Source organism: Sorex araneus, chromosome 4 (genome assembly GCF_027595985.1).
Source record: "Sorex araneus isolate mSorAra2 chromosome 4, mSorAra2.pri, whole genome shotgun sequence".
Taxonomy (NCBI): domain Eukaryota; kingdom Metazoa; phylum Chordata; class Mammalia; order Eulipotyphla; family Soricidae; genus Sorex; species Sorex araneus.
The window spans coordinates 181,057,272-181,201,450 of record NC_073305.1 but is presented as its reverse complement, the minus strand read 5'-3'; the positions used below and the strand labels follow the sequence as shown (position 1 = coordinate 181,201,450).

Below are 144,179 nucleotides of genomic sequence, written 5' to 3'. Positions count from 1 at the left end.
TGGCACCCCATGTGGTCTCCAAGCACTGCCAGAAGTGATTCCTGAGCAGAGAGTCAGGAGTCAGCCCTGCACACCTCTGAGTATTTCCCCTAAATGAAACAAAACCAACAAATCGAAACCAAAAGGTGCAATATCCATTCTGAACTGCAAGAATAGGACAATAAAACTATATTCACGCAGACTTTCCTCAGTCAAAGAGGAAATGGGGAGGAAATTATATGCAATCAGTGGTGTGCAACTGAGGAAAGGGAGGAAAAGGTGAGCAGACCTATAAATAAAGGTGTTTTTGTGGAAATTCGATGTATTTGCTTAATGATTTTGGAGTAGCAATAGATTATTAAAGCAGCCAACATAAACCTAACATTTCATAAAAAGGATAAAAGATAAGTTGGGGTAGAGGAACTATGAAAACAACCTGCGTTCTTACCACATAGCTATATTGCAGAAGAATGAGGAAGTGAAACAGTAGTCATGGAGAGTTAAGTAAACACATTTGCTTCTTTGAACAATAAGATCTAGCTCTAACCACTTTGTTACGGGACACATGTTGCCTATATGTTGATAAATATGTAGTACCACCTTTTTGACAAATGGTACAAATAAATCACAAAATAAAGGCAATTTATGAAACTATGATGCTGGCAGGATGTTTTGGTGGTAATAATTTTTCACATTTCCAAGCCTTTCTGGGAATATCCACTTCAGTAAGGGACCTATAAATCAAAGAGTTAAAGGAAAATGCAGTCATACTCTGATATTGTTGCTCAATTAAAATTTTACGTATTTAGTAAATATCCGTTTAATCTCCATGTTACAAAAACTTGGAGATTTAACTGTATACAGGTGAACAAGATAAGATGGTACCTGCCACTGGGTAGGTTCCACTCCAGTGGGAGTCAGAAAGTGATGGTGAGAAACCAATTCCAAAATTAACAATTAAGTACCACTCCTTTTTCCCTATCACCTATCACTGTCATCCTGCTGCTCATCGATTTGTTCGAGTGGGCACCAGTAATGTCTCTCATTGAGAGACTTATTGTTACTGTTTTTGGCATATCCAATATGCACGGGTAGCTTGCCAGGCTCTGCCGTGCAGGCTCGATACTCTCGGTAGCTTGCCGGGCTCTCCGAGAGGGGCGGAGGAATCAAACTCAGGTTGGCCGCATGAAAGGCGAATGTCCAACCGCTGTGCTATCGCTCCAGCCCTTTTAATAAAAATAAAATGCCACAAGTGCATATAAAGGAGATGGCTCTCGCATAAGGATCAGGGAACATTTCCTTGACTCCATGATGCTTTCTTTATCTGAGTGCTAAACAGTGACATAATGTCAACTCTCTTGGGTGGAGCTATTCAGGAGAGAAGCTTGGATGCTTGAGAGATTTTGAAGCACTGGTGGAGGAATTGATATAATAGCTCTGCAGCTGGAAATGATGGCTTTAATACTATGATAAAATATGGTATCTCAATTAAAAAGTCAAAATCCAAGGAAAAGAAGCTTGAATAGAGGTTCTAAGATTGGTGCAAACATGTTTAGGGAATTTTTCAGGACATTCAGTGAGTAACAGAGATGGAAAGAGGTATAGAAGCCTGCATTGTAGACAATGTTCATGATATAGGTCTTTTTTTTTTTCTTTTTTAAAATTTTTTTTATAGTTTATTTTTAATTAGTGAGTCAACGTGAGGGTACAGTTACAGATTTATACATTTTTGTGCTCATGTTTCTCCCTTACAAAGTTTGATAACCCATCCCTTCACCAGTGCCCATTCTCCACCACCAGTAAACCCAACATCCCACCCCCCCTCCCCAGTCCCATCTCCCCCCACCCCACACTGCCACTATGTCAGGGTATTCCCTTTTGTTCTCTCTCTCAGATTAGGTGTTGTGGTTTGCAACAAAGGTGCTGAGTGGCCATTGTGTTCAGTCTCTAGTCTATATTTGGCCCGCATCATCTTTCCCCCACATGACCAGCAACCACATTTTACTTGCTGTTCCCTTCTCTGAGTTGCCCAGAATGAGAGAACAGCCTCCAAGCCATGGTGACAACCTCCTGGTACTTATTTCTACTATTCTTGGGTGTTCATCTTATAGTCTATTATTCTATATTCCACAGATGAGGGCAATCTTTCTATGTCTGTCTCTCTCTTTCTGACTCATTTCACTTAGCATGATACTTTCCATGTTGATCCACTTATATGCAAACGTCATGGATATAGGTCTTTAAAATTATATTGATGAACAGTGTAGGAATTGAAGGAAAGAGACAAAGAGATAAAGTTTGGAAACCTCATTCTGAGCAAGCAAAGAAGATGGGGCATTATTTAGGTTTTTTTCTTTTTTTCTGTACTGATCCAAGAAAGGTGCTGCTGTCTTGGATTAGAATATTAAACATGTTGCATTGGTATAGACAGAATGAATTAGAGAAAGGAAGTAAGGCAGAGAACATGTTCAAGAAAGATGTTTTGTTAAGGGGCCACGTCTGGCAGTACTGAGGGCTTACTCTTGGCTCTGTGCTCAGGGGTTTCTCCTGGTGGTGGTTGGGGACCATGTATGATGCCAGGAATCAAATCTAGGTCTGCCATGCACAAGGCATGCACCTACTCACCGTTCTATCCCTTCATTCCCAAGAGAAATATTTTTAAAAATTGATTGAGATTCTGTGATATACAATACTGTCAGTGATGGTTTTTCATGCTCACAATTCCAACACTGCTCCCATCATCAGCTTACTTCATCCAATGATATCAACACCCCTTGCTTTCAACCCCAACCCTACCAACTCATCGTGTGGGTCAATTCTCCCTTTGAGATGTCCTTGACCCTTTATTGCTACCTTGTTGTGTCTCTTTAAATCTCACATATGAGAGACATAATTCTGTATGTATTCCTTTTTTTTCTAGCTGACTTCACTAAGTATTGTATCCTTTAGTTACATCCACGCATTGCAAATGGCGCGGTTTTGTTCTTTCTTAAAGCCGTGTAGAATTCCAGTACATATGTACCCCAACTTCTTGATCCATTCACCTGTAGTTGGGAATTTGGTAAATTCCCTATCTCCTTGGCTATTGTATTAAATGTGGCTATAAATATAGATGTGCATATTTCTTTTCGAATTAATGTTTTTGTATTTTGGGGATTGATAGCCAAGAAGTGGTATCCATGTGTCGCATGGAAGGTTGGAAGGTATATTCCTGTCTTTTGGATAAATTTTATATTGCTTTCCATGGAGGCTGAGCCAGATGGCATTCTTACCAATAGTGGGTGAGGGATCCTTTATCACCACAACCCCACCAACAATTGCTACTTCCAGACTTTTTGATATGTCTATTCTCACAAGTGTGAGATGATAACTCATTGTTGTCTTGATTTTATTTCCCTAATAATGAAAAATGATAAAACTTTTTGATATGCCTGTTGGCCATTAGTGTATCTTCTTTGGGAGTGTCTGTTCATCTCTTCACCCCATTTGTTCATGGGATTGTTTAGATGTTTTACTATTGTGTTTTCATAAGAACTTCATAGGTCTTCAATATCAACCCTTTATCTGATGTATTTTGTCCAAATATTTCCTCCCATTTTCTAGGATGTTTTTTATTATAGCTAGATTTTTTAAAAATTTAATCACCTTGAGATTCACAGTTACAAGTTCTTCATGATTGAATTTTTGGTCATATAGTTCCAATACCTTTCCCTTCACCAGTGTACACTTCCCATCACTAATGTCCTCTGTTTTCCCACCTCTGTCTCTATGGTAGGCACATTTCTTCTCTCTCTCACTCTCTCTCTCTCTCTCTCTCTCCTCACCCCGCCCCATGGGCATCATGATTTTCAGTACAGGTTCTAAAAGATTATTATGTATATTCCTTTACCTACTTTCAGCATTCAATTCTTGTCTCTTTCACTGTGTAGAAGCTTTTTAATTTGATATAGTCTCGTTTGCTTATTTCAGTTTTTGTTATCTACTGATATTGTCTACTACTGTGTTCATCTCAATGAAGACCTCACTGTAATCATTTTCTGGAGAGTCTGACATTTTCTTCAATGTATTTCATGGAATCTTGTCTAACGTCTACAACTTTTATCCACAGTGACTTTACTTTTGTGAAAGGTGTGAGGTACAGTTTTAATTTGATTTTTTAAAAACACGTGGCTATCCAGTTTTTTACAACATCATTTGTTGATGTTTATTTGTTGAAATACTTCATATATTTAGATTTTTGTCATAGATTAGCTGTACAAAAATCTGGAGATATAACTCAGGACTCTCAATTCTTTTCCATTGGTCTACAAGTCTATCTTTATGCTCGTACCATGCAGTTTGATTATTATAGCTTTGCAATATTGTTCAGAGTTGGGGAATGCAATGCCACCCATTTCCCCCCCCCCTTTAGAATAGCTTAGGCCATTAAAGGAGTCTTGATTCCATACAAATTTTAGCAAAGTTTGTTCTATGTCTTTAAAAAACATCATTGGGGCCTTAAATAGTACAGCAGGTGGTGTTCACTTTTCATGTGTTTGACCCAAACTTCTTCCCCAGCCCCTCATATGGTCCTCTAAGCCCTGCAAGAAATGAATTTTGAGCACAGAGTCAGAAGTAAGTCGTGAGCACTGCTTGGTATGGCCCCAAAGCAAACAAACAAAATATATATAAAGAAAAGAAAGGAAGAAAAAAGTGTCATCATGTCATTGAAATTTTAATGGATATTGCATTGACTCTGCAATGTACTTTGGTTAGACAGGCATTTTAACAATGCTGATTCTTCCAGTCTATGAACAGAGGATGTCTTCCCATTTCCTGGTCTCTTGTGTTATTTTTCTTAGCTGTATAAGCCTTGATTCCTAGGTATCTGATGTTTTGGGGATTGTTTTGAAGAACATAGTTCTTTTAATTTCTTTTTATTTTAGTTCATTATTTGTGTGAGGGAATGCCATGGATTTTTGTTCAGTGATTTTGAAATTTGCTACCTTACTGTACTGGCTTATTGTTCTAGGAATTTTTAGGGCACAGCAGATAGGGCGTTTGCATTGCTCGCGGCTCACCTGGGTTCAATTCTTCCATCCCTCTCAGAGAGCCCAGCAAGCTACCAAGAGTATCTCACCTGCATGGCAGAGCTGGGAAAGCTACCTGTGGCGTATTCGATATAACAAAAACAGTTATTACAAGTCTCATAATGGAGACATTACTGGTGCCTGCTCGAGCAAGCCTATGAACAATGGGACAATAGTGCTACAGTGCAGCACTACTATGTATACTATCATTTCATCTGCAAATAATGAGATTTTGACCTTTTAAAAATTTGATCCCTTTGATATTTTTTCTATGTCTGATCACTATGACTAAGACTTCCAAAACCATGTTTAATAAGAGTGATGACAGTGGAAACCCTTATATCAGGGAAAAGCTTTACGTTTTCATTGACTATGACATTAGCTGTGGGTTTCAGATATTTGGTAGTTATTATCAGGAGACATTTTTCAATATCTAAGGAAGTAGCATATATTCAACAAATCCCAATGAGTAATGAAATAATTAGAAATGAAAAACTTCCCTTTTCTCCAATGCCTTCTACCATCTTCTATCAGTTCTGTGCTTATTTTAATAATAAAAAATTTGATGAGTGAAGAAGTTCAGATTCCTAAATTAATATGTATGAAGGTGTGTAATCTCTTTTAAGTTTTGTGTGGATGACTATTACATAAGCTGTTTCCTTCACTGGACTTGGCCCCTGGGGCAGATAGAAGTGACTTTGTCTCTATCTTGAACATTCTTTTTTGTTCAACTAAGGAGTTAGTTATGAAGAATTTAGGTTGACTAAAACACTTTCAAACATTAAGAGAATACTGGGTTTGGATGATCAAGTATCCTTCTACCAACTTTCTCATCTAAATTAGCTAAATTTCCTCATCTAAAACTGATAAAAATATTATATCAACTATCATTATGGATAAGATGGTCCTGACAATTCCATGTTATGATACATGTAAATTTTCAATGATAACTGCTTAATATGTGCAATAAATGAAACCATTATATTAGGAACAGAAGATAAGCCCTGGTAGAGCTGGAAAAAGCTGCACAGTGGTGTTTTATGTCATATTTTAAAGGGTATACATAGGGTATGTTTAATAGTGCTTCTTACTAAATGAATATATTTGATGATATCTTCTTGTACAGTTGATACATTTTAGGCCCTGTTCTGAGCATTATTAAAGATATTTTATTACAAAATTCTTCTTAAGTAAAAACTATTATTATCCTCATTTCACAGATGGGTAGACTCTAAAGATCAGTTACTTCTCCATTCATGTGCAGTAAGTTGTCAAACTAAGATTTAAGTTCAGTCCAGACAAATACAAAGCTTTATCCTGAGCACCTAGAAGTTCTTTAGCCTTCTTTACCTGATAGTACTATACTATTCAATTTATTTTTACTAAGTACTGATGAGTCAAATAAACAAAGTTATTGGAACTTGGCAACACTATTGGGATACTGGTTATTCCAAGAGATAGTAGAAAACACTATACAAATTTTGCTGCAAATAGCTTCATTCCCCCACCCCAGTGATATGATGTATGAACTATATGTATCTAAATCTATATTTTATGATTAAAAATGGAAAGGAGCAATGTTGCACATATATTTTTGCTTTTTCAAATTCTCAGTATATTATAAAACTTTTCATGTGTGGTATAGAAGCATTTGGCATAGTTGATGACACATTGTAAAAATTGTGGATGTTAACTGATGCATTGTGAATATCATTGTTACTACAATATTGGCAAATTGCCCTTTAGTAAGGTGGTAATAATTTACTCCCCAAGAACAATAAATTATTCTGCTTAGTACATGTTCACACAGAAAAGACTCTTTCCATGTTTTCTTGTCAATCTTGGAGATTCAAAATGGAATTTTGTTATTTTTCTTTGCACATTAGTTGTCTTTTTAATCTAAAAAGTTTTTCTTTATTTGTTCTTATACTGATATGCTTATTATTTTCTTATTAATATGTAAGAAATCTCTATATAAATCTTACAATTATAATTTCACTAGCTTCTGATTCACTTTTTTATTTAGGTCTTAGTGCTTTAACACAAATGAGTTGAAAGTTTAAATAATTTGTCTGTCTTTTTATGGTGGGCTTGTCTTTGACAGTTAACAAATACAAGTCTTATTCACATGTAAGTTATATGGGAATGGCTTATTTGGGGGAGCGTGGGGTCACACTTGGCAAGTTAGGACTTTCTTCTGGCTTTACACTCAGGGATAACTCTTGGTGGTCTTGGGGACCATGTGGGGTGCCAGGGATTGGACCCGGGTTGGGCACATACAAGCCAAATGCCCAAGCTGCTGTACTACCTTTCTGACCCCCAAAATGAAATTTTTTAATATTAATGGCAATTTTCCCATTCTCCATGACAAAAGAGCCATTGTTCTAAGAAACAAGGTCGAGCAAGATACGGATTTAGAATCTGTCACTGAGGACAGGTCGGGTTGAAAGGCTGTCTGATTTGGGAGAGTTTCAGTGGGTTGAATATGTTTAACAAGTTTCTTGCCAGTCAAAATCTGAAAAAATTTCTCTTCCCTTTCATATTCTTTGCTTGAAACCACAGATTGTCTTGTTTTTCAGGTAATCCACTACAAAGTACAATACATCAAAAGAGGTTCATCTTCGCATTAAGGCTGTGACTTTTTGGGCAAAATAACTTGATACATTTTAAAAATATTTTGTTAATACAATAAGAATGAAGCCATGGATGAGACATTTCCCCATCTTATATTACTCAAGATGAAGGGGAACCTATTTTCACTTTAAATATATGCTTATTTACCATGGACCCATAAAAGTTTTTTTAAAAAATGTATGACTTAGTTTTTAAGTATGCAAATTATATATGTATCTTATATGTGGCCCTAAATGCCACAGATAAATGTGCAGATGAAATTATGATTTACTTTATGAACTCAGTGTAAGATAGTTGGCTTACTGAGTTCGGCAATGAAAAATCACCTAATGAATTTCTTTTACTGTGAAATTCATTAGCCAAAATAATAATGGATTTCCTATACTAAGAGATTCATGCCTTTATGGAAATCTGGAAAAAACCCGAGTGTCCAAGAACAGATGACTGGTTAGAGAAACTTTGGTACATCTACACTACAGAATACTATTCAGCTGTTAGAAAAGATGAAGTCATGAAATTTGCATATAAGTGGATCGACATGGAAAGTATCATGTTAAGTGAAATGAGTCAGAAAGAGAGGGACAGGCATAGAAAGATCGCACTCATCTGTGGAATATAAAATAACAGAATGGGAGACTAACACCCAAGAGTAGTAGAGATAAGGACCAGGTCTGCTCCATGGCTTGGAAACCGGTCTTACATGCTGGAGGAAAAGGCAGCTCAGATAGAGAAAAAACCACCAAGTAAATGGTGCTATGAGGACCTGCTCGGGATGGGAGATGTGTGCTGAAAGTAGACTATAGACTGAACATGATGGCCACTTAATACCTCTATTGCAAAACACAACACCCAAAACGAGAGAGAGAGAGAGAGAGAGAGAGAGAGAGAGAGAGAGAGAGAGAAAGGGAATGCCCCACCACAGAGGTGGGGTGGGGTGGAGTGGATGGGGTGGGGGTGGTGGGAGGGATGCTGGGACCATTGGTGGTGGAAAATGGCATGGATACTTGATCATTGTATGACTGAAATGAAAGCACGAAAGTTTGTAAGCCTCTAAATGTACCTTATGATGATTCACTAATTTTTTTTAAAAAGAGAGAGATTCATGCCTTTATGTACACTTTAATCCCTAGTTCACCTGAAAATCTTTTTTTTCTTCTAGCTTTCGCCCCTACCTGTTTGACATCAGACATGGCTACTGACGGCAGTGTTCTAGTAAGTTCCTTTACAATGCATAAATTTAGAAAAAAGTTGTCAGTTTGATGAAAGAATAAAGAGTTAAGCAAAAACCAAATTTGAAAATGTGCCTGTTTAGGAGGCAGATTTGGGGATGGAAGAAAATCTGAGGTCATTGGTGGAGGGAAGATAACACTGATAATGAAATTGGTGCTAGAATATTGCATGTCTGAAATGCTATCGTGAGAAACTTTGTAAGGCATGGTGCTTTAATTAAAAATTAAAACAAACTTGAAAAAACGAACAAGCAAGTTGATTTTATGTCTGAGAAGAAATTTATGTTCCTTCATTTCATTAGCCACACTGAAATGATACATTCTTTTCTTAGATTTCAAGGAATTCTTTTGTATTTTATTTTAGTTTATTTTTTTTGTTCTTAGATCACACTTGGTGATACTCAGGGGTTACTCCTGACTCTGCACTCAGGAATTATTCTGGATAGTTCTCGGGGTGGGGGGGTACATGGGATACCAGAGATGAAACTTCAGTTAGTCAGATGCAAGGCAAGTGTCCTACCTGCTCTACTAGCACTCTATCCCCTGATATCATGGAATTATTGTGATCACCAAAAATTTAATATTCCTGGGCATTTACCTTTAAAGAACAACCCCCCAAATCATGGTTCTAATTATCTCTGAGTTTTAAGTTAGCAGCAATACTAGCACATAGGTTATTTCTAAAGGAAAATATATCTGTTAACATAACTTTGAAATTGCCTATTGATTTAAAAAAATGACTTTAAATAATATATTTACCTACATTAGTAGATACACTGAACAACTCTATTATCTTTATTAGAAAGAAAACATGAGGCGAGCAAGTCTCTGAACAGAGTGTTGTGCAGATGCGGTAGGCTGGAGACCTGGGTTCGATCCCCAGCATGACATGGTGCCCCAAGCACTGCTGGATATTACCCAATACTCACCTTCCCCTAAAAAGAAAGGAAATTACTGAGGGAAAATGAGCAAGTTGATTATTAATAACAGTGACATGTCTAATAGAAGAGGATGTGGGGTTGTCTGGGATTGTAGTGTATGCATTTTTCTGTAACCTAATGACCACATGGTCGATGCATGGAAAAAAAAGTTTCTCTAGGAAAGCCAAGAGCAAAATGAGAAGTGGGATGTGGGAGGTTTCAGTGTAGACTTCCTGCCAATGGGGAACACGCACATCTGGTTTCTGATGCAAATTATAAAAAGGACTGCTAAGGCAGGTTGTAGATACAATGACGGAGACACTGAGTTAACTAAACAGTCTCTGGAAGAGGAATCTTACTAGTAGGCAGAGGAGTGACTAAATTCGCTCATTGTCTTCATAATTTCATGTCCAGGAATAGAAAATGCAAAGAGAGCATTTAAATTCTGTTACTAATTCTAGACAAGGAGATAAAGGTTGGTTTTAATGAAAAATGATGGAAACTTCGGGAAAAAAGGCTGCAGAAAATGAAAAACGCAAATTTCATCACTTAAGAGGAAAGAGTGAATGTGATGTGATAATATGAATAATATAAATAAATATAAAGAAAAGGAGTAATTAAGAGAATTACTGGATTAAATATAAAGGCATTTTAAGCTAATATTACCTAAAGACCCTGTGATCAAGGGCAAAGCAAATGAATATCATAGATCTGTAAAAATAGAATCAGAAGGCTAAAATTATGCATATCCAATGTTCACAAAAATTAATAAGGGAAATGAATATGATAATAAGCACTCTGTATGTGTAATCTGGAGTAAAGAAGTGAAAAGCAAGAATTAGGATTCTTGGAAACTTGGGAAAGGTATCACATTGCTTAAATATTATATTGTTTTGACTCTCTCTCTCTCACAGTGCTCAGGGATTACTCCTGGCTCCAAGCTTAGGGATAATTCCTAGAATAACTCCTAGGGATAACTTCTAGCTCTTGAGAGAGCATTTGGGGTGCTGGGGATTGAATCTAGGTGGGCCGTGTGCTAGGGAAGCCCCCTAGTACTAGTATAGAGCAATAGTACTCTGTGCTAATACTATAGAGTACTATTGCTCCAGCTTGTGCTTTGCATTTTTGGCTGAAAGAATCTAATCTACCTGGAATGTGCTTGTCATTTATGTTTGAGAAGAAATGAAAATTCTAAGATAATAAGAGAGTGTTTCTACAGTTTAAAGAGGGCCACATTCATCCATCTGTCCATCCATCTGACCATCATTATGTCTTCCATCCATTTATTGAAATATGAATTTTATAGGTCTTGATGACCTTACCTTATACTACCATATCAATCACTATCTTAGGTAGAAATCATCGTGCTAATCAAGTAAAAATTTCTACATCTCACAAAATGTGTAACCAGAGAGTTGGAACTGATTGCCAATGTGATGACTCAAAGACTAACTTATCATCCACATAGTTCCTTTTAGGCTATTCTCTCTGTAACATGTACCCTGCTTCTCCTTGGACCTGGATGCAAGTGGCTTCTGTTATTCTGAGTGGGGAACTTTATATGGCTCTTTCTATTTATGGCTCCTTCTCATTTCATGAGCCATCTTCTACTCCTCAACTCCATCAACCCTGGCCTCCTTGTGTGTCTATTTAGCTGTTATTTTTGTCTCACAGCCATCAGCATCTCGGTGGCTCTGCTTAATGTTGCTCTAAAGCATTTCTTCCAGCTGCTTTTCTGTGGTTTCCCTATGTTATCTTTCCATTCAGAAAATTAGTTCCATTTTCTACTGTCATTTTCCCTAAATAAAATGTTGCACAGGAGACCTGTTTTGATGCTAGGTAGTCTAACTTTTGACCTAATCATATCTCCAATTACAGTTCATTTCTACTAAACTAACTTTTACTGAGCTGTGTATTGAAAACACAGATTTGGAATACATAGATGAGCTTGATGTCTGGATGGCGGGTAGGGTGACAATTTTGATCTACTTTGGTGTGCCCCGGTCTGATAGTTATAACCAATGTTTGTATAGTCAATGGTAGTACTAAAACTTCACAGGAACCTGGATTCTAATGACTTGAAATTTTGCTACACGTAGGAGAACAGCATTGCTCATTGATCTGAGTCCTTTATATGTTAGCATTCTTTTGTTTCCTCTGAAGGAAACCACGGCATTTTCCAAGCAAAAGCTTCACATAGAACCAAAAGGATTAGCTCACTGGATTCTGTTGGTTGACTCCTAAGTCTCTCTGTCTCCACAGACACAGAACTTACCCTTTCCTTTGCCCACTGGCCTCTTTTTTCTCTGCACCTGCCTCTCTTCAAATCACTTGCCACTCCACAGGCAGAGCGAACGCCTTAAATGTGAATCAGATTATGCTTCACATCTTACACCTGTTCAATGACTTCCTATTGCTTTAGGACAAAGCTCATACTTTCAGACATAGCTTCCTTTGGGGGCGGGGATGGGGATGGGGCCCTATGCCTGGCCGTGTTCAGGAGCTACTTATGAGTCTGTGCTCGAGGCTCCTTCTTGGTTGTGCTTAGGGGACTGGATGTGATTTCAGTGATCCAATCAGGTTGGCTGCAGGCTAGGCAAATGCTTTAGCCTCTATACTCTCTCTTCAGCCCTTTCAAACACGAATTACCAAGCTTTGCATGATGTGACCCATCTAAACTTGGTAATTGCTTTTATGTATCAGATTCCCTTTTGCCCAGTTTTTTTTTTTTTAATCTTTTAAGGCCTGGCTTTTATCAGCGCATGGACTACCTTCCCTGACTTCTCATTCTCCCAAAGGCATAACTGACCTTGTTTAATTCTCTAACTTCTCTAGCCTTTAAGTGGTGAGAGAGCTTATTTGCCATCTACACTGTCTTTTGAAGATTTGTGCAGTTGTTGAATAAATAAAACCCATAATTTACCAAATTGTTGCCTGAAAAAGAATGAGAAATTTTGGCTTCAAGTCACAGTTTGTTGGGAAATCTTCAACAAAATTATTAGATTCAATAAAACCCTTAATCATCTTTAAGAATTCATCTCTATAACTATCACTGTGTCACTGTCATCCTGTTGTTCATTGATTTACTCGAGTGAACACCAGTAACGTTTCCATTCATCCCAGCCCTGAGATTTTAGCAGCCTCTCCTTACTCATCTTTCCCAATGATTGGAGGCTCTTTCAGGGTCAGGGGAATGAGATGTGTTATTGTTACTTTATTTGGCATATTGAATATGCCACAGGGAGCTTGCTAGGCTCTTCCGTGTGATAGGATACTCTTGGTAGCTTGTTTGGCTCTCCGAGAGGCATATGTATATGTATATATTTCCCTTTATGATGACTCTATAACTAGACCTTTATTATTCCAAGGCTTTATGTGTTCCACACTGTATTGATAACAAAGTGATGTACACTAAATTAGTATTTGTTTTGCCTTCTTTTATGTTTTTCTTAATTAAATCCATGAAATTGAAAAAGATATATTATTAGCACATCTGAATTTTAAAGACTTGGTTGAGAGGTTTCTCTTTTTGAATGTTTTAGTTAAGAAAGGGAAATAACATTAATTTAAGGATGAGAAGACTCAAGGGTGGGGGGTGGGGGCATTATACAATTTCTTTTACCTCTTTACATTGTGTTTGACCCAGAGCTCTCGGATATTTTTGATTTTTGGGATAGCTCTCATGGGGAAAAGTGTCAGCATTATCTCCTATCAAAACTTTGGCAGTGTTTTCTTTTTAAAAAAGTCACTTCATTAAAAAATTGCCTGAAAATTAAATGTCAAGTGAAGACATTTTCCCAAAACAAGAGCTCTTGCACATAAATCATGGTTACTCTGCCCTGTTTTACCTGATGAAGACAATGAAGACAAGCTCATTAGGTGTGGCTGGACATTTATTCCCAGTGCTGTGGTTAAGTTATCTGCTTGTGCCAGGAATTTTAGCCGTGTGCTGATGAGTCTCAGAGCAAAAGCCAAATCTTTTTGTGCTTGCTTCACCGGAAAAGCCTGCATCCCTTGCAGGCATAACATGCATTGTTGCATATTCTGTGCAGGGAGCTGCTCGGAAGGGTTTCTTGCAGCTCCCTGGGAATCTTCTATATGCCATGCTCCGTCTTTGTGAACCTCAGAGATGTGGAGATGATCAGGAAGGAAGTGAGGAGCTTGTTTTATTTCTTTACATTTATGATCAAATAAAGAGTTGAGAAGCTGGCAATTTGTATTTTTGGATCTATTATGTGACTCTGTGTGGTTTAGTGTGCCTTTGCTGCTGAACACAGAATACTCTGAAGGTTGTTCATCATATTTGCTATCCCAACTAGGCCCTGTAGAGAAGTACATGGTGCCACCTGGGAACAGATTACAGGGGAGGGATGGGAGGTCCTCTTTAGCTGCACTGTCCCCATACACAACCTTCCTCCCAACCCATGCATTATTTTTTTTCTGCGACTTTGGCTAATCAATTTTTGGAAGATATGATCAAATAGGGTAATGGAGAAAGCTACTGTGGTTTTTTTTTTGAGGAAAAATGTTTATTTTTGTTTGTTTATTGGGTCACACCTGGTTGTGCACAGAACTTATTCTTGGTTCTATGCTCAGGGATCACTTCTGGTGGGGATCATGGCACCGCATGAGATGCGAAATGCCCTACTCTTCACACTATTTCTTCAGTCCCAGAGAGAGTATTTTTTTGATAGTAGAATATTGGCAAGAGTCCATTGTACATTCAAGGATAAGCCAAAGGCAGATTCTCTGGGCAGATCCAAATTTAATGTTTTCAATCCCAGAGACTTTGTTATTTATTTATTTATTTATTTATAGTAAAGTATCATGATTTACAAAGTTATTCATAAATTTAGACATACAATATTGCAGTACTGACCCCACCATAAGTGTCAGCTGCCCTTCCCAGATTCCTCCCATATCCATATCTACACCCCTGTCCACCCCCAGTCCCTTCATCACTGCCTACATCCTGTCCACTTGATAGGTGCTTTTCTAAGTTCAGTTTTTAAAGTTTGTGTCTCTTTATTTCATCATTGACTCTGGTTTGGATATTTGGCCATCACCTTTGAACCTTAATCCTCTGACCTGGCCCCCATTGCTTCTCATTTGTGTCTTCTCTTCTTCCACTCCACTCTATTTCTTTCTCTTCCGTATCCTCCAGGGTCAAGGTTGATCGGGGCATTCCCCTTTTAAACATGGCATCCGGGGCCCCTCGGAGAGGGTGGGTTGAGTTTCCCTCCCCGCCCCGAGCAGAGCCCCCTGAAGCCAAGACCTCTGAAACCCAGCCATAGCCATGCTCAAGGCCTCTCTCCACACATTTGGATGAGCCGCACGCATGAAGGAATGGCAGAGGAGCCTAGGTGTCGGGGCTGAGACCTCCAAGTCTGCTCAGATCGGAACTGTTCCTCTTCCACCCAGATCCCCCATTTTCCAGTAGCTAGGCAGTCACACCCAGAAGCTGCCCCCTGTGCTGTGTAATCCCGTCAATGGCCAACATCCAGAGACTATAGAACCAAGCTCTTGGAAGCACATGGCTGACATGGCTGGAGAACTATAGCCTAGTTTTCTCTCGGAGAACCTGGCAAGCTACCGAGAGTTTCCTGCCCGCATGATGATGATGATGATGATGATGATGATGATGATGATGGTGACCACATATATGTGATGTCATCCTGTGTTTATCCTTTTTTCTGTCTTACTTAAATTAACAGAATGTCTTACAGTTCCTTTCATGTTGTCGGAAATAACATGATTTTATCATTCTTCATAATTGTGTAGTGTTCTGTCATGTATATGTACCACATCTTCATGGTCCACGTATGTGTCATTGGGCATCTAGGTTGATTCCAAGTCTTAGCTACTGTATTGAGTGCTGCAATAAATAACAGGGTGCATATATGTTTTTTGAATGAAAGTTTTACTGTCCTGGGGATAGATACCCAAAAGTGGAATTTCTGTATCTTAAGGGAACTCAATTCCTAATTTACTGAGTACCCTTCATACTATTTTCCACAGGGATTGGACCAGATACCATTCCTACCAGCAGTGGAGGAGGGTTCGTCTTTCACCATATCCCTGCCAACAAAGATTGTTCCAAGTATTTTTATCTTTTTTTTTTTTTGCTTTTTGGGTCACACCTGCTGATGCAGAGGGGTTACTCCTGGCTCATGCACTCAGGAATTACTCCTGGTGGTGCTCGGGGGACCATATGGAATACTGGGAATCGAACCCGGGTTGGCTGTGTGCAAGGCAAATGCCCTACCCGCTGTGCTATCGCTCCAGCCCCTGTTCCAAGTATTTTGATATGTACTATTCTCACTGGCATAAGATGATATCTAACTCTTATCTTGATTTGAATTTCCCTAATAATAAACTCTGATGAACATTTTTCATGTGCCTGTGGCTATCTCTTGTTCTTCCTCAGGCAAGTGTCTGCTCATTTCCTCTCCCCTTTTTGATGGTGCTTTTGCATATTTTTGTTGATCTTTGTGAGTACTTTACAGGCCCTGGGTTTCAACTCTCTATCTGATGTGTTGAGTGTGAATATTTTCTCTCACTCAACTGTTTAGTTTTTATCCATGTTTTCTTTGTTATAAAGAAACTTTCAAGTTTGATGTCATCCCATTTGTTTAGTTTTGATTCTATAACTTTTACTAATGACATTGTATCACTGAAGGCTCCTTTGAGGTCTAGGACTTGGGGAGTTCTGCCTGTCATTTCCTCAGTATACTTTATAGAATCATGTATGATCTCAATGTCTTTAATCCACTTTGAGTTCAATTTTGTGTAGGGTGTGCAATAGGGATTCAGCTCTAATTTCTTGCGTGTTGTTATCCAATTCTTACAACATTGTTTTTTGAAAAGGCCGTCTTTTCATCTCATGCTCTAAGCTCCTTTGAAAAATTTAGCTGACCAATTCCACAGACTTTATGTATGTATTGGCTTAGGCAAGACATCTATTGAATCAAACTTTATGTTGTTAAAATTCATTGTGTTATTTACTGAAGGAAGTATTTTAATTTTGGTTATGAGTAATCAAACAAAAATACAGTGTGCTAGAGATTGGTTGAATCGCCATCATCCCAGGCACCAATAAGGCATCATTAAGTAAAAACTAATGGAAGAAAGTCAATGTCTTTTTTAAAAAGTGCTTAGTGTGTTATACATTGAGCTAGGTACTGAATGCTAAAGTCTTGACTTGTTCAAGAACATCAAGTTTATTTTGAAGTCTTAGCTAATGCTTGAATTTAAGTTGCACTCACTGAGCAACAGATGCAATAAAAATGATTTGATCAACTTTAAGAAGTAGCACTAACAGAGGTGGTGATTGAACAAATGTGTGTAGTTGGAGAAAGAACAAATTTTTGATGACTCAAAAGATTCTGATTAGGATCATTGGGACAGATAGTGTTAGCACAATGTGTGTCCTGTAGAGCATCACACAGATCATAAGAAAGTTATTTATTTCAGAGCCATCAGCAAAGCATTGTGGGAGCATAGAGGTTAGAAGAAGCACAGCAAGATACTCACATAATAAGCTCAGGAGTCTAATTGGACTGCATCTCAGTTGGCTTTGCTACTAGTTACGCATGACCAGAGGGCAAGTATTTAGCCACACCAAATTAAGTTCTTCATTTGCAGAAGTTAAAAATAGTATGTACTATTGATCTCTTGGACATAATATAAATCAGTTGTTATAGTGACTAAATATTAATAATGAGTGAACACAAGACTATTTTAAGAGCTAATGACCTTCTAAAGTCAAGAAGCCGTCATGGAGGAGGTGACCTTTAATCTGTCTGGAGGGATGAGTAAACAACAACCAGATGAAAGTGGTGGTGGGAGAGAATAAGGTATTTGAAAGTGTGGAGTTGGTAAACTGGCTTACATTTCTAAAGAACAAGAAAATGTTTAGGATGGCAGGAGAGGAAAGGACCAGAAATCTTGGTGGTATATTGACATCATTACGGGAGAGTTTCCTCATTGGATTGTGATTTTAAGATAGAAAGTAGTAAATGAACACACATGGTAACCCCTCAGGATCTGTATTGCAAACCATAATGTCTAAAAGGAGAGGAGAAAGAAGAAAAGTGAGTGCCAGAGAGGCAAGCTTCATGGAGGGTTGGGTGGGGGGTGTTGCAGAAGGGAAACCGGGGACATTGGTGGTGGGAAATGCACACTGGTGAAGGGATGGGTGTTGGAACATTGTATGAATGAAACCCGATCATGAAGAGCTTTGTAACTGTGTATCTCATGGTGAGGGATTAAAAGTCAAAGCAAAACTAGTTTTTATTTACTGATGGTTCTGTGAGCTCACACTTGGACCTTGTGTCCCGCTGCATGTATTGAACAATGATAGACAAGCAGAAACATGGAAAACCAGAAGTCAGACTTAGAAATTTGGCTCTCATCTGTGTCAGAGATGAAAAGCAGCAAAGACGACAGCAGCAGTGGGCCTTATGGGCACTTCCTCTGGAGGCAGGAAGTGGTCGCCTTCTGCCCCAGGTTAACAGGGTAAGAGCTACGTTCCACTAAATGTGAAGAGAGCGCCCTTTGCTTTTTGATGACAGTGGTAAAAAAAGCCTCCCCAACTTGTGAAGGTGCTAATAAGGAACAGTTGTCAAACCACTGCCTGAAATGACACTGTTGGCTCCTTGATGCATCGGAATGAACCGTAGGAAGGGAGGAGATAGTTGTATTTTCTCAACAACACAACCAGCTAGAACAGTAACTGGATGCTCTCTAGACATGATTGTCAGACTGAATTGACACCGATGGAGGAAATTCCAAATGCTAAAAAAGAGTCACAAACACAGAAACACAGGCAGAGTGGGAGTGAGAGGGAAAAAACAAGATGAAGGAAAAGGGAGAGAGAGAGAGAAAGAGAGAAAGAGAGAGAGAGAGAGCATAAAACTATTCCCCCCCATAATTTTGTGACCTTAAAATTTTAAAACATTTAAAACATACTAGTGATCATAGACTATAAAATAAAATACCTTTATTTTACATGAAATAAATGTATAAAAGTCTATTTTTGATAGTGATATAAATGTTTTGGACAATACAATGTGAAACATTGTGGCTTCAGTGGAATGATTGAGAATTGAGCTGTCATGTGACCCAGCAATTTTGTTTCTAGGTGTTTGCTCCTAGGGCAAAAAAACCCCCAAAAAACCAGTAATTCAAAAGGACACCATTATTTATTGCAGCATTTGATATAATAGCTAAGATATGGAATCTGCTTAAGTGTATAACAACACACAGTGGGTCATGAAAATGTGGTACGTATACATAATGGAATACTATACAGCTGCAAAGAACAATGGAATCGTTCAATTAGCTGCAACATGGATGGAAATGGATAATGTCATATTAAATGAAGTAAGCCAGAAAAAGGACAAACACATGTGAGATCATGCAATGTTCTAAAGGAAGGATCTCTAGATATCTCTTGGCTCCTGTGTGTAGGGAGGAAAAGGACAGAGGAAAAAAGAAATCAAGGAAGAAGAGTTAGACAGGAATCAATTAGGAGCAGAGACCAAGGGGATCCAAGTACATCAGTGATGTAAAGGGGTAAAACTTTACATCAGTAATGTAAAGCTAAATATCTAAGCCAGAGAGTCAACAACAATGAAATCAAGAGACCCAAATGTTAACAACCAAACTTAGCAAGGTGCCTGTCAAGAGGGCATACTCGAGTTGGGAGGTGGGTATGGAGGGGAGGAGAACTTGTAAACAGTGGTGGCAGAAAGTTGACACTGGTAGTGGGTTCGTTGCTGCAATAGTCCATGTCTAAAACTCAGTTATGAATAACTTTGTAAATCACGGTGCTTTAATAAAAAGTACACATTACAAAAATTAAAACACATTAAAAGGATAGACTTGGAGCTAGAGAGATAGCACAGAGGGTCAGGTGCTTTCCTTGCATGTAGACACAAGGTTGTTCCCTAGCACCAGACATGGTTCCCTGAGAAAAGTCCTTGAGTAGAGTCATGAATAAAACTTGAGCACAGTCCCGAGTGTGACTCAAATCACACCCTTTTCCTCTCAAAAGAATGAACAAATGTTAATTTTGATGTGGTATAGTATATATATTAAGGGAGGAATTGCAGACAGGATGCTTGAAAGTCAATTTGGGAATATCTACAACACGAAAGAAGCACAGGGTCCAAGACTCCGTAATCCTCTCAGATGAATGCTCTGGTACAGAGAAATAAAATGTCCATATGCACCACGTGGGACTGGAGCAATAACACAGTGGGTAGTATCTGCCTTGCACATGGATGACCCGGGTTCGACTCCTTCATCCCTCTCAGAGAGTCTTACAAGCTACTGAGAGTACCCCGCCTGCAAAACAGAGCTTGGCAAACTACCCATGTCGTATTACATATGCCCAAAATAGTAACAAAAAGTCTCATAATGGAGACATTACTGGTGCCCGCTCAAGCAAAATCGATGAACAATGGGATGACAGTGCTACAGTGCTACAGTGCACCACACATCTCATTCATTGCAGTATTGTTGAGGTAGCAGAAGAGAATTTCAATAAATGGATGGATGAACTATGGCATTTTCATTCACTGCAGGTTTATACAGCATGGAAAATGAAAATAAGTACATGGAAAAAAGTCCCCCAAACATAGGGTACACAATTAAATATCTCTGTTCATGCTATTGTTTATGCTATTATTAAAATTGAGCATTAATATCATGACTGCATGGGAACAAACATCATTTTCAGTTTGGTATAACCAGAGGAGGGCAGGAGGGAAATGACAAAGGGGAGGGATGGATTGGGAGACACAGTTGTATTTCTAGTTGATTATCTGAGGGTAATATGGAAAATGAGATTCAAAGGAAGGAAGAGAGAAATGTACACTCAGTGGGTCAGATTATGGATGATATTCTGTTGTTCAGATGCTTTCCAGTTTCAACATCTCAGACTTCAACAACTCATGCTCAGTAAGTTCATGTCTGTATTTTACTGTAGCAGAGGTACTAAGACAGAGAATGTGATTTCAAGGAACCCGTGGCCATCTGTCCTTTGGTACTCTGACCTTCTATTTTTTTGGGGGGGTCACACCAGTGATGCACAGGGGTTACTCCTGGCTCATGCACTCAGGAATTACTCCTGGTGGTGCTCGGGAGACCATATGGGATGCTGGGAATCGAACCCGGGTCAGCCACGTGAAAGGCAAACGCCCTACCCGCTCTGCTATCGCTCCAGCCCCTGACCTGCTATTTTGATCACATGAAAGTTTACAATGCTGCATTTATTTCTTTATTTCCCATTTATCTCCATTCTGGTTCTAGCTTAATACAATAATGGTGTTTTTCTTGCAGACATTGTTAATGATGGTTTTTCTAAAGCCGATAGTTTTAGGTGATTTGGACCTACCTTTGTCTCTCTTTTTAAAAATAATTTTCAATTTTATTATAAAACCGTGAGTTACAAAGTTATTGATGGTTGTATTTTAGGCACATAGTATTTCAATGCCAATCCCACCACCAGTGGCATCTTCCCTCCACCAGTGTCCCCGTATTCTGTTCCCCCATCGTTCCAACTGAACTGCCTATCTGCTTGGTAGGCTCATTACAGAGTTCTGCTGGATGCAGATTAGATCTCATGTTTTCAGTGTTGTTGAGTCCGTGTTTTGATATATGGCTACACCACTCTCCTTTCTCACCAGCATAACTGAAGCCGTTACCCTTGTTTGCCCATTACTCCCCTTTTTCTTCTCCTTCCCCCCACCCCCCCGCTTTGATTTCATTCCTTCTCTGTCCTCCTCTCTAGATTCTGGGGCCAAGGGGGATCCAGGCATCCCCCCTTCATCCAGTATTCTGCTATATTATGTTATATCTGTATATAACATAGATAAGTGAGATCATCCTGTGCTTGTCTTTCTTCTTTTGGCTCGCTTTTGCTGTCACTGTCATCCCGTTGCTCATTGATTTGCTTGAGCGGGCACCAGGAACGTCTCTGTTCTGAGACTTGTTACAGTTTTTGGCATATTGAATACGCCAGGGTGGCTTGCCAGGCTCTGCCATGCAGGCGGGATACTCTCAGTAGCTTGTGGGTTCTCCGAGAGGGATGGAGGTATCGAATCCAGTTCATCCACGTGCAAGGCAAATGCCCTACCCACTGTGCTATTGCTCCAGCGATAAGGTAGCAGGTATTATATAGTATTATATAGGATTGTGGAGACAGTGTGGGGCACACCTGTTACTACTCATTAGTATCTATTATATATGATCTAGGGCATCCTTTCATGCCTCAAATCTGCAGCAAGCTAAGACCTCTGCAGCCTGAGAAACCCTGACTTATTTTACTCAACATGATACCTTCCAGTTCCAACCACGTTGCAGCAAACTGCATGATTTCATTGTCCCTAGCAGCTGCATAGTATTCCATTGTCTATAAAGACCACATCTCATAACCCATTCATTTATCATTGGACACCTAGGTTGATTCCATATATTAGTTATTGTGCTAAGTGAAGCAATGAATAAGGGTGTGCTTATATCCTTTTGAATGAATGTTTTTAAGTCTCGGGGATAGATTTCCTCAAAGTGGAATTGCTGGGCCCTATGGCAGTTCAATTCTAAGTTTACTGAGTACCCGAAATATGGTTTTAAACTAGGGGTTGAACCAGACAACATTTCTACCAGCTGTGGATGAGAGTTCACTTTTCACCACAGTCCCACCAACACAGATTGATCCTATTCTATTTTTGACATGTATAGTTCTCACTGGTCTGAGATGGTATCTGATTGTTGTCTTGATTTGGATGTCTCTAATAATAAGTGATGATGAGCACTTTTTCATGTGCTAACTGGCCATCCACTAGTCTTCTCTCTCAGAAGTGTCTGTTCCTTTCCTCTCACCATTTCTTGATAGAGTTTTTGAATTTTTAATTGATTTTTATGAGTCCTTTATATATACTGGATATCAACACTTTATCTGATGTGTTTAATGTATTCCCCCCCTTTCAGTTACCTGTCTTTTAGTTTTAGCCCATGTTTCTTTTTCCTTGAAGTAACTCTTTAATTTTATGTAGTCCATGCCTTTTATAGAAGTATTGCATCATTGAAGATGGCTTTCAGGTCCAAAGTTTGAAGCATTCTACCTATATTTTCCTCAGTGTATTTTGAAGTTTCTGATCTCTAGGACTTGCATTTCTCTTGAACGTCTCCCTCCTTTTTAAGATAACCTGATCCTGATTTGAGTTCTTCACGGGTAGTTCTGTCCAGTCTCATGGATAGTATCTTCTATTGTTTCTGAGTGACAGTTTGGTCTTTCAGGTGCTGACTTTAGCCCTTGGTCGTTATATACACTCACTGAGGATTTCACCCCAAATCAAGGCTTCTGTCCTTTACACTCTGATGGTTTCTAATTTTACATCGCTTGTCAAGATTTTCTTCCAATCTGGAGACTCTTGAATAAACATACTGAGCATTTCCACTTACATGACTCATATATACCTTAAACTCAAGATGCTTGGTGTTGAATATATGTATTTCCAACTGTGTTTTCTGTGTTGCTGCCATCTATTCAGTTATTTAAGCTGAAATGCCAGAATTTCCCTTTTTTCTTTTCTTTTCTTTTTCTCTTTGGGTCACACCTAGTGATGCTCAGGGGTTACTCCTGGCTCTGTACTCAGGAATTATTCCTGGTGGTGCTTGGGGGACCATACGGGATGCTGGGGATCGAACCCAGGTTAGCCGTGTATGAGGCAAATACCCTACACACTGTACTATGGCTCTGGCCCCAGGTTCCCCTCTACCCTTTTTACTCTGTATCTTCTTCCTCTTTTGTGTCACCCTCCCCAGTCCTCCTCTCTTCTTTCCATCCTTTCTGCCAGCTACATTTTTCCTATTTGTATTAATTTATTGTTACTCAAATATTCTTTTATGTTTGGGACATACACCATAGATAGAAAATTCTATTTCTAAACAAATGTAAGCTAGTGGCTTATTTTTTAAAACTGAATCACTGTGAGATACTTAGTTACAAAGTTGCTCATGATTGGGTTTCAGTCATACAATGTTTCATCACCCATCCCTCTCTTTCCTTTTGTGCATTATGGTTTGCAATAAGATAGTGAAAGGTTATCATGTATATTGTCCCTATACCTACTTTAGCACTGAGTTCCTGTCCAGTGTTCTGTGTTCATTGCAGCACTGTTCTCAATAGCCGCAATCTGGAAACACCCTGAGTGCCCCCAAACAGATGACTTTTAAACGGTTTGAATGAATTTTCATAATGTTATTGAAACTATTGTACATGTACACCATGGAATACTGTACAACCACGAGGAAAAAAAGAATTCGGAAATTCACATATAAATGGATGAACATGGAGACTATCATGCTGAATAAAATTAGTCAAAGGGAGAGGGGCAGATATAAAATGATTGAACTCACTTGTGGGATGTGAAAAAACCATAGTATGAGACTAATACACAAGGGCAGTGGAAACAAGGCCCGGTAGGAATGGTCCACGGTTGGAAGCTTGCCACATGTGGTGATGGGTGGAGGGGAGCTAGGGTAGAGAAGGGACCACTATGACAAAGACAATCGGAAATTATCAGTCAGGATAACAACTGCCAGCTACCTTTATCTCCTCTGCCTTTCATGCCTTTCCTACTTCTCATTCTTTTTTCTTCAACCTCTTTCATTTTATTTATTTTTTAAAACTCTTATGACTTAATTATTTTGTTCTTATAAGCTACACTTCCTCAGTGTTCACCTATACATCCTCAGTGCTTATAGCCTAGTTCTATCTCTGAGAACCTGGCAAGGTACCGAGAGCATCCTGCCCATATGGCAGAGCCTGGCAAGATCTCGTTGGCGTATTTGATATGCCAAATACAGTAATAATGATGGGTCTCATTCCTCTTACCCTGAAAGAGCCTCCAGTGTGGCATCGCTGGGAAGAACAAGTAAAGAGAGGCTGCTAATATCTCAGGGCTAGGACGAATGGAGATGTTACTGGCACCCGCTTGAGCAAATCTATGATCAATGGGATGACAGTGATACAGTGACAGTTCTTATAAACTAAGGTCATTTCATATATCATGTTTATATGGGGGAAAATTCAACAAAGATTTTAAAAAACTTACCAAAATGCAAGAGTAATTTGACTAGAAGTATGTGTTTCTAATAACAGAAAATTAAAAGACAGTTCTATATTTCAAATTATTTGAGGATGACAGACCTCTTTTATATGCAAAAAGTGCCGCTATACTAAGCTTCCCGTCAAATTCTGGCTTTTGCTTTCTTTTCCATCCTCTTTCATACCAGTGATTTCAAGAAAAAAACCATGAATGTCATCTACTTTGTGAAATTTATTCTTAAAGTGGATATATAAATGTTAACAGTTGCTTCTGTGACTTTGGGGGAATATTGAACTTCCAGTTCCTCTTCTATAATGGAAGGATATTAATAGCACCTGAGCCATAAGTATAAAAACTCAATTCAGGTATTTGTGAGAAATTCAGAACAAGGCAAGTGGTGAACAAATTTTAAATATACTTCCTACAGAGGTAATTAAAGATGGTGGTCGTTCATCACCAGAACTTTGGTGGACCTAGTGGTAAATGTAATAATTTTCACTGTATCACTGTATCACTGTCATCACGTTGCTCATCGATTTGCTCAAGTGGGCATCAGTAACGCCTCCATTGAGACTTATTGTTACCGTTCTTGGCATATCAAATACACCATGGGGAGCTTGTCAGGCTCTGCCATGCAGGCGGGATACTCTCAGCAGCTTGCTGGACTCTCAGAGAGGGACGGAGGAATCAAACCCAGGTCGGTAGGTGCAAGGCAAACACCCTACCTGCTTGCAATAAAATTAAATTTAATGCAATAAAATTAAAATTGCTCAATATACCTAAAATGTAATATAAATTTTTAACAGGAAGAGATAATGCAGGGCTAAAGGTGCTTGTTTTGTCTATGATCAACCCCAGTTTCATCCCTGGCACCACGTATGGTTCTCCAAGCATTTTCAGGTATAAGCTATTAGCACCTCTGAGTGTGGCCTCAAAACTCAAACCAAAAACAAGAGTGATAAAGAGAGATGTATTTCCCAGCTGGTCATTGTTGCCACGATTATTAGAATATCTATTATCTATTATTGACTACTAGATGTTTTCTTTTCATATAAACTTATTAGATATTTAAGGTAGGTAGTTTTCTGAAGCATGGAAGAGCCTGGCAAGCTCCCCGTGGTGTATTTAATATGCAAAATACAGTAACAATAATAGGTCTCATTCCCCTGACCCTGAAAAGAGCCTCTAATCGTTGAGAAAAATGAGTAAGGAGAGGCTGCTAAAATCTCAAGGCTGGGATGAATGGAGACCTTACTAGCACCCACTCCAGTAAATCGATAAACAAGGGAATGACAGTGATACAGTGATACAGTTTTCTGAAATAAGCAAGTGTTTCTAAAAAAACCAGAGGCAAGATTTTAGTAATTAAAAGTTTAAAAATTGATCTGGGAAGATGATGCAAGGCTTTGGTTCTCCACCATAAAGCCCTTGAAGCATTGCGAGGTAGAGCTCTGAGACTGTATAGTCCACGCAGTGTAGCCCTTGGGTCCCTGTTACCAGAAGCCTAAGCAATACTACACCCTTGAACCCTGGCATTTAATTACCTGCCTTGTTGGAATCTACAACAAGGAATGGTCCCTGCACCCACTAAGCATTGCTTGGGAGGCCTCCCTTCCTGTGAAAGTTTTTAAAAGTTCCCTTTTTTTTTAAATTTTTTTTTTATTTTTTAAATTTTTTATTGAGTCACCATGTGGAAAGTTACAAAGTTTTCAGGTTTAAATCTCAGTTATACAATGCTTTTTGAGTTGAGTTTCATTTTCCAGGAAGAGAAAGAGATTTATAGAGATACATCCTTAATCTGTCTATGAGTTGCGTGCTAGCGTTGACTGGGTCAAAAAAATTCATAATTATTTTTACCTTTATGTGCGATGTAAGAATATAAAATTGATGAAGGGTAAAGCACAATAAAAATACAAGCCAGTAGGCATTGATGAAGGACCAAAGTTACATGAGGAGCATGGATTTGGGGAGAGAGGTAATATGAGTATGTTTGAAAACATGAGCTATTCAGAATATTTTGTGGTTGCTTGTTAAGGTGTTAATAGCTGGAAATTAACAATGTGAGGATTTATGCCACAGAAAACAGGTCAGAACTACAAAGCTGGACCATCTACTACTGTATCAGTAAATAATTTTGCTAAAGACTTTGATCATTGCAAAGTATGATATAATGAAAACCTGCATCACTGTGAAATTTAATATGTAGGGCTGGAGCAATAGCACAGCGGTTGGGTGTTCGCCTTTCATGCAGCTGACCCGAGTTCGATTCCTCCGCCCCTCTCGGAGAGCCCGGCAAGCTACCGAGAGTATCGAGCCCGCGTGCCAGAGCCTGGCAAGCTACCCGTGTGTATTGGATATGCCAAAAATAGTAACAATTAGTCTCTCAATGAGAGACGTTACTGGTGCCCTCTCAAACAAATCAATGAGCAATGGGATGACAGTTATTATGTGGCAAATTCTACGGCGAGATTGAACAACTAAAAAAGAAAGTCTATATAATAGTTACTTTGTAACTGGGTGTTAAAATCACCACTTGACACATATGGTGGAACCTCTATATGAGACTTTTTAATTTTTGCTTTGTTCCATGTGCTTTTGAATGATTAGGGACCAAACAATTATTTGGTCATCTAAAAGGTGACATAAAATAGCCTTCCACAATAAAAAGTGTGTAAACACACACAAAAAAACAAAGGGGGACACCACACCGGGCACAGGGCAGCGGCACTCTATCTCTCCCGCCGCCCGCGTTCGGTAGTCTCCAGTCGCTTCCCCACCCTGGGGAGGTGGATGGCGATGATGAGGCACAGGAAGGAAGGAACGAGGGCCAGGCTGGTTGGTCTCAGTTGCAGTTTATCCCAATCTCCTCACTATACACTCCCGTCTCTCTCTCTGCTTCTTCCCCGAACCCCCTCTTACAGCCTCCTTAAATCCCCCAGCATGAGGTGTCAGGGCTTACACATAGGTGTGGTCACAATCAATAGGGGTAAATTTCTTTTCCTCAGGGGATGCTGCTTCCAGGACAGATTCTCTTTCAGCAGGATGACATACCCAAGAGTGGATTCCCATGGGGTGTTTCTCCTCTCCTTGTCCAACTAACATATAAGTATTCATAATATTAATAATTTTGTATGGACATAGCAAGAGATGCATTAAACTTATAGAATTTCTCTCTTGGGGTAATTTTGACCTCAGACTACAGTGCTCAGGCCTGATTAGTCTTTCCTATCCCTACCAGGGCCCTGGTCTAGTCGTTACTTTTGGATCATGACAGCATTTGTCCATGACCAAGCTCTTAACTTATGGTTAAGCATTAGGCACTTTGGCCAGGCCCATCTCAATGCCAGGGTAGCACATAATTCACCTTGCCCTGGGTCCGTCCTGTCCCTCATTGGGACCCTGCTTTTGGGGGTGCTAGGAAGTAAGGGCAGCTGAGGCTTAAGTCAAGAAAGCAGATGCTTGGGAGTGAATAATATTCGAAGCCAGTTAAATCCCATGTTACAAAAGCATATTAACAACTGTCTTTCTTTGTCCATACAAAAAGGACATTGTTTTAAAGTAAACTATTCAAAAGACACAAGGAGAGGAGAAAGGCAATATTAACTTACAATACAAGTTCAGTATACTAGAAAGGTCTGACCTTACAAATTAACAGAGTCTGATTAGGGGGAAAAGCTGATTAACTGGTTGGGGAAGAGAGCATAGAGAAGTGGTTATAGATAGACAAAGGAATGGGAGTGACTTGGGAGCACTTTGATGGGTGTAACCGGATATACCTAAGCTCCTTGTGGCAAGGAGAACAGGACATACCAATGTTGTCTTAAAATGTTTAGAGACTATTACCAGATAAACCCAAACTCTTTGTGACAAGGAAGAAAAGACAAACCAATGATATCCTACAAAAAGGAAATAGCTCCATATTCAAACTGCAATCACTGACAATGGGAGAAGCAGATCCAAACCACAGCAACCAAATGTAGCAACCATAGCACTGTAGCACTGTTATCCCCTTGTTCATGGATTTGCTCCAGTGGGCACCAGTAACGTCTCCATTGTGAGACTTGTTGTTACTGTTTTTGGCATATTGAATACTCTCGGTAGCTTGCTGGGCTCTCTAAGAGGGACAGAAGGATTGAACTGGGGCCAGCTGTGTGCAAGGCAAACGCCCTATCCGCTGTGCTATTGCTCCAGTCCACTTTAAAATGAGCCTGTCAATAAAGGATTGTGGGTTGTCGGCGTGGGTAGGAAGGAACCTAGGGACACTGGTGGAAGAAAGTTGACCCTGGTGGTAGGAATTGGTGCTGGAACATAGTATGACTAAAACTTAATTATGAATGACTTTATAATTCATAGTGTCTTAATTAAAAAAATGATATCATAAATTAAAAAACAAAGTTACCCCAAATTTTAGGATAAAATTAGGCAAATTTCACCTGTCCATTAATTCTGTTTTAACTACAGGATCCCAATGAGAAGATGTCTTATTAGGCTTGGGATATTTTTTATGAGAAAAATTAACTCATGAGGCCATGGGTATTTATTAGAATAAGCTCAAATTCTTTTTTTTGAAAATACTGTCTCATAAATGGCTGAGGGGTGGCTTTTTTTTTTTGTAACTCAACTTGTGAAAAAGCCACATATAAGACTGTTTTGAAACAGACCAATTTTCAGGTTCCACTTCCTGTTGTGAGAACTGAAATGAATCTCAAACGCAAGTTCTCAAGAATGTTTTCATTCTGTTCTGTTAACCAATTTGGTTTTAAATTCATGTATGTCTAATGAAACTGAAACTTGAAACTCTATGCAATACTTTATTTCTATAACATGCCGTCTGTTTCAACCGTTTGAACAGTTATACTAAACCTTATTATTATTTGGAAATGTTCTATTTGATGAGAATGAATATCATTTTTTCCTCTGGGGTTTAGTGCTCACTATTGAAAATATTGACCTTTTTAGAATCTTCACTTCTCATCCAGCAAAGATGCAAGAATCTAGCATAGACCAAGTCTGGTGTTGAGGGAACCAGCACACTGTTTGACTTTGGGGAAGCTTGAGAGTCTCCTCTTACTCCCAGGATTTACTCATAAAGAAACGGTTGGAGGGTTCTCACTCATAAGATCTTGAATGAGGGCTGCCTCTCCACAGATCATACAGCTGTTTTTTTCTCGAATCTCCTTCCTTTTTAAATTTTCACTACAGAAATTTAACCTGATAGTTTTCACATCTCTGTTTTGGTACATCATAATGAGTCGCTACCACCTTAATTTCACCACCGAAAGACCCACCTCACCCTTCACCATCAAATTGTTTCCTTTATCTCCATTTTGCCATCCCTTCCCTCTTCTCTGCTGGTAATCACTAATTGGTTACTAATTGGTCTTTTAGTCCAAAAGTTTAGTTTTGGTTTATTTAATTTATCTGTGTACAGGTTTCTCTATACAGACCAGATGAATGAAATCCTAGTGTCTTTCTCCATCTGTTTTATTTCATTCAACATATGTCCCTCTAAGTCCATTCATATTGGTGCAAATTCTTCCTTTTACAATAGCTTTCCTTAGAAGGAATTAGTGAGACTTTCTTACCTTTTCATGGGTTGGAACGATAGCACAGCGGGCAGGGCGTTTGCCTTGCACGTGGCTGACCCGGGTTTGATTCTTTCGTCCATCTCGGAGAGCCTGGCAATCTACCGAGAGTATCTCGCCCCCACGGCAGAGCCTGGCAAGCTACCCATGGCATATCATCCGATATGCCAAAAACAGTAACAACAAGTCTCACGATGGAGACATTACTGGTGCCCGCCCGAGCAACGACAGTGACAGTGACATCTTTTCATTGAGGACCAGACTCCTTTAGGATTACTTGTCCACACCCTCCTTTTCTCCCTGTCTTCCTGGATCTCAGTTTGACTTAACTACTTTCTGGGGACCCTAAGGTACTACGCTTCCTCAAATCATTCTCACTTTTTCAGGTCACTCACTCTCTTATTTGATTTTGGTCCTGGCATTCCTGGGCCAAGTTTTATCTGTCCAAATAATATGCATTTGGGCTGAAATATTTTGCTAGTTAGATTTTACTTTTTAAGTGAACCTATCAAAAAAGACCCCTGGAGATGATTTGTGGGAATGGCAGGAATTTTAAACCAAGTGGCAGGTCTGTGTGGGAAATATTTTGTGAGGTGAGGGCGGGATTAGGTCCTTGTGATAATCACTGTCACTGTCATCCTGTTGCTCATTGATTTGCTCGAGCGGGCACCAGTAACATCTCCATCATAAGCCTTGTTGTTACTGTTTTTGGCATATCAAATACACCATGGGTAGCTTGCCAGGCTCTGCCGTGCGAGTGAGATACTCTCAGTAGCTTGCCTGGTCTCCTTGTGATAATAGCATGACTAAATTCTTGTCACATGTGTTTGTAACATGTCTATGTTTGCTTAAAACTTGGGAAAGTTTTGCCATTAAAAAGAAAAACACCTGGGGCCGGAGCGATAGCACAGCGGGTAGGGCGTTTGCCTTGCACGTGGCCAACCTGGGTTTGATCCCCAGCATCCCATATGGTCTCCCCAGCACTGCCAGGAGTAATTCCTGAGTGCATGAGCATTGCTGGGTGTGACCCAAAAAGAAGAAAAAAGAAAAAAAAGAAAACTACCTTTGTTGGAGAGATAGTATAGGTATTAAGGCATACACCTTGCTTGTGCCTGACCCAAGTTCGATCCCCAATATTAAATCGCCCTTCTGAGCATCAGGTGCAGCCAGCCCTGGGGACACCCTCTCCCTGTCCCCCTCCCTCCAAATCACTAGTGTAGACCAGAGAATCCCTTGCACTGCACTCTAACACCACATTCTTGGCTGCTCACACTGACCACTGACCTGGTTGCCAAGAATTGCTGGAAGAAGCCCCTGGTCTGCCCGAGCACTGTTTGGGGAGCCCTTCCTGTACTCTGTATTCAAGGTCCTCAAGGTCCTCCTGGTGGTGCTCTGAGGATCACAGGTGGTGCTGGGGATTGAACCCGGGTTGACATTGTACAAGCAATTTTCTGCTCTACTATCTTTGTTGCCCCAAAACCTTTATTTTATTTTTCATTGTTTTTGTGGCAACAAGGATCAAACTAGATATTGTGGTGGTGCCAGAGATACAACCCAGTGTATCATATGTAAAAGGTTTGTGTCCTACCATCAAGTCCCATCCCCAGGCCTAATTATTACTTTGCTCTGTCATTTTTCACATGGGTGATTGCATTCTTAGTGAATATAATTTTATTCTAACGTTCATAAAATAGAAAGTCAGTATAGCACTTACCAGTTTATCACTTTCCCAGACATAATTTCATCATGCTCACCTCATTACTGTTGTTGAAGGAAATACAAATCCTACAAATCCTAGAAGCTTTGAGATTTTGTTCATTGGGTACAGACCCCTCATTTATACCTATAATGATATAACACATTGCTTACAATACATAAAATACTATTTTAAGTTTCCAGGGTGTTTTAAACACACAGTCTTGCAAAATATTTATGAGAACTTTAAGATTCCTCATTTTGCAAATGAGAAGGTAGTTTTAGAGTGGTAAGAACGATTCCCTCCCCCACCCCCCTGGGTAGCACAGCCATGAATGGTGACAGTCAGGGATTGATTGCAGCTTCTGGGATTAAAAACACTTTTTATTTTTATACTATATTATATCTCCCTTTCAAACATATAGTAGAGCCACATACTATCGTTCTTATAGTTATAGCTAGATGTGTAGAATTCTTCCCAGGTGTATCTCTGACACAGTAAAATACTGTAAATAAGATTGCAAACCGGATTTTGGAATTGCTTTTCAATTATATGCAACTTCTTTTCCAAATTAACATAAAAAACTGAGCCATTGAAACTGAAATAAATTCAGCTTAGCTACTATAGTGAAAAACAAGAACTTCTTTAACATGAAATGTTTCTTTAGCTTTTTCTCCCTCTATGCACACACACATATTTTCATGCACACATGTACCCCAAAAACCATTTAAAAGATTTTTTTTATTTTGGTTTTGGATTTGCTATACTCTGATTTTTACATGAGTTGTGTTAAATATCTTGTGAAATATGTGTACGCCACATGTCTTATCTAATGTCAGATTCGACTATTTGGAGAACTAAGACAAAAGTTGGTTATCAGTTTATCTTCCTCAAAATGAATAAACGATTCAAATACCTAAAGACTGAACAAGAAATTTAAATTTGTACATCAGGATTCCTGGTCAAAAGGGAAAATAGTTACATAGATCTCACTCAAAGAGAATGAATCCTCTTTTTCTGGATTATTTAGTTCATGTGGTTTTTGACGTCACACTGTGTGCTTAGCAGGATCATGAATATCCAAGGTGAAGGGAACCCCTTGGGAATTAGGATTACTTGCAAGTTAAAGTCAAATGTCATTGTCATTTAGAAACTGCAAAAAAAGAGAAGCCGATGTTTCTTTTTTCCCCCTTTATTCTCACAGCACAAATAAAAGGTTGTGAAAGGGGAAATCTTGAATTATTTTTTTAAAACTTCGGGGAGCATGGTCCTGTCATAACCATAAGCCGCTGCCTGAGATCTGCCTGTGGGCGGGAACAGGAAACAATAATAAGCTGTGACTTATTTTTTTTTTTCAGGTTCAGCTCAAAGTCTATTGATTCCAATTAGCACATTTTGTGCCTCAGCTAGTAGCTCCCTGTTAGCTCTGCTTGGAGAGTTTTTTTTAGACTCCATCCTGCTCACAAACACTGCCACCTCCTCCCGCCTTCTCTCTTTACAAATGTTACCCCACAATCAGAAATTTCCTCTTTTCTTTCCTTCCTGCATTTTCAGCAGGTTCCTTTGCGTCAGAAGACAAGAAAGAAAACTCAAGGTAATTAGATGCCTTTTGTTTCTTGGATGCCTCTGTTGTCAGCGGGGTGCGTGGCTTTCTCGGGGATTGCGGTGGTCTCGGGATCTGATTCTTGTCCGGGCTTCATGCTAACAGCAGGAGGTGAATGTCAGATTAATATTGGGTGGTGGGGGGCGGGGGGTCGCTGGGGGTGAGATGCGGGGATGCTGTACACTCAGACGAATCCCTCGTAGTATGTCAATAGAGCTGAGAAAAAACTGGCGCGGAGTCTCCCAGCGTTGGTGCTGAAGTGGGGCTTTTAACCCTTCCTCCTGGCTTGCATAACTGCTGCGGCCGTGGGAAGGAGCTGTGCCAATGCAGTGAGGTGCCCGCGAGCTTCGGGATTTTCATCTTTCCAACTTGCTTGCGCTGAATGACATTTTTCTGACTAACACTTGCTTTGCAGTCTCACTGTTCCCTGGCGGTGGGGGTGCGGCGGGGGTGGGGATGGGGGTGAGGGTGCATCGCTGGTACCTTCTACCAAATAACTTCAAAAATAAAATAGATAAATGTCTCTCTTCTTTGACTTTTTTGGCTTTGCATTTAACTTTGCGTTCATTTTGGTAAACATTGCACCCCCGAGTTGGTAAACTGTGGGCTGCCTGTCCCTCTGCCCCAGGGAGAGACAGGGCATGCCTTTATTCTCCTTTCCATGTGGATCACTGCAGGTTTGTTCACCATGAGTCGGAGACGGATTTCCTGTAAAGACCTGGGGCACGCGGACTGCCAAGGGTGGCTCTATAAGAAAAAAGAAAAGGGAACTTTCCTCAGCAACAAATGGAAAAAGTTCTGGGTGGTGCTGAAGGGATCTTCTCTCTACTGGTACAGCAGTCAAATGGTGAGTCCTCATCCCCACCCCCCCCGCCCCCCTACCTCTTCAACTAAGGTGCATTCAAGAGGACCCCAGAGCAGGTGACTCTGATGGGAGAGTACATTTTGATTTCTGGTGCATACAGTAGAGCAAACAGAGAAACACGTCGCTGATTCCTCTTCAGATCCGATACCTGCACGGTACCCACTATAATCCACAGAGGAGGGAATCATTCTGTTGGCTTGGAGGGCGACTGTCTGTGATTTACTTTGGAAACTACACATCCTTGCTAAGGGAGGCTTTCAGCCACTATGAATGATTGTCCCACAAATGAGTCCAAATGTTTCAGGACTGAGGGGGACAGCACTGGCAATGAGAACTTGACAACTTTTAAGGTCTCTGAAAAGGAACTGAGCCTTAAGATTCACTAGGGCTGTATATTGATTCAGAAGTGCTCTCCGTCTCTCCTTAACTTTATTTCTTTGAACCTTGCTTAAGTAGGTGGGCTGTTTTTGGAATTGCTAACCTGCATGGTGTTGGTGACTGTTGTCTTGTTCTATAGACTGTCATTAAAATGACAGTATTAAGTCAGTGATATTTGTCCAACAATCAATAAGCATGTTGCCTAATTTTTGCCTACACAGGCATACACTTTTGCAGGCTGTTTTGTAAGCTAGATTCCTATCTCAGAATAAATTACTTGGAAATAAAATCATAATTGAAAGGTATGATGCTTTTTTATGCCTTCAAACATTGCAAAGGTAACTGAGTGTCGAATGAGCAGAGACTTTTTTGCATAGAATTTTTCTCTACTATCTCTAGTCAATTGTTGGTTTTTATAAAAGATTGAGTTTCTTTGCAGGCTCTAGTGAAAATCAGTAATGAATGACCTTTGGCCAATTAAGAATTTCACATAAGCAAGAAAAACCCTCATTTTTATGTGACTGTGAATGACTGTGTGTGCCCATTACTCAAGGAAAGAAACCCGAGAGAGAACATAAAATTTATAAATGCAATAAAAAAAGAAGGTGACATATAGTTTGTGGGAATTTTTTTACATTTATTGGCTGCTTAAAAAATCTTGTTGCCCACATTTCCTGGGCCCCTCTCCTATAGATTTGGTAAGAATGGATGAAGTCTGATCCTGCGCTCTAAAATAAATTTGTTCCCTGATCTTCTCTCTGTGCACGCCATCCCTCTGTCACTGTCCCCAAGCCTATTGATTAGGTGCCAAGCATAATACACAACTCTTCATGAAGTTCCATGAAATAGTTTTCTTCAAGCCTTTGAGTTTTTATGAGATTATCAAATTTGGGATAATCTCACAAGAATCAGTCAGCAGAGTAGTTTTCTACCATCTTCTCTTTTTCTCTTCTTCTCTTGTGGATATATTCATCATCTTGTCTTTTACATTGTAATTTAAGATGATCTGGGACTAGGGGAATTTTGTTTTGTTTTTGAGCCATACTTGGCTGTGTGCAGGGTTGACTCCTGGCTCTGCACTCAAGGATCAATCTTTTTTTTTTCCTTTTGCTTTTTGGCTCACATCCCAGAGATTCTCAGGGATAACTCCTGGCTCTGCACTCAGGAATTACTCCTGGCAGTGCTTGGGGAACCATATGAGATGCTGGGGATTGAATGTGGGTTGGCCTTGTGCAAGGCAAATGCTGTACTATTGCTCCAACCCCTCAGGGATCAATCTTGACAGATGTGGAGGACCAAGGGGTTGCTGGGTATCAAACCCAGGCTGGCCACATGCAAGGCAAACACCCTACTAGTTATACAATTGCTCTGACCCCTAGGGAAATTATTTTTCCTCTGAAAAAATACAGCTTACTTCTTAAAAAGAATAAAGGTAAATATAAATTTCTCTCTGTTGTTGCATCTTATTTTATACTTTTGCTTTTGGGTCATTGTGGTAAGTGATAGTTATTTACTCTTCAGTCAAATGAGAGAACTTACTGATTTTTACCTTTTTAAACAGCACTCTGGGAGTTTCCAGGGAACATTGGAAGGATTGTTTGCTTATAGAGCATGGCACCTCTGTGGGAAATAGCAAGCTCAGACATAAGCAGGATATTCATGTTTTCAGTCATGAAGTTCTGGGCGGTGCCCTTATTATCACAAAATTTGAAGGAAACGTCTGAACAATATAGCATAAGATTTAGCTTATTGGCTTCATCAGCTTACTTGGTTTATGTTCCTTTTAGAGGGGCTATTAATTTCCTATTTTGGGAGTCAGGAAGTTCATTCTTCCATAGGAAGCAGCAGTGTTAATTGAAACTAGATTAGAAAGAGGAAAAGGAGAGACCCTCAGACCAAATCGAGGACCCCTACCCTAACTTACTTTAATGCAAATGCAGAAATAACTATCAAGGGAGCAAATAGTGTACGGTAACAGATCTGTCACTGTCACTGTCGTTTTGCTGCTCATCGATTTGCTCGAGCGGGTACCAGTAACGTCTCCATCGTGAGACTTGTTGTTACTGTTTTGGGCATATCGAATACACCACGGGGAGCTTGCCAGGCTTTGCAGTGCAGGCGAGATACTCTTGGTAGCTTGCCAGCCTCTCTGAGAGGGGTGGAGGAATTGAACCTGGGTCAGCCTTGTGCAAGGCAAACGCCCTACCGCTGTGCTATTGCTTCAGCTCCCTGGGGTCTAGTGGTTAGGATTCGGCGCTCTCACTGCAACAGATATGTTAGCAAAATCAAACTGCAAACTAAAGTTACTGTTACCTGGATTAGCCTACTAAGCCTCTGATGAGAAACTGATCACTTGATCCTATGACTCCGTCAGAGGACTTTTCTCTCCCTCACATGCTCGCGTGTGTGTTCCCACACACCTGCATTGCTCTGGCATCTTGCTGATATGCTTGTCTTGGAGAACAGGCCTATCCATGAATACTTCATTAATTGTCATTGTCATAGTCCTGCTCTTTCTGAAAATATTAGCTGTGAAATAAAAGCCAAACACCTCTCTGGCAGCTAGGAACATTTATTTGCTTTCTGCTTCTGGAAGAATTCGGTCAACAAAGTAGCTCCCCAAGGCACTAGGTCTAATGAGCAAAGCTTCCTTAGTCCACCTTCCTTGTTACTGACTCCTTCTTCTATGTCCTGCGCTGAAAGGCAAAGAGCCAGAGGCAACACAGTGAGAGTCCATCCGCTTCAAGGCCTGCTCTCACCCAGGGACACTGCAGGCGCTTTCTCATCATACTCTTTTTTTTTTAATTTCTTTTTTTCCCTCTTTAAAAAAATTTTAATGAATCATCGTGAGATACAGTTACACACTTACAAATTTTCGTGATTGCATTTCAATCAAACAATGTTCGAGTACCCATCCCTCCACCAGTGCCCATTCTCCACCACCAATGTTCCCAGTGTCCCCCTCCCCGCCCCCGCCCCGCCCCCCTCACCCCTTCCCACCCCCTGCCTCTGTGGCAGGCACATTCCCTCTCTCTCTCTCTCTCTCTCTCTCTCTCTCTCTCTCTCTCTCTCTCTCTCTCTCTCTCTCTCTCTCTCTCTCTCTCTCTCCTTTCGGATGTCCTGGTTTGCAAATAGGCACTAAGCAGCCATCATGTTTAAACATACTCTTTTTTAACTCCTTGCAAACACCTGCAAGGAGTTCTCCTCATCCCCTTTGAAGCTGGCGAGTCTGAGACTCAGAGAGGTTTGTTCAATTTCCCCCTATGTGAGTGCCATGATGACAGTGGCAGGGGATGGGAAGCAGACCCCTTCTGGCCCCTTGGGCTCCTGTCCTCGGGCGGCTGTGAGGTGCCACTCTGCGCCGACTCCGCGGGGATAAGCGACACCACTAGAGCCTGTGTTCTGTCTTCACTCACGTTCTGAGTGGAGAACTCTAGAAATGAAATCTAGGGCGACCCTCGTGAGAAATGACAAGTGATCTCGGGGGACCCCTTTCTTCTCTCAGTTGCTCCCTCATTCTTCCCGAGGAGGCTTCCTCGCCAGCTTCCCTTTGTTATTGCTGCTACTCAATAATTTACACTGCTGTGCCTTCTTTCGTGACGCTGCTTCATTCATCAGAACCGCCCAGTTTCCCTGAGCCAGGTTGAGACCAAAGGTTCATCCACCATTTTCCACACCCCTGCCACGCGCTTGGATGCTGACCCATCGAGAGAGCATGCCCCGCCTTCCAAAGCTGTAGGTTGTTTGAAATTTGGGATTTGGAAAAGCCACCCATGCCATGCTTGCCAGGAGGATATCAAACATACATTTGCATTTTCTATTCTGCAGAATCTCTCTGACCTAAATCTTTTATATCACCTTGTTCCCTCCACTCCTCATTCAAATGCTTGCAACAGAATTTCTTAGTGCCTCTTTTAGGAAGTGGATTTTCATTAGTTTACAATACCAGAGACTTTCAGGGGGTATGGCTTAATATCATTATATGTGAAGAGGTATCAAAATTTCTTTTAATTCCTTGTTATAATGTAGGCTGGTTCTTTCAGTTTTCTCATAAGTTAGTTTTATACTAAAAAACCTCAGTTTCCATGCCCTGAACTCTTTTATCCCTCTAATTCTGTCTTACTTATACCTCCTTATCAAATTCTGTGGTAATACACTGTTAGGTGGCCGTACATATTCTAAAGTACCTAAATGAGGACTCTGATCCCTTAGTGGCCTATACTTCTCCTTATAATACCCATCCTTCTTTCAGCGGCATATTTATTAGACTTGCAGTTTCCCATAACTAATAATAATCCCCACGGGGAAGGACTCGAGTACATCTTGAGCATTTTGTGTAGTATCTGACACTTAACTAGGCACAGAGTAAGTATTTGTTGATTCAGAAATAAATAAGGTCTAGGCATCATCAGCACTTGCACAGCCCGCGGGGACTTGGGGGAATGAAGTAATGAATACGGACTGCCTCTAAGAGAAAAAATAAAACATCTTCCCACTAAAGGGATTTTCACTTCTGTTCTTAAAATAGAAACAGGAAAAGGTGCATTTGCTAGAAAGCTTCTGAGATCCCAAAGAAGCTCCACGCACCTCCTCTATTTATTTTATTTTATTTTTTTAAAGAAACACTTTATTAGGTGATTTTTTATTAACTGTTTTCTTATCATGGCCTGTGGCTGAAAAGAAGGATCTGTTGAGATCACCGAATTGGGGCCAGAATTGTTTACTGAGAGATGCGAGTTGCTCCAGGTACTTTTTCTCTACGCCAGCATTTCACACACAGCTGCAGACTGGAGTGTGGGACCAGCACTTTCTGGCGAAGGCAAAGCAGAGCTCTGGCTTGCTACTTTCCTTCAGATGCGCCACTACCAACTGGTGAGAGAAGACATCGTTTAAGTGTTACTATTTTGGGGCTGGAGAGTTCATACAGCAGGCAGGGAGCTTGCCTTGCTCCCAATCAACATGGGTTTGATCCTAAGACCCCATATAGACCCTCCAAGCCCTGTCCGGTGTGATCCCTGAATACAGAGCCAGGAATAAGCTCCGAGCACTGTTGGGTGTGGCACAGAGCATCCCCAAATTTCCAAATCAAACAAAACTGCTATGACTTATTTGTCAAAATTAATTCATACTTTACCTTTTGATTTGAATCGCTTTTGCTGTAACTGTTTTCCTCTTCGAAGTATTCTTGGTTAAAATCTTGCTTTCTTTCTTAAGAAATATTGATGGATCAATTTTATCGACCTACAGGGTAGACCTGAAAGCAAATGTATGTTCTATAACGGTGAAAAGTTGGTGATTGGCAGGGTTCTCAAATGTTTCTGCTCAGGTAGCACGGCTTCCTTTACTTACTGCTGTGTTTTCTTTATCGGCGATCTGGCAGCACAGGTGGACGATCAAAATGCAATCAACCGAGGTTACTTCAGCCAAAGAGCGAGCAGGAAGGTCTTTATTATTCCACTGTGAAAGATGCAGTCCTACTTTAAAAAATGGAAATTTTTTTGTCTAAAGGTCTTTTAATAACATTTATGAAATAATTTAATGTCATGGAGGGATCTATTAGAATTGCTGTGATAAAATTACCTACTCTATACAAACAAACAAACAAACCCCCACCCCCCCCAATCAACATTGAAGTGACAGAGATATCGTGCTGGTCTACAACTTGGAGGCATTGGCTAAACAATTTAGTCTTTTAATTCCAAAGCACAGTAAAATATTAGTTACAGATCATTGAGTTTTAAAAATCTCTTTGTCAGTGATCCCACCAGGAAAATTTATCCATTTATCTACCCACCCACCTACCTACCTACATATTTTTCCACACTGTTTATTAATGATAATTTAGGGTAATTTAATAGTTGGAAATGTTATTAGAGGATTTTAAAGCATATAGGTAGATTATATTTCTCTCTATTAAAAGCTTATGGTTTGGGAAAGGACAAAGGAACTCTGTAAATGACATAGCACTGTAGCACTGTGGTCCCATTGTTCATCGATTTGCTCGAGCAGGCACCAGTAATGTCTCCATTGTGAGACTTCTTGTTATTGTTTTTGGCATATCGAATATGCCATGGGTAGCTTGCCAGGCTCTTCCATAACAAAAGAAAATTTGGTGAGAAAATGGGCCTGGGGCTGGAGCGATAGCACAGCAGGTAGGGAGTTTGCCTTGCACGTGGCCAACCCGGGTTCGATTCCCAGCATTCCATATGGTCCCTCGAGCACTGCCAAGAGTAATTCCTGAGTGCATGAGCCAGGAGTAACCCCTATGCATCATCGGGTGTGATTGCCCCCCCAAAAAACATTGAAAAATAAGATGGGCCTGGCTTTGAACAATATTAATGAATTATCAAAATTCCTGAGGTCAGTAATACATTTTGGGACCGAATGTGAAAAAGTACTTTTACAGTGATTTTTGTGCTTAGAATATTTGCATTTTTTCTAGGTAGAAAGTTGCTCTTCATTTTTTATATTTCTCCAAACTGCATAATTTTCTTGCTCTAAGACAGTAGTCTTACTGGATCAACATATTTTTAATAATCAGAAAGGCACTATTCCTATGGGTTACAATGTATGGAAAGATTCCAGGCAGAATAAAGTCCTAAGATCAGCCTTGGAAGGCAGAATTTTGTTTTCTCTTCTTTAGAGACAAGGCATGGAGGGCATTCTAGTCTTGGGACTAATACACACAAAGAAATGAAAATATAATGAGCTGTACCAACCCACTCTGTTAGACATTAGATTGAATCTTTATAATAACCTAGCAAGATAGATTTTATTATTTCCATTTCCAAGGGAGTTTTTTTGGAGCTCAGGGAATTTAAGTAACTTGGCTAAAATCACATGAGGAGTAAATGGCAGAGCTGGGATTAAGAACAGTATCTACTAAGGACAAGGCCAGGCTCACGTAGGAGTGAGTCAACGTCGGGTAATGGAAGTTTCAAATGCTCCGTGTGGGCATGTGGATTTGAGCCAGTAGGCAGGAGGGAATCTTTGTATAGTCTTGAGTCAGAAGATGATTTTATGAATGTAGCATTTTAAAAATAGTAACCGGGGCCCGAATGATAGTATAGTGGGTAGGGCATTTGCCTTGCATGTGGCCGACCCAGGTTCAATATCCGGCATCCTATATGGCTCCCCAAGCACCGTCAGGAGTAATTTCTGAGCACAGAGCCAGGAGTAACTCCTGAGCATCACTGAGTGTGACCCAAAAAGCAAAACAAATAATAAAATTAAATAAAATTAAAAAATTGTAACCTAGTAGTGTTACATGGGGTAGTTTGAAGAATATAGATTCTTTCAGGTCAGCAAAGAGAGGATGACAGAACGCAGACACTGAGACGTAGACTCCTGGATTAGAGTGATGTGGTGTGAACAGTTGGGACACCGCACTGTTCAGGAAGAGTAAGGTATTCAGTGCATAAAAAATTCGAGGCTATCATAAGAATGCTTCCAAGTTTTGGAGCCTGGGCACGCAGGGAAAATAATCTAAAAACTGAGGAAGGAAGTTGGTGACTAAACTTATGGAATTTTATTTTAATTCATTGTCATTTACTTTGGGGGTTTATCTTGCTTTGTGGCTAAACATGATGAATTCCATTTTCACTCACTGTCGTTCACTGTGTGGGCTTATTTTGCATTTGTATGTTCTTTGTATAAAATTCTGGGACACTTGTGTGCTTGAGCAGCTAAGTAAACTTTCATGGTTATTATTTGTGTTGTTGTATCAGTAGAGGGACTGTTGAGATTCCTGGGTTTCTGTATAGGAAAGGTAAATCATTCAGCTTATTACTTACTCATGACTTTTGGTAAGATGACCAGATGTGTAGGATCATATTTGGTACAATAGCTATTATGCAGACCTTTTAGTCTTTGAGAATCTGATCTGCCTGCCCAAATGTGATTGGGTTTCTTTCTCACCATCTGTCTCTACGTGTCTGTGGGTTCAAGGAAATATGTCAGCATCATATGTTTTCTATCTTTAGCTCCCGTACACTTCATGTGAATTTGGGATTTTAGAATTGGATAGGATTTTTTTTTTCTTGGAATCTGTTTTGTGAGAAGCTCTAGAGCAAGGATCTAGCAGTTTTTAGATTTGGCAGAATTACTTTTGCAGAAGTGATACTTGAAAATCAGAATTTTTCTTTTTATGAGGCTGCTGTTTTGAAAGTTTTAACAAATAATGACTAGCTTGCTTTCAGCATAAGAAAAATTAGGAATGGGGTTTATTTGCTCTTGGAAAGATATGAGATTTCTGTGGTTTTCTTTGATAATAGACCTGAAGCAAAGGTTTTTGAGAAATATCAGAGTGAGTTTAACATAGGTTGGAATAAAATTAATGTAGAATTTTATGAGTAATTGGATCATATATTCTTATTATTGCTATTATTATTATTATTATTATTTTACCACACAGAGACACTCAAGACTTACTCTTGACTCTGCTCAGGAATCACTTTTGGTGGTGTTTGGGGCACCATATGTGATGCTAAGCATTGAACTACGGTTGGCCACATATAAGGCACAGGTTTTACTATGCTAGCTCTCTGTTCCAGATTATATTATTTTTTGGACAAACATACAATATAAAAATTTGAGGGCATTTCTTTGGTTTAAACTGTGTCAAGAGTCAAGAGTTAGCTTGGATCACGGACACCAATATTTTTTAAGGCAGATTCATTATCATATTAATTATAAATTAATTATATAACTAAAGCACCCCTGAACATCTGATATGTACCCAGAGTTCTACCAAAATGAGATAATTTATAAATTCTCTTTCTAATTTATTTGAGCCCTAACCCATTATTTCCGACAATAACCATATCTTGGCTGTATCTAGAACAAATTCCCATATTAAGAAAAATTATTTAAACACCAAGATTTATCAAGTTATTTTTTGTATATTTGCTATATTCCAACAGTTTTTAATACAATTGTTTCAGCATTAAACACTCCAACACCAATCCCACCACCAGTGCGACCTTTTCTTCAGTAATGTCCTCAATTTATCATGCCCCTCCAGCCTCCCCTCTTGCAGGCACAAGGAAATTTATATTTATTTTATATTGTTTGTTACAACACAGAGACAAATGGAATTATCAAAACAAAGATCAATAAGCATCCATTTGTGATAATTGTTATATCTCGAAGTGATTACTAAAGCATTATCTGAGGATCTGCTGAGCTGGTTGGTGCTAGTTGAGCCTTCTGTGTTATTGTTTAGGCTCATTGAGTGTGGGGTGGTCTTCTGTGCAACTTTCCCATTAGATTTGCTGTGATCCTACTGGGCTGACTGTAGCACTGTAGCACTGTTCATCCAGTTATTCATTGATTTGCTCGAGCAGGCACCAGTAACGTCACCATTATGAGATTTGTTGTTACTGTTTTTAGCATATCAAATATGCCACAGGTAGTTTGCCAGGCTCTGCCATGCGGGCGAGATACTTTTGGTAGCTTGCCAGTCTCTCCAAGAGAGACGGAGGAATCGAACCCGGGTCGGCCTCGTGCAAGGCAAACACCCTACCCACTGTGCTATTGCTCCAGTCCTGACAGTACAAAAAAATAAAATAATTCCCACATTTTAAAGCATTCATTTCTCAGTGAAGATGAGTTAAACTAATTATATGAGCTTATATTGGAGAAGAGAATGAGGAAGTGAAATGTGGACAAGTCCATACCAGAAAAGCTATGATGTGTCAGTGTTCTAAGTAAGCCATTTACTTCAAGGTGATGTCTAATGGGTGAAGAAAGTTTAAAAAATGATATTTAAATACCAGTTGAAAATCTTAACCAGATATGATGGCCACCTTTTTGGAACTCTCATTTTAACTTTATAACTTTAGCTATATGGGAAAGATCTTTACAATGGACATCTGGTTGAATGTGTTGATTGTGATATGGTCACTGTGTCTTAGCACTTATTTTCCCTTCTGATAAGTGCTTCTAAATCTAAATCTAAGTGCTTTCTAAATCTCTGTGGCTAGTTTGACCATCAGGTCAGTGGGACTTTGATGGTCAGACTGTATTTAATAATCCTCGTTGTTAATTCATGCAGCATGGGAACAATTAATTATATTTCCAAGACTATTGTTTTCTTTAAATTCTCCCCAAACGCCAAAGAAATGAGTCTCATTATGGCTTACTTCAACACTGCTGATTTGGAAGAGGGTGCAGTGAGATGTATAACATAGGTTAGGCTAAATCCGGGGATGTTCCTCTTGGCTCAGTTTGATACGTTCCAACGCAGGGGATACAACGTTTGCTTTATTTTCTTGCTAGACACTGCATCACACTGGCTTTGAGGTCGCACAACTTCTTGCTAGTGTTTCACTTCATCTGTTGTGTTCGAGGTCATTTTTCTGTTTCCTATAAACCTAAAAGCAAAGGAAAATAATTTCATGAAAATAATATAACACATTACATAATGATTGATTATAGAAAAATTGTAGACTGTAAGTAAGCAAACAGAAAATAAAGATAAGCAGATAAGGTGGCAGACAGAAGTGATTAACATCATTCATTTATTGGAATGCATTAACAACTTCCCCACCAATGTTTGATGTACATCTGTCCAAACATTTTTTTCCCCTGGGTATAAATAAGTATCTAGGCATAAATACATTGATATGTCTGTGTAGATTCCTCGGTGCTTCCCTGAAACCAGCAGCCGGAAGGTGGCTTGGGTAACAGGGTGTAAGAGGGAAACTCGCGTGGATTCTCGTCCTGTGCTGTGTCTCTCCCTGTCGTCTCTTCCCTTCACCTCTGTCACTGGGATTGCTGTCCCTGGCTGTGATGCTCTCACACTCAGCTGCAGCGCCTGCACGTAGGCTGTGGTGTGTGCTCTCTGGGGGCTTACACGTTTTAGTTGTGGTGCTCACTGGAGCTTGCCATGCTACTCACCAGGGCTGGCCACCCCGGCTGTGGCTCTTGTTCCATGTTCACTTGCAGTGCTCACACCCACAGCTGGTTGCAGTATACCAGACTGGGGTGTGCGCTATTACAGCGCCAGGGGTCCCAGAGAGCAGAGCCTCAGGGGTCTTGCTCAGCACATAACGGCATTACTGTAGACTGAATTTGTGGTCTCATATTTGCATAGGTGACACTGAGCCATCCGATGTCTCAAGCCCTGCACTTTAAAAAAATAATATTTTATGCATATTTAATTTTTTAATTTTTAAAACTTTTTAATTGAGTCACTGTGAGATAGACCCTTACAAAGCTGTTCATGGTTGAGTTTCAGTCATACAGTGCTCCAACACCCACCCCTCCACCCGTGTACATTTCCCAGTGCCAGTGTCCAAGGTTCCCTCCCATCGGCCCCCACCTACTGCTTGCCTCTAGGGCAGGCTCTTTTCTTCTCTCTCTGTCTCTGTCTCTCTCTCTGCCTCTCTGTCTCTGTCTGTCTGTCTGTCTGTCTGTCTGTCTGTCTGTCTCTCTCTTTGGGCATTGTGGTTTGCCCCACCCTTCCTTATGCCCCTAGATCAGGGAGGTAATTCCCAAGCTTTTGTTTTCTTTCATACCCACTTTGCTCAGCAAATCCACTATCCTCCAAAATCCAGGACAACTTTGGAAACACTTATAGCATAACCATCTTGTAGCAATATAAAAACAATCAAAGGGTGCTGGAGCGATAGTACAGCAGGTAGGGCATTTGCCTTGCATGCTGCTGACCTGGGTTCGAGTCCCAGCATCCCATATGGTCCCCTGAGCAGCGCCAGGAGTAATTCTTGAGTACATGAGCCAGCAGTAACCCCTGTGCATTGCCGGGTGTGACCCAAAAAGAAAAAAAAAATTAAAGGCATCCAGATAAAACAAAGGCAATTTTAGATTTTCTTCCCTTCAAGTAAGTGCTTCTAAATCTAAATCTAAGCGCTTCCTAAATCTCTGTGGCTAGTTTGACCATCAGGTCAGTGGGACTTTGATGGTCAGACTATATTTAATAATCCTCGTTGTTAATTCATGCAGCATGGGAACTATTAATCATATTTCCAAGACTATTTTTTCTTTATATTCTCCCCAAACATGAAAGAAATGAGTCTTAGGTGAAATGTGCTTGCTTTGTATTATGATTTATTTATTTACTTATTTTGGTACTTGGGCCACATCCAATGTGTTCAGGACTTTATCCTGGCTCTGTGCTCAGGGATTTTTTTCTGGTGAGTTCCTGAGGACCCTATGCAATTCTAGAGGGTCAAACTGGGTCAATCCCATGCAAAGCAAGAGCCCCACCCACTGTACTATCACTCTGCACCGTCCCCCCACCCATATTGTGTTTTTAAGATGTGGAAGTCACTGAAAACTATTTAATGAAGCATGTCTCACCTGCACAGCAGAGCCTGGCAAGCTACCCGTTGCGTATTCGATATGCCAAAAACAGTAACAAGTCTCACAATGGAGACGTTACTGGTGCCAGCTCGAGCAAATCAATGAGCAACGGGATGACAGTGATACAGTGAAGATGTGGAAGAATTGTGCTAGGATTTTTAGACACCAAAATGTTTTATTTTGTCCACACAGACTACCTTGTTTTGGAGATTCTAAAAATACATCTCCTGACCAGGATGTAAAAGATTTAAGTCATAAAACAGAAAGTAACTAGAAGCTCCTCAGAGATTCCCCAGCACGTTTCCTAGCTTGGAGGAAGAGTTCAAGTAACGTGATTTAGTGAGGTGGGTTGTGCGCACATCTCCCAAGTAATAGAATGAAAACAGCCCCTTGGGACAACTTGAATTGATGATCCAGTTCAGGGATTTTCCCAAGAAGTCATTATCTGAAGATTTACTCTTTCTCTCGAGCAAGTTCTTCGAAGGGCCACAGCTCCAGCTGCTTTTGCAGAGTTCAGGGACAAACTCTCCTTCCTGGTGCCACTTTGCCAGTCTGCTGTGTGTGCATGTTCAAGGGCATCTCCCAAAGGAGGCATGCAGTAGAAATTTTTGAAAATTTGGAATATTGTTTGAAAGAAGTTATTTTTTTAGGTAAGATTCTAAGATTTTTTTCTTTCTTGATTTTTTAAAAAAATTGAATCACAGTGAGATACACAACTACATAGTTGTTCACGATGGGGTTTCAGTCATAGAGTGTTCTAATACCCATCCCTTCACCAGTGTACATGTCTCACCTCCAGTGTCCCCTGTCCCCAGTTTCACTCCCACCCTCCACACCTTCTCACCTGCTTCTATGGCAGACACTTTACTTCTCTCCCCCTCCCCCCTTTCTCTGTCTATCTGTCTCTGTCTCTCACTCTCTCTGAAATCTTTTTTTGGGGACCATAGTTGGAACAATGTTTTCTCAAAATTAATGAACAGATTATAGAAGTTATCCCTAAGGATAAGGAGGGCAGGTTCTGCTCTGAAGGGACAGCAATTTAACTCAGGTCATCCAGCCATTGTCCCTGGCCTCTGCCTTCCTCATCTGCAAACAACTTGCCCCGATGTGTAGGACCTCATCAATAGCTCTGTAACCCCTGTTAATTTCAATATTTGAATCTAATGAAATTTATGATAGCAAATATATTTGTGCTCTTGGTGAAAAATACTGATCTTACTTTAATTTTAATTTTATAAATTTTATTTTTTAGTTATTTTAAATCTTTGTCTCTTAAATTTTTGTTTTGTTTTGTCTTTGGGTCAAAACTTACTTTGCCTTGCACTGAAAAATCATTGCTGGCAGGATTGGGGGACCATTCAGATGTTGGGGATTGAACCTGGGTTGGCTGTATGCAAGGAAATCACCTTTTTGCTGTACTATCAGCCTGGCCCCTCCATCTTTTAAATATATATATATATATACATTGTAATGAAATGTTAATCTCGTGGAATTTCCCATCTTGACTATTTTTTCCTTTTTTCTCTCTTTTATTATAGTCTGTCATTGTATTATAGCATTATACAGTTTTTAGTTAGGCATTGTTGAGAATCCAATTGTGTGTGCCCTTTGTCTTGAATGACATCTTTTTTTCCTGTTCCTTGTGGTAGCTACTAATTAAAAGTGTGGGTCAGTGACATTAACTACATTCAGGTCCTTGTGTAAGTAACTGTAGGACTTTCCATCTTACAAACTGACACTCTATACCTATTAAACAGTGACTCCCTTTTTCGCCAGCGCTGAGATCATATTTCTATTTCTATCTTTGTGAATGTGATTGCTCTTATATAATTGGCATCATATATTATTGTTACTTTTTTGTTCTTTTAAAAATATATACTGTTCTTTTGTAATTGGCTTGTTTAACTTAGCCTAATATCTGTAAGTTCACTCACACCATAACATGTATCAGATTTTCCTTTCTTTTGAAGACTGACTAATATTCCATCGTATGTCTACAGAATGTATATACCACACTTTGTTAATTCATTCCTATTAGCTTATGAAATAATGGGTTTTTCACACCTTTTGGCTCTTTGAATATTGATGCTGGAAACATATATTACAAAACAATTCCTTTTATTTCTAGTACTATACGGACTGAAGCAATAACACAGTGGGTAGGGTATTTGCCTTGCACGTGGAAGACCTCGGTTCAATTTCTCTCAGAGAGCCCGGCAGGCTACCAAGAGTATACCCCCACACGGCAGAGCCTGACAAGCTACCTGTGGCGTATTTGTTATACCAAAACCAGTAACAACAAGTCTCACAATGGAGACCTTAGTGGTGCTTGCTCGAGCAAATGGATGTAAAATGGGATGACAGTGCTACAGTGCTTTTTTTAAAAATACAATAAAATTGGAATTTTATTTTTATTAGTGGTTCACCATGGGGTACAGTTATAGACTTACAAACTTTCGTGCTGTGCTTGCATCTCAGTCATACAATGATTGAGTACCCATCCCTCCACCAGTGCCCATTTTCTACCACCAATAGTCCCAGCATCCCTCCCACCACCGCCACTCCATCCCCTCCACCCCACCCTGCCTCTGTGGTGGGGCATTCCCTTTTGTTCTCTCTCTCCTTTTGGGTGTTGTGGTTTGCAATAGAGGTATTAAGTGACCATCATGTTCAGTCCATAGTCTACTTTCAGCACACATCTCTCATCCTGAACAGGCCTTCTTAGCACTCATTACTTGGTGGTCCCTTCTCTATCTGAGCTGCCTTTTCCCCCAGCATGTGAGGCCAGCTTCCAAGCTGTGGAGAAATCCTCCTAGTACTTATCTTTACTATTGGATGTTAGTCTCCTATTCTGTTACTTTATATTCCACAAATGAGTGCAATCTTTCTATGTCTGTCCCTATCTTTCTGATTCATTTCGCTTAACATGAATCAGAAAGATTCATGTTGATCCACCTATATGAAAATTTCATGACTTCATCTTTTCTAACAGCTGCATAGTATTCCATTGTGTAGATGTACCAAAGTTTCTTTAACCAGTCATCTGTTCTAGGGCACTTGGGTTTTTTGCAGATTCTGGCTATTGTAAACAGTGCTGCAATGAACATACAAGTGCAGATGTCATTTCTACTATATATTTTTGCATCTCTGGGACATATTCCCAGCAGTGGTATTGCTGGGTCAAATGGGAGCTGAATTTCTAATTTTTTGAGGATCGTCCATACTGTTTTCCAAAAGGACTGAACCAGTTGGCATTCCCACCAGCAGTGAAGGAGAGGCCCTTTCTCCCCACATCCGCACCAAAACCAGTTGCTTTTGTTCTTTTGGATGTGTGCCAGTCTCTGTGGTGTGAGATAATATATCATTGTTGCTTTGATCTGCATCTCCCTGATGATTAGTGAAGAGCATTTTTTCATGTGCCTTTTGGCCATTTGGATTTCTTCTTTGAGAAAGTTTCTGTTCATTTCATCTCCCCATTTTCTGATGGGGTTTGATGTTTTCTTTTTGTAGAGTTAAACCAGTGCCATGTAAATCCTTGATATCAACCCCTTATCCTATGTGTGTTGGCTGAATATCCTTTCCCATTCTGTAGACTGTCTTTGTATTCTGGTCACTGTATCGTTTGAGATGCAGAAGCTTCTCAGTTTAAGGTAGTCCCATTTGTTTTTCTCTGTTTCCACTTGCTTGGCCAACTTTGAAGATACCTTTAGCTCCAATGTTGTGGAGGGTTTTACCGACCTTGTCTTTAATGTACGGGATGGTTGCTGGTATAATGTTGAGGTCTTTAATTCATTTTGATCTGACTTTTGTGCATGCTGTTAAGTTGAGGTCTGAGCCCACATTTTTGCATGTAGCTGTCTTCATGAAATAATAGAGGACATGAGGAAATGGAAACATATCCCCTGATCATGGATTGGGAGAATTAACATTGTCAAGATGACAATACTTCCCAAAACATTATACAGATTCAATGCGATCCCTATAAGAATACCCATGAAATTCTTCAAAGAAATGGATCAAACACTCCTGAAATTCATACGGAACAACAAACCCCCACAAAGAGCTAAAGCAATTGTGGGGAAAAACAAGATGGGAGGCATCACCTTCCCCAACCTCAAACTCTACTACAAAGCGGTAATAATCAAAACAGCATGGTACTGGAACAAAGTCAGAGCTGCAGACCTATGGAACAGGGTGGAATATCCTTTCACACCCTCAAATATATGCTTATATAATCTTTGATAAGATTAGATAGCTTGCCAGATAGCTTGCCAGGATCTGCCATGTGGCGGGAAACTCTCAGTGGCTTGTCGGGCTCTCCAAGAGGGCCAGAGGAATCGAACCAGGGTTGGCAGCATGCAAGGAAAACCCCCTACTCGCTGTGCTATTGCTCCAGTCCAGTGGGCGGGTTTTGTATGGATATATTTCATGAATCAAACTGTACCATTAACAGCATCCTAAACCATGATACCTTAAAGTTAAATTAAAATATTTTAACTAGTTTTGCCAGCACCATTTGTTAAAGAGGCTTTCCTTGCTCCACTTCACATCTCTTGCCATTTGTACTTTTTGTGGAAATAGCTTTTCCCATTTTTCAATTGGATTGTTTGTTTTCTTATTGTGACTATTTAAGAATAAGAATACTGCAAGAATGAAGAATGATGTCTTAATAGCACTAGTGAATCTCATGAAAGTACTTTGGTGATACTTTGAAATTGCTCAAATGCTCTAAGAATTAATATCCATTGTGTGAAGATGATATTATGTTATACTATCTGATTTTAGATGAATTATCCTTATATTTATTTTAACAAGTGTAATATTCACAGCAAATGCACCAAATTTTAATTTTTTAAATGGTTTTACTTTATTTACTATTCCTCTACTGCTTATCTAACCCTGTTTGATTAGATGACATTAACTAGATAGTAAGTAAGAAATGGGATTATTCTATAGTAGTGAGATTTAATTCAAACTCTTTCTATTCATTAAAAACCTGTATCCCTGTTTAATGCTTTTTTTCTTTATTTTTTTCTGGCCATATTGTGGAAGAGATCAACCCTGAGAAGGTGAAAGAGTGGGCCCCCCAAAAGCTTGTAGGGTCTCTAAAAGAGCAGATGTTGAGAGTGAAACTAATTCAGTAACCTTACATGAACGTTTTGTGTGCTAAGCTTGTCTCTTCTGCTAAGGATTTAGAATTAAAGAGATCAGTTGCATAAGGCTCTTTTCCAGTATGTTTCCAAGTTAGTTATGTAAAAATTCACAATTTCAATGGATAGTAACAGTCTTCATTATGTCAGATTTCCAGAAAGTTCACTAGTAACTTAATTTCCTTTAAGAAATTAAGAAAGTCACTAAGAGTGGCTAGCTAGGAGAGCTGATTGATAAATCATAGATTAGGGTGCCCATCAGGTCTTGGTCACTACCCACATAAGCGTGAGCTAGTGTGACTTGCCCTTGGTGCAATTTAGGAGTGAGTCATGAAAAACTATGTAACGAGCAGTTCGGTCATCCCTGAGTAGAAAACCATGAGTACAAGCAATTTCAGATAGAGGAATGGCATCTTGGTCTAGATTTCCCAGAAACCAACCTAGAAAAAGATTTGGGTGTAAATAGTTAATCTGGGAAGTGACTCTAAAAACACTTGGAAAGGGAACGGGAAAGTGAGCAAGGGTGGAGAGACAGCTGACAAAATCCTCCACAGAGGAAAGTTATGACTTTGGGTAGCTTAAGCTTAATTCTGAAGGGGAACACGGAGGACCTTTAAAAATATACCACCTCTAGGGATTTTCCCTCCCATGAGGTGCTGGGGTATTTATACTCGTGAGTGTAATTTGGTTTATTCCAAGGATTGGGGTGAGGGGGCAGTGTCTCCTGTGCCCCCCGCACAAGACGAGCAAAGGAATCTGCCATCAGAGAGACCCTGCACAAAGAGATGCAGCGTGTTTCAGATGGGCTGGGAACACGGGGCAGTGGTGGCGGAAGTGGCTGGGTCAGTGGCAGGGCGTCTGCGAGCCGTTTCCTCTAGAATCCTTCTTTCTCCGAGTTGGAGCTCAGCACTCTCGGTTACATCTCGACGATCACCATCACACATCTTGACTCTGTTTAAAAAATTAATGCCAGGAAAGTGTGAGTTCGGTAGAAAATCAGGACTGTTTACTACTCAGAAACATTTACTAAATGCTTTCTATGTAGAGCAGTTATTTCTAGACATTTGTAAGAAGGAAGTCCCTTTGGATCAGAATCTCATTATATTCATCGGGTAATGTTAGATACATTCAAAATGCAAAGCTATTTTAATTTTAAAATTGTACCCTAGATAATGTGTACACTAGGATGCAGTGCGCTTGCTAGCATTATTGTTTTCCAAACTATCAAAATATTTTTTTCAAACAATTAATTGAATGCTGCAAAGAAGACTAGGGAGAATTGAGACACAGAAACAACTATTCAGTGACCTCAGCGGGTAATGGGCCATAAAAAGCCTTCTTGTATTTTTCCTCTGGGTTTCTGGGTCATTCCTATCTTTTGCTCTTTTAATTTTTTTAAAACTAATTTTGCTAATTACGTGTAAGAAATTAATGGCAATAAAATATTAGTTGTTCAAATAGAATGAACTATTTTATAATATCAAGTTGATCTTTCTTCACCTGGAGATGCTGGTTCTGCTTGCTTTTTCACTGTGTGGCTGCTAACCAGAGAGGTTAAGTGCTCTGTCCAAGATCACACAGTAGATAATTTCTGTCGAAATATTCTGATTCCAGATACTGGGTTCCTTCTGTGCAATTTGTTGACTGCAGATTCATTTCTATTTTAGTTCAGATGTTCTTGTGTGGGGCTTATTTAGCTTATTGCTGAGTTCTGATCTGAGTTCTGTTGCTTGAATAACAACACACAATTTTCCTATTTTATCATGTCCCCATAGTTTGGTGGTTCAGGTTAAAAAACTAAATAGTTTTATAAAATTCTATAAATTCTGGTGCTTTGATTTTGATATGATTAATCCCTCAGACTACAGACCCCTACACCCCGCCCCTCCACACACACACATAAAGGGAGAGAGAGAGAGAGAGAGAGAGAGAGAGAGAGAGAGAGAGAGAGGAGGGAGAGAGAGAGAGAGAGAGGAGGGAGAGAGAGAGAGAGGAGAGAGAGAGAGGAGAGGGAGAGAGAGGGAGGGAGAGAGAGAGAGGAGAGAGGTGGAAAGAGAGAGAGAGAGAGAAAGAGAGAGAAGTTCCTTCATGACGTATGCATCTCAAGATCATCTTTCTAAACAAAAATTTTAAGCATTCTCATTCTAGGCCAGCTTCTAATCTCGAGAAGCACAAAACAAAACAAGACATTCTTCTTCTTTTTTTCTTGCTTCCCTGCAGGGCTACCACAGCCCAGTGCTCATCAGCTCAACCCTGCAGGCCCAGGCAACTCTTGCAGAGGCTCCATTGCGGTGCCTGCAGTCTCCTTTCCTTTGCAGAGAGGAAGCGGGTGGGTTGTTGGCAGAACAGAACAGCGCCACAAACTCACTTGCATGGAGGGAAGGACAAAACCATTAGAGTCCCTCTCACCTGGAGCGAAAGGGGGAAGTAAACAAAACCGACTAAATTATCTAAAACTTTAACGGTCTTACTATTGAAAATCCTCAAACTATATTCTACAACCTTTGCCTCATCAAAATGTGGCCTAAGGTCTATTGAAGAAATGGCTTTTTGTAGGGTTTATGTCACTATCTCTATATCTAGTTAGGTTCATTGGTTTCCATTTGTTTTAATTTGGGGACTCTTGAAATTTGGTTAATTAATTAATTAAGCTTTTTGGGTCACAGTGGCGATGCTCAGGGGTTACCCCTGGCTCTGCACTCAGGAATTACCCCTGGCGGTGCTCAGGGGACCATATGGGATGCTGGGAAACAAACCTGGGTCGGCCGCATGCAAGGCAAATGCCCTACCTGCTGTGCCATTGCTCCAGCCCCGAAATTTGGTTTATTTTTTAAAAAGAAAATTTTCAGGGGTTGGAGAGATAGTACAGCAAGTAGGGCACTTGTCTGGCATATGGCCAACTTGGGTTTGATCCTGGGCACCCCATATGCTCCCCCAAGAACTGCCAGGTGTATTTCCTAAGTGCAGAGGCAGGAACCCTGAGCATTGCTGAATATGGCCCCCAAGCAAAAAATAGTATTTTAAATACATTAAAAAATCTTTTTTTAACGTTTTAAAATAGAAATATAATAATTTAAATATGAATGACCAATGTTAAAGTCAATATTACCTAAGAAGCGTAAGAAGTTGTAGCCAGATTGGATCTGTTTTATCCCTCTTCTTCTATCTTCTTTCCTCCCTCTTTTCATGTTTGTTTTCTATTTATTTTTCAATATTTTTTACAAATACAGACAGAAAGGCTACTGACTCATACCCCAACCCCTTTCCACTGCCCAAAGCAGCACACCGTGTCTATCGTGCAGGCCCTACCCCTATTGTCCAGTTTACTTTTCTCTCTTGCTGTTGCCTGGACCTTATACTCTAGGTGTTCATGTCATTTTTATATCTACAAATTGTATGTTGATCCCATAATTTAGTCAACAGAAGACAAATATTTGGATTCCATATGTCCATTTTATATTAAGGACAATATTGCAATGCACATATCAGTGAGTATTCTCTATAATTTAGAACAGACCCTCATAATGAAATTTCTGGATCAAAGGGTAGACTCAGTTTTTCTTGTTTCTGCCTAATTTCCATTCATCTGGCCCCCCTTTTTTAAATTGCCACCAGCACTGTTTCTCTAGATTTTTAAAATTTTATATTTTTTGTTTAATCTTCTTTTCATCTCAGATCTACTTGCACTTATACTTTATGCAATGCTATGCAGATTTCTCTTGTGCTCACAAATCTGAGTATGCCATTATTAGAATTTGGTGGTATTTGTACCAAGGTGACATGTGCAAAGACAGTTTGCCATAGAGTTTAGACTTTGCCTTTTTCTTATGTGCTGGAATTTTAGGGCAGAACTGAGCGAACCTTGGATTAATGGAAGATATGAAAATGTTCACTTCTTTTGACTCTCATTACATTGGACAACATAAATTTGTTTAAAGTCATAATAGGGGTTTAAAAATCCTTATTTACATATGAGACACCAAATAATATTAAAAAGAAATTAATATTTTAAAACTATATTTTTCTTAAGATTCTATTTGATTAAGTTCTTCTAACATACTGTAGCACTGTCGTCCCGTTGTTCATCGATTTGCTTGAGCAGGCACCAGTAACGTCTCCATTGTGAGACTTGTTACTGTTTTTGGCATATTAAATACGCCACAAGTAGCTTGCTGTGCAGGCAGGATACTCTTGGTAGTTTGCCAGGCTCTCTGGAGAGGGACAGAGGAATTGAACCCAGGTTGGCCACGCCCTACTGGCTGTGTATAACATGTTTATTAATAGATTTTAGGAGAAAATGCTACATTGAAAATGAAGTTAAATTCCAAAGTACTTCTCAAAGTTTAAATTACTGAAGCATGAAGTAAAATCAGGCTTCTTAGAATCAGAAAAATGGTACCACTGAAATAGATAATTATATTTTTATTTATAACCTAACATACATAATAATTTCCTTTATTATACTTCATTTGTTTTGGGTTTGGTATTCTGTGACCCACATAACTGCTGGAAAAATATATCCATATATAGATCAATATATAGTTATATATATATCACACTTACTATTCTAGGTCTGCCCGTCTATCTTTCTGACATATGTAGTTACTTAGGAAGCAATTTTTTCCCCATGTTGCAAGGTGTTTATAGTATGAAAAAGCTAAACTTTATAGATTACAGTGAATATTTTTGCTTTTAAATATTAAAATTTAATATCCCACTTTAGTTAAATTTTAGTTAAATTTTAAAATAATGCTTAAGTGCAGAGAATTTTATGTAAATAGAATTTTTATTGAGGTATTTCCCAAAATTTCTGTAGACCAAATTTGAATACTTAGTTAAGCTTGAAGCACAGAATCTAGGAAATGTTAGCTCAGACTACTTTCAAAAGCTTGAAATCATAAAGAGCCATCAGTACCATTGGCAACTCCTCACACTTCACCTCTTCCAAGTTTCACTGAAACCTAGCAGGAGAAATTTCATTCAATAATTTTTATTTCTTTGCTTTTAAAATTTCAGTCATTTTTAAAACTCATTTATTTAGAAAAACTTTACTTATATGTATTTTAATTAAAAAATTACCTATTCAAATTTATAATTCAAAAGGTTTTGGCACATTCATCTTGTCATGCAACTATCAAAATAAACCATTTTAATTGTTTTCATTTTCATTATATCAGTGAAATTGTTCATATTCATTAAGTTAATCTTTGTTTCCACCACCGACTCCTACTGGGATATCTATTTAATCCAACATTCTACTTCCTGTCTTCTTGGGTTCTCCTTCCCTAGACTTTTCATATAAAGAACTAATAGAAGTTACATGTGACTTCTCGAGTCTCATTCTGTTTAGCATGCACCAGTAGTTTGCTAAATGATATTCCATTGATTGATTTTACCACACTATTATTTACCAGTTGGTGGATATTTAAATTGTTTGCAGTGTGGGGGTCTTATGAGTAATTCTACTATCATTATTTCCATGTGAATCTTTGAATGGGTCTATGTTTTTTACTTCTCTTAGGTGGATTCTTAGGAATGGAATTACTGTGTTATATGATAATTATATGTTAATACTTCTTAGAAGCTGCTAAACTTTTCTCCAAAGAGACTTCCTCATCTAATAAGAACGCATTCTTTATGGGCAAAGAAAAAAGACAATGTTGCTGTCATTAGTTAACCCGTATGACTTACTTATTTTCCATGTATTGAATACCTACTTTGTACTACTGTGTATTAATACTATAACTCTATTGACAAAAGTACTTTCTCCAAGATGCTCACAGTTGATTGGAGAGAGACACATAACCAGATGACTAAACACAGTAATGGAAATATTTCAGGTGGACCACCCCTGGTCTTGGGCAGCTAAGAGGGAGGCATCTACGATGGGTTCAGAAGCTCAGGGGAAGGAGAAGCTCACACTTTTGGAGAAGGTCACACTTTTGGAGAAGGTTAATTTCTGGAGCTGTATCTAGTGGGATGATGTAGAAAGGTTAGGAGCAAGAAGCAAACTACCCTGCTTCCTATGTGCACTTTGAATCCCTTGAGCTTGAGCAACCTAACTTTTAATTTTTTTAAATTTTATTTTCATAAAAGTAGTTCACAATATTTCATTACAGATAATATTCAGACGCCAATCCCACCACTGAGCACCTTCCCACCTCAATAAGAGGAAAGTGTGTGAAGGTTCTTGTATTTCATTTTGGAGCCATTTAAGATGAATATAAGAGAATACAAGCAAGTGTGTTAAAACCAAACAAATGTGTGCTATTTTTGATGCATAAGTGAGATAAAGTGCAACAAGTCATGCAACTTGAATACAACTGAGTGTTCCAGGAAATTCTGCAGCTATTCTGAAGAGATTCCGGGAGCTTTAGTTTATAGTCTCTGGATCTTGGCCATTGATGAGATTAAAAGGCGCTGGGGTCAGTTTGTGGGTGTGACTGCCAAGCTACTGGAAAACTGGGGAGCTGGGAGGCGGAGACATAGTCCTGATCCGAGTGGACTTGGAGATCTCAGTCACAGGTACCCGCATTCTTGGGTTTTTCTGCCTGTCTGTTCTTGAGTGAGGTTCATCCCCTCTTGGGTGAGGCTCATCTGAGCATGTGGAGAATGGCCTTGAGCATGGAGGCAGTTGAGTTCTGGACAACCTAACTTTTTCCATAGTAATTACCGTCAACAATGCACAATATACTTTATTATTTAGTTACTTATCTATTTTTGCTTTTTGGGTCACACCCAGTGATGCTCAGGGGTTACTCCTAACTCTGCACTCAGGAATCACTCCTGGTAATGCTCAGGGGACCATATGGGATGCTGGGGATTGAACCCGGGTTGGCACCATGCAAGGCAAATGCCCTACCCGCTGTACTATCGCTCCAGCCCCTGTACAATATACTTTATGTCCTTGGGTGTTGAACTATTGTGACTTTTCTGTATAAGAGTAGAGATGTGTATTTATTTATTTGGCCTTTCAAATAGTGCTCACGGGGGATTTTGGGGCAACTTACTAGGAAAACTTAGTCAACCTGGCCATAGAGTTTAAAGCTTGGACACAGAGATGCAATGCTGCTTGGATCCAGCAGGGCCAGGAGCCACTGGAGGGGGCTCACAATCCTCTAAGGTTACATTTGGTTGAGCTGGGCAGAAGAAGGGGGCAAGTCTAAGAGGAGCCGGGAAATAACTCAGGTCCTTGAGTCTGCAAGGCACGTGCCCCGACCCTTGAGCCATCACCTCGCCTCCTCTGTTTTTCTTTTAACTAAGCACAGATAAACCCCAAGTATTTTTTTCCTAAAACAAAATGATAATTAGTATTTGCTTAATAATTATCAAATGCCAATAATTTGGATTAAAAAAATGTGAATTTAATGCTTTCTAACACAGCCATGGCAGGTGATAATCCACTGAGACAAAGAGAATAGGTTACTTGGAAAAATCCATGGGCTGCTTTGTGAAGAGGAACACCTTTGAGATTCTGTCACACCATAATGCAAAATAGGAGGCATTGTTCTTTTTTTTTAATTTAAGGCATGGATATTTAGATAATTTTGCATAATGCCAAAGGATTATAAATTTTTCTGGCAAGAGAACAAGTAATTTATTACATTAGAATAAAGAGGGAAGTTTTCAGCTACCAATGAAGAACTTTCAAGCAACTTTTCAGAAAATTGGGAATCAGTGAAAGGCAGAATAGTTGATATTAGTTGATGAATCAAGAAATGGGGCTTGAGTGGGGTATAAGGAGAAAAAAAAAGAGGAGGAACATGCTAGAATTTCCTCATTAGGATGGTCATCTTTTTTTCTGTATTTTGAGAACCAACTAACAAGAATGATTTTTGAGAGAAATATTTGGTGAATACAGATTGAATGTATTCAGTAAAAATAAAATTACCCTTGTTAATAAAGAAAAGATTTGCTATAGAAACAATAAGGGATCTTTATTAAAAATTTATTGAGGCTGAAGCAATCTCAGTGATTTCAGTTATTCAGCTAAAAATATCCAATCAAATGAAAACTCACAGCTTCTCTTTTTCATCTATTTCTTTTTATTATTTGTTGACAGACTCATATTATTATCATTTAGGACTGAGTTCTTGTACTGAAAGAAAATTGTGTAGACTAAAAATGGTACAAAATTGGGTGTCAATTCTAATTCAGCTCATTGGAAGTATTGCTTTCACTTCATTTTAAGTTTTATTTCGGGTTGACTAAAGGAATTGGACTGTGGAGGAGATGGGATTGTGAAATCAAAGCAAGGTTCAATCATGAAGGGACTTTCATACTCTGGTGAAGCACTTAGATTTTACCCAAGAGAGTTAGGAACCATGCATAATTCTGACGAAAGACATGATAGGAAGAATGTTTATGAGGTAAGATTTGCTGTGACTGTAATTTGATTGCTAAATTGGATGATAGGATTGAATCAGAGGGGGGTGGGAAGTGAATGAGGAGACTTAGCAGCAGTTCCTGGGAAGTTAAGTGTGCTAAAGGAGGTGGAAGATAATGGAAGGACAGATGAACTCAAAAATGGGAGTTATGTTACCGGGTAGTGATTTTGAATTTGAGAAGGAGCAGGGAGTCAGAAATATCTCCCATTATTTCGTTTTCTGAACATTGTAGAGAGTGATATTCAATTGAGAACACAGGAGAAAGCAAAGAAATCATTGTGGAAGAGGATGATGAGTTTGGATGGGTTTCCCGAGTGTGGCAACTACTATCACTACTACAGATGGTGTGGCTTGTACACTCACTGCGTCACAGTTCTGGAAGCTTAGCTATCAAAGATCAGGACCAGGCTGATTTTCTCTCTGGTGAGGACTTTTTTTTATCCAGATTGCAGCCTTCTTGTTGTATCCTCACACACAGCGGAGAAAAGAAACTTTGGTCAACTTCCTATTACTATAAGGACATATCCCACTTGGGGACTTCACATTTGTAATAGTATCTAAACCTAATAACTTCTCAAAGGCCTTATCGCCAAATACCACAACTTTGGCAAATAGGATCTTAACAGAAGAATTTGAGGAGCATGGTGCACATTCAGTCTAATAGGGAGGATTCGGATATACATAGTTACACTGAGCAGTTGGTTGGGACAGGATTTCCAGGGATATAGTCATAGTATGTGTTACTGCTGAGATGCTTCTGAACTGAGTCTCCCTTTTGGCTGCTGAGAATACTGCTTCTGTGAATACGTATTTCTATGCAATTTTCTTAAATTTTTGTTCCTTGGATATCACTGGAGCCTAATAGTTTTATAAAACTATACTTTTCTATCAGACCAATTGAGAATCCACAGGAATGCTGGAGAATCGTATAAAAGGTTGACTTTAACAGTCTATGTTTTTGAGTACTTTGCATTCTCTCTGCAATAGGGTTGGTAAAATAAATGGTAATTAAATAAACCATTAAGAGATCAATTAAATAACTATATATGTATGTGTGTATGCATGTATATATCTATATGTGCACATATAATTTCTTTTTAAGGAGAGTGAGTTTCGAATTGTGTAGAAAGATGTGAGAGATGAATATTTGGATAGATTAATTTTATAAGAGAGAGAAAAAATGGAATAAGTATAGAACTGGATGCCTCACAGTTTAATTATTATTATTATTTTTAAGGAAAAGACCAGCACTTGAACTCTAGTTGGTGATAAAGGAAAGAAACAGAAGCTGATGAACTTACTGTTTCTAAATAAGCACCAAAGGCACCCATGGCACTAATTTAATAGCTAGCTGACTTTTAAAATTTAGATTGTATTTTCAAAATCAATTTTACTCAATCCCAATAACCACTGAATCAATCATATCTCATTTTATAGGTATATTTCCTTACTCAGAGGTACCAATGCCTATGGGAAAAGACTTTGGTTCCATCTAGCCTCCTTGTAGCTCAGTTTAATTTTATCCATGGCATTTAAAAAATTCTTTCGTGGATCAGTAGTTACATTTTCAATAAAATTTGGGAGTTTGAAAAGAGAAATTTTTATGCTGTTTTCAGAAGTGTTATTTCTTCTGGAGATTTTGATTTGTGAAAAGAACTCCTTGCAACAGATGATAGAACTGACAACTTCCAAAGCATGCTCTCTGATTTAACCCCAAAGACATACCTAAAGATGAATGAGAGGGAATAGTATTTGTCAAATGCCAGTTGTGTTGTTTTCATTGGAGACTATATGTCTTACCACAACCAGTAAGTGATATAAACTTGAATTTACTAATTCCAAAGTGAATTAGTTCCCCTCCCCCTTTCTCTAATGCTAACTGGGTTCGGTTTGGGAGCTGTGTAGTGAGAGCAATGTCGAGAAAGCCTACAAGACCAGCAAAAAGTATTACTAATTAACAGTAGTTCCAGGAAGATAGTAAGAAGGCAGGGTGCGGTAGATTCTATGTGCACAAGTTGCTTCTTCTGGAACTTTTCCCGGAAAGATTCCAGATGTCCTATGTGGAAAACGTTAATTTATCTCAACTAGATATCCGGGATAAGTACAATTGTAATTCACAGTGGTATCTTTGAATTTACTTCATTTCACTTCTATGATTTCTATTCAACATACATGATCTCAATATACCAGCATCTAGGATTTATTTATTTATTCATATATATGATATGTATTTATTTCAGGCAGAGAAAGCTGATGGATTTGTCAACCTGCCTGATTTCACTGTGGAAAGAGCATCTGAATGCAAGAAAAAGCAGTAAGTTGTCTGTTATTTCCCACAAAACTCTCTCCCTGCACTATGTTCCCCAAATGACATAGTGATTTGGAAGTTAGTGAAGGCAGCACTCAAGTGTCTGAGAATTTTGAGCATTATATATTGGTACCCTAAACAATGAAACATTTAAGCACCCTAAACAATAACAGAAACATCTTGTTTTCTGGAATTTCATTTTGTGGAGCAGATGGATATTAAAACCCCGTAGAGGCTTGGCATTGTGTATTGTTGACGACTATGTCTGTGACAGAATAAAAACAAGCTCTTATCCAGGACTGACAGGGATGACAGATGTCAAGGTTTTGTCCTGGAAAAGACTAGCTAGATAGGACTCCCCAGAGTTGCAGCTATGACACCAGGACTAGTTCTGCTTAGCTTCTAGAAACATCCATGTTACTTGAAGCAGAATTCCGTGAGATGTCTTAAGCATAAAGAATACACTTCAATGTAGATAAAGTCCAAAAGTTTTTAGAATAAACAGGAAACAAAGACATACCAAACTGTGGTTCTTCTCTTTTGTTTGTTTGCTTATTTTTGTTTTGGGCCCACACCTGGCTATGGTCAGGGCTTACTCCTGGCTCTATGTCAGTGGTCATTCCTGGCAGGGTTTGGAAGTCTATACGGGGTGCTTGGAACCAAAGTAGGGTTAGCCCCGTGAAAGGCAAGTGTTCTGCCCACTGTACTATCTCTTTGGGCCCTGTGGTTCTGTTTTCATTGAGAAGGTAAGAGTTCAGATTCTGACCTCTCTGCAGTTCACTTGGGAGCTTGCTTTAGATCCACCTCTCTATACATCTATTCAAGTGCTCTTCCTGTTATAGTAACCAACTGCAATTGCAAAATGCCCTCTTCACAATTTCTTTTTTCTTCTATCATTTTAGTTTTTGTGCCATACCTGGTGATCCTTCAGGCTTGCTCCTGCCCTGTGCTCAGAATACACACTGGTGGGACTCATGGGGACTATATGATATCTTTTTCCCATCCTTTGCAGAAATGTACTTTTCTCTGTTGGTCATTCACTCATAGCAGCAATTGATTTCTTTATTATCTAAGAAGCTTTGAGTCTTTTCTCCTCTGATGCCACTGGACATATACAGTTATACATGGTGTGGGGTTTTGTGGTTTTGACCAAAGGTTGTTATTAAAAAAAAATACAAGGCCCATACTGCAGGACTTCCGGTAGACTGGAAACACTTTGTATTTTGTTATCTTAAATTTTTCAATTAAAAAAATTACACAGATAATCATAACCTTATATCTTTATTTCACTAACAGAGGGTGACCAGGACAAGCTTCTGCTTTTTTGTCATTGGGGAGGTTCTGTATATGATTATTTTCCTAAAAATATAATTCTTGCATCTATTTATCAAAATGAATAAATGCTTGCTTTAAGGAATTAACCGGAGTATCTTGAAATTATACTTCTATTGTTTACATTTTAATCGGTTGCATTTTTATTGAAAAGCAGTTAACAGATGAGAATGAAAGGATTTGTGCATGTGTTTTAGGCAGGAACTATTGATAAGTCAAGACATGGTCCTATTCTCTTATTATTTTATTTTTATGTTGTTTTTTGGGTCACACCCAAATAAGATTTTTTTTGATGATGCTCAGGAGTTACTACTGGCTCTGTGTTCTGGTGGTGCTTGGGGGAACACATGAGATGCCAGGGATAGAACCTGGGTTGGCGACATGCAAAGCAAGTGCCTTACTGGCTGTATTATCTTTCCAGCCCCCGTTATTATTTTAGTTTATGGGACATACCTGGTGATTCTCCAGGCTTGCTCCTGCTCTGTGCTCAGAGTTCACACTGGTGGGACTCATGGGACTATATGTGTGCTGGGATTGAACACAGGTGGGTTGCCTGCTAAGCGAACATACTATATACACTATACTATTTCTCTATCCCATCTTAGTTCTATTCTGGATTCCAAGCATGAAAAATTGACTCCTCCTCTCTTTTCATTTAGTAGGGATTAGAAAATACCTATATATTTTATGTAAAATTATTCTTAGTAAGTTTACAATGAAAGTAGGTACATTTACAATACTTGTGTTGACTGATTTATTTTCCATCCCATTGATTCCTACAATCACTAATTTCTGTGTTTATGCTTTTCCCTCTTTCAAGTGCTTTTAAGATCAGCCACCCACAGATCAAGACCTTTTATTTTGCCGCTGAGAATTTGCAGGAAATGAATGTGTAAGTACAGGAACTTGCTAAATCCACTTGTCATGGATATAGATTTACTTTGGTAAGATGTTGAATTTTTAGCATAAGTTCTATTTAGATTTCTGCGTCTTTAAGGTTCAACCTTTCTTGTAGAAAAATTTTCTTGCTATGTTATCTAATATTTGGAAGTCCCTTAAAAAAGTATACATATTAAATGAGCATTTTAGAAAAAAATAAGATTGTTCTGAGGGAACTACTAAGTTAAAAAAAAGGGGGGGTTAATAGAAGTCATACAAGAAAATATTAAATGTGAATCACCATCACAGAGAAAGATTAAAGTATAACTGATATTACAGCTTTTCAAAATTCTAAATGAAAAATCTGTCTAAGCATTTCATATGCACTTGCGCTTATTATTATCTGTATGTTTACCAGTTCTCCATGTTCTAATCTGAATATTTTGTTAAACCATCGTAGCTCAGAGTATGCACAACATAACATTTTATGTCTTTAATACCATTTCCTGCTTGCTATATTTAAATAATGAGGTACATGAGCGAAGTACTACCTGCCCTATTCTATCCTCTTCTAGTTCAGAGCCATGTGGGATCACAACGGGTATTATTTTAGGTAGGCTATAATTTAATATATATGTGTATATGTATCATGCACACACATATATTTGAAGTGGCCAAGGAACAAGAGAACTTTTGCTTAATTTAAACCTTATTCTTAGTATTTCAGCATCTCTAATTTTTCTTGCATACCTAACTAAAAATATATCAGTTGAACATCTTTTGTATATCTGGTTGAGCAGATCATTGGCAATCTATGAACTTATGATAATCTATTTTTATTTTAACCATAATGAATTTATCAGTTGTCTGTAATTTCTCTTTGCCTTTGGTCTTGAGACTTAAAATTAAAAATGCTGCTTTTCACCAAACACATTTATGCTTACATGGCCACATGTGATATCTCTCTCTCTCTCTCTCTCACACACACACGCATGCACAGAACTTCTCACAGGATATCCGTTAGCAATGCTTTCTAGCTGAAACCTTCACCTCTGTTCCCTACACCTAAGTCCTGTTCACAGCCCTTTCTTTAGATGAGGGCTGTTCACACGGAAAGCTGGGAAACCTTGTTTTAGAAATTATAAGGCATAGGAAACAGCATCCTATAGATAAATCTGTTATGTACTAGAAAAAAGCATATACTATTCCAAACCTTTTTCTGGTATTATCTCCCCTACATCTAATAATCTGAAACTATTAGGAAGAAGAAGAGGTCTTTATTCATTTATTTATTTTTATCAGAATGTTAAGTTAATTTTATTATTTTATTATTATTTCCCCCCCGCCCCTTTTCTTTGATTCACCGTGACATGAAGTTACAAAGCTTTCATGTTTGAGCTTCGGTCATACAATCATCAAACACTTAATTCCTTCACCAGTGCACATTTTCCACCACCAAAATCTTCAGTATTCCCCACCCACACCCCATCCCAATTTCTCCTCTGCTTGCTTATGTGGCAGACAATTATTTTCATACTCTCTCTCGACTTTGGTTACATTCGGTATTTTGACACCAGTCTCACCACCACTCAAACCCGCCGAAAAGGCAATGCTAGGCGACTTGTTTTGTATTGCTTGTTATGGGTAGAATATAATGTCCAGGAGATTCTGTGCCATTCACTTCCAGGAGCTTTAGTTTATAGTCTCTGGGTCTTGGCCTTTGTTGAGATTACATGGCGCCGGGGGCAGTTTGTGGGTGTGACTGCCAAGCTACTGGAAAACTGGGGAGCTGGGGGGAGGAGGCCCAGTCCCAATCTGAGCGGGCTTGGAGATATCAGTCACAGGTTCCCACTTACCTGAGTTTGCCGATCCGCTCTCCAGTGAGGTTCATTCTGTCTTGAGTGAGGCCTGTCCTCTCTTGGGAGAGGTCATCCAAGCCTGTGGAGAGTGGCTTTGAACATGGCAGAGGTTGGGTTTTGGAGGTTTTTGGTTGCCAGGGCTCTGTTTGGGGTGAGGAGGGCGACTCAACCCGCCCCCCTCTGAGGTGCCCCAGTGAAGACAGCCTGGTGCAGGGTCAGGATATTCTGCAGCACTCTCTTCCGGGAGCTTTAGTTTATAGTCTCTGGGTCTTGGCCATTGATGAGATTGCATGGTGCCGGGGGAATCTTGGGTGTGACTGCCAAGTTACTGCAAAACTGGGAACCTGGGGGTAGGAGGCCCAGTCCCAATCCAAGCAGGCCTGGTGATCTCAGTCATGGGTTCCCGCCTACCTCCATGCTACAGACCCTACCTGCATCTTTTGATCTCTTTCGAGATTTATGGGTCTCTGTAATAAGACCAATAAGTGAGCTTATATAGCTGACCTGGAGGTGGTTTGTGGGTGTGACTTCCACATACCTAACTTTTGGCCATGTAATTTCTTGGTAAACTTGACTTCAAGTTGTTGGAGTCTGGCCAAAGGTACAGCAGCAATTTTGGGGTATCTGTACATCTGAAGGCACCATCAGACTGCTGATGCACTCGCCCCACAGGTACAAGTTTACCTGCTGGTGGCACCCTACCCCCAGAAGAGGTCTTTAAAGTTTCTCTTGTTGCTCTTAATTTCTCTCCTTTTATATTGGTAACTTAAATCCTCTTGAGTAGCAAGCCCTAGATGTGTTCGTCATGTGGAGAAGGCTTAAAATCACCCTCCATGTTAGAGAGTCCATCTGGAGCGAAGGCATCAAATAATTCCCATTTGTATTTCCTAACCTTTTCTGGTTGGTTGTCAACACACCTGTGACGCCACCCCCAGAGCCTCCCCTTTTCCCAAATAGCTTCTTGTGTCTCCAGTTTAATTCTTGCCTATAACATATATATGAATATATATATATGTATACACACATATATGTTTTCTTCAACAACAGAGGAGTGAGACCATATTTTTTTTGGTCTCTGTCAAATCACTGCTAAATGGATTGATTACCAAATGTATCCCCTCATCTCATACAGCTCTTACTTTGGAAGAGATATTCCTATTTATTTACTTATTTATTATTGAATCACTGTGAGATACAGTTACAAAGCTTTCATGTTTGAGTTTCAGTCATACAATGATTGAACACCCATCCCTCCACTAGTGCACATTTTCCACCACCAATGTCCCCAGTTCCCCCCCACCCCATGAAGTCCTCCCCCTGACACTATGGCAGACAATTTTCCCCATATTCTCTCTCCATTTTGGGGCATTATGGTTTACTGGAATTTCCCCACCACCATTCAAGCCTACCTGCCAGGGGCAGATGCTATATAATTTTTTATTACTTGTTATGAATATCATGAGAGGTTGCACGCTCCTGGAATTCTAAAATTGTAAATGGTGGGGGTCCAGAGACATCTCTGTAAGGAGCTAATCCATTGTGAGATTCATCTGGGAGTCTCTGGATCAAGGCCATTGATGAGCGTGACAGCCAGGACCCCCAGTGGGCGGGGAGATGAGGAGGGCTGGCCTGTCTCCACTGCCACCATGAGGCCTGGAGTCTTAGTCCTGGAAGCCGTGTACATGGGTTTTGCTTCTGGAAGCTTGTGTCCGCCAGGGCTTCATCTGGATTGGGCAGAGAAGACACAACCTGCTCCATCTGAGGTGCCCTGGAGGAATTGGCTCGGTACAAGGCCCGGAGAGATCTCCAGCAAGCTGCTGTCTTATGGGATTCATGTGGGTCCCTGGATCAAGGCTGTTGATTCAGAAAAGACATTTTTAAGGCAATAAGAGTGTAAAGTTCTTGCATTTTTTTCTGAATCTGTGCTATATCAGGTGAATTTGCCATATAAATGCCACAGAACAATTATTTTGTTCTCTGCTCATCCACCTCTAATTTTTGCTTATATGTCTTGTCTGTTGTTTTCTTGCTCTCCCTTTGTGGGTTTCTACCTAGCAGCAAGTAGAGCTTTATGAGTATTAGGCATCCTTACTGCATGTGTGCTCTGTGTGGCTGACTTTTAAATCAAAGTTTTGCAAAAACAATATCTTACTTGCCATCTCTGCTGTGAAGAGTTTAATATCTATTCATTTAGTATGTCAATATTTGTTATTAACAAATCATGTTATTATTTACAAAGAATAATATTATTAACAAATAATGACAAGCATGGTAGTATTTATTATCTTTTTGCCTTACAAACAAGATGTCACTTGAAAATTGAATCTCATGGTGTCCTGGCCCCATGGTGTGGCATCTCTGAATGACCTTCATGTTTGAAAACTGTCAGTCTGGCCACTCACAGGTACATGCCCGTCTGTGCCTGCAGTTATCTTAGTTTCCTTTACATATAATGTCATTATTAACTCCCACTATTTAAAGGATTTTTTTTTTGTTTTGGGGTTACACAGTGGTGCTGAGGGATTACTCCTAATTCTGTGCCCAGGGATCACTTCTGGCAGTCCTTGGGAGCTGATTGGGATTGGCCGTATGCCATGCAAGTGTCTTAATTCCTGTACTAAATTTCTGGCCATAAAGATTTATTTTTGAGTTTCCAATAGTACAGAATCTCTTTGTGTCTCAGCATTTGAGGTGACATTTTTGCTTCTCTTACAAGATGCAGATGTGTGTGTGTGTGTGTGTGTGTGTGTGCATGTGTGTGTGTGTGGAGGGGGGTAAGTGGGGTGGTTCTTATAGATTCGTCCTGCAATAACATCTGAAAAGCTTCTTACTTCCTGACTGCTGTGTCTGGTTTCACCCAGACATTGATGGATCTGGGTATTTTTCAGTGAGAAGCAGAAATATTGGAGAAAGCGGGGGTGGCCTCTGGAGTGACGGGTTCTGTTTTAGCTCTTCTCCCCGGATAACTGAATTTTGGGGGTGGTGACATTTCTCTCAGGGACTACGAAGGGAGAGTAATTAAGTTTAATAGAAATGCTGTGTGTTCTGCAGGGACCCTCAATTTAAAAGCACAGGGCTAAGCAATTAAGGATAATGAAAGAGTTGGTTTCTAAACAAGACCGATGGTTGCTGTTTCTCTCAGACAGTGTTTGTGGGAAGAACCTTCTTGTTTTGCACATCAATTTCTTTAACACTGTGCTCCTCCAACACACACACACACACACTTCAAGCTAATGTACAACAAACTCCCAGGAAACATCTGTCATCTTCCTTTTTGTAAATATGTCTTTTTGTGAACCCATCTCTTTAGCCACAAAGAGTTTTCTTAGTGCTTAATTTTTTTGAAGTTTTTACTTAAGGAAATACTCAAGGGCTTTTAGAAAGATAACAGCCCTGTCAGATTCTCAACAATAAATTTTTCACGTAGTAACTAATGGCAACAATTTAGATGTGTTTTGGGTGAGGAGCTGAGCGGTATCTTCTCTTTATTGTTGATGTTCTTCTATTATGCTGTGTTTGTATCTTTCCCTGCTCTGGAAAAAAGCTTAGAAATATGTTTTCTTTTCTTGAGCATTCTCAATTCAAAACATTTTTGTTTAGATTAAAAAAAGATATTATTCCATTTTACTTTTATTTATTCATTTTGGGGGGGCAGTTTATCCAAACTAAATATTATTATAGTAATTTTTGTTTTTTTGAGGGGGGTCACACCTAGTGATGCTTAGGGGATAATACTGTATCTGCACTCAGGAATTACATCTGGTGCTGCTTAGGGGGCCACATGGGATGCTGGAGATCAAACCCGTTCTGCCATGTGCAAGGCAAGCGTCCTATCTCTTATACTATCTCTCTAGCCCCTCTTAGAGTCATTTAAAAGTGAACCCCTACATTTATTTTTCTTTGCCTGACCAATTTTTTGAGAATGTACTTGCAAATGTTTAAAAGTTAAATCTTATAGGGAACATATTCTTATAAAAGCTACATCATATGCAAGTATACAAAATGAAAACTTTTCTATAACCCAACTTCACCTTCCAGTTCAACTTCTCTTTCTATGAGGATTAAACAATTTTGATAGACCTCTGGGGATCCTTTTCATTCTATTCCCATTTATCAACTCATGTGTGTTCAAAAATATGTGTTTTTTTTTTATTAAATAGATTAAACATATTGTTCATAATTGCTTCTTACACTCAATAGTATGTAAGGCTATTTTCTAGTCATCTTTTTTTATTTCCTTTTTTTTGGATCACACCCAGTGATACTCAGGGATTACTCATGGCTCTGCACTAGGAATTACTCCTGGTGGTGCTTGAGGGACTACATGGGATGCAGGGATCAAACCCGGGTCAGCCATGTGCAAGGCAAATGCCCTACCTGCATTAGGCCCTATCACTCTGGCCCTTATTTTCTAGTCATTTTAAGTGCTCCCCCATTTCATCCTTTTGATTAGCATCATTATAAAATCATATTATGGAATTAATACAAAACTGATTTATTTAGTATTTTTAAAGTATCTGCTCATTTCACTATTCATTGATTTGATTGTATTGCATTGCTGTTTTTTTTTTTATCTTTTTTGGGGGTATATGCCTGTTGAATTAACATTCTTCTACAATTAATTGTATATTTAAAAGTGCATTTTTTCAGGGTTGTTATTTATAATTACAGATGTTGGGTGAAGGGGACGGATATTCAAAATTGGTTAGTATCATCAAAATAGCACAGCGGGTAGGCATTTGCCTTGCACTCGGCCAACCTAGGTTAGATTCCTCCACCCCTTTCGGAAAGCCCAGCAAGCTACTGAGGAGGGTATCTTGCCCATACAGCAGCCCTGACAAGCTATCTGTGGCATATTCGATATGCCAAAACAGTAACAAGAAGTTTCACATGGAGATGTTACTGGTGCCCGCTCGAGCAAATTGATGAGCAACGGGATAACAACGATGCAGTCATCATCAAACTACCTACTTAAAATTGGTTGTATATATTTTCAAGATAAACCTAACAGAGGAAGAAAATGTTCCCTTTTAAAATCTACAAATCAGTGATAACTTTTATTTTTACTAATTTAGTAGTGAAAAATATTTCTCGTATCTGATTATGCACTAAGAAGATATTAAGACTGAGAATTTTTCTCCAGGTGTTTATTAACCGCCATAAACTTTCATGATTTTATGCTTTCTTTGTTTTTTTTATTATTCATTGGTTCTTAAAGAACATTTTTCAATTTCCATGGCATGATCTGGATCCTGGTTGGATCCCTTAAAAAAATTCAGTTTTAAGGGATTGTTACAGAGGTCTTGTTTATCATGATGCTAATGGGAACTTCTTAAAGGATGCTGAACTCACCTTCCTTCTTATTAAATTATTTTGCTTTTCTTAACATTTAATTTGTTATACATATCATGGGCAAAAGTTGATGAACATAGCCAGAAAATAGTACTTTGAGTGTTGGGTAAGGATTCTTGATTAGTTAGCAGTTGTAAACTTGGGAACATGAGATATTTATGCCATGTGGGAATGTATTATGCTGATTAATACAGAAGCAACATAAGGTCCGAATGAATGAAAATTGCAGATGAAATTTAAAATTATAAAACTATTATTGCTTTTATGGATTTTGGTTGATGTAGGCCACGATTGAATATTCTAGTTTCTTAAAGATACTTAAAATGGCTAATATAGAGTACCTAAATTACAGAAAATTAGAAAGAAGTGGGAAGTAAGTCATTTATATTATGACTGTCTCAAAGAGATTATTTTTGTTTATTTTGGGGCCACACTTGGTTGTGCTCAGGGCTTACTCCTGACTCTCTGCTCAGGGATCACTTCTTTTAAATTTTGTAAAAAAATTTTATAAAGTAGTTCACAATATTTTATTACATTTAAGATTCAAACACCAATTCCACCACCATTGCACCTTCCCACCACCATATCTCGGTGTTTCCATCCCGAACCCCAATCCCTGCCCCATAGCAGAAGCAAAAATAATATATTTTGTATTGTTTGTTATGAAAAACCTCTGAAAATGCTACAAAAAAGTAACCTTAGAGGAAAGAGTGTGAAGCTTGTTGTATTTCATCTAGGGGCCACTAAGCTCTTCTATAGGAGATCACTTACATGTTGTTAAAGGTTGAGCCTTGTGTGCTTTTATATATATATATATATATATATATATATATATATATATATATCTGTTAAAAAAAACCCTATTTCCCTCTAAGGTTGGTTGCCTCCTACTTTGAACCCCGTCAAATGTGGTGAGGTGCTCTTGGACTATGGGTAGGGTGTGTGGTATGAAGAGTCGAGCACACAGGTTGACTCGTTGGTGAGACTCTGCCTGAGGGTGTGGGGAGCGTCCGTGAGCATGGTGGCGGCTGGGTTCTGGAGGTTTCCGGCTGCCGGGGCTGGGTCCCTTGAGGTGGGGAGGGCTCTCACCCACCCCTCCTCTGGGGCTGCTTTGAGTGAAACAGCCTGGCAAAGAATCCGGCGGCATGGTTATGGCGAGCATCTTGTTATGCTCCCTTCCGGGAGAGAAGGACGTGAGATCTGGAGGCTGGCAGATGATGAGATTATTTGGCACCAGCCAGAGGTGGCTTATGGGTGTGACTGCTGCGTTGTCAGGGGACAGGGGAATAGGAGCAGAGGATCTCCTTTCCTGCTCCTGTTGAGCGCTCACTTCTTGCAGTGCTCAGGAGACCATCGGGGAATTGAATGTAGGCTGGCTACATGCAAGGCAAATTGTTTGCTGCACTCACTCTTAGGACTGAAATACATGATCTTAGTCTTATAAGGAAGTGAATCAGTCATAGTCGAATTGTGATCCTTGTTCTATGTCACAACGGTGTTACTAAATTCATTATCTGAAAATTCACTGAGCTGCTTGGTGCTGGTTAAGTCTCCTGTGTTATATTGAGTTTGGTGGGCTTCTGCACCGCTTCTCCAGCAAATTGGGTGTGCTCCTACTGGCCTGTCACCACTGTGAAATTTGGAGGTGTTGTGCACTCCGTGTATTGTGAAACTGTGTAGTTTACATGTCAGTGGAGGAGCTGGGCCTTTTATATGTTGTTGGGTTGGTGGGGGGCTCTGGGTTTATCTGGAAGGGAGAGGAATCTGCCCACCCCCATTCTGAGAATGCCACAGTGCAGAGATGGATTTTCCTGGCATAGTTTGACAGCTTGCAGGTTGATGATTGCTGTTGTTCTCAAAGGTTTTCTTTGTTTTGGCACCCCAACCCGCAATACTCAGGATTTAGTTTTGGCTCTACACTTGGGGATGACTACCACCAGGATTCATGGGACTATGTGGGGTCCTGGGTTTGGAACCCAGGTCAGCTGCATCCAAGGCACACGTGCTATTTGCAGTGCTATCTCTCCATCTGGATCTATGCTGTTTTTGAAAATGTTCAGGCTGACTGTAGAATTACGAGTTAACTTTATTACAAAGTCTGAAACACATCTTATTTAAAGGCCTGGGGCAAAGTAAGTAGCAAGGGGATTGCTAAATCTCTTTGGTCAAACATTTATTTTCTATCTGAATTTTAGGTGGTTAAACAAACTCGGGCTAGCTGTAATCCACCGGGAATCCACTCCAAAGGATGAAGGTATGCTCCATTTTAAAACTCTGAAACCTTAGCAAGAATATTAGGGTAAGATGAAATGGAATTAGCAAACAATGTCAAATTCTATGTATAGTCTGTCCCAAAGAAACATACTTTGACATTTAAAATTATCTGAAAATATGTGGAGACAGACATTCACACAGTCTCACCGACATGGAATCGAGCTTCCCACCCTGGCTACGAGAATGCTTTTCACACTTCTCCCACACGTTAGCAGCTGGAGGCTTCACTGACATCTCAAACAACCAGCAATGGAAATGTTATCTTGCCCCACTTACTGGCTGGATCCTTCGCTCTTCTTACTCATCGATATTACCTCATCATGGTCTAGATGGATAACTTTCATCCCACTGTTTCCTTTCTGATATTTTCATATTTCAACCAGGTGTGTGCTGAGATGTGTTTCTCTATACTTATAAGGTCAGACTGGGACACAGAACGTTTTTCTTTTTTGACACAGACTATCTGGTCCGTAGCTTCCAGGGTTCAAAGATACTAGATTCTAATTCTTCTTAGTAATACAATTTCCAGTCCTCTTCTTATGAGAGCGATAGCACAGCAGGTAGGGCATTTGCCTTATATGCGGCCAATCCAGGTTCGATTTCTCTGTCCCTCTTGGAGAGCCTGGCAAGCTACTGAAGATTATCCTGCCCACATGGCAAAGCCTGGCAAGCTACCTGTGGCATATTCAATATGCCAAAAACAGTAACAATAAGTCTCACAATGGACACGTTATTAGTGCCTGCTTGAGCAAAATGATGAGTAATGGGATGACAGTGATACAGTGAATACAATCAACTCTTTATTAAGGAGATGAGGGAGGCTCCCAGATATTAGGGTTTCAGAACCAATAATATTTTTGAAATTCTCAAACTCCATACATTTTTTAGAAATTGGAATGAGGAATGTAAAATCTTTGGATAATAAATAAAACTATTCTGTTTAAAGTAGAAAAGTGACACCTAGTCTTCAAACAACAAATAAGTAAAATATAATACTGTGAAATCATGTAGAAACAGATTACAGTCTTCTAACTAGTACCTTAAAACTCATTTCTATAAAATAAATGTTTTTGTATATTTGAGGCATCTTTGTAGATTACAAGGTAATAAAAGTATGCAAAGACATCTGTTATACTGCTATATAAAGCCTTATATGGGCTTCAAGTGAGCTTTCAGCTTCATTTTTCATCCTAACCCGTGGAGATCTCTGGATACTTGGTTTAACCTACCCTCTGGACTGAGTGCCACTTCACTCTGTTCTCAACTGTGGTAGTTTTATTATCCTTCTAATTTCCATTCATTATGGTGCAGATGATCAAAATTAATCATTATTGATTTCATTCTCCTCTAGGATATATGACTAACAGCTTTCTTGAGGAAATATTTCATTTTCCTTGTGATATGGTTAGTCTTCTTCCTGTGAATTGGACATTCGTTAAGGACAGAAACTAATGGGGCTCTTTTTTTCCCCCCTACTTTGTAATCCCCTTGTCAGGTTTGCCACTAAATAAGTAGCTTCCGAATTGGATTGGAATTGTAACGTGAGATGGAAAAAACCCTGTGCTTATGAATTATGGAATAAGTGATGATGGCGCCGTAACATTAAGCAGTTCTGCTTTTGTTATAGAATGTTACAGTGAGAGTGAACAGGAAGATCCGGAAACAGCAGGGGAGACACCACCTCCTACTCACTCTTCAGAGACTCCGTCCCCTTTGGTATGTACCTCTGAGATCAGTCTGTTGCCCTGGAACAAATGTGTGGACGGCATGCCATCCAGCTGGGTAGAGGGCCCTCAACTGACACATTTCGAAAATACACTAACTTGAGGGACCTGTGAAAGAGAAAATGCAGTTCTCGGGTTGCTGGTTTTGAGCTTTTTCTAGTTACTCACTGGTATGACAAACCCAGAGTGCGTGGGATCCACAGATGTATCACACTAAGGAGATTGACTATAATGCAAAGGGGTTCTGGGTGGTGAGCCAGTGCTTATGAAGACTTATTTTATGGTCTGTATATGCCCTGATATTACTCGGGAAGATCGGAAATTGCCTAAGCAATCATCATGACAATGTGAAAGGAAAGGAAAGGGGCTGAGCAAAAATATATAAAGTGTATCACTGTCACTTTCATCCCGTTGCTAATCGATTTGCTGGAGTGGGCACCAGTAATGTCTCCATTGCGAGACTCGTTGTTACTGTTTTTGGCATCTCAAATATGCCACAGGTAGCTTGCCAAGCTCTGCCGTGCGGGCAGGATACTGTCAGTAGCTTGCTGGGCTCTCTGAAAGGGATGGAGGAATCAAACCCGGGTCAGCCGAATGCAAGGCAACTTCCTACCCGCTGTGCTATTGCTCCAGCCCCCCGTATCTTTTCAATGGCGGATCAATCCTGAAAAGATATAAAGTGTATGAAAAAAAATTGTGTATAAGTAGTAAAGAAAATACCAAGTTTGATTTTAAGTATTTAAAGCTCCCAGAGTATGTTCAGGTTATTAATGTATTTTAAGACTCTAGAGAGTCGCTTTCTGTTTTTGGATGCTCATTGACTTTATAGTGATGGTTCCAAGAAGGTGTTGAACAGGATCTTTGAGAGTTGATTTACAATTTTTATACCAACTATATACCAGAGCGTGTATAGGTGAATTCAGTATCTATAACCATCGAATTCCTCAAATCCTGAGAATCGTTATTATTCAGTCAGCATTTCACTGATTAATAATGAAGTCAAGCATATTTTCATGTATACAGGCCATTTCTGTTCTGTTAAGTGTATGCAACTAAATCTTTTTGTATCTTTAAGTGTGTTTTTACAGTGTTTTTATAGGATTTATTAATCTACATGTTAATCCTTTTTCAGTTAAAAGTGGAGCAGGTATAATTTTCCACTCTATGATTTAATTATAATTAGTTCATTAGTTGTTTGTTTGAGGGTCACACCTGGCAATCCTCAAGGTTTACTTCTGGCTTTGCACTCAGGAATTACTCCTGGCAGACTCGGGAACCAAACAGGATACTGGGAATCAAACCTGGGTTGGCTGCATGCAAGGCAAATGCCCTACCCACTGTACTATGGCTCCAGCCCCTGAATTTTATTTTTATTTTTTTGATATTTTCTTTCATGGTTTCTTTTTGTAAGAAGATTAATGTTCTTGATTTCAATGCACCAAATATATATCTTTTATTGTGGTTAGAGCATTTGTTTTTGGTTTAAAAATGTTTTGCAATGTAGGTCATTGTGATTCTCTTTTCATGGATAGAAAACTAACATTCAGAAGTGTAAAATGACTGGGTCACATGTTAATGCACACCTGAAATGGAACCTTCAGTGTGTCTAGTTTTGTAAACTATGATTTCCCCACTCTGGTGCACCGTTCACCTATACAAGACCCTAGATAACTGGGTGTTTAGGTGACCAAATTTCCTTCAATTACCACCTCTCTTTTGCTAGAACATTCTGTTTGGTATAATGAAGATTTCACCTTTGTGCTTTTCCAGTTAATATAGTTTATTTACAAAACTATTATTAAATGCACTTTATACTTACATAATGTAAATAATATAAGTATTAAACTGTTTTTAATAGTGTTTCATAAGCAGATGCTGTTTTTATACTGTTGGTGGAGAATTGTGGTATCTTTTCTAATTTATTTGGCAAATAAAGAAATAAATAGAAATAAGTATTTATTAAATAAAAATGCTAATAAAAATCTCTCTATAATAGAATTAGTCCAAATTCAGAAGGATATAAATACAATTGAAGTTGAATATGGTAAAATTTAGATTTTGAGTAAGAATTGAAGTTTATCTGTTCCTAATCATAGATTTTTCTATCATTTAGTGTTTCCTTCTCTTTTAAAATTAGGTTTTGCATTTAGGAGAGGCTTTTAATTTATCTGTTATGCAGATGTAGGGATTTGAAAGAACTTTCCAGACATGTTCAAACAGATTTTTTGTTGTATTATTCCTTATTGCACCCTATGACTTTGTAGGGACAATGCATGTCCCTTGTTAACTTAATAGAGAAGCATGTATTTATAATTTCTCACTAATTTCTCACTGTGGACACAGTATCTTGTCTTCTTTTTTCTGTGTCTTTTCTAATTCTAAGCAATACCACAAAAGATTTATTTAGTCATCCTTCATTTCCCCCCAGAAATTTCCTCTCTCTCTCTCTCTCTCTCTCACTGTGCCTTTTTCCTACATGGTTAGTTTAGTATCAAGATACCATGTTTTTTTCATAAAAGAGTAGCAAACAAATATGGCCAATTGTTAAAAAGCACCATCAGGCCTCTATAGTTGTACATTTAAAAAATTAATTATATTTGTTTATTTGATTTGTGTTTGGGGGTCACACTTAATGGTGCTTAGGGATTACTCCTGGCTCTTCTCAGCATCACTCCCGGTAGTGCTCAGGGAACCATGGATGGTACTGGGGATTGAATCTGTACATGCAAGGCTAGTGACTCACCCACTGTGCTATCTCTCTGGCCTCTAGACTTCTGCTTTTTTGAGGAAAAGCAGCCAAACTGCTCTTCATTGAATTGTCATGACTCCAGCTATCATTATATAATGACAGACTTACCTGATGCTATGGTGATATGTTTTCTTTGAAACCTGTAAATGAAGGGATGTTTATGAGTTCAGTAAGTTAGGCACTGAAGTAGGAGTCATCTTTGGAATTTTCCCAGTCACCAATCAAACATTATTTCTTCAAAGTTCTAAGTTGAGCATTCTTTGTGTGGTCAATAAGGCTAACATTTTTTTGGGAAATATTTGAAATAGATAAATGTCAAACAATTAGATTATATTTTTCTTGGAAACAAAATATGTTCCTCCTGCTCACATATTTCCCAGCATATTTTGTTTTTGTTTCCTCTAGTTTCTGAAAAACAGACTTGCAAGACACTTGACTGAAATAACATTTAAGTTATTTACTTAAATAGATGGAATTAATCATGATAACTTTTTATTTATCGAGTGTGTGAATAAAATTATTGTCTGGCTCAGTCTAGCAGAGACTATCCAGAATGGAGTTATACAAGCTTCTGCAATTTTCCAAGTTCTTTTCTATTTTAAAAACTAAATATATTTTAAAAATAATATTGAATATTTAATACATATTTTGGATAACAAAGTTCAATATTGGATTAATGAACAAAATATTACTCAGGAAAACTTTCTAATGATTTTTAGATAAATTAAAAATTTATTCAAATATGTGTCCTCCTAAGGATCAGAGCGAAGGAGAACATCCAGACTTTTGGAGCAGTCTAATTTGATTTTTGCTTCTAATGTGTTGGACTACGGTAAACAATAGAGAATACTTCAGTCTTCACCTGAGTGCATGAGAAGGTTTGGTTATGCTTCTTCTTGAGAATGCTTCACAGGATAGTAATGAAAAGGAGATCTGTCTGTTCTCAAAGAACTTAGAATGGGGTGGGGTTCTGACAGGCTTACTGAAAAAGAAAATAAGTGGGACTTTGTGGATTTCACTTTGGAAGATCATTTGTAGAAATTCCCATCCATGATTCTATCAAGCTCACAAAACAGCAACAATCATAAACATGCAGTTCTGCTCAGGACTTGGAGTATCGGGGGCCTGTGCAGCCATCTCTAGGGTGTTTGGGAGACTCCAGGGTGACACCAATGATACTTGGGAGATCATGTGGTGCCCATGATCTCGGGTATCACAAACCCAAGTTTCAAACCCGAGTCAGATGCACACTTAAGCCCTGTGCTTTCTCCATGGTTCTGTTCCTACGCTATTTTTCACCTAACATATTCATTGAGAACAACTCTTCTAAAAATCTGGAAAACACTGACAAAAGAAATAAATTCCTTCATGAAGGCAAAGTTTTAATTGAGCAATATTTGTAATGGATGTTCAGAATACTAAAAAAGACTTTTGAATTTAGCCACTAGGATTTACAAAGTTTTTGACAAATAGAATTTTAGGCATAGGGTGTTACAACTCCAATCCCACCTCCAGCACTTGCATGCATCCATCTGTGACCTTAGGTTTCCTCCCATCCCCAACCCCCACCCTGTCTACTTCAAGATAAAAAAAAAATAACTATCATAATCTTGGTGGTTGACATTGAGCTGATTTTAAGACTGCTCAAACCCACTTTCACATCTTTACCTCCTGTTTTCTTGGTTCATCTCTCAGAGTACTGTGTGTCGGTCACAGGCCTGGTGGCCATCCTACAATATCTTTGGTGCTTCCCTTGCCACTGTCCCCAAGGATCGGCAGCAACAGTTGCCGAGTTGTTGAAATAGAAGAATATTTTTTTCTATCTCCGTCTCGAATCTTCTTCCTCTTAGAAACTGGTTCCAAGTCCATCTAAGTGTGGTTCTCTGATTTTGATTCACTAGTCCAAGACCTTTTAGATAATCCTCGTTGCTTATCAGATTAATTCTTAACATGTAGGCTTGAAAGTGAGGACTAGTTTTATTTCAAAATGTCATTGAGTTTTGTCTCTTCTTCTTCCTTTTGTCATCAGCCTAATAAACTGCTCGCTGCTTTCCAGGAGCTTTCCAGTTCTTGCAACTGTAATTGAAAATTTTCTTTGCTTGCAGATAACCCATCTGATGCTATTTTCTTAATGTCTTTCAAGACCTGCCTAAAGTGTATTTCCTTCATAAAGTCTTCTTTGAAAAAAATTATTGGGGCTGGAGCGATAGCACAGCGGGTAGGACGTTTGCCTTGCACTCGGCCGACCCGGGTTTGAATCCCAGCATCGCATATAGTCCCCTGAGCACCGCCAGGAGTAATTCCTGAGTGTAGAAACAGGAATAACCCCTGTGCATCGCCGGGTGTGACCCAAAAAGCAAAAAAAAAAAAAAAAAGAAAAAAATATTTTTTTAACTGAATCACATCGAGATTCACAGTAGCAAAGTTGTTCATGACTGGGTTTCAGTCATATAATGTTCCAACCCCCGTCCCTTTACCGGTGTACATTTCCCACCAGCAATGTCCCCAGTTTCCCTCCCGCTCTATCCCCTTCATAAAAACTTCCCTGTCCTGTCATTTAAACTGGGAGGATCTGGCCTTCTAAGCTCTCTATTATAAGTCACTACCCTTGCTCTATTTGCAAATATTGTGTATACCATTTCTTTATTTAATCATTAAATTATTAGAGTCAGAAGCATAGCACATATCTTCTTTTTTGGAAGGTTCAGATGGGGTTTTGGGCCACACTCAGCTGTGCTCAGGGTTTATTCCTGGCTTTCTGCTCAGTAGAGATCCCCAAGGTGCTTAGAGGCTCATGTGTGATTTCAGGGAATAAACTGGGGACACTGCATGCAAGACAAGCACTTTAGCTCCATTCCTATCTCTCCAGCCCATCTTAAAGCATTTGTGTCTTCTTCTAGAACATAGTTGAAGATAAACATTGATTTATTTATTAAATGTCATTTATTTAATGACATTTTACTCAAAGTTGTAAGTGATTACTTTATCCACACCATTTATGGATTGGTTGCTTAAGAATGTTTATCCACATGAATAGACATGACATTATTTATTTAAACTCACCTTTGAGAAGGATAATTTTGTTTGACTCATAAAAATCCTGTTTTTATTTACAATGAAGCCAAATTCTGGAGAAATCAGCATCATAGTAACAAGTGCGTACTTAAGCCAACACTTCATTAAGGGTATTCTTTTGTGCTCATTTGCTTCTCTGGAAAAATCTGAGTCAAGGCGATTATAAATATTTTTGGTGTATAGACTCTAAAGCAGACATTAGAGTGGCTGATCAGGGAGTGCTGACCTGAAACAGACAGTTTTTTCTTTTTAGCATCGCCAAATGCTAAGTTGAGAGAACGGCAGCATAAATTTGTGATTCAAAGAAACAGTCTCAAGGACCAATACATTCTATGGAGAAAATAAAACATGACAGAGTGGCTGGCCCTGGGGGTGGTGAAGATACTGCTTTGTTTGTGATTGGCAGGAGGAAAGTCTGTTGAGAAAGTGATATTGGAGTAAGGACCAAAATTCTAGGCAGGATGCGGCCAACCCCAAATCCATAGGAAGCGCCTTTAGACAGAAAGAATCAGGGATGTCCCATGGGGAGAAAGAAGGCTAGTGTAGCTGGAAGGAGAAGGGGAGGGGTGGGTGGGAGGAGAGATTGCTGGAGAGGCCAGTAGGGGTTCTTGTAGATCTTGGCTATGAGGAAGGCAGGTCGACTTTTCTACGTGTGGTGGGCAGTCACGGGAGGGTTTAGAGTGAGAGAATCACATGATCGCTAATATACTTTGTCTTAGAAATACTCTAGCCATTGTTTGAGGATGGAATGTGCGGAGGGAGTAGGAAATAATTGGACAAGAGAATGGGACTTGGGGGCTGGAGCGATAGCACAGCGGGTAGGGCGTTTGCCTTGCACGAGGCCGACCCGGGTTCGATTCCCAGCATCCCATATGGTCCCTTGAGCACAGCCAGGGATAATTTCTGAGTGCAGAGCCGGAAGTAACCCCTGTGCATCGCCTGGTGTGACCCAAAAAGAAAATAAAAAAAAAAGAGAACAGGACTTAAAGACAGGGCAGCCTCTCCAGCAGCTACTTTTCAAGGTTCCAAGGTCACGCTGAAGATCAGTGGTAGAAGGGAATAAGACACCACAAGGTTTTAGGGTTTTAGGCTCGATACTTTGGTTTAAATAAAATCAGGCTACTTTTTTAGGGCTTAACTATAACTGAATGGTTTGTTTTTTCTGAGTATGGCCAATAAAAGGAAAGAATTACCCATTTAATTATATTATGTTTAGTCTTACTTTAGTCCTTTGTTTCCATATACAAATGGAAACACATGTTGCTTCAGACAAAGGTTGTTTCAAAGTTCTATGTTGACTCACTTCTTCCTAACTACAGACTTCGGATGGTCATTTTAAGTACACTTTTTTTTTTCTTTCTAAACTTGCGGTTTTGCAAAGCAACTCAAATAAAAGGATTTTAGAGAATTAGCAACCAAACTAACATTCTACAATAAGGGCCGGAGCAATAGCAGGTGAGGGGTTTGCCTTGCTTGCAGCTGACCCAGGTTTGATGTATGGGACCACGTATGGTTTCCAGAACACCGCTAGGAGTGATGCTCCAAGCACGGAGTCAGAAGAAAGCCCCGAGCACAGCCAGATGTGGGTCAGAAACCAAAAGTCAAAATTAAAAGAATTCTAAAAAATTCTGTAATACAATATCTAGAAAATAGGAAAAAAGCAATATTACTTTTTAAAATTTCATCCTAGACATTCATTAAAATTAACATCTTTAAAATGCCTTTAATGTTGTCACTTAGAAATAAATATCGCTGGAGGGATAGCATGGCGTTTGCCTTTCATGAGGCCAACCCGTGTTCGATTCCTCCACCCCTCTCCGTAGCCTGGCAAGCTACCGAGAGTATCTCGCCCGCACAGCAGAGCCTGGCAAGCTACCCGTGGCATATTGGATATGCCAAAAATAGTAACAATAAATCTCACAATGAGAGACGTTACTGGGGTGCGCTCAAACAAATTGATGAGCAACGGGATTACAGTGACAGTGACAGTCACTGTAATCCCGTTTGGGATTTAGAAATAAAAATCCCAAAATACAATAAAATTTAAAATTTTTTTTAAAAAAACCCCAAGTTTGTTTGAAAACAAACAAAAATCACCATCCGTTGTTGGGAAGAATCACCCACAGGTACTTTACAAGGAAGTTGGGGTTCTCTTCGGTCAGACAGGGAACCACTCTGAGCTGTTTTCATCTTTTTTTTTTTTCAGTGAAGCATGACACTTTTTAGTGAATGAAATTTACTTAGAAAGACATGAGGGGACAGAAAGAGGAAATACTTGTTCAGGGAAACACAGGCTTTCTCTGGAGTGGGAAAAAGCAGCAGTGAAACAGAGGCAAGCAAGTGAGCTAAGGTGTGAGAGAAAGCACAGGACCAGCCCAATGATAGCCAGGGCTGTTTGTCCCACACAGCTGTCTTTCTCCAGCACTCCTGATTGCTGCTAATTCATTAACAACTATGTGTCAGGGAAGAGGCAGCAAATGCAAGTGCTAAAATGGTTAAAAACATCCTGTTCTCAAGGAATTTACTTACAACTAAGAACAGGGAAATTAGCGATCACAGTAGTCAGATAAAATGACATTCCACCTGATAGGATGGAAGTGATCCCAGAAGTCACAAGGAAATCTATCTCCTCACCATGATACCCCGAGGGAAGGGTCCCTGCAATCAGATGAACAGGGAATGCCAGACAGGGAGTGCCTGCCCTCATTTCCACATTCATTGGATTTGTAAAGAAGAGCATTAAGAGTCTGTACATAAGTTCCCAAAGGGGGAGCATGGAGAGAGAGAGAGAGAGAGAGAGAGAGAGAGAGAGAGAGAGAGAGAGAGAGAGAGAGAGAGAGAGAGAGAGAGAGAGAGAGACAGAGACAGAGACAGAGAGAGACAGAGAGAGACAGAGAGAGAGACAGACAGAGAGAGAGACAGAGAGAGAGAGACAGAGAGACAGAGAGACAGAGAAAGAAACTGAGGCAGAGAGACAGAGAGACAGAGACAGTGAGACAGAGACAGAGATAGACAGAGAGACAGAAAGAGAGAGGAAGAGAGAGAGAGAGAGAGAGAGAGAGAGAGAGAGAGAGAGAGAGAGAGAGAGGAAGAACAGTGGGCAGGGCCTTTGTCTTGCACTAGACCAACCTTGGTTTGATCCCCAAGGGTCCCCTAAGCCATAGGGTCCCCTAAGCCCTGCCAAGAGTGACCCCTGAGCAGAGAGCCAGAGGTGAGCCCTGAGCATAACCAAGTGTGGCCCCCAAACAAATAGAAAATTAAACAAAAAGAAAAGAGTCTTTACATGGATGCTTCAAGAAGACATTGAGCTAAGAGTTCTCCTTTAGCTAGAGAATGGTGGAATCAGTGACTCAGGGTTTAGCACTTGCAAAGAGATCTATAAAGCACATGTCTGCAAGTTCGATATTTGTTAGACATCTCACTAAACTTCTGACCAGATTCACATCGTCTTTCCCTTCTCTCCTATACTTATCTTCATTTCCTTTCCCCCTGCAATCTTCTCCATTACAAAAATAAAATAAAGATTGTAGATTTTAAGTGTTGCTGAAGAAAATGGGTTGAAAGCGTTCCTACTGCACAAGAGTATGCTTCAGAGGAATTTCTGATGCTCATTACATGTCTTTTCTTCATCTCTCAAGCACAGTTGTGAGGTTCAAAAAGGCTTTTGGAAATGCTATAGCAACTGAGTGCAGGGTTTTTATTTTAGCTCAGATCCCAAATTTGCTGTAATCAAATTATAGTTGTATCAGCAGGACAAACAGGAAAAGCTTGTACTTGGTCTCTTTTCCAAGAAGGAAGTTGATTGCTCTGAAGCCAAGACTTACTAAAATAACTCACAATAGGAGACCATGTCAGAACTGCACCTGAATGATATTTTTGCTTAAATTATTTTCTAGATCCTGCTAATGCATAAGCAATTCTTGACATTTACTCCAGAGTGTACATTACTGTCTACAGACCATTTAGGTTTTACTTAGTGAATTATAGATCTCTGATGTTTTAACACCTGACCTATTTTTTCCAATTAAATGTTGGATTCATAAAAATACATGATTATTATTTAGGTAACATAATTACAATCATCTTAACAGCATGATTTTGATGCATCCAGTTACTGCACTTACCCTTAACCCCAGCACCAAAATGTCTGAGATAGTCTCAGTGATAAAAGGTAATTAATTCCCATGCTCATTGACATAGTACTGACTGGAAAATCTTTATGTCTGTGCTAGTAGATTATTCTTGCAATGAATGTGTATATTAACTAGATATGTAATGGCTTCCTACTAAAAGGATATATAATGATTATCTGGCTGTGGGCAGCCAACTGGGATTCCTTCAGGTAAATACTGATTTTTCCCATTAGAATTCAGATATCAGAATCTTCAAAACTTGGGATCTATTGTTGGTTTGGAATAAAGTCAACCATGCTGAGTTAGTTGCAATGATTCTGAGAATGATTCTGAGGTTATGAGGAAGATCCGATGTTACTTTTTGACTTCTTCCTTCTAACACCCACCCCCCAGCCTCTTCCTGGACATTTTGAATGTTTGAAATTGACACAATTATCCTGTATTGTGTCTTAATGAAAAAAACTATAAAATATCTTTTAAGTAATTGGACATAAAGGTGACCCAGAGAGCACTGACCAATCTTGAATTTTTGGATTCTGTTGACCAATGCAATTAAAAATGAAGGAAACACATACAGTTGCAAAGTTATTATTTCACAATGTAGGACTTAAAAAAAACCAAATAGCAAAAGTTTATATAGACTACACCATTCTTTCCCCAGAAGCAATTTTTTTAACATCAAAGTATAGCAATGTCGGTTTGTTCTTCAAGTCTGTGTTCTCCCCGGAGCACGTGTCTCACTTGCTCGGTGCCATGTTTCTTTGCTTGCTTACTTCCGCTCTGGAAAAGCCTGTGTTCTCTCTCAAGCATGTACCTCTCTCTCTTTCTCCCCTAACATATTTCTAAATAATTAAAAATGGAAACTACCTAGCTTCATATATATATATATATATATATATATATATGTGTGTGTACTGTCACTGTCATCCCATTGCTCATCAATTTGCTCGAGTGGGCAGCAGTAATGTCTCCATTGTGAGACTTGTTGTTACCATTTTTGGCATATCAAATATGCCACAGGTAGCTTTCCAGGTTCTGCCATATGGGTAAAATATTCTAGGTATTATAGAATAAAGAGCAGGCACCGGGCTCTTCGAGAGGGAACGAGGAATCGAACCTGGGTCGGCCATGTGCAAGTCAAATGACCTAGACCTGAAAGTTAACTTGGAACCAGAATTCCAGTGACTCCAGTAAAGGGTGTAACACTACAGACTACATTATGTATAAAGTCTCAGAGCAGATGTAGTCCTTCACAAGAGAGAACAATTGGTGATGTTAGGTTGATTTTTTTTCTGTGTCCAGGTGAAGAGTGTGTCTATGATTGCCACACACCTTTAGGTTAAAGGTTATGAAAAGCTTAGCATCATTCCACTTCACACAATTTTTGGTTTCTCTTCAATGAATAAAGAGCCTAAAAATGCAAAGTGAAGTCAGTGAGTAAGAAGAAGATACAGAATAATCTCACCCATACGTGGGACCTAAAGGGAAATAGTATGGTGATAACAAAGGGAACAGGACAGAATAGTGATCCACACTATTGAGTTGTTGCAGGAGCTGGACAAGAAGAGCACTGGGATCCTTGAGGAAGGGAGGTGGGTACAATGGGGGTGGATATGGTGTTGGAATTGTATACATGGGAAACCAATGTAGCATAGTAGCACAGTCGTCCTGTTGTTCATTGATTTTCTTGCCAGGCTCTGCTGTGTGGGTGAGATACTCTCGGTAGCTTGCTGGGCTCTGAGAAGGACAGAGGGATTGAACCTGGGTCAGCCGCGTGCAAGGCAAATGCCCTACCCGCTGTGCTATTGCTCCAGCCCTAATAACAGTATTAAAAATTTAAAACTTTCATCAATAAAAATTAATTAATAAAATAAAATAAAGTATATTTTTGTCTTCTTTGGTGAAAATTGTTATTTTAATTACTGAAAAATAAATCGATTTACAATTTTTTAATTGATTTAATTGATTCAGAATCTGTGATTTGCAATACTGTTGATGAAGGTCTCTTATGCAAATAGTACCAATACAATACCCATCCACAGGGTACACTTCCAAGTCCATATTTTCATACTCTAGTCATCTGCTGAAACTGGTCATGTGCTAAGGAATGTATGAAATAAATATTTGAAATACATATACTTTACCCTTATTTCTCATCTCCACTTAGTTAATGTCATCTTGCTTCCTGTCTCAACATTTTTTTTCTTTCTCCTTGTGACTTTTCTTAAGACATGTGACTCAACTACTAAGTAGTCATCAGTAGGTTGCATTCTAGTTCATTGATTGATTGATTAACTGATTGTTGAAGGTGTCTCAGTATTTCAAAGAATTACCCAAAGGAATATTTTCAACTTATGGAGAGTTTTGAAGAATGGGGAAAAATCATAATTTTCTAATCATAACGCAAAAAGGTTAATGTATGTAATTGATATTGAAAAATGACAGTATGATGAATATCACACAGATATAAATATCAGTTTGTTTTTTTTTTCCTTTTAAGTCTCTTAGTATTGGCCACAGTTTGGATACATCAGGGCCAACACTTTGATTCAAAAGAAAAGTGAGAATGCTTATTTGATCATGGGTTTATGTTATTCTTTCTTTGTTTTGTTTTCTTCTGCTTTATGTGTGCAAACTAGGCATCTACATCCTCACCCAAACCAAGTGAGACATCACACGCTTCCTCTTCCTTGGAGAATGTAACGACGACAACCCCTGGTGGATCATCTTCCTCCTGCCCTAGAGAGAGGCAGTCCTGGATTGCTATCGTCAACAGTTCCACTGCTGAATCTGTAGGACAATCTCTGACGTTAGCTGTGCAGGTTCACTCACCTGCACCCCCAGAAGCAAACAGTCACCAGGCCCCGGAAAACAGTCTTGTCACATCAGAAAGTGGATTTTTGAACTCTTTATCCAGTGATGACACTTCTTCATTGAGTAGCAACCTAGACCATCTCACTGTCCCGGAAAAGCCTGCCGGATCGAAGACAAGAGACAAAGGTAAACCGAGACATTTCTCACTTTCCAGTAGGGAACGTATTCATTGGTGAGATGGAACCTAATGTGCATTGGGCAAGGGGAAATTTAAAGACACAAAACATCCTTAAATTATTAAACAATCAAGTGGAACCTAGTCCAAGAGCTTTCTGTGGAAGAATTTACATTCAGAAAATTCTAGTTTCAAGGGTATTCCTCACCCACTGACCAAATAAATGCATAGAGCAAGAAGACATTGATTACAAAAATAATGATACTTTTACACCAAATCGAAGAAAAGGCGCTTCTTTTGGTCCCATGTCCAATGCTCTGAGCATGTGTTTAGATTAGAATTTTGCACTGATGTTCCTGTCATTGCACCAGTGGTTCCAAACAAACTTAGAGCAAGCACCATATTCTTGGGACACAGCTAGGAATGGCTCTTGCTAGTCTGCTTTTGTGGGTGTCTGCAGTCTGGGGGAAGATACACAATTTGTGTGCTTTTGGAGGGCACTAATAAAGCTTTTAAGCGAAGGGTGACTAAGGCTACTGAAAAGCTTTTCCAGACTTAACAAAGAAGAGTTAATGGGGCGTAGAATTAATAACAAGAGCTTTCTTAAAACACTGAGCTAATTAGCTTTTATTCAGACTAACTTAAAAATTAATTTTCTGCCATGAGTCTTTTCTGATCTTCGATGCTTTGTTTATTCTGTTATAAAACGAGTTGATCTTATGTAAGACACTCAGTAATGTGAGAGTGATGGGTCTGGTTTCTATCATTTTGCTTTACTGGTGAGGAAAAGCAGACGGTCTAAATCCGTGGGTGCCTATTTAGATCGACCCAGTAACTGCTCTTTCCTCTCCACTAGCCTTTTCAGGCAAAGTTTCTGTAAGGTATTAAATTTTGGAATGTTTCTGAATAATTAAATACAAGGTTTCAGAGCAATGTAGATGAGGAGTTACCACTTCAGATCCAGGTGTGTGTGTGTGTGTGTGTGTGTGTGTGTGTGTTTGTGTCTGTGTGTGTCTGTGTCTGTGTGTCTGTGTCTGTGTCTGTCTATACATATAGCATTTTAAGTTATGCTAGAGAAGAAGAAGGACAAGGAAGAAGCACAGGATGACCTAACTTATCTGTAGTATATAGAAGAAATGGATGAGTGAATACAATGTTTGGGAGGGTGGATGCTAGATAACTCTTGGCCCCAGAGTATGGGGAGGAGAAGGGCAGAGGAGGGAAGGAAGTGAGGGGGGAAGAGGAGATGATGGGAAGCAATGGGAGCAGTGGCCCAGGGGATCTGAGTACACCAGTGCTGTGAGGGAGTAGTATAGCTAAATATCCCACCCACAGTCAACAACACTGAAGACAAGAGATCCAAACTTCAACAACCAAATTAAAAAAAAAAAGCCCATCAAGGTGGCAGGATAAGGATGGTGGGAGAGTTGGGTAGGTAGGTTGGTATAAGAACACAGCATGTTTTAAAACCCAGTGACTAATAACTTTGTAAATCGTGAGGCTTTAATAAAATTTTTTAAAATATGCTAGGCTGGGCCATGTACTCAGCTAATCCTGGTTTGATTCCTGGCACCACACATATAGTCCCCCAGACACCTCCAGCACTCCAGCAGTGCTCCCTGAGCACAGAGCCAGGAGTAAGCCCTGAGCTGGGTGTGCCCAACCCTCCACCCCCGCCAGCTAAATATGTGAGGCATTCAGCAGTCAGAAATCGTACTTTGCATGTGCAGGGACAATGTCCAAACCTGGGCATCACCAGGTGTAGCCTGGGACGGCGCTAAGCTCTGCTGGGATGGTCTTGGTGGTCTCCGGCACTACTGGCCTGAGCACCTCTGCCTCCTCAGGATCCTCTAGGGGTGAATTGTCTGGCCTGATTGACTCAATATTGCTAAAAGTGACTCCTGGTGCCGCCCCCCCCCCACCCCCCCGCCAACTACTGATTTGGACCCCTCAAAATGTGACTAAGACTGGGAACTCACCTTCAGACCACAGCTGCCAGCGATCACTTTTGTAGATGTTTTGTAGATGGCTCTGTTAGTTGTCTGCTTTGCCTAAACTCTGATGTGGCATTTTCACTGGACACTTGCAATTTAGGACAAAAAAATCTTTTATGTTAGAAAAAGTGAAAAGAATCAACTCATCAGCAAAATAACCTACAACAACTAGAGGTGAATGAAGTAGAATAGGGAGGAGAGTGAGTGGGTCAAAGAGGGACCTGGGAAATCAAGACTGTATTGTGGAGAGTGGAACGGGTTGGCCTCTGGCTTGTGAAGTGTTCTGCTACAGAAGTGTGGGCTCAACATGTTTCTCTTTGGAAGTACATAATTGGTGCAAAATTTGAAGCCAGAGATGTACTTAAAAAGATAATAGTTTTAGGTTCAGCATAAGAACCTTAACCTTGAATCCATACAGAATAGAACAAGTGATTTGGAAAGTCAGACATACTTGTCCCTGAATTATTTGCTCATTTAGATACAATTTTCATGAAGAATTGTTTGCTTATTGCATGCCTTGATCACAATTTTTTTTCTCACAAAGATTATCATGCTGGAGAGAGAATTTAAGAAGTTTGAAGTAGATGGTAAATAAGTTGATGCTTCAAAGATTCATTTAGGGGTGGGACTGGTGTGGTACAGCAAATAAGAAACTTAAAAGCTTCCTGCACATCCTTCAAAACTAGTATTGACAACAAAATTTCATCTGAATTCTTCCCCCAGTGGTAATTCTTCAGGTTGAATTTTCCTTTAGGATGAATAGCCTGAAGCTCATGAGAAATGTTCCTTTTGCACAATGACATGTTCTGGGAATGCATTTGCTTCCAGTCCAGTAAGAGTACTGATGGGTAACTGTCTTTTTGGGTCACACCTGGTGATGCCCAGGGGTTACTCCTGGCTCATGCACTCAGGAATTACTCCGGTGGTGCTCAGGGGATGCTGGAAATTGAACCCGGATTGATTGCATACAAGGCAAACACCCTACCCACTGTGCTATTACTCCAGCCCCAGATGGATAACTTTTCTAAGAGTACGTTTTTAATTTTACAAGAAACCTAGGGCACTGGGTTCAGTGTTTTATTTACTTGTTTATTTTGGTGGGGGCTTTTTTTTTGCAGTGCTCAGGTGCCCTGGAATCTGTCCTAGAGATAATTGTTCCCTTGGTACAGGCCTGATAATATGATGTTCCAGCCTGAATATAATGGGGTTATCTGGACCATAGAGGTGCTCAGGGGACTGTAAAGTCCCAGAAATTGAAAATAGGTCTTGTATGTGTAAAGCATAGATTCCACTCCTTTGAGCTATTTCTCTGGTTGTGGCCAGAAATTTTTTTTAAGTTTAAAAAATATAAAAATAGCAAGTAAGTCGAGAATGACCATCCACAACTATGTAATTCATTAAGTAAGTTAATGTTAAGGTATTACATTGGTACAAGAGGAAATTAGACTACTTTCCCCTTACTGATTTGAGGGAAGTTGTCATATGTCACAAATTTTTTCCTGCTCAAGTTTTTTCTCTTGGGGATTTGGTTAAATTGCCAGAAGAGTTATAGTAAGAACTAATGTGGCAGCAACTGTGCAGAGATAGAGGTGGGGGGAGTGGAACAGAGGGATGGGAAATATTGGTCTAGCCGTTAGTTTATTTCAATAGATCATCAGTAGGCATTTCTCATCAGTATAACACACAATTGGAACCATATTTTCCTGTGCTTCTCTATATATTTTATTAGAAATTATTAAAAAGTTATTTGTTCGAGTGGGCACCAGTAACGTCTCTCATTGTGAGACTTTATTGTTACTGTTTTAGGCATATCCAATATGCCACGGGTAGCTTGCCAGGCTCTGCCGTGCGGGCACGATACTCTTGGTAGCTTGCCAGGCTCTCCGAGAGGGGCAGAGGAATCGAACACGGGTGGGCCGTGAAAGGCAAATGCCCTACCACTGTGCTATCGCTCCAGCCCATTTAAAAACTTCTGTTGACTTTAAAAGGCAGGGTTTTAAACATAAAGTTCAAATAATACCACTTCTTGTCATGTATCCCCCCAAAACAAAAACCTTATTTTGAAAAAAATATATATATATACACTTGTATTCACCCATGCACGTAGTAAAGATATGAAAACAATCCAAATGTCCAACTACATATGAATGAATCAAGAAGCTGTGGTATACATACACAATGGAATACCATGCAACCTTAAGACAGAACAAAATCATGCAATTTACAGCAACATCAATGGAACCAGAGAATGTAATAAAAATGCGGAACAGACTTTTTCCCGTGTGGGACTTAAAAGATCCATAGCAAGGTAACATCAAAGGACCAAAGACACCAAAATGAGAGAAATGATCCACACAATTGAACTGGTGGTTGGGGTGATAAGGTGTTGTGTTGGGACCCGTGAGAAGGCGGGGGAATAAATCCACTGGTGATGGTTGTGGTGTTGGAGTTCTATGCATCTCGAGAAGCCATTATTAACAGTATTGTAAACCACAGAATCTCGATCAATAAAAATAAATAAGGGGAACGACAGTACAGCGGATAGGGCATTTGCCTTGCACACAGCCGACCCGGGTTCAATCCCCAGCATCCCATCTGGTCCCCCAAGCACCGCCAGGAGTAATTCCTGAGTGCAGAGCCAGGAATAAACCCTGAGCATCGTTGGGTGTGACCTGAAACGAAAAATAAATAAATAAATAAAAGGTGGAGCTAAAGCAAGGGAATGCAGGAAATAGACCCTAAGACATTTTTGTCATAGCTGCACTGACCAAGGACTGCACTGACACTGCCTTTCTGGGTTAGGACTAGTTAATAGCTTTCGTTTCTCAGGCACTTAATTTAGTCCTTAGGTCACCAGCTACTGAGTCTGATTTTTCTTTACAAACTATGATTTCAGAAGTGATCTGAAAATCGGCACACATACATACCTCTTCCTCAAGAGTGGACAGCGTGTGGCCAAGGCATGAGGGATGGGAATCTGATGACTGAGGGACACAACCAGCCCTCTGGGTTCCCACCGTGAGGGAGAGCGAGTTGCTGAGGAGCTGGGGGTTAAGGCATGGCACCTTCTGATTTCCTTTTCTTAGCAAGATTGTCGTGGTTGCTTTGTGATGACTGATGGGAGCAGAGTGTGCAGAGAGAGGGCTGTTCCTACAAGGGACTCTTGTGCAGGGCTTGGAGTTTGTCACTGTAGCACACCCTTCATATTCAGCAGGTCACCGTTCTTTGGGCTGCAGTTTTCCAGGAAAATTTTGGGTTTGATGTCTATTTATTTTTAAACTTTTTTTTTAAATAATTGAATCACTGTGAGATACACAGAAACAAAGCTGTTTGTGATGGGTTTTAGTGATAAAATGTTCCAACACCTGTCCCTTCACCAGTGTACACTTCCCACAAACAACATCCCCACCCCCACCCTTAGTCAGACTCTGGCAGGCACTTTTCCTCTCTCTCTCTCTCTCTCTCTCTCTCTCTCTCTCTCTTTCTCTCTCTCTCTGTCTCTCTGTCTCTCTCATTGTGGGTGTTATGATTTTCAATAGGAAATGGTGGGTATGGAAATCTAAAGGAAATACTCCCTTTGATTAATAGGTTGCTTTTGTTTTTTAGAGAAGAATATCTAACAGTAATGAAAGGCAAAGATTAATAAACAGAAAATAGTGCTTTCTCTGCTATTTATTTCTAAAAGACATTGTTGACTTTTCTAAGATCTATTTGTGCTCTAATAAGCCAATAGAATTACCTTGGGCCATAATGTTCAATATATTTATTCTTTATCTGGCAAGTTTTATGGTATTTTCATTTTTCTTATTCTTTTGTAAGATTATATACTTCATACTCACAAAAATATAAAAAGAATGCATTTTTCTTTTCTGTATTCACTGCAACTTAACCAGAAAAGCAAGGAAAAATGCTTGCCAAGAAGAGAACTTAAAATAAAATAACTAGAATCTGTTTAGCGCTAGATAAAAGTGCAAAATGATGAAAACACACAGAAGGTTAAAGAACACGTGCAGAATAATGGTTCTTTTCAAACACTCTCATGTCATAATATCATAAAGTCATAGATAAAAGGAACTTGTCTATATTTGTAAATCTTTATTAGTTAAATTGCATAAAATATACAATTCTAGGAAGTTTCACTGTAAGTTCTTTATTATAGGCTTTTTCTGCATTACCAATTGACCAGGACTGGAGCTATAGCTAGAGTAGGGCATTTGCCTTGCATGCGGCTGACCCGGGGTTCGACTCCTCCATCCCTCTCAGAGAGCCTAGCAAGCTACCGAGAGTATCTCACCCACATGGCAGAGCCTGGCAAGCTCCCCGTGGCATATTCAATATGCCCAAAACAGTAACAAGTCTCACAATTGAGGCGTCACTGGTGCCCGCTTGAGCAAATCGATGAACAACAGGATGGCAGTGCTACAGTGCAGTGCTGTGGTTTTCAATACAGGTACTGAAAGGTTATCAGGTATCTCCCTTTACCTCCTTTGAGCACTCAGTTCTTGTCCAGAGTGATCATCTACAATTATCATTATCATAATGGTCCCTGTGGCATAGTGGTCTCTAACCTACCTGCCCTCTTCCCCCAACTTGTGGCAAGTTTCTAACCATGGACCAGTCCTCCTGGCCCCATTTTCTGCTTTCCTTGGGTATTAGTCTCATACCACATTTTTTCACGATCACGAAATCCCGTTAATCACCTATTTCTTGGGCGGGCTCAGTAACATCTCATTTCGTCCTTTTCCTGAGATCTTAGAAGTCCATCTCGACTCGGCCCTCCTAATGATGTTGCTGGGGGCTCTTCAGGGTCAGGGGAATGAGATCCAGCTTGTTACTGGATTTTGCATATGAATACACCACGGGAAGCTTGCAGGGCTGCCCTCATGGGACAGCCACATTTTTTATATCCCACAAATGATTGGTACACTTACATTTCTTTATGTGTGATCATAATTAGTCTAAGGGTTGTTTGCTATATTACTCAAAAATTGCACTTTTTAAATTAATTTGTTATTTTTATTTTTAATAAATTGCTCAGTCTAATGGATTTTGTAGCCTTATTTTGTTTCACTTTTTGTGTGAACTGGTTAAATGATTCTCTTTTCATTCCTACTAAATATATGTAGGTTCTGAATATATACTTTTTTACTATAACTTGAAGTCTGTATAATATAATGCTGCCATTCTAACCAGCTTTAAGCAGTAAAATTTTAGAGCATTTTAACTCTTAATTTCTTCTTTAAGCCAATATCATTTTACAAGGTAATTTTATATTTCATAGTTAATGAATATTTTCTTGGCTTCTATATGGAGATCACAGAAGTTAATGACACAGTTTAAAAAAATTAAGGTCATTTTGGATTAAAAATGTAGGTTTCTTAATAACAAAGCCTGGTCCAGTTTCTTAGGCTTATGGTTATACAATGAAGGCTTCTGTGCGCCCCAGTTCTGAGTGACTTTTCACATCTACAGAACTTTTTGAGAACATACCCTTGTATTTTGCACTATTTGCTATGGAAAGGTGTATTTATTTATTTTTTTTATTTTATAAAGTAGCTCACAATATTTGTTTACATTTAATATTCAAACACCAATCTTACCACCACCATGACACCTTCCCACCACCATACTTTGGGAGTTTCCATCTTGAACCCCAATCCCTGCTCTAAAAAGCAGAAGCGAAATAATATAAAATTTCCCTCTAAGATTGGTTGCCTCCTACTTTGAATCCCATCAAGTATGGTGCGGCACTCTTGGGTCTGGGTAGGGTGTGTCCTATGAGGTGTCCAGGAATAGGCTCAGTCATGGGTGAGGCTCGGCCGGAGCCTGTGGAGAGAGGCGGTGAGCATGGTGGCCGTTGAGTTCTGGAGGTTTTCACCTGGCTGGCCTGGGTCCCTTGGGGCGGGAGTGGTCTCACTGGAAGGATGTCTTTGAGATGTTCACAGTCTTTTTTTTTTTTTGGCTTTTGGGGTCATACCCAGCAATGCTCAGGGATGACTCCTGGCTCTGCACTCAGGAATCACTCCTGGCAGTGCTCGGGGAACAATATGGGAGCTGGGAATCGAACCCGGGTCGGCCGCATGCAAGGCAAACGCCCTACCAGCTGTACTATTGCTCCATCCCCAAGATGTTCACAGTCTTATTGTCTTAGATTCATTTGCTTAATTATATCTCCCTTTCCTTCTTCTGAGTACCTGTCTTTTCATTAAGAATGAGGAAGTAGGGTGGCAATAGAAAACATCTGAACTAGAAACTAAAAAGGGCAATTCTGGGGCTGGAACAATAGTATAGCAGGTAGGGTGCTTGCCATGCATGTGGCTAACCCAGATTCCCTGACCTCCCCTCCTCCCTCCCAATACATGCCAGGAGTGATCCCTTAAGCATAAGCCCTGAGTACTGTCAGGTCTGGCCCCAACCGCCCCTCCCCCCCGCAAAAGAGAGCAAATCTCAGGTCAGTATTTCAGATATCAGATATAAGAAGATATCTGGATATCTTCTTATCAGGTAAGAGTTTAAATATTTCAGCACCATACTTTCATTATTAATTTCTAATTTTTCATTTGCTAATTTTATGCTTTCCTAGTTAGATCTAAAGGCAATAAGGTTTCAGCTGCCTCAGTTGACAAAGAGATTGAAAAAATCTTAAAATACATTTTTACATAAAATATTTTAGATATTTTTAGGCTTTAGGTTTATAACAAAATCAAACAGAAGGTATAGTGATTTCCTATCTGTCCATCCCATACAGGTACAGCTTCTTCCATTATCAACATTCCTAACACAAAAGTAGAATATTTGTTAAAACTGAGGGTTTTCAATGAGACGACATCCACTCCTCCTTGTAATGCAAGGACCATAGTTTTTATTAGGGAGTATACTTATTCAAGAATTGATGGGCATGGACAACTGATATGTGGCTACCAGTTGGTGTCATACAGATTATCTTTTTAAAATTTTGTTTTGTTTTGTTTTGGGGGTCACACCCAGTGATTATTATTATTATTTTTTTGCTTTTTGGGTCACACCCAGTGATGCTCAGGGGTTACTCCTGGCTTTGCACTCAGGAATTACTCCTGGCAGTGCTTGGGGGACCATATGGGATGCCGGGGATCGAACCCGGGTCAGCCGAGTGCAAGGCAAACGCCTTACCTGCTGTGCTATCGCTCCGGCCCTGATTATTATGGCTTACTCCTGGCTCTGTGTCCAGGGATCATTCTTGGCAGGCTCAGGGGACTATATGGGGTGCCAGGGATCAAATGCAATACAGAACATACCTTCCGTACTATGCTCAAAGCCAGGTTATCTTTATTCCAAGAGTCTTCTGTGCCTCACTTGTTTATTCCTCTTTTCCATTAAGACCTAAAGATCATTAACTTAAAAAATTTTCTCCATACTGTCTTGCATTTCCCAGAATATTTCATCATGTCAACTGCAAAGGCAGTTTTATTTCTTACTTCCCAATCTGTTTACCTTTCATTTCCTTACTGAATTCGCTATAACTTCAGTCCAGTATTGAGAATAAGTAGTAAAGGGGTGGGGGACATACTTTCCTCGTCATCAATCTAAACAGAAACTCCTAATTCTCTCACTAAAGTCTAAAATAATTAGCTAGAGGGATTTTGAGGATGTTTTCTGCATCAGCTTTAGTCAATTTCTGTCTTTTTTCAGTTTACTTTTTATCATGAGTATGTAATAGATGCTCCTTCTGTATCTGTTGATATGAATGTATGATCTTTTGTTCTTTGCAAGTTGATATTGATGCATTGTATTAGTTGATATTCAAACGTTAAAACAGTCTTGCTTTTCTGGGATAAATTCCACTTGGTTGTGGTATAAATTCTTCTTATATTTAAATTTACAAACATATTGAGTATTTTTGTGTCTGTTCATAAGAAATATTCTTTAGTTGTTGTTGTTTATTTTTCCATTCAACATCTCTGACCTTTTTTTAGTGTAGTTTTATCTTTATAGGGTGTGTTGGAAGTATTTCCTCTCATATTTTCTGGAGAAGCTTGTGGAGAATTGCCAAAATTTTTCCTCAGATATTTGATGAACTCACCAGAGAACCAATTTAAACCTGGTGCTGTGATTTCTGAAAGTTATTAGTGCTGATTCACATTATTTAACATGTAGTGTATTTATATAGGACATATATGTATGTTAATTATAGTATATAAGTGTATTCATCATTTATGAGATTTTTGCAGATTTGTCTGTCAAGTAATTGGTTTATTTTGTCTAGCTTATAAAATTTCTGGCATATAATTTTTTTTTTTTTTTTTTTTTTTTTTGCTTTTTGGGTCACACCCAGCGATGCTCAGGGGTTACTCCTGGCTTTGCACTCAGGAACTACTCCTGGCGGTGCTTGGGGGACCATATGGGATGCCGGGGATCGAACCCGGGTCGGCTGCGTGCAAGGCAAACGCCCTACCCGCTGTGCTATCGCTCCGGCCCCACTGGCATATAATTTTTTTTATTAAATCACTTGTGAGATACAGTTTCAAAGATTTCATGTTTGAGTTTCAGTTATACAGTGATCAAACATCCATCCCTCCACCAGTGCACATTTTCCACCATCAATGTTCCCAGTATCACCCCCCAGCCAATCCATCCCCCGGCCTCTATGGCAGGCAATTTCTCCCATACTCTTGCTCTAATTTTGGGCATTGTGGTTTACACATAGGATTCTCTAGAGAATTTTTTTGGTATTTTTTGCACTGTATATTTGCCTTTTTTGGGCCTTTTTATATTCCACAAAATATGTAGTAATATCCTTCTTTTTCATTTCTGCTAAATATATTTTCAAATTTTGATGCTACCTAGATATTTGAAATTCAATAAGAAAGTTTACTTACTGATATTTTTAAGAATCTATAACCTAAATTAACCAAGTTCATTTTATATATGGGTAGATGAGAGTTATAATGAGATCAAACAATGGAGCTTTTGACCAAACAGTAACTATTCAATAAACAATTATCAAAGAATTAAAATATGCATGGCATAATTTATGGATACTTTTGTGAATAATAGCAAATGCAACAGCCCCTTTGCATAGAACTTACTGTATGAATTTAGTGTGTATGTTGGAAGGATAGGGAAACAATTAGTAAATATAGCAGGATAATTTCTGATATGACTAAGTTCAATAGGGTAAGGAAGGTAAGGACTTATCAGAGTGGGGTATTGGTGGATAAATCACAAACCAGTGATCAGGGAGGTTATATAGGTTCTGGGACACTAAGGTGCCTATAACAGAAGCTGTCAAATGTACTCAGGACAGAAAGAAAATCAAGTGTGAACATTCTAGCACCGGCACAATTTTTGAAACTCAAGAGAAAGAAATCCAGTGTTATTGGAGCAGAGTGCAAGGCAACATAGCAAGAAATGTCAGCGCTCCATAGCAGCTGGCTTACATGACAACCAGTGGATTTGCAAGATATTGGACTTTGTTCTATTCATAATGGGATGTTCTCTTTGGGAGAGGTTGGCAGGAATCCTAAGTGGGAGTGTGAAGGCATGTCTTTTATTTTTTCAAAATATCACTTCTCTGTTTGTACAATGGATATTAGACTAGTTATGTATCTGTTAAAATGGACCAACGGTGATATTATGGTAGCCTTGCCAAAGTTGGAAACAAGAGAATGTGGAAAAAATGTACATATCTGAGATATACTGAAAACATAAAATGTAGGAAAATAAGTGATTTTAGTCTTAGTCTATCCCCAGTGTTTAAAATATCAGTACACAATGAACTTTTAAACAATCTTTGATCAATGAATTGAAGAAATGAATGAACCAAATGTATAAAGGAAAGAGGACTGAAGAATGAGTCATAGGTTTCCCAGAACGTTCAGTCCTTGGTAAAATTAAATGTATGCAACTATAGGATTGTCATCATTTTTCATGCAAAGATCTGCAGATTGGGATTTAATTGGCCACATATAAATCTATAATTTTCCTCAAAAGATTTTCAGTTAAAAAGTAAGTGCAGTGGGTTGGATGCTTGCCTTACCCACAGTGGCCTGGGTGAGATCTACAGTACCACAAATGGTCCTGAGCTGAACAAGAATGATCCCTGAGCAGTCTGCATATGGCCCCCAAACAAAACCAAACTAAAAGTATGTTACGTAGCTGAATATAGATCACACTGTAGTGACTGAGGTAAGAAAAGAGATCCATTTTACAGTGCAAGAAAACAAATTTTCATTTTCCTGATTAGTAAAACTGAGCATAATTTTCTTGTTCTTATCTCACAGGTTTTGTCCCTTGGTGTCCCCTCCTTCCCATATTCATGCCCTTCTCAGTTGTATTTGTCAGATATCCACATGGTTGATGGATTCAGCAGGTTTGGGCCCACACAGGGGGATACTCTCATATACAGGACACGTGATTTTTGTCTTTGAATTTGGGACAGTTTTCTAGTTTTATCTATTTATTTCTCATTTAACTTCTGCCTGGCAAGCTCCCCGTGGAGTGTTCGATATGCCAAAAACAGTAACAAGTCTCACAATGGAGACATTATTGGTGCCCGCTCAAGCAGATCGATGAACAATGAGATGCCAGTGCTACAGTTAACTTCTGCCTCATAAGTATATGTTTTGAAAAATAAAACCCCGACTAAATGTGCATTTGGTGCTCTGAGATTTTTATGTACAAGAACACTTTATACCCTTTCTTTACGTGCAGCTCAATGTTGGTGTTGCTTTATAAAGAATGTTAGCAGACATAGAAAGTTTATGTCTGCATTAAAGATTTCACCTAAACTTGAGTGCTCATAGGATTGGATAAATGCATTTTAAAAGCCAATGAGATGCCCATTTTACAAACTTAGAGCTAGGGTTATTAAAAAAAAAGCACTACCATGTGATAGTGATAGTAGTAAAGCCAAATAATGACATTAAAGATTGCTTGATAGAACAACATTATTCTTAGCAATAAAAGCAATAAACAACACAAGAGTATTGAGTTACCTTGCTTAATATAAACATCAACTACTTTAGAGAAAATATATTCTCTATTCTCACAGGGAGGGGAAGGTAAATATAGGAAAATGAAGGAAATAAGGGCATCTATTTCTTTCCCAGGATTAAGCAAAAACACTAGCTTCCTAGTTGAGTGTTCCCTCTTTATTTCAAATATTATTTATCACCTAGAACTCCTTTTGCATACCATCCTTTGTTCATTTGCTTTGTTAAATCACCTCTTTCCCAACTAGCATTTCTTAACTTTGTCTTCTCTGTTTCTAAGCACTTACTGGTGTACCAGGGCCACAGGGCACCTTGATTGTGACTCATTTGTTGTTTCCACTAGTTCAGGATCCTCAGATAACGCAATCAAAGCAGGCATCACCTGATTATCTTGCCTGTGTAGTTGTCGGTCGACCAGTTTATGAATTTCTATGTTCCCTGTGGTCCAGATTTGGAGATACAAAACTTTGGCACCTTAGAAGTAGACTTCTTTCTTGGAAGACAGGATAATGGGCATGGGGCCCCAAATTTTGAGTTGACTCATCTAATCCTCCCAGCTACAGGACTGCTCCAGTTTTGCCGACCCTGTGGTACCTGATTTGAGATATTCTTCAACTCAAAATAAATCCAAAAGCAAGGAATAAAATATACTTATCACATAGCCAATAAATACTATGGCTCAGAACCTTGGTTTACCTCTTGATAATTTTGGCCATGCGTTTTATTTTCATCTTTCCCTGTCTGGACATTCTCTCCCTATGACTGTGGTTAATGACACTTTCCTCATAGCTTGTTACAATGACAAAGATGCCATGTTGGCAAAGCAGTTCACAGAGAGTCTGTCTCACAGTAAAATGTCTGTACATGATAACTATCTCCACAGCAGCACGAGAACGAGTCACCTCGCTTGCAAACTGTGTTATGCAAGCTTTCTGGGGCAGAAGCATCCTTACTGTCAAAAAATGAGTCCGCCTTACTTTGTCATTATGATTCTAAGTCTTTTTGCCCTGGTCTAGATGTGTCAGATTCATTACTAAGAGAAAGCCTGTAAAATGCTTTCCATCTCTTGGTATCAGGTGCTCTATTAAATAACATTTGTTCTGACGGGCTATACAAAATTTCTGAATGACTATGTAGTCATTTCCTCGATTTATAACACAGAGCTTTGCCTTTCTGACACCTAAGACACTCAGGGCGGAGGGAACACTGCCTTCCCCCTAAACGTCTCCATGTGCTTTATGCTTGGCAGCTGCTCACCGTCTCTTCCTTGGGCTAGTACGTGGAATTTTCCGATTGCAGGAAGGTTTCTGTTCGAAGTTGGGTAGGAAATAGGGCCTGTGAACGTTTTCCTCCACTCACCCATCTCCTGAAGCCAGCTTTTCTGTTCTAAATAGAAAAAGAAAAACCACATTCTAGAAAGCACCAGGAAATACCTAAAATAAGATAGTGGGGGAGGAAAAGTTGAAAATGTAGCATTTAGAGAGACGTTGCAGAGAGTGTTCTCGACAGCCAAATTCTGGGCCAGCGGAGCGAGCCCGTCCTGTCAGGAGCAGACAATAGCCGGGGCCGTGTGGGAGGATGCCGCAGGAGTGGCTCATTCATTTGGCATAATCTTGGAAAGGAGGGAACTGCTAACCACTAGTTTAAAATGCTGTTTTGCCTCGGTTTGCAAATGTCACTGAGAAGGATCTTATTAAAAATGCACTGTGCCTTTTTTTTTTTTTAATTTCCCTTTCTGGTCTAGTTTTCTTGGAGGGTCACACCCAGGGGGATTCAGGAATTGCTCCTGGTTAGTGCCAGGGATTGAACCCATTCCTTCTGCATGAGAAACGTGCTCCCAGCCCACCCCACAGAGCTATCGTTCAAGCCCCAGCTGGCATTTCTCTCTTTCATGGAATGATTGGGCTGCTATTTGGAGTCGGCTCAGTTTGCTGATGTCGTGAGAGGGTCCAAGCTAGTCTAGTGGAGGCAGAAGCTCACGACATTTACCTTGAATTTCCAACTCTACCGGGGAGAGAGAACATAAAATGAGGTCCCCATAACCATGCCAGCGGACTCTGCACCAAGGGTGCCCCAGAGGGGGGCGGGTGAGAGCCCTCCCCACCCCAAGGGTCCCAGCCCTGGCAACCGACCTCCACTACCCCACCGCCACCATGCTCCAGGCCTCTTTCCACATGCTCTGGCTCAGCCTCATGCATGAGTGAACGTATTCCTGGACCACGCAGCCACTTTGCAACTGTGTGACACATCATCATAAAGGGAAATACTCTCTGAGAGCCTGGCAAGCTACCGAGAGTATCCCGCCCACACGGAAGAGCCTGGCAAGCTCCCCATGGCGTATTCTATATGCCAAAGACAGTAACAATAACAGGTCTCATTCCCCTGACCCTGAAAAGAGCCTCCAATCGTTGGGAAAAACAAGTAAGAAGAGGCTGCTAAAATCTCAGGCGAGGACGAATGGAGATGTTACTGGCACCCGCTTGAGTAAATCGATGAACAACGGGATGACAGTGATGCAGTGATACAGCGATACCAGGGAGATAGGATGATTTAGAGCAGGGATTCTGCACATTCTCCCTCCAGCAAAACCGGCTTCTCCCCTTGCAGAGTAGGCGATGGCACAGAGAAATTCGCTCCTGCTTTCTGGGTGTGTCTCAATTTTCTAGTTGTCACTCCAGTAATTTGTGGTCTTCTAAGGACCGAGGCTCGTGGTCTGGAACAAATTGTTGATGGTCTCATGTTACTACCCCAAGTACAGCTCTTGGAGCTTCTGCAGCACCCCAGACTTTCTGAGTGAGAAGCTGCATTTGAACAGAGCACACGGGGTGCAGTTTGTTTGCGGAGAGTCGAGGAGACTGATACACAGGTATGGATAGGGACTGGGCAGGCTGGCGTGGAACTTTTTTTCTTAATTCCATCGCTGGTTTTCGTTGGGGAAAAATAATCATTGAACTCTTTCTCAAGAATATTTCTTTCCCCCTCACACATGAAATAAACATAGTTTCCGTCTTCCTTGCCAAAGCCCCAGGGAGGCTGCTGAGACAGAACATGAGGTGCTTACATGGCACAGAGAAATGAACTCATGCTTTTTAATGTGTGGTGCCTGAAATATTCACCAGGGAGGAAGGACAACAACGGAACTGGAAACACTTGACTTTCAGGCCAAATGTATTTCTTTGGCTTCTGAAGGCAGAGCAGGTGGAAATAATGAACTTGGGTTCTCTCTCCAGGGGAAGAAAGACCTGTGAGTGTTTGTATCTGGAAATCTTTTTCCTTGGCTTAAAAAAAAAAACCATAATCTGTCAACATTATAGGAATAATACGATGCTTCTTAAGGGAAATTTTCATTTAGAAAAACTATTTGCATGAAAAGAAGAGCGATTTTTACAATGATAGCATTCCACTCTCCTATTGTAGTATTTTTTTTCCCTGAAAATCAGCCCTTTTATTCTATTTGAACCCAAATAGCACTGCACTGTAGCACCATCATCCCATTGTTCATTGATTTGCTCAAGCGGGCACCAGTAATGTCTCCATTATGAGACTTGGTTTTTTTTAAAGCCACTTTTTAATTTATTTATTATTTTTTATACAAATTTATTTATTTTTTACAGACTTACAACTTTTCGTGCTTGTGTTTCAGTCATACAATGCTTGAGTACCCATCCCTCCACCAGTGCCCATTCTCCACCACCAATGATCCCAGTATCCCTCCCACCACCTTCATCCCCTCCCCCCCACCCCACCTCTGTGACAGGGCATTCCCTTTTGTTCTCTCTCTCTCTCCTTTTGGGTGTTGTGTTTTGCAATAGAGGCATTGAGTGGCCATTGTGTTTGGTCTATAGTCTACTTTCAGCGTGCATCTCCCATCCCCAGCAGGTCCTCGAACCACACTTTACCTGGTGTTCCCTTCTCTATCTGAGCTGCCTTTTCCTCCAGCATGTGAGGCCAGCTTCCAAGTCGTGGAGCAAACCTCCTGGTACTTATCTCTACTATCCGTGGGTGCTAGTCTCCCATCCTATTACTTTATATTCCACAGATGTGTGCAATCTTGTTATTATTGTTTTTTGACATATTGAATATGCTGCGTGCAAGGCGAACGCCCTACCCACTGTGCTATCACTCCAGTCCTTGAACTCAAATGTGTAGGGAAATAACAAAGACCATTTTTCCCACCCTTGAGAGCTTGCGTGTTGGGATGGTGGGGGTTGAGGGGGTCTCCTCTGCCACAGGAAACTGATCCCCTAGGTCCTCAGAGGTGTTTTTAAAAAAAGCATCCAAGGGAATTTGAAATCCTCAGCGCATGGCACACACACACTGTATCACCCTGCCCACCCATAGCAGGCGAGTTCTATAGGATTTACCTGTCAGCATGGCCCACGTTGCGTGTCAGGGCAGAAGTCTCCTCAGTTCGGCTGGGTACAGGGTGAGCTGTGTTTTATTGCGTGCTTGTGCCTTTGGGGTCTTTTCTGTTTCATGATCTGATTTTTTATCTGTGCCCGTTAGTGCTATAGGCCCCTTTATGAGCCCGGGAAGACCCCAGCATCAGCCACAAGCAGCTGTAGGAACAATGCTTGTGTCTGAATAGGTCACAGACACAGTTCCATCACATAGATGCTCCTCAAGGATGCAGCAAGAAGGGCCCTGTCTCTCAGGTGGACACGGGCGAAAGTCACTCGGTATCTTTCTGATGCCTCCTATCACCATTGATTGTTTCATTCCTGCTCTATCTCTTGGCAGGCTGCCATCAGGTTCGTAGAGGGCAGAGATCTTCTAGCACGAGTTTCAGGTGTCCTGGGAGAGGGGAGAAGAGTGGCTGAGAGGTGCCATTTTACTTTCTTCATCTTTTCTCTGTTTCCAAATACTTGCTCCTTAGTGTTACATTCAATTTCTAAATGAACCCAAATAGGGAATAATGTTTTATTTATTTACTGTTTTTGAACATAATTTGGTTGCAATTTATGTGGATCCTCTATTGGTTTTAGTAATCCTTAAGGTTTGTGTTACCTTAAGGATTATGTGTCAAGGTTCTGTTATTTCTTAGAGAATCAAGACACACACACACACACACACACACACACACACATACACACACACACTCTTATTGCTAATACTCCAAAGAAGAAATGTGTCTGTCAGTAGGGAGAGAAGATAGACCAACATTTTAGCATAAAAATAATATATTCATTAAATGTATTAAAAATAATAAACTTACACAAAAAGGCAAATGAGACCAGTTGTTTTTTATTTAGAAAATGTTCCTTGGGCCAGAGTGACAGTAAGTAGGGTGGGTATGGCAATTGCCTTGCATATGGCCAGCTCAGATTCCATTTCTGGTACCACACATGGTCCTCTGAGTTTCTCAAGGAGTGAGCCCTGAGAACAGAGGTGGAGAAATCCCTGAGCACTGCCAGGAGGGGTGCCTCCTCCCCAAAGAAAAATGTATTTTGTGGCATGTTATTCCAAGATTCTGAGGTTATTTTCATTCCTACCAACTTAGCATCTTGTGAATTAGATACATGATTTTAGCATACTCATTTTACTGAGGCATAATTTATAAACTAATTTATTAGAGAAGAGTAATTTTGTTTTCTATCATAATCTATAGTAGCACAGCTGAGTTCCTTGGTGAGCACAGAGAAATAGAAAGAAAATTGTTCATTTTCTTTGTTACACACTTGTTGGGCTCAGATGTTTTTAATTTCACTTTCTTGGGTTTCTTCTATTTGTTTTTAAATGTCTTCAGCTTTCACTCTAATACTGTTACCAGCTTAATGTTTCCACTGTGTATGCAGTATCAATTTCCTAAAAAACCAAGTTTTTATGTTCCAATTAGTTTTGCTGGTAAAACTAAGCTATTATTGATACTTAGGGCAATTGATTGCAGTTTATGTTAAGTGTGTATGTGTTAAAATATACACATATTGTGTATTTTGTTTCTCTTTTTGCACCAGTAACCTCCTGAAAATAAACTTGACTAATCTTGCCTGAGATTTCCCAATAAATACTTCTTTTCAAATAAATAGTAGTTAATGCCATAAAAAGACAGAATTTTTTTTAGAAAAATTAAATTGATTTATCATTGGTTAACACTGTCATCACTGTCATTCTGTTGCTCATCGATTTGCTCAAGGGGGCACCAGTAACATCTCCATTGTGAGATTTGTTGTTACTGTTTTTGGCATATCGAATATACCACAGGTAGTTTGCCAGGCTCTGCCGTGCAGGTGGGATACTCTTGGTATCTTGCAGGGCTCTCTGAGAGGCGCAGAGGAATCGAACTTGGGTCGGCCTCCTGCAAGGCAAACACCCTACCCGCTGTGCTATCGCTCCAACCCATTGGTTAACAACACTGTAGAATTCAAGGTCAGAGCCTCACTCTTCTCTGTGGGTCAAAGTCTCACCATATTTGCCACCAAAGTCCCCATGTCTTCTCACTGTGAATGACCCCTCAACTCATTCCTCTCACCCTGTTCTTTCCAGTTCTTGCAGAGCCTGAATTAGTTTTGTTGCATTTTTTTCCAGTTTCTCCTTTCATTGATTTATCGCCTACCTAAGAATGGAACCATCTGATCGTTGTTTCTCACTTCCTTATTTATTTCACTTAGCATGATCTTCTCAAGTTCCATCCATTTTGTTCCAAAAAGCACAATTGGATTTTTTTAAGTAGAAAAAATTGTTAATTAGTATTTCAGCAATGAGATCACAGCTTTTGTATCAAGTCATTCGTCAGTAGCTGTTTAGGTTGAGTCCATGCTGTGGCTATGGTGAATAAGGCTGCAATAAACATAGGCGTGAAAATAGTTTTCAATTATGTTTCCATATCCTTCTGATATTTCTAGGAGTGGTAGTGATGGATCATATGGCATTTATATTTTTAGTAATAAATATTTACTTTTTGAGATCGATTTCATATACCACAAAATCGAATTTAAGTATACGCACAGATTTGTGCAACTGTCACCACAATAAAATTTCAGAAAAATTTCAACACCACATAAAGAAACCTGCATCCAGTGTCTGTCAGTTTCCTTCCTAGCCAAGACAACTCAAATCTACCTGTGTCACTTTAGATTTGCCTATTCTGGACATTTAATATAAATGGGCTGATACAATATGTGACTGAATTATTTTACATAAATGAATATTTTTAATACTTAGACATTTTATAGAATAGTTCTAGAATCTTATTTCTTCTAGGGACTGAGTCCCCTACTAGACACAAACCCACCTTTTGTTTTTCTATTCACTACCTGGTGAACATTTAGGATCTTTCTATCTTTTGTTTATTAGGAAGTATTATCACCATCATTTGCGACCAAGCTTTGTATTCTTAATTGTTTTAAGAAATCCGTGGAAATGGAATCCCCAGGTGGTATGCTACTCTGTGTGTAGCATTTTGAGGAACTTAAAAAATGGCAGGTTCGTTTTGCATCTGCACTTGTGACATGCAAGGTTTCTATTTTCTCCACATCCTTGCCTACACTTACCATCATCTTTAATTTTAGCCAATGTGATAAGTGTAGGTGTGTAGCTACATCTCACTGTGCTCGTGAGATCTATTTAATGACTAATGATGTTGAATAGATTTTCATGATCTGATTGACAGTCTGTTTGATATTTGCACACAGATCGAGTCAAAAAGTCTTATTGTCTTCAAATATGGTTTGAATGCTTTCCTTCTTTTTTTGAAACTGCTTTGGTAGAGAGCAAAGAGGTGGTTGTACTAACCAGTACTTTGAGTCACATGCAAAGGCAACCAATATATTTGTTCTTCACATTTTGTTGCTTGGTTTGGGCCACACTGAGTGGGCTTCCAGTTGGTCTTAGTTCAGGGGTTGGGGTTTGCTCCTGGTAGTGCCCAGCGACCATGCCCGGACTGGGAGTCAAACCTAGACCTCCCTTATCCATGCACATACAAGGCATGTGCTCAGCCTGTTCTCACTCTCTGACATTTTGTCCTTTATTAAATGAAAGCATATTTGAATGCGTATTGGGGTTTTCTGAGGGTTTTAGGTGAGGAAAACCAAGTACTGCTTAAAAATTTCCAATCTTACAAAATAAACTTTTATTTTTTATTTTTGTAATTTTTTAATTATTTTTTTCAAAGAGCCTCCAATCCTTGGGAAAGATGAGTAAGGAGAGGCTACTAACATCTCAGGGCTGGGGACGAATGGAGACGTTACTGATGACCGCTCAAGTAAATCGATGAACAATGGGATGACAGTAACAGTGATTTTTTATTTTAATTTTTTTTATTTTAATGAATCACTGTGAGATACAGTTACAGACTTGCAAACTTGTATGATTATGTTTCGGTCATACCATGTTCAAGTACCCATCCCTCCACCTGTGCCCATTCTTCATCACTGATGTTTCCACTATCCCTCGAGTCACCGCTACCTCTTCCCCCCTACCCACCGCTGTGGCAGGCACTTTCCCTCTTACTCTCTCTCTCTCTTTCTCTCCTTCTGGGTGTTACGGGTTGCAATAAGGGTACTAAGTGGCCATCATGTTTGGGCCATAGTCTACTTTCAGCATGAATCATCATCCCGAGCAGGCCCTTCAACCATCATTTACTTAGGGATCTCTTCTCTATCCCAGCTGCCTTTTCTCCCAACACAAGAGATGGGCTTCCAAGCCATGGAGCGATCCTCCTGGCCCTTATCTCTACTATCCTTGGGCGTTAGTCTCCTATTATGTTACTTTATATTCCGCAAATGGGTGCAGTCATTCTATGTCTGTGACATGGAGAGTATTAAAATAAACTTTTAGGTAAGTGATGTATGCTTGCTTTTGATGCCTTATATTATTATAATTTTTTAATTTTATTGAATCACCATGAGATAGTTACAAGCTTTCATGTTTGAGTTACAATCTCACAATGATTAAACACCCATCCCCCCACCAGTGCACATTCCCCACCACCAATATCCCGGATATACCCCCCCCTTTCCCACCCTCCCCATAGATGCCTTATATTATTAATGTATGCATTTCTCTGCCTTTTGGAGAAGTCCTTTTATTTCAGTTTCTCCTAAACGTATTCTGTTTTTTATGGTTCCTCTGTAAAGGTTGTTCTCAGGTAGGGAGTTAATACCATAGACACCAGGGAGTATATAGTGTGTCTTCAAAAAATAGAAGAATAAAAGAAAAATTTTAGGGAGGAAATATAAACAATATCTGTAGCACTTTCACTGTAGCACTGTTGCTCATCTGTTTGCTCGAGCAGGCACCAGTAACGTCTCCATTGTGAGACTTGTTATTACTGTTTTTGGCATATCGAATACACCATGGGGAGCTTGCCAGGGTTTGCTGTGTGGGTGGGATACTCTCGGTAGCTTGCCGGGCTTTCTGAGAGGGATGGAGGAATCAAACCCAGGGTTGGCCATGTGCAAGGCAAACACCCTACCCACTGTGCTATTGCTCCAGTTCAAACAATATCTAGAAATGTAAATTTCCTTTGAGTGATTATTTTGTATCTTCAAGACCCTTGATTTATACACACTGAAAGGCAACCCATTGGCTGAGAGGACTCCAGTGGCATCATGATAATCTATGTCTCAACTGTTCCCCGGGGATTTATTTCATTCTCCTGGTTCTTGAAATGATTTCTGCAGTATTTCACTCCATATAACACCACTCAGCTTAGGAATTGCTCCTCCCATACCTCAAATTCATTTTGCAGTACTGAGTTTCTGTGGCCTTATTTGACTTGTCCTAAGGCATATGCTCATCTGTGAATCAGTGATTATGGCCAGAATAATGGGATTACCATGAATGTAGCAGAGCACATGGGATCCATCATGGGCCCTGAGTGGAATCACTTTACTTTACTGGAAGCATTTGGGTGAAGGCCGAAAATGTGTGGTTAGAAAGGGGACTGAATGTGTGTGCCAGCATGGGGAACAACCACTGCCTTCTCAAAGCCACAGTAAACGTCCTCGTTTAAAGGAAGTTCTAGAAGCACAATAGTCATCTGGGGACGTTGTGTCTCAGGTGTTTGAGTATATGTAAGTTCTGTGGACTTTGCACAGCTCATCATTGCTTGTCAGTAGCCACAGATAATTTGTTCACAGGTGGAGAAGCGTTCTGCCCTGGGATGAATCAGTCATTCCACAAATCTTATCAAGGCCTAATTTAAATCATAGTTGGATTAAATTTTGCATTCAAATTAACACTATAATGGGTTGATACCTCCAGAGATATGAGGATGGAATGAATATATTTGGTATGTGGAAAGGACATGGTTTGGGAAGGTCGAGATGGTAGAGTCTAATGGGCCCATCTGTGCCCCTCCAAAACTCTTATAGTGAGATCATAGCACCTAGCACCCTGGAAAGCACTCTCATTAGGAGTGGAATTGCCACCGATGTAATTGTCACTGTCACTGTCATCCTGTTGCGCATCGATTTGCTCTAGTGGGCACCAGTAACGTCTCCCTTGTGAGACTTGTTGTTACTGTTTTTGGCATATCGAATACGCCATGGGGAGTTTACCAGGCTCTGCCATCTGGACTAGATACTCTAGGTAGCTTGCCGGGCTCTCCGAGAGGGGCAGAGAAATTGAACCCAGGTTGGCCGTGTGCAAGGCAAATCAGTAAAGTGAATTACTAATTCAATACTACTCGTTTCCTTATACAAGGGGGAAACTTTGGACATAGATATACAGATAAATAATCTGCACGTGAAAGTTTGCACTGTGCTGCTAAAGCTAAGAAGCTGAAAGAGAAGTCCGGAACAAATAAACTTGCATTCCCTTCGGCGGCTAGAAGGTCCCATCAGAACAATTGGGCTGAGTAGCTTGGACAACCAAAATAATCATTTCACACTTCTGGATACTAGAAATATGAGATAGGGGTGTTGAGGGATCTTGTTTTAAGACCGCCTTGTCTAATGTTATGTCCTGGACTTTAATTGAGGTCACTGTTTTTGCTTTTTTTAATTTAAATAGATGAAACAAAAGTGTCTGAAGATGATGAGATGGAGAAGCTCTATAAATCATTAGAGCAAGCAAGTCTATCTCCTCTTGGGGACCGACGCCCTTCGACCAAAAAGGAGCTGAGAAAGTCCTTTGTTAAGCGGTGCAAAAACCCCTCCATAAACGAGAAACTCCACAAAATCCGAACACTGAATAGCACGTTAAAGGTAACGCGTTTCAGACGGTGGATGAGTCTGCCTGTGGGGGAGGGAAGCGCTGATGCTGCAGAGACTTATGCACACACAATGTGTTTGTGCGGCTGAAGGGTTTTGCAGTAAAAGCAGATTTTTGCAGTAAAATCTCTACAGTGAGGTGGCTTGACTTTAATGCATTTTTTTTCCTACAGTAGCCCTTGATTTATGCATTCTTTCGGACGTAAAAACTTAAATGTTAAGCTTCTAGAAAGCAGGACCATGTGAAGTTTGTTGTTGTTTTTTTTTTAATCCTCACACAATGTCAATGAGACCCTGAAAATTGATTTATATTGATAAAATCTTAGATTTCACCTGGTTCACTGGAGGTGCCATTCTACTTCCCAAAGCATATCTCTGGGTTCAGAAATCACAGAGATGGTATTTCTCGGTCATAGGGTCTGGAGCCAAGAAACAGAAGAGGGCAGTGGGAAACACACTTTATGGTAATACACTAGCAGATGCTTTCACAATAGGAACCAGGGGCCCTATACAGGATGTAGCAAAGTTATTTTCAGAACCTCCTTTAACTCAAATGGTTCTTTATAACAGACACGTTCTACCTACACATTTATATTATGGTATGCATGGGAGGAGACCGGGATATTCTGTAAAATCATCTTAAATTAGCATAGTTGTGGATTCTGGAAGGACTTGATCCCAAAATATACAAAAAGTCTGTTCTGTAAATATTCTTTTGGATAAAAAATCTGACTGTTTTTTCTAGGAAGTAACTAAAAGGACCAGGTAACAGAGAGATGGCTGTTTGACTATCAGTCAAATAACTGCCCATTAACAGGGAAAATTCGTGTCTTAAAAATGTTGTAAAAGTAAGATTGAAAATAAAAGGCAAATGTGTCTTTTCATTAAGAAAAATAATTTCTAATGCAGAGAAGCACTTATTCTTCAGTGACAAAAGATTTCACTCTTATTAATTTCAATGACCAATATGTTAAATGCCATAGAACATACAAAGTGGGCAAATATATTGGTCATTCAATATCATAATTTGTTAGAATTCTACTGCTCCGATGTCATAGAATTCTACTGCTATGTTTGTGATAACTGCTATGAGTGAATGTTCTTCATTGAACAGGTATTTCCTGAGTCTTACTTTGTGTGGGCACTGTTCTAGGCCACTGAGATTACTAAATATCTACAGCTGGATAAAGGAAACAGGAGGAAGAGAATTAGGATGTTCTGTGTTCGCACAGGTTTGAAGTGTTTTGGTACCCAGAGGCTGTTAGGGATATTGTCATGGAGGTATTGACCCTTGTGCAAGAGATGAAGACTACCAGGAGAAGGAATGGCATCCAAGAAGGGGAATTCTTATCAGTAAATATTTATCAGTGCATTCATGCTGCATTATTGTTGGGAGAACTAGTGATTGCAGGCAAAGTTCTGTGCCTGGGCAGTTCAGGACATTGCTAGCAGGAGAAAGATTGGTATCAGCTTTCCAAAGAACAACCATCTGTGGAAGCAGGACCTTCAGGGCCCTTCTGCTTTCCTGGCCACAGAGAGCCCAGGTTATACAGTGAATGAAAGGTCTCACAGACCCACGTGTTTCTAGCTGGTCCCTTATTCTTCACAGGTACTGGCCATGGAATTAATGAATTCAGTACATCCTTCCTTCCTTCCTTCCTTCCTTCCTTCCTTCCTTCCTTCCTTCCTTCCTTCCTTCCTTCCTTCCTTCCTTCCTTCCTTCCTTCCTTCCTTCCTTCCTTTCTTTCTTTCTTTCTTTCTTTCTTTCTTTCTTTCTTTCTTTCTTTCTTTCTTTCTTTCTTTCTTTCTTTCTTTCTTTTCGCTCTTTGGGGGACTGGAGTGATAGCACACTCCAGTAGGTAGGTAGGATAGGGCGTTTGCCTTGCACTCAGCTGACCCGGGTTTGATTCCTCTGTCCCTTTCGGAGAGCCCAGCAAGCTACCAAGAGTATCTTGCCCAAATGGCAGAGCCTGGCAAGCTCCCCATGGCATATTTGATATGCCAAAAACAGTAACAACAAGTCTCACAATAGAGATGTTACTGGTGCCCACTTGAGCAAATCGATGAACAGTGGGGCAACAGTGTTACAGTGCTTGCTTTTTGAGCCACACTCAGTGATGCTCAGGGGTTACTCCCTCCTAGTTCTACTTCTGGCTGTGCTCGGGGGACAATATGGGATGCTGGGAATTGAACCTGGGTTGGTTGCATGCAAGGCAAACACCCTACCCATTGTGCTATCTCACCAGTCCCTCAGCACATCTTTTCTTGCTGTGTATTACTTGTCTGTTGTGATGTAACAAAATACCACCCAGCTTAGCAACTGCAAGCAAACACATCATTGCACAGAGCCTGTGAGTCAGGAATTTGGGGGTGGCTTGAGCAGGTGCTCCTGCTTTCAGCCCTCCCACATGAAGGGGAGGCTCTGTGATGTGGAAATTGGCCTTACTGAGGGGGAAAAGACACATTAGTGGAGTCATTGAAAGAAAGATAATTTTATACATATATGTCTTCTTGAGTCAAAGACTTTACTAACTCTTAAAGAGTGCTTATTTTGTGATACTGCATCAAACACCAAGCCTATAATTTGTGCATTTTAATTTGTGTATGGCATGCTGTATCATAAACATTTATTCATAAAAGAAGGAGTACTTCAAAACTAAAGCACAAGCAAGCAAAGACCACGGGGTTTTATGTAGCAATAAGGAGACTTTTAACCATCATGTTTATATTAGTGATGGGAACATTCCCTAAGACAGAAATATTCTGGGCAGTATTGCAAAGCCCTTTATGGGAGTGATATAAGAAGGGCACAGCCTGTCATGTTATACGGTACGATCTGATCTTTAGTTCTTTTCTGACAGCTTCCCACCCACCGGTTTTGGCTGAGCATCTTTATGTAAAACTGAACACTTCATGGGTTCAACTAGGACTTTGTCTGGGGTTACCCTGGGGTACCCACAAAGCAGCAAACTCCTTTCCCACTACCTTCTCATAGAGCATATTTTCAGAGCTTCCTTTGTTTTTTTTCTTTTTTGCTTCTTTTGGCTCACACCCGGCGATGCACAGGGGTTACTCCTGGCTCTGCACTCAGGAATTACTCCTGGTGGTGCTCAGGGGACCAATGGGATGCTGGGAATCGAACCCGGGTCGGCCGCGTGCAAGGCAAATGCCTTACTCTCTGTGCTATCGCTCCAGCTCCTTCAATGCTTCCTTGAGGCAAGTCATGGCCACAGAATTAGAGTGAAAAATCAGAGATTAGCACTTCCTCTCCGCGTGATTTTCAGGGAACACTTGTCCCACCTTGCCTTTCTGCCAGGAAGTAAGGAGGATGTGGGAGTGATTCCAAGCAGTGGGTAAGCCTTCTGCACTGCTAGGAAGAAGCACAGCCCTGGTGCCACTGAGTAGCCTTGCCCGGTGAAAAGCGGTTTGACAGATTTTGTTTTTCATTAATTTCCTTCCTTTCTATTCTTGTCTCTAGTGATTTTTTATTTTATGCATAAAAGATCTAGCAGACTTGAACCAAATGGTAAGAAATTTGAAATCCTGAGCACTGACAAGCATATGAGAAGTGTTAACCCAAAGTTCAAGAGAACATTTCCTAAAAATATCTTTGATCAGATTTAGAGGGGTGGTTAATGCGTTTTACTTCCAGAAAAACTCTTTTTCTGATTTTAGTAATCTGCTTCTCTCTCAGCTTTCTCCCCAGTAAATAATCGGTTTTCCCTCTGAAGCAGATGTAAAAGTTTCTTAAGAACACAGCAAAATTCCTGAAATAATTTCATGTAAATAGCATCATGGTGGTGCCAGAAGAGGAAGGCATATTTTGGTTTTGGGGAAATGAATGTTTTTTGAAGTGTAATTTTGTTTGGGGGCCACACGCAGTTACCCAGTGGTGCCAAGGGCTTACTTTTTTAAAAATTGTTTTATTTTATAAAGTAGTTCGCAATATTTGATGACATTTAATATTCAAGCACCAATCCTACTACCATTACACCTTCCCACCACCATACTTCAGATGTTTCCTTCCCGAACCCCAATCCCTGCCCCAAAGCAAAACCCAAATAATATATTTTGTATTGTTTGTTATGATAAACTGCTGGAAATGCTCCAAAGAAGTCTCCTTAGAGGGAAGAGTGTGAAGATTGTTGTATTTCATCGAGGGGCCATTAAGTCCTTCTATAAGAGATCACTAACATGTTGTTAAAGGTTGAGCCTTCTGTGCTTTAATATATATATATATATTATATAATATATAATATATAGCTATGGAGCGATAGCACAGTGGATAGGGCATTTGTCTTGCACACAGATAACCTGGGTTCGATTCCTCCTTCCCTCTCAGAGAGTAAGGCAAGCTACCGAGAGTCCCTCGCACCCACAGCAGAGCCTGGCAAGCTATCCGTGGTGATTCGATATGCCAAAAACAGTAACAACAAGTCTAACAATGAAGTCGTTCCTGGTGCCCACTCGAGCAAATCAATGAGCAATGGGATGACAGTGCTACAGTGACACAGTGATATATACATATATATATATATATTTGTGTGTATATATATATACAGATATATACATATATCTGTAAAAAATACATTTCCCTCTAAGATCGGTTGCCTCCTACTTTGAACCCCATCAAATGTGGTGCAATATTCTTTGATTATGGGTAGGGTGTGTCCTGTGAAGTATCGTGTGGTCCGGGAATAGGTTCACTCAGGTGAGACTCAGCCTGAGTGTTTGGGGCGCGGCCATGAGCACGCTGGCCGTTGAGTTCTGGAGGTTTTCGCTGCTGGGGCTGGGTCCCTTGGGGCGGGGAGGGGTCTCACTCGCCCCCCTGTGGGGTTTCAGGGCTTCCTTTTGACTCTGTGCTCAGGCATCACTCCTAGCAGGAGTCAGAGGACATGCATGGTGCCTGCGGCTCGAACCCAGGTCCACCATGTGCAGGCTAGCGCCCTGACTGCTATATTATTGCTTTGGTTTCTGACGTGTAGGTCTTGAGAAGACAAAGAAAGGAAGTTCTCCTGGTCTGGCTGGGCTTGGCTGTTGATGTTTATTTTTAATAGAGTCACCAGGAGCTACAGAGTTACAAAGCTGTTGCGGGTTCAGTGTCTGTCTCACAGTATCCAACACCTGTTCTCCGCAGTCTCTTACCTTCCTTCCACTGCTCTGGGTCCTCTCAGCTGCTGCTTTGCCCTCTTGGCTCTGTGTCCACTGCACAATCCCCCTCTCAACCTCCCTTCCTCACTCCGATTCTCCTGCCCCCAGGTGATTAATCTCACCACTCATCAGGTGCTCTGTGCGATATTGTCCTCTGAAATTTATGTAGTTCTAATCAATTTAGAAATATGAAAATCAGAAAGCATGATGAAGCACTCAAAATAGAACTGAAATGGATGATTGAGTGCAAGCAATACATTGAGTGCCCCTAGTATTTGTATTCATCTATGATCAGAACTCGTAGATAAAACAAATGGTGACAATTCTAGAATTATATGTAAGTGGAGATATGACAATATATGAAATATGCACATAAGATACGTAACCAAGTAAAGTGTATCTATGCATATGCACAAAATTTTTGTTTATGGTGAGGATTTACTCAGTCTCAAAAATAGGTCTCATCATGTGAGATTAAAAATAAAATAAGTTATTTTCTATATTTAGATTTTCAACAAATACTGAATTAATTTCTAGTTTCATTCTTCTAGGCTATAATTCTACACGTATATAAGTAGGCATAAAAGACAAAACTACCCATCCTCATGAAACTTACATTAGGTAGAGGAGGAAGTAGATGAGGAGCAAAATGCATTTTATGGTATGCTGGGAGATGATAGATTTGAGAGAGATGAGAAAAGAGAGGGGATAGATCGTGGAGAGATGAGTTTCTAATTGGGATCGGCAGGAAAGGCATCTTTGGAACATGAGATTTACGGTCTGAAGACAGAGAGCATAGGGACTTGCTTGCATATGGTTGAACCTGGTTCAATCCATTGCACCACATACAGTCCTGTGCATAGCCAGGAGCAAGCCCTGATGAACACATCCCGTTATTCATCTCTTCTCACCCCCCCAAAAAAAAAAAAACTTCAGCTTTCTGAAAAATCTTCAAAAGGAAAGAAGGAAAGGGACAAAAGTTTGAGGTTTTCTGAGTAAAATGATCCAAAGAACAAAAATGAAAATGCTTTAGGATGTGTGTGCAGGCTTATCCTATTTAAGGAACACTGAGCAGGGAAGTTGGTGAGATTGGAGTTCCAAGGGACAGGAGAGAGTGAGGGTGGATCCGTGGGGTGTAATATAAGAAAGGGCCTATTTTGTCATTGCAGGTACTTTGGCTTCTGCTCTGAACGAAATTGTAGGGTTTTTGAAGGTTCTGAACAGAGCTGTGCCATGGTTTGTCATATTCTGTAGATAAGCCTTCCAAAGATTCTAGTAGTCTAATATTTAGCTGGACTCTAGTATTCTAGTATTTAACTTCTAGTGTTAGATTGACTTTGGTAAGAACAGGTTTCAGTGTGTATTGGGAAGGGGTTAGAGAAAATAACAATTTGGAGCACGTATTTCAGAATCCTGTTAATTGCCCAGCAGACAAATTGAAGAGAAAGTTTGGGCAAACCGTTTGTCTGGTCTTCAAGGGTGTGGTCAGACATCAATGTGAGACCCTCGGTATGTCGAAGATTTTTCATGAGACTTCCAAGGACTTGGAAGTGCATGGAACAGAGGAGATAACATGGGTGGAAGCTCTGAGGTCCCCCTACATGAGTAAGTTGAGTGAGAGAAGAAATTAGAAGGAGAAAGAAAGTACCCTTTGTAGAATGAGAAAAGCCAAGAAAATGCAGCAAAGGAGCAAGACAATGAAAGAGCTCTGTGGATAAGGAAGTTGAAGATAAATAACGGGTGGTTGAGTGGAAGGACATCATTGGGATTGACAGGATGGGATGGAGGGTCATAAGCCTGATGGGTGCAGTATCATAAGAAGGAGAATATTGGGGATATGGAGAGAATGGGGTGCCTTACCTACAATAGGGAGATGGGTGGGAGTTGGGAGGACATTGGAGATGGGAGAAAATAAGAGCATATACCCATGACAGTGAGAATGGCCATGTGAAGTTGGGAAGGGATGAGTCACAGGGGAGAGGGAACAGTTGCTGGAGTGAGTTTCTGAAGAGGAAGGGGTGGCGTGATACTATGTAACTGATGAGACTAACCTTGCCCCGGAGCCCAGAAGTCTTATCCCAACGAAGAGCAGAAGAGTGGAGGAGGCATTGGCGGAGCAGCACTGTGCATATAAAACAATGATCTCAGTACTGTCGGCAAGTAGGATGCTGCGTCAATGAATGAACATTGAAAGCAAACAATTACAAATGAGCAGAGGATGCAGATAGCAGGATGTGCTGATGTAGGAAGTTGGGATTCCATAGAAATAGTCTTCGAACTGTTTCCATTTACTCATAAAAACAGCACCATCATCGTCCTGGATAAGAGAGGGTAAATGGCTGGAGAATATTCCAGCTGGGAGCAGAAGTCTACTTAGTGGCAACTGTCATAAACCCAAGCTCTGGTCTGGAGCACAGTGGGGAATCTTGAGCCGTCCACCTGCCACCTACGGGACATAACACCTATGTAGGAAAATGGGATGAGTCAAAGGTGTCTTTTGTCACCTTTGATTAGTTGGCGTGGCAGACTCAAGAACATTTAAATACAACTTGCCAAATTCTGAGAGGCCTCTAGGCACTAGAAGGCACAAGAACTTTGGAAAAAGATTTTTTTTTAATTAAATTTTAAAAAAAATAATTTTTTTTAAATTTTAAAAATTTTTAAAAATGTAAATTTTAAAATTCTGTAGTATTCTGATGAACATAAACTTTGAACATGCCTGGTAATTGTAAATTTGAATGAAAGTCAAACTCATTAAAGAAATATCGGAGGGCCAGGGAGATAGCTCAGAGGGCTTAAGTGCATGCCGTGCATGCTCAAGACCCCGAGTTAAATCCCTCAGAGTTTATCACCGCCCCAAACACCGCTGGCCCTGGTAACCCCTTGTACTGCTGGACCTAAGCAGCATCATATTATCAGATAGAAGCATTGGACTGTTATTAGCTGAGTATTATTGGGAGTAGTCCCCGGCACCTCTGAGCACTGCCTGAGCATCTCCCTCTTCTTTAAAAAAATAAGAAAATAAAATCCAAGTTAGGAAGTGTTCCAGGGAAAGCAGCTCTGGGCATGAGGGTTCACCAGGGGAAGTGCATGAAGAAGGGTCTCTGAGGGGTACACCCTCTAAAGGACCTAGAATTGCGCAGGGGAGAACATTCACAGCAGAGTGTTGTGGATGCTTGGAGTGGAGAAGAAGGAGGGATGGAGGACCAGCACGGATGCTGACATGTAGCCAGCATTTGTAGGTAGACTCCTTGCATGGACAGGAATTCCCCGTGGACCTGAAGTGGAGACCCCCCCTGCGGCAGAAGAAGAACAGTGTGGTCTGTTGGAATTTATGTCCCAAGTGAAATGTGGTTCTCGAGAGAGAAGACACGGGAGTGACAGGAGGCCTGACTACTCGAGTTGGGGTTCGGAACTCCAGGTTCAAGTGGAAATGCAAGACAAGTCACCGGTTGGGATGCTACCACCACATGCCCTGCATCCGGGCCCCGGCACTGCTGGGACGGGCTCAGAACAAAATTGTCAGGGCTCTGCTCCTTTAGGAATGTGGAGGCTGAAGCATATTATTTCCACGCCACTGCTTGACTACAGAAAAACCACCCTCAGCTGAGCCAGACATTTCAGAAATGTGCGTCATTGGAGGAGGCAGGGAGAAATAACACGGTGCTTCTCTCAGCATCACTCAGAGGCGTCCTGTCTTGAGGGTGGGTCAGTGTTCTGTCCTAGAATGTTGCTAGAATGTCCTAGAATGAAAGGAGTGTGTGTGTTTAATCCTGCCTATATTCATCCAATAAATTTGTGTGGTTTATTGAAGACAATGCCCTCGCTTAAAAGTCATCAAAGATAGATTTTTTTTATGCTTTTTGGGTCACACCCGGCGATGCACAGGGGTTACTCTTGGCTCATGCACTCAGGAATTACTTCTGGTGGTGTTCAGGGGACCATATGGGATGCTGGGAATCGAACCTGGGTTGGCCACATGCAAGGCAAATGCCCTACCTGCTGTGCTATCGCTCCAGCTCCCAAAGATAGATTTTTTTTAATCATCCTGTGTCCAAGACGATAATATCCTGATCTAACATAAAGTTTAGACAGTGAAATGATTATATAGTTGTGTATTTTAGGAGGGAGGCCTTTCACATGGAGATGGAGATATTACTGTGGTGTGAGATACCAGACTGATCTGGGGAGAGCCACGCAGCAAATCTTGTGGCTCTGAATCTAGTTTTCCATTCATTCTAAGGTGGGTTCCCTTAAATTTATGCTCTTGCTTGAAACTCCCACTTAAATCAAAATGACATATAACAAAACCAAGTTCTCCAATAACACTGTTTCAGCATTGGCCGGGAGTTTTTCCTTTTGCATCAATAAATAATCTCGCACAAAGTCATGGAAGGGTCTGATGTTATTGGAAAATCCCACTACATATCACTTTTTTCTGGCTCTTCTGTGGAAGTATAACTTTCAGCAGTGCTGTTTTAGAGTAGTCTTATTCTAAAACATAATATAATAATAATATATTATAATAATAGTCTTATTATAGTGTTTAAGAATAGTCTTATCTGAAAACACAGATTTTTTCCCCTCTGTGTATTTTCCTCTCTGTGCATTCAGTTGTAAAAGGATGGAAGATGTTCTGTTGAGATTAAGATCCATCTCATCCTCTTCTCTTCCTTTTCCTCTTTGTGTAGTGCAAGGAGCATGACTTGGCCGTCATCAACCAGTTGCTGGATGATCCGAAGCTGACCGCCAGAAAGTACAGGGAGTGGAAGGTGATGAACACGCTGCTCATCCAGGATATCTATCAGCAGCGTGAGGCCACGTCGACCCCCGAAGGCACCACCGAGGACCACAAAGAGCCTCCCTCCTCAGCCCGTGTGGAAAATTCTATTTGAGAACGGGCCCTTGTGACTTATCCCAAGCAACTCTTCCGGATTTTGCAAGAGGAGCCATTTTCTTTTTCTTGTAAAGGAAGACTGAAGCCCAGTTCCTCCTCAAGTATTATTGTCCAGCTCTGACAAGGCAACTAAGGCGACCCCAGAGAAGTGGAGCTCAGGGTGAGGCTCTTTCGTGGAGCCCCGTGGGAGGGATAGAGGCTGTTTGGAGAGACGTTATGTTCCGATGGGGAGCTCGTGTCATGGGATGTGAGGACTGTCTCTTCTGTTCACTGTTCTCAAGAAAATCCTCTCACTCTCTGAACAAAGGACTGCCTTCACCGGGGATTATTATTCATAGAAATATTCCATTTTCCCAAAGAAGAATAGAGACACATATTCTGCCTGCTGGGAGAGTTGAATTCTCTAAGCTCTCCGTTGAGTGTTTTTCTCAAGCAACGCCTGGAACAGGACTTGCGGAATTGTCCTGCTTTGGGTCTGGAATGTTGGTGCCTTTCCCATGTCTTGAGAGAGCTACTTACTAGCAAGTTGTGCATGGGAAAGCCCATGAGGAACGTCTTCTGGATTCCACTCAAAGGATAGCTCCATGGTTTCGTGTTCAACCCAGTGGTGATGCAGAATCTGATTAGTGTTTCCTAAATATAGCAGCTAAACATAGCTTTTTCATTAAACCTGGAGACCTCCACCTCATCCAGATTTTAACTCCCCAGAGGAAACAATAAGTCCAATAAGGAAAGTTTGCTCTTTGTCCTCACGTGGTACAAACGCACCTCATGAATTTATACCCAGTTTCTCTGGGAGCAATATGGACACGATGTTTATGGCATTTGAATTGCTTTAATGACGTGAGTCAAAAGCAACAACAACAAAGGAGCTAAGCTAGGATTGTTTTATTTTTGTATGTCTATGTGCTCTTTTGTGTCTTATGTGAATAGCTACATATAATGTTATTTAAGTATATTTATAGAAGATCAAATTACTAGTGTTGAAAAAGATGATATACTATCATATGTTTTGCTTAGTATAGAGCCTCAGAGTCTATGAATTTTTTGCTTGAGAAAAATAGGAATACTATTGATTCACTGGAATTATTATATTGCACTCTAATGTATGAGGAATGCTCAGGAAATTTTGTGGGATAAATGTCAGGCATGCGTTAATAATCTTTCATCTTCTCTGATTTCCCTTTGTCTACCCAGAGAGCTTGGAGTTCTCTATTAGTTATAATTCGCTCTGGGATCAGCAATGGACTTTCACTTTACATTACTCCATAGCAAACATTTAAGCTTTATTCCATTTATGCCCACAAGCCCCAAACCAAATGAAACACAAATCATGTAGGTATTTTTTTTTTGTCTAAAGACTAATAGAAATGTTGGGATCTGTTGTTAAAAAGAACTCAATACTGTATTTGAGAAACATTATGAGAGTCTTCATTTACTAATCATCATGAACATACTTCACCATAAAAATAACCACTTCCTACCCCAAACCCACGTTTTTTTTTTGCCTTAAGTATGCATAGAAGACTGTCAACATAATTGTTTGCTAGAGTCAGTGTGTGGCTTGACATTCAAATGGAAATAACCCCCTAAATCTTATCTGCACAGTAAATGGAAATAGTTGTTGAATATTTCCTCTGCTAAGAAGTCTTAATGCTTTGTAAATAAAAAACAGCCTCAGCAGTGAGGAGGTAAACAACAGGAAGCTAGATGTAGTACCCTCTGTACTTAACTTATCTGTAAGATAAGAGTCCAGGTCAGTTGGACCAGCAACATTTCAGACCTCCTGCCAGAAGTGGGGTGTGAGTCATGCAGAGAGGATTGCCTGAGACTTGACACCTGAGGGGGGTCACTTTCAGGATCCCAAACTGAGCCCCCAAACTGTTGGGTTGAGAAAGCAAATGCTTGAACCTCTCAACTAAATTTTAATGGATCATTTCCCTAATTAGCAGTGGTTAGGATGGGTTGTTGTTTAGGCTTCACAATGGAAATCAGTGTTGAGGGAAGGAGAAAACAATGGCGTGGCACGGACTCTCCTCCCCACCCACTTCCGCTGCTTCCCAACACTGGCCCCTGCACCCGGAAGTGGAAGTAGCTTTCCCGACACTGAAGTGTCCCAGGAGCTTCCGGCCAGGGCTTCTGAATCCACTTGTCTGGCTTTGCATCACTATTCATTAAACTGACTTCTAGGGCTCACTCCTGAGAACGCCTCCAACTCCAAGTCCCAGTTGCCCGGTGAAATTGCTTACTCAAATTCTCTCCCCAAGTCCAGATGTAGTTTTGCTTCCTTGGCTCAAGTGGTGGCTTGGGTGAACCTGTCCGGTCAAGACCCAACTAACTGCACAGTTTTGCTCTTTCAGACCAGACCCTCCAGGGCTCCCCTCTGTGATTGTTTCTGCTCTGTTCTATTTTATGCAGCAGGGGGCTGCTTCTACCTGGCCATGAAGAGGAAGGTCAGAGGCCACAAGTTGTGAGAAAGCCAGGGTGACGGCTTCTGTGACAGAAGGTGTAGGGGCAAGACTGATTTATAACAGCTCCCAGCCATTTTTCTGGTCCAAAGGCTATTAGGAAAACGGGTTCATTCCAGTTTATTCCTGGGCATGGGGACGTGTCTGAAGTAGATTTTGTGTTGGTTCACGGGGTCATGAGGGGGAACCCGTCACTCCAGTCTGAGGACTGTGGCCTGGCAGGATAGTGGCCGGTACAGAAGGAAGTGGGAAATCTGGGGACATCCCGAGATTTGGTTACCTGCTGGAAGTGACTTGGATGGGGTCCGCACTGGACCCCGCTCTGAGGTTGCAGGGAGGCCTCATCTCTCTGTCATCAGCCGCAGACCCAAACTGGTACCTGATAAAACACACCCCGAATGGTCTGTCGCAGCCATCCAGCCCACGGGGCCCGGCTTGGGCAGGATCTGACTTATCCTGCACTTACAGAGCGTCTGTGACCTGTCTTCCTTCTGCCCCGTCTCAGCAGGGCATCTAAGCCGGGGCAGCAGAAAACGACTAAGACTCAGAAAGCCAAAGAGCGACATGGGGCATGGTGTCCAATTTCAAGTGTGGAACCCATGCCTTACATTTCCCTAGAACTCTGTTGTGTGCCATGGGTGGGTGTGTTTCGGGTCCTGGGAGCCCACACGGTGGTCTGTGTAGGACGAGTGTGGATTATCCGTGCTTCTTTCCACGGGGGAGGAGGAAACAGGCTCTGAGAAGTGGGGGTGTGGGAGGAAACGCAGGACAGAGCACAGCATGCAAATGTCCCTCCATGTGACTCAGCCCCTCCCTCTACTTGAACTCCTGCTAGGGGCGCCCTGCAGTTTGCCTTGGACTGGCTGTTGGGCTCATGGAAAGAGGGGCCTGATCTTTGCAATCAAAGGTGCAAGTGTATGCTTAGTGAAAACAGCAATCAGACTGGGATTCCAGGTCCGATGTGGGTTCCCAGGCGCTGAGTGGGGCCCATGGTTTTGGGGACTGGGGGAGGGCGGAGTTGGGTGGGAAGGTTCCTCTTTTTCTGTCCCCTTGGCCCCAAAGGTCCCCAGACATCCAGCTGGACCCTTAACCTTCTCTCTTCTCCCTTCCTCCTCCTGTCACTGCCCCTGAGGTGTTGGGTGAAGGAGATACAGAGAAGTGGGATGAGCTGCTTTTGTTGCCTTTGTAACGTCTTTAGCAGTAGTTCGAGCTCAGAACCTTCCTGTGGGCTCGGAACCTTCCTCTATCAATTTCTCCTCAAGCGATTTCCTTAGGTAGTCTTTAAGCCCATCACAAATAATATTATAGAGATAGAAGAGTCCATTGAAAGGGAAAAAAAATAAAGCAATGCCTTTAGGACTTCGGAATGAGGTGATCCTGGAAAGTCGTGCTGACTTTGTTTGTACAGAGGGAGCTTCCCTGAGAGTCAGTCTCCTCAGGAGAGTGTGCCACCTCCCCCCCTTCCCCACCAACAGACAATGACATTCCACTGAGATTTTCCAATTAGATCCCTTCCAATTCTTGGTCTACTTTTCTCCAGGAGAAATTGAGTCCTGGAAATGTGAGGTGCTCACTGCACCACCCTTCTCTGTAATTATAAAGGAAACTTCCAGAAACCAGGATTTCGGGACTCCCACACCGATTCCGCCTCTCCCACGGCGTCCTGGTTCTGATTGACACTGGCCTGACTGGTGACCCGTCTCTGTGCTGTGAGCCGCCGTGCTTGCTCCCAGGAGTCTCCCTCCCCTGCTGCTGCTGGTTGTTCTCTCCCTGCAGTCCTCCCGGGAGCACAGCCTGGCCTAGCTGGTCCCTCTACCCCTCACCAACCGCCGGAGGCTGGAACCCCACGTATCTAACGTCTGTGCATGACCGAGATGTGACTTGCAGCACTGCATGGTGTTTGGGGACACAGGATGTCCGCGTGGAAATGATACCTTCAATTTCACTGTGCTTTCATCCTCTGTACAAAAAAAGAAAAAAGAAAAAAACACAACAAAAACAGGCATGGTCTGGTTCTCCTGCTTTATGTTCTTTAGGTTGTCTTGTAAGAAACAAAGAGAAAAATGTGTATAGTAAAACGACATGAAAAAAAGAAAACAACCCGAAATATGCTGCTGGTTTTCATTTTCCGCCTTGCAAGCGGTGCGCTTCCTCCTCCCAGCAAACTTTGATCTTTCACAAAGCCTCTCGCGCCCTCTGGTGGCCGCGGGAAATAACTGAGTCTAGAGTTAATATTTCTTGTTGCAAAATGAAAGAGCTACTTGTGCCGGGAAATCTATTTCCACAACAGCTAAGGGGCACGTGGTCTTCTTCACGGGCCATCCGTTTCCTGACATATTAATACAAAGATATTTATAGTTCTCGTAAATTGCCGCTGCGCCACAAAATCCGACTTGTCCCTTATACATGTATTTAGGGAATTTTTTTTTTTTTTTCAGACTGTGAAAGGTGTAACCCCTGGCAAACAATTTCCTTGAAAATAGAGAAGGAACAAAGACACCATTGAAAGACTCTTTACAATGCTTTTATTTTGCATCCAGCCCTCGGAGGAAATAGGCCTGGTCTCATCCCTTGAGGCAGCAAAGACATGATGCATTTTCATTTCCTCTCCATCATCCTCACTTAGGAGAGATCCACCCCCTGACCTTTTGCTGCCCGTGCTGACACCACAGGTTTCCCCACGGTGCCGGAGTCTGTGTGCTCCGCTTCTGTGTGACTGACCTCTCGCTCCCACAACCTGTCATCACAAAGTTAGCGGCTGAGTATGTGTTTCCTCACCACTGTTCCTTAGGGCACCAGTCTGTCCCGGGTTTCTCTGGGCTATAATCAAAGTGTTTGTAGGATTCTGATCCTTGTGGAGGTCCCAGGGGAAATACATTTCCTGACTTTCTCCATGCCCCTCTCTTTTTGGGGGGTGAGGGGCTTCCCCACAGAGCTCCGGAGGCCCCGAGCTATGCCAGGACCCAAGAACTCCATGTTGGGGAACATAGAGGTCACAATAGCCGTGCTGGGAAAAGGGGGTCCAAGGTCATAGCTGGTGAAGCTTTGGGGGCCCGTCTGGGGTTGGAGGTTCAACAGGGTTTGGGCAAAACCTCCTCCCCAGCCCGACTCTCAGCCTTACCTTCAGCTACTAAGTTTTCAGCCCTCAATTTCCTCATGTCACATTTACACAATGCGAGTGATTCTGACCTGGTCACTGTTATGGTGACCACAAACCTCCAGTTAAAATATTCTACCAAGCTCCGGGAAGCACCCGCTAATCCCAGGAAGCAGAATTCCTATCTCAGCTGAAAGATGAAAAGATGAAATTCCTCTGTCCTTCCTTCTGACTTGAATTTGATTTCACCCAGAAGTGTTCAGGATAGAAATAGTAATTCCATTATGAGGAGAATTAAAAAAAAAAAAAACTCCTAGCTTTTGGAAATCAAACAGGGGTAATAGGGACTGTATTTAAGCCATCACATGAGGTTTTAAAAATACTTGCATTTAAGGACAAAGCTTTATTTTACCTTGAAGTTTTTGGCCTCCTGAGCACTGCTTAGGCGCTCAGGCACCCAGCGACAATCTGCACCGTGGCCAGACAGTTCAGTGCCCCACCTGACAGTGCTGTTTCTCGGGAGGGGTGGTGCTGGGAGGAGCACCCCTGCTGGCACTTGGGGGGGCTTCAAGAATAATACTCAGCAGCGATATGCGGGTCATGCAGCGCCCAGGTTCAAAACAGGATCCCAGCACATGCCATGTGTCTGTCCCTGACCATTTAGCTATCTCCCTGGCCTTAAAGAGAAAGCCCTGTGTGGGGAGCCTGAGTGGTAGATCACATGCCTAGCTTGTATGAAGTCCTGAGTTTGATTCTTGGCATTGCATCCACCCCTAAGTCTCTCCAGGCCCTGCCCGGGCTCTTACCCTAGCACCAATGCCCTGGTCCCAGCCCCTATAGAAAGTAAAATAAGGGGCTGGAGCCATACATAGTGCAGGGGTTGAGGAGCTTGTCTTGCGTCTGACCCACCCCTATGTCACCCTGCTGGCCATGGGCTTTGTGTTAGGCACCGAGGTTGACAATTGGGCAATTGAGAAAAGAAGTCATTGCAGAGATGTGTGTGTGTGTGCGTATGTATGTGTGCGTATGTGTGTGTGTGTGTATGTGTGTGTGTGTGTGTGTGTGTGTGTGTGTGTGTGTGTTTTATCCCATGTTTGGGTGAAGCTGACATTATCAAGGGGTATGAACACAGCTGCCCAGTGCAGGGGAACCTGCTGACCTCACTCCCAACACATGTGCACTGGGGGTGGGGGTCACATCACAGGTCATATCACCTAAGCTTCCCTAAATCATGCTTAGTCGGAAGTCAGGCCTGGTGAGAAGCTCAGCCTGGCGCTGGGGGTGAGTAGCATATGTCCCCCACATCTCTGAGAGCAACCTCAAAGTACAGGGCCAGGAGAAGCCCCCAGATCACTACAGGGTGTGGCCATGTCCAAACAAAACGTAAGCAAATTGAAAAAAAATATTCTTCTTTTGCAAGCCAAGTATCATAAAGCAAAGAACAACTCAGGTCTCTAAGTCAGGAGTTCATGAGCTGTGCTTTGTCATGTCAGACTGACCAAGGCTTCACCCAGCTGGCCTCGCCCTCTGTGAGAGGGACAGGGCCCTCGTGGGAATGGATGTTGCTGCCCCAAGGATGAGCACACGGAGTCCTGGGTCTCAGTTGCTGCAAATCACTGCGGACCGTGACATTTATTCCTTTCTCTTTGAAGACAGTGAGCAGGCTGGTATTTATGATGCCCTTAGATTTTTCTAGACACAAACTTTAGGAACTTATCCTCTTAGACCAACACTGGAGTCTCCTCAGAGGATGTTTCAACACTTACATCAAGAGCAAAAAGTCTGGGGGATGCCCCCCATTTGGGGGAAGAAAGAATATTTAGTTATTGTTCTTGTGTCAAAGGTGACCACGGTGGACGCTCCAGATGAGCTTCCCTTATGCCACCAGTGACCCGGCCTGAGCTCACAGCCCCCAAGTGTCATGAGACTTTGCAGTGACAGAAAGTGGTTCACGGTTAGAAGGGGATAATTAGTCACATAGGTTCAGAGATTATTCTGATCATCCCCAAACAGGGTAACCATGGCGAGTGTTTGACAGCTGGAGTAGAAGGAACTGGTCTCGTGTCTCGGGCAGAGCCTGTCCTGCTGTAAGGCTGGATCCAGAGCTTTCCGAAAGAATAGGGGGAAAGAGTTGACAGCTGTGATCCCAACCGGGATCACCTTTATCCCATCCTACCTCAGGTCCCCACCATCCTCCGTGAACCATCTTTCATACATCTCAGAGCTTTGTTTCAGGTTGTGCTTACAACTTGTGACACTTAGTACTGGACGTGGTCCCTGAACAGAGAGTGTAAGATTCTAAGGATGAGGGAAGTTAGAGAGGTGGATCTCCTTGGTTGGTGAGCTATGTTTTGTGGTCAGTGGGCAATGGAATGGCCCTGGCAGGTGGTACGTGTGTCATCCTTAGGAATTTATTCTATGTTGGACATGGGAAGACAGTGGTGTCCCCACAGGTGCCAAGTCTCTGGGCTTTGAGTGGTCTGCATGAAAGTTGTTGGTAAGTACCATTAAGGCATGGAGAAAAATGACAGGCTCAGACTTACTAATTTAAAGTAAATATGGGAGAAGATTGATAATATAAAACTCCTGGACTCCACGCCAGGCTGTTTTCACTTGGGGTGCCCCAGAGGGGGGGCGGGTGAGAACCCACTCCACCCCAAGGGACCCAGCCTTGACAGCTGACCTCCACTACCCAACCGCCGCCACGCTCCAGGCTGCTTTCTGGACTGTGACACATTATAAGACACTTCCTACCTATTTTCCATAATTACCACACAATCTTTGATGGAGTTCAGACAGTAGACAACAAATTATAGAACATAATACATATACATATTTATACAAATATATACATATATACATATATACACATACATGTATATATACACATACCTCTCGGAGAGCCTGGCAAGCTACTGAGAGTATCCTACCCACACAGGCAGAGCCTGGTAAGCTACCCATGGCATAGCCAATATGCCAAAAACAGTAATGATAGGTCTTATTCCCCTGACTCTGAAAGAGCCTTCAATTGTTGGGAAAGATGAGTAAGGGGAGGCTGCAAAAATCTCAGGGCTGGGAAGAATCAGAGACATTACTGGTACCCACTTGAGCAAATCTATGAACAATGGGATGACAGTGATACAGTGATGGGAGGAGATGTTTGGCAGCATTTAGAGAGACATTAGTCTTTCGCAGTCAGAAACACCAGGGTTGGACAGCAGGTACAAGCTCAAATTAAGAATCGCAGAACTTGGGAGATGGCTCGAATTTCACCCTCAGCTGATCATCAAGGCCAAAATCATAATCCTTGTGGAGGAAGAAGAAGGTCCAGGGATTGGCATGAGGAAAGGTGAGCAAATAACTGGAGAAACTTGAATGTCAGCCTGCCGAATGGCCATCCGTTTGCTGGGAAGTATGACTCTCAAAAATCCACTCCTGAAAGGTAATCCTGGGACTTCACATTTTATAAATCAGGCCTGATCTCTGTCAGACCCTCCCCTGCCTCTCGGCCAGTCAACCTGACTGGCTAGTCTCAGCATAACCCCATGGGGGAGACCCGGATTTCGTACAGGACAAGAGCACTCGTACATAACAACCACGGTGGCTACTGGCTGAGAAACTCACAGGAACCAAGACCCGGTACCTTGGAGTCAAAGCGAGTGAGGGCAGACTCCACGTTAGGTATATGGCCGAGTTTATTACACAGGCTCAATAGAGTTCATCTCTTCTGTGACACAGGTCACAGTGGACATTTCTAACCTGGTGCTGAGAAAAATCGAGTAGAAAATATGTTTAACGAAGTGGATCTCTCAGAATTACTTCTGATGAATGTGGAGAGAGGGGTTAAAAGGTGAAGAGAAGTAGGAAGAAGGCTCCAAAATTCCCTGTTATTTATAAGACCAGGAAACCTACCACTGATTATGTGGCTCAGGGACCCAACGGAGAGGGCGCTGTTTACCAAGAATTGCATTGACTGAGAGGTATCAGCATCCTTGGAAGCCTGTAGTGGCCATGGTTAAGGTGTCAGTAGGAGGGATTGTGAGAGCACAGACTTCTTTGGTGGCTCTGGGATGGTAGAACCCGGAAGGATGGGGAACGGATAGCAGCACCTAGATTTGAAACAAGTTAGTCAGAGCTACTGTAATGAGCAGCAAGTGTGAGATGGGAACCTTGGCCAGACGAATCTTTGGAGATTCATCATCATCATCATCATCATCATCATCATCATCATCATCATCATCATCATCATCATCATCATCATCATCCCGTTGATCCTCGAGTTTCTCGAGCGGTCTCAGTAACGTCTCCATTCATCCTAGCCCTGAGAGTTTAGAAGCCTCTCTCTACTCGTCCTTCCCAGTGATGCTGCATTGGAGGCTCTTTCAGGGTCAGGGGGAATGAGACCCAGTTTGTTACTGGTTTTGGCATATGAATACACCATGGGGACCTGCGAGAGTCTCTTGCCTGCGCACCTGGCTGTCTTCCCTGGGGCCCCTTTGGAGATTGCTAATAGGAAATGGCTTTCCTTTTAAGAACACAGATGACGTGTAAGATGGGGTATGTATGTGTGATATATATTTGGATATTTGTTCACATAGAATTGTTGTCATGAAGTTTCAGGTTTGCAGCCTCAGGAAGAAATCACAATCCCTTGTTTAATCTTATTTTTTGTTGTTGTTGCTAAGCTAATGGAAGATGTTTATTCTGACTTGTATTTCCAAGTTTTTTTTAAAAAAATTTTATTTGTGAATCACCGTGAGGTACAGCTACATACTTACAAACTTTTGTGTTTACGTTTTAGTCATACAATGATTGAGTACCCATCCCTCCACCAGTGCCCATTCTGTACCACCAATGATCCCAGTATCCCTCCCACCATCCCCACCCCGTCCCCCACCCCACCCTGCCTCTGTGGCAGGGCATTCCCTCTTGTTTAATCTTTTGGGCCTATGTCTAGAGAAGAAGACATTTCTCACAGGAAAATCTTGGAAACCTTGTGCCACCATCAAACTCTTCAAAAGGCTTTGTGCTCACAGAAAAGACTTGAAGTACAAGGTCAGCAGTTCCCACCCATACATATTCCACTTATCACCAAGACAAAATATGGTGGATTCTTGCAAACAAAACCCAACTTTAGACGGGCAAGGATAGTGTTGAATATAGTATTTTGTTTCTGGAGCTTATATAAATTCAAGAATATGTATTTTGTTCTTTTGGGGAGAGAGGGCACATGCAATAATGCTCTGGGTTACTCCTGGCTCTGTGCTCAGGAGTTAGCCCTGACTGTGCTCTGGAGACCATGTGAGATGCCAGGGACTGAACCTTCGTCAACCATCTGCAAGGCAAGTGCCTTACCTGCTATGCAGTCTCTCTGGCCACTAAATTTTCTCCTCTGAGAGGTCTGAATTTTTTCAATACCCATTTTGCATACAATGTCCAGTATGGTGTGGGACCAGAAACATTTTACATTTACATGAGACGGTTGATGATACACCTTGTTCGAACTCTGTACTACTGTACCCTAAATTACTATTTAATTATAATAGTTTAAAGGGAACTAAACTATGTGAACATTTCACAGAATATCACATTGGCTCACTATATTGATGATATCATGAAATAAACAAGTAGAAGCTGATGAGAAAAGCAGTACGTGCTTTAGAGACTGATTAGACACTTTAGCTCCAGAGAGTGAGAAATGAACTTTATAAAGCACCAAGATTCTGAAGAAAAGGGAAATAGGAGTCTTGTGGTCTGGGGAAAATCCAGGACATCACTTTGAAAGTAAAAGACAAATCAGTGCACATTGCAGTCCTACCAGGGAGAAGAAGCTTTGTTTGAAAGGGATTCAAGTTTCAAGGCAACATATTTTGTGCTTGGGAAGATTGTTTTGACTTAATTCATTGAGTGATAGGATAAGCTTCTAGTCACAAGGGGGACCCAGATTACTAATGGGTTCTTCAGCAGGAGTAAGCTACAGTACAAGTAGTTTTGTCCCTTAGACCATATGGTCTAGAAGGTCCCATGGAGAGATGTATACAATATAGAAGCAGCGTAGAGTCTATAAAAACTTCTAGTAAGAGAGCACATATCCCTAGGTGTTTTGGAACAAAGTCAGGCCATATGCAATGCAGAAAGAGTCGCCCTTAAAAATGGCTCTAGCATGCTATTTAACACAGGTCGATATAAGCCACTGACTGTCTAATTATTAATTATTAGCTGATTTTGTAGCTAGAAGCATCCACCAAGAGGTGAGTGCTATTGTTAGACTTTAGTTTAGGGTATCTAACAGAGGTGGCTCACTGTTAAGTGTGGGTATATTTAGCATCTCCTGAGGGCAGAGTGCAACTGCATAATAGATGACTCAGATACCTCCGTGGTCCAGGCAGTCACCTCTCACTCAGTACATGCAATTGATCTCATGGTAACATTGTTATTGCAAGTCAGAGGGGAAGAGTGCCTGAACTTAGTGCATTAGTGGATTGACATGAGTGGGTGAGTTCAAGTCCAAAATTATCTACTATTCCCTAAAGCCTCACTGATGTGTGACTCTGAAAACTTCTCCAGTTAGAGCCGCAGACGATGTGAGTCGATTATCCAATTTGTGTAGAGGGCTCAGTGGCCCAAGTAATATGGGACAGTGAGTCACGGGCCATGGAGAATAAGGGGAAATGAAGGAGAGATTTGAGAATGTGCCCTTGGGAGTACTCACAACATGGAACAATCTGATCCTTGTATTGGACACTAATATTTGCCAAAGAGCATCCAGATCAGAAGGAACACTAAGTAACCAAGTGGATAGACTGTGTCAGCTGTTCTGTACTCTACCAGCTACTGTTCTGGGCAACTTCTGTCTTGGCTCATGAACCAAGACAACCTGGTGGCAGAGAGGTCAACCATGGGACCCCAAAGACATACTCTCTCATGAAGACTAATGGCCCCAGATGATGCTGAATGTGTGGATCACCAGTAATGAAGATAGAGTCTAAATCTTAAAAAGGCATCATGCTTTTTTATTAAACATTTTTTTAATGAATCACTGTGAGGTACAGTTACAGACTTACAAACTTTCGTGATTACGTTTTAATCATACAATGATCTAATACCCATCCCTCCACCAGTGCCCATTTTCCACTACCAATGTTCCCAGTATCCCTCCTGTCACCCTTCCCCCATCTGCGCCCCCCCTCCCCCATGGCAGGCACATTCCCTCTTACTCTCTCCTTTTGGATGTTATGGTTTGCAATACTGGTACTAAGTATCTATCATGTTTGGTCCATAGTCTACTTTCAGCACGCATCTCCCATCCTGAGCAAGCCCTCCAAGCATCCATTACTCAGTGGTCCCTTCTCTATCTCAGCTGCCTTTTCCCCCAGCATGTGAGGCCCACTTCCAAGCCATGGAGCAATCCTCCTGGCCCTTATCTCTACTATCCTTGGGTGTAAGTCTCCCATTATGCTACTTTATATTCCACAAATGAGTGCAGTCATTGTATGTCTGTCCCCCTCTCTCTGACTCATTTCGTTTATCATGATACTCTCCATGTTTATCCACTTATATGCAAATTTCATGACTTCACCTTTTCTAGCAAAGGCATCATGCGTTTGAGGAGACCAAACATCTACTCATTGTCAAGTGGGTCAGGTTTAACAAGGTGCTGTTTCCTACTGTCCAGGATGGACAGGGATTCATAGACGGATTTGTCTTTCCTTTCTAGAGTACTTCAGTCAACTTGATTGTCCAAGGTTCCCGGGATGCCTGGGAGATGCATGGGATCTCATACAACATCACTGTCATAGACATCATAGACTGAGTGTTTGTCTTCCTCAAGCTCATATGCCAAAATAGGATCAGTGTAAAAACATTTAAAGGTAGGATCCTTGTGAGATACTTTAGTGATGAAGTCAGAGCTATTAGGAGTAGGATTAGTTCAAGAGGAGTCCTAGGAGCCAGCTCACTCTCTTTTAACACGTGAAGATACAGGGAAGTCAGTCTCTGTTTAACAGAGACCTCTCACCAGTGGCCTCCCAGCTGGCACCCAAAAATCAGACCTCAAGCCTCTAAAATCATGAGAAATAAACATGTTGTTAACTTGTATGCTTTAAGGCATTTTGTTATAACCATAGGAATTAAGAACATTTATTTAAAGAGACACAGACCAGAGGGTATGATGGTTCCATTATATTTTGTATATTCAGAAACTGCTGGTTTGAAAGCTTTGAGAAGATTCCTTGAAAGTATTGTTGATGCACTTACCGATGGAAGGACCCTGTGAGGACAGAGTACTAAATCTTCATCCAGAATGTTTATTGCTTAAAAACATTGACATCATATGCATCCTCTTGGCAACAGGCTAAATCACATTAGGAAGGGGTCCAGGGTTGAAAATAGGACTGACTTAAATTATCATCACTTCAAATGTTCCAGTTGGGAATTTCTATTTCTCACTCCTAAAACATAAATCCCTACTTTTCTTTCTGTTTTGTTCCATTGTGGGTAGAAGGATCAACCCAATGTTCTTAGGTAGGCTTTATTCCTAGCTCTATTCAAGTATCACTCGTGGAGGGACTTTCACTGTATTATCTCTCCTGTCCTGAAGAGTTTGGGACTCCAGTGCTTTGGACTTATCAGTTTAGAGGTGGAGTTTCAGCCACTGAAGGGCATATGAATCCCAGTAATCTAAAACTATGACTGTCACCTAGTTACTTTGGGTTCCTTGTACTCAGGTACCACCAGGCACTGAATGTATCTTCCCTATCAGCAGGGTTCTTTGATCCTAAAAATCACAAGAGGTAGTGCTAAACAGTGAAGGAAGGAAGATTATGTTTGTCATTCAGATGACCTACTGGGTCATTTGCAGTAACAATTGCAGTAGAATTGCAAGCTCAGGAACGTTTTTGGTAAGTTAACTGTGAGCAAGGCAATCAGGGAAGCAGGGACTCAGACAACTCAAGGACGAGGGTCAGAAACATCATACAGGAAAGCGATGTGATGGAAATCTAAATTGTGTTGTGCTGTTTAAGACCGTCATAAGCATTTAATAGTGGGTCTAGAGTCTGTGACTCTAACTTCCCTCTTGGCAATTTGTTTGGCTACTTTGCCTTGCAAGTGGCTGACCCAGATTTTATTCCTCTGTCCCTCTTGGAGAGCCTGGCAAGCTACCGAGAGTATCCCGCCCACACAGCAGAGCCTGGCAAGCTACTCAAGGCATCTTCAATATGCCAAAAACCAGTAACATCACAATGGAGACGTTACTGGTGCCCGCTCAAGCAAATCGATGAACACCAGGACTACAGTGCTACATTGTTTGGGAAAGGGGGGGGGTAATACCGGGGATATTGGTGGTGGGGAATGTGCACTAGTGGAGGGATGGATGTTTGAACATTGTGTAATTGCAACCCAAACATGAAAGCTTGTAACTATCTCACAGTGATTCAATAAAATTAAAAAAAATAATATTACGCTCCATATACATAGCAAGAGGATGTGGACATCACAGGGGGTGGATTTTAATGGATGTTGGCAGTGCTAGATCAGATCCCTTGTCCAGATACATTGATCCAATTCCCAGAAGATGTTGGCTGCTGACAGCAAAGGACTGAAATTCTTTAAAGTTTTTAACTTTTGGCTAAATAGCATCTGCCTCCCTAGAGAGACTGTCTTCCTGCTTCCTTTCCCCACTATTTCTTCAGAGCCAGTGACCAATAGCCGACTTATAGGGGGCACAAAAATACACTTCTTTTATCTTAAAAGCAGAATAACTCTGAGGTACAGTGTGTACTTTAGAGCACCCCGATACCACATTAAAACTAGTTACCATAGAAACCACTTTCTCATTAGCTTTCTTCCCTTGCCCCGTGCCCTTCTCTGGAGGGGTTCTGCAATACATCATTTTATAAGAATTCCTCTTACTGGCAGCATTCTGTGGTACCTATCCCAAGAGAGTTATGCACCACACTTCTGCACAGGGAGCTGTTTTTTGCTCTGTGCTACCCAGGCAGTTTGCCATAGTGAAGATAATATATTCCTCCTTGATGCATAGTTTTTCAGTCCTAGATGAGCCCAGAACACAAAAGAATTTCCTTTCAACTCTAAGCCTATAACTTTAGCATACACTCAAACTATAAAGGGATGTCACAATTATTCATTAGCAATAACACAAATACTGGCTTACTCTTCACCATTACAAAATGTTGAACAGAATAAATTGTATGAGATTGTCTCTACTACTTTCTTATGAAAGATCCAAGTTAAGCAAATCTCTGTAAAAAATCTCAATCTTACAGAGATGCCTTGTCCTAATAATGTTTTATCATGTGGTCATTTAATTAAGAACAGTATGATAATTTTTGAACCGGATATGATACTTAAAACTGCATAAATTGAGGGTCTTCATTTTATTTTTGTTTTTGTGTCCAATTGTTCCTAACCCATTTGGTTAAAATGCTATTTTCTTCTCCTTTTGGATAGCTTTTGAACCTCTGTCAAGGATCAGTGTGTCCTATTTCTGGATTCTCTATTCTGTTCATATGATGTGTCTATTCTTTTACCAGTCTCATGCAGTCTTGATTGCTATAGCTATTTAACTATGTATTGAAATTGAGCAGATTGCTTCTTTCTGCTTTATTCTTTTTCAAAATTGTATTAGCTAATTCCAGATACATGCCCTTTCATATAAATCTAAGAATAATTTTGTATATGTTACAAAAATCTTCCTTTTTTAGCCTTATTAAGATATGATTGATAATACTTGTGTTGTACACTTTGACATTTCTAAAAGGTTCCATTGCAAAATGGCTACTATAGTCAAGATATTTAACATTTACCATCTTTTGTAGTTATAATTTATTCGTGTTGAGAACCTTCATGATCTTTTACAAATTTAACTCTCCAGTGAAGTGTTACTAACCATAGCTATAATACTTTACAGTAGATTGCTGTTCATTTAGACTCTTTGACAAATATCTCCCTATCTGACCCTGTCCTCTATTCTTTTCTCTGTTTCTCTGAGTTCTATTCTTATAGATTTCACACACGAATGAGTTCTCAGTATTTTTCTTCCTATGCTTGAATTACCTAACATAAATTCCTTCAACTGTATTCATACTGCAAATGACAGGATTTTTCTTTTCAAGGATATGGTGATTTTTCTCATTGTACATATACTTTTCATATTTATATATAAACCCTACATATACTTATGTAAACTATATTTATTTATATATGTCTCCATATGAAAACTTGGCGCCAGGCTCTTTTCACTCAGGGTGACCCAGAGGGAGATGGGTGAGAACCCTCCCCTCTCCAAGGGACCCAGCCCTGGCAGTCGACATCCACTACCCAACCATCGACACTCCAGACACTTCCTATCCATTTTCCATAGTTACCACACCATATTTGATGGCGTTCAGACAGTAGGCAAAAAAATCATAAAGAGTAACATGCATATATATGTATATGTATATGTATATGTATATGTATATGTATACACACACACACACACACACACCTCTCGGAGAGCCCAGCAAGCTACCAAGAGTATCCTGCCCACATGGGCAGAGCCTGACAAGCTATCCATGGCGTATTCGATATGCCAAAAACAGTAATGATAGGTCTCATTCCCTTGACCCTGAAAGAGCCTCCAATCATTGGGAATGACGAATAAGGAGAGGCTGCTAAAATCTCAGGGCTGGGACAAATGGAGATGTTACTGGTGCCCACTTGAGTAAATCAACGAACAATGGGATGACAGTGATACAGTGGTAAGTCTCCATATGTATGATCAAGTTCTATAGATCTATATTTCCATATGTGTCTCCTGTTTTATATTCCATCTTTTTTCAATGGGCACATGTTGATTTCACATCTTTGCTATTGAGAATAAAGCTACAATAAATGTGAAAGGGCAGCTATCCCTTTAAGATCATGACTTCATTTCATTTTGGATATACAGTCAGGAGCAGGATCGCCAGACTTATGGTGATTTTATTTTAAACTTTTAGAGGAATTTGTACAGTCTTTTTCATAACAGTGATACTAAATTCTACATTTCCTCTAATAGTATACAAAGGTATTCCTCCATATATTAACAATTGCTATCTTTTATCTTTCTGATAACTGCCTTTATAAGTGATATTTTGTAAGGGTTTTAATTGGAGTTCTCTATAATTAATGATACTGCTAGGTATGTTAATTACATATGCTAATTATATTCCTATTAGTCATGTTAATAATTTACCTATTAGTCATTTGAATCTCTTCCTTTGAGAAATTGTCTAGTCAGGTTCTTTGTCCATTTTACAATTGAGCTTTATAATTTTATTCTATTGATTGTTCTAGTTCCTGATATATTTCTGATTGTATATCAGATATTAACCCAATTTTGGAAGCGTGATTTGCAAATATTTTCTCCTACTCCAGATAGTTTTCTCTTCAATACTTTCTCACTGTGCAGAGGCTTTATAGTTTGATGCAATGACATTTAATTTTTGCTTTAGTTGCTTGTGTTTTCAGAGTCATATCCAAATATCACTGTCCAAACTAAGGTCATTAAACTACCCTTGCATGTATTTTTCCTATTATATTTGCAATTTCAGGTATGCTTTTATTTTGAGTTGATGCTTTTGTGGATGTTTTTAAAGATAAGGGACTGTTCCATTCTTTAGAATATTGTTAGCCAGTGTCCTACTACCATTCATTCAAAACATGAAACTTTACCCATCACATGTTCCAGATACCACTGTCAAATTCAAATTCAACTGTCTATGTAAGTAGATATATACATCTACTTCTGAATCTTTTAATCAGTTATTTCAATCGACCTTCTTATTCTTATACTAGTACCTAGTTCGATTATTACAGGTTATGTATTTTGAAGGGGCTGGAGCGATAGCACAGCAGTAGGGCGTTAGCCTTTCACGTGGCTGACCCGTGTTTGATTCCTCCGCCCCTCTCGGAGACCCAGCAAGCTACCGAGAGTATCGAGCCCGCATGGCATAGCCTGGCAAGCTACCCGTGGCGTATTGGATATGCCAAAAACAGTAACAATGAGTCTCACAATGAGAGATGTTACTGGTGCCCGCTCGAGCAAATTGATGAGCAAAGGGATGAAGGTGACAGATGTATTTTAAAATACGGTAATATGATGACTCCAGCTTTGTTCTTATTTGTTGAAATGGAGAGAGAGAGAGAGGTGAATTTCAGAGCTGTTTTTCCTGTTTATGTAGAAAGTACTATTGGAATTTGAAAGCAGTTTCTTTAAATCTAAAGAGTACTTTAGATACTATAGACATCTTAATATTCATTCTTCCAATTTATAATTATTTTTCTCTTTGTGTCTTCAATTTCTTTCATAAATTTTTATACAATATGTTATTTTATAGTATTCATCAATATTTTTATAATATTTGTGTTTTGGGTTAAATTTATAATTTGCAATGTCTTTGATTCCATTATTAATGAAATTGATTCCTTGATTTCATTTTCTATTAGTTCATATTCAGTGTATGGAAATATAACTAGTTTTTGTGATTGATTTTGCTTTCTGAAGACTGCTATACTTATTTATTAGTCCTAACAGTCCTTTTTATAAACCCGTTAGATGGTCTTTATATAAAACTATATCATGGGGCTGGAGCGATAGTACAACGGGTAGGGCATTTGCTTTGCACGTGACCGACCAGGGTTCGATTCCCAGCATCCCATATGGTTCCCCGAGCACCCCCAGGAGTAATTCCTGAGTGCAAAGGCAGGAGTAACCCCTGATCATAGCCGGGTGTAACCCAAAAAAACCCCCCAAAATTAAGAAAAAAACCCATATCATTTGCAAACAGAAGAATTTAACTCTCTCCTTTCTGATTAGGATGCTTTTCTTTGCTCCCCAGCAAGTCCAATTTTTTCGATAAGGACCTCAACATTAGATTGAATAAAAGTGATCAATGGGTATCTTTGATAGCTTTGGACCTTTAAATGAAGTTCTCAGCTTTTCACTTTTGAGTTTGATGTCAACTGTGGCCTTATTGTATATTGCATTTAGTATCTTGAAGTATGTTCTTTTTATGTCCTTTGATCCTGTATCATTATAGAATGAACTCTTTTTGTGTTTTATGACTTTAAACTTAGTCTTTTTTTCTTTTCTTTTCTTTTTCTTTTTTTTTTTTTGCTTTTTGGGTCACACCCAGTGATGCTCAGGGGTTACTCCTGGCTTTAAACTCAGGAATTGCTCCTGGCAGTGGTTGGGGGACCATATGGGATGCCGGGGATGGAACCCGGGTTGGCTGCGTGCAAGGCAAACGCCCTACCTGCCGTGCTATTGCTCCGGCCCCTTAGTCTTTTTTTCTAATGCATGCTTTCTTTGATTGCCTATGGTCTCTATCAGTTACCAATTGCCTGGAATAGATATTTTTCATTTTTAAAATTTTAATTTGTGCCCTTTGGACCCTGCTGCGGAGCGAGCATGATGGAAGAGCCCAAGGAAGCGCTCTTGGACTCCAAACAGCCCACTGAACTAATTCCGGCATGGGACCAGAGACCCCACGGTGCGCTGAAACAGTGGGAGCCGGGCATCCCCCAATTCTTTTAACCTCTCTCTCTCTCCACACCTCCCCCCTGAGCACAGCGCAGGATCCGAGGTTTTCCTGAGCGCAAAATGGAGACGCCGAGCCTCTCTCTAGGCTTCTTCATCTTATGAGCACCATAAAAGGGTAAAAGTTTGTAGTGATATTTCTGGTTGTACTTTTCCTGGACTTTATACAGAAACCCAAAACCGCGCGGCCGTTGTCGCGGCCGCGCGACCTAATGTCATCTTAGCATCAGCAATATGTAATATGTCCCTTTTT

General features: G+C 40.4%; 1 protein-coding gene across 2 annotated transcripts; it reads left to right on the top strand.

The window, feature by feature from the left end:
* Positions 1–33,359: 33,359 nt before the first annotated feature.
* Positions 33,360–128,309, top strand: IPCEF1 (interaction protein for cytohesin exchange factors 1). 2 transcript variants are annotated; one of them, XM_012932348.2, is made up of 9 exons: positions 33,360–33,825; positions 34,512–34,681; positions 63,179–63,252; positions 65,399–65,470; positions 74,864–74,922; positions 76,570–76,658; positions 89,263–89,623; positions 113,530–113,723; positions 123,572–128,309. In XM_012932348.2, the coding sequence occupies exons 2-9, from the start codon at positions 34,523–34,525 to the stop codon at positions 123,773–123,775; spliced, it is 1,212 nt and encodes a 403-aa protein (XP_012787802.2). In that variant the 5' UTR covers positions 33,360–33,825; positions 34,512–34,522; the 3' UTR covers positions 123,776–128,309. The 2 variants fall into 2 exon arrangements, with proteins under 2 accessions (XP_012787802.2, XP_054990471.1); XM_055134496.1 differs by lacking the exon at positions 33,360–33,825 and adding an exon at positions 33,849–33,945.
* The last annotated feature ends 15,870 nt before the right edge of the window (positions 128,310–144,179 follow it).

Coding starts and splice junctions, on each gene's coding strand:
- IPCEF1 (XM_055134496.1), top strand. CDS start 33,852: ATGCCTCTGTTGTCAGCGGGGTGCGTGGCTTTCTCGGGGATTGCGGTG. Junction 76,659..89,262: donor CAGAGACTCCGTCCCCTTTG/GTATGTACCTCT, acceptor TGTGCAAACTAG/GCATCTACATCCTCACCCAA. Junction 113,724..123,571: donor CACTGAATAGCACGTTAAAG/GTAACGCGTTTC, acceptor CTCTTTGTGTAG/TGCAAGGAGCATGACTTGGC.